General features: G+C 42.7%; 1 protein-coding gene across 4 annotated transcripts; it reads left to right on the top strand.

Moving 5' to 3' along the window:
* The first annotated feature begins 21,940 nt into the window (after positions 1 to 21,940).
* On the top strand, positions 21,941 to 103,535 carry ARHGEF26 (Rho guanine nucleotide exchange factor 26). Of its 4 annotated transcripts, none has more exons than XM_074878369.1 (15): positions 21,941 to 22,025; positions 48,680 to 51,729; positions 53,257 to 53,296; positions 55,290 to 55,435; positions 61,382 to 61,438; positions 65,703 to 65,863; positions 81,928 to 82,080; positions 82,547 to 82,676; positions 84,045 to 84,119; positions 85,821 to 85,910; positions 91,090 to 91,244; positions 95,804 to 96,013; positions 99,793 to 99,860; positions 100,234 to 100,338; positions 101,241 to 103,535. In XM_074878369.1, exons 2-15 carry the CDS (start codon positions 50,692 to 50,694, stop codon positions 101,381 to 101,383), a joined length of 2,571 nt encoding a protein of 856 aa, XP_074734470.1. In that variant the 5' UTR covers positions 21,941 to 22,025; positions 48,680 to 50,691; the 3' UTR covers positions 101,384 to 103,535. The 4 variants fall into 4 exon arrangements, with proteins under 4 accessions (XP_074734470.1, XP_074734471.1, XP_074734472.1 ...); XM_074878370.1 differs by lacking the exon at positions 21,941 to 22,025 and having other exon boundaries at positions 44,464 to 48,792; positions 49,821 to 51,729; XM_074878371.1 differs by lacking the exon at positions 21,941 to 22,025 and having other exon boundaries at positions 44,464 to 48,792; positions 49,892 to 51,729.
* The last annotated feature ends 1,615 nt before the right edge of the window (positions 103,536 to 105,150 follow it).

Here is a 105,150-nt window from a genome sequence, read left to right on the forward strand (position 1 = left end):
GTCCCAGAAGAGCTTTCCTGTCTCTTGTTACTGCTAATTGTACAAACTTTAGTCGAGAAAGAGGGGAATTCAGCCCTAGGAAGCAGTTCTGTCTTTTCCAATATCTTCTCAGAAAACGTAGTTATGGGAACTTGCTGGAGTTTTAAAGACGACTCGGATCCTAAGCAGGCTGAGGTAAGGGAGTGAGTGGGATGCACAGCGACCATGCACCGTAAAATGGGAGGGATTTTTTTTCATTACTGCTTCATTTGAAATGCCCATTAACTCTGTTGGTTCCAAGATATCTTACAAATAGGTGGGTACTTCTGTCATTATCTGATGGTCCCTGAATATTCATTTTCTTTGCATAAATGCAAAAAGACTGCAGATTTATGGTAAGAAGGACGGGAGGACAGTGCCTGAATGCCCAGAACGAGACCTGTTTAGGACTGTGCAGTATTTCCTATTGCAGTTAACAGCAGCCCGTGCCTGGGGCAGCTGCAGATGTGTGTGGTACAGACAGAGACAGGTGGAGCCTCGCGCGTGGGTCCCTCTGCTTGAGGCAAGGTGAAGTGCCCTGACACGGCACGTTTTGTAGGAGTGTGCCTGACGCTGCAGAAGTGCTACCCGCTAACTCAGACAAACTCACAGTGCAGACACACCTCAGGAATTCCTGTTCAGCTAATGCAGTTTTCTTTCCTTGAACCAAGAGTGACTTGGGACTGATCTATTCCAAGAGCTTTGCAAAAGGTATCCACATATTTCAGTGTTTTATTAGTATATCCTGTAATAGCAAATACTTGAAAGCATGTTCTGCTGCTAGTGAGGAGTACTTGGAGATGGTGTGAGCGCTTCGAGATGGCGTGCAGTAGCTTCACTGCCCTTATCACTGCGGAGGGGCAGCGACCCTAAAAAGGGACAAGTCAGCTTAAGGCACAAGCTGCAACATCTCCTGGCTGTTTCCCTCCCAGTTCTGAGTCAGTATCCAAGGGTTTCCCATCAGACTGTTCCAGGGTGAGAGGCCAGCTGGCATCCTGGCTGCTGGGACAGCTTCTCAAGGAGCCCGGAGTGTGAGCTCACCTGGCAGGCTGGGGCTCTGGCCTTGCTTCAGTCAGCACTGAAAACGCCGGGGTTCCAACGGAGGAGCAAGCCTTTCAGAAGGCAGTTTTGTAAGAAACAAAAGAAGTGCTTGCCCAAAATGCAATGTTTGAAATATTTATTATGAATTCAGCTCATGGTGCATAGGGATTTGACAGGATGTGCATGGCTTTGACTTGAAGTGATACAGTACTTGATGTGATACTTAAAGAAGTACTAAGGTATATCTTCTAGTATGAGCGGATTCACAGGGTGAGGTTTGTCAAGAATTGTTTTTACAAAACCCAGCCTCTGCTGGCCAGTGCTCTTGCTGATTACCTGCACAAAACCCTCTTGGATTCAGATTTTGTTCTGAACTTGACACATGGACAGTTTTTCAAACACCGTCAGATATATACTGCTCTAATGCTGGATGCTAAATTCACATGCATTTTATAATGTTTTACTTTTTAAATGTAAATCTAAATAAAACAGTATTGACCATTTTTAGCAGCAGCATTTAAATACTCATCCAAACATGAAGTTGAGCAGAACTTTGCAGGGGGGTGCAGAACTATAAAGATCCTGCAATGTGCTGGCATGGATTCTGGAATGCTGGAGCTGAAGAGAGCAGCCAGGAAAGAACTGAGCCACGGGGACTGTTGCTACAGCTGGGAAGCGGGTGAAGGCTGCCTTCTCCTGCCTGCCCCTGCCCAGCTCTCTGGGCTCTGCTGGGCCCCCTGCCCAAGCCCTGCGTGGAGAGGGGAGCAGGAGCGGAGTGTCCGCACAAGGGGGGTTCTCAGCACTGCAGCCTCCTGAAGGCATCTTCCTGCTTGCTTTGTTCTGCCTCAGCTGGGGCCGGGCGTCTGTCCGGGACATCTGAGATCTGGCATGAACTGCCCTTGTAGGCGTTCACCAGATCAATTATTCTGTAGTTCTCTTTAATAAATTCTCATTTTGCATTACAATGGGATGTTGTCTTATATCATAATCCTGTATGTTGTTTCTGTGAAAACAGAAGTTTATCTATAAGACAATATTTTCTTATCAGCTGATGTAAAGGATAACTGCTGTGTTCAGCAGAGTCCATAAGGAAAAGTACATACAGTTTTGCATCACAGAAGTTCTCTTTCATCTTCTCTTTGACGGTGATGCTGACTGAGTTTAATGTGTGTAGGACAAGAGTTGTAAAAAGCTGCTTTCCGCAGCCACCCTTTCCTCTGGTGCAATGTGAGAACCGTGTGCTGTTCTGTGCCCTCAAAGATTATGAAACCCTGCCTGCATTTATCTTTCTCTTCATCCCTCTGCTATATTCACAAATGCTTTTGTTAAAGCTGAAATCAAAACAGTAAGATGACACATATGTCTGAACCTCTTCCGCTCATTCACATTCTCCTTTGAGATCTTTTCAGTAGAAAGTATCTTCAGCTCTCAGAAACAGGAGTCTCTTCTGCTAGCCTAACTGATTGACAAAGTTGTGCCTTTAATCCCTTAATCATGTCAAAGCCAAATACGCAGAAGCATTAGTGGAGTAAAAGCTTTGGTAGCGTGGAACACATTAGAATGCTGCCCTGGGGCATCAAAGACAGTGTCTAGCGGGTGACTGTTACAGGACAAGCCAACACAGGCCCAGTTCACGTGGGGAACAGTTGGAAGGAGCCATCTACAGCTCCCGGTTGTTACCATTTGCACGCAGTGGAAAAAGTGACACATGAGGTGCAAGAATGTCCTTTGGATGGTGTTTATTGATGCAATTTCAGATCTTCATTTGACCATGTATATATTGAACTGCTCGAGTAAGACTAAAAAGTAATTATCAAGCAGTTACAGTGACCTAAGTTGCCCTTTCAAAATTTGGTTGTATGTTTTGTGTCATCTTACCCTGTCACTCAGTGAAATCATAATTAGGTTTCACTGCAGCATAAATGTTAGTGAAATGTGCTGTCCAAGTCAATCAGTGTTATGAAGAAATTAATCCAATCCAGTTCCTCCTCCTCATGAACTTTGTCATTAGCTGCCAGCTCTTCTCTCTCGTCTGTACAGGTCAGGCGGAGAGTAGCTTCAGCAATAGTTTTGTTACCTCATGGCTTTGCCAGTGCATCCCCCCGTGACAAAGAGAAGAAGCCTACCTTTTCATGGAGAGCTGTGGCTGTAGATCAGAACAGGGGCTTCTCAGTGGGGGACATCTGCTTGTGCATTTTGACACAGCTAGGAAACAAACACTGCAGAATGAGGTAGGGCCTGGAGCCCCGCACTGTCTGGCGGTAGTGCAGGGTTTACCTCTCACAATACTAGCCCGTGGTGTGTTGACAAAATGTTTAACTACATAGCAAGCAGAGCAACAGAGAGTTTACAGTATAATATATCACCAAATAATTTTGGTGACAGCTTTGTTTTCTGTACTGGTTCCTTTTAAGATGCCATGATTTGCTGCCCCAGTCACGTATCAGTGACTTGGGAGCGTTGGAGCTGGAGAGGCAAACCCAACAGTATTGTCAGGGTGCCAAGGCTACAAATTGGTGAATCCCTACCCTTTGTGATTAAGTCAAACCGAGTCCGTATTACTTTATACTGGTCTTTTATGTAAAGCTGTAGGATAAATTAGAATTTGTATTATATTTGTTGATCAAATTATTATTTGATAAAATACTATTTAAGAGACAAGAAAAACTTAAGTGCTCAGGTGTAGCTCCATTTTGCTGATCATTCCCTAGCTTTTCATTCTTCCTATTGCAGTTCTTAACACTGTAGTACCTCTGGTTCTGGTATTAATTATTCAGCTGTTCCTCCAAGAAACCAGGTAAGTGCAAAGACAGTCTTTTGCTCCGAATATGCTTATTTATGTGATGACTCTGATAATACCGTAGCATCCTTACCACAGCTTCCTATTATGAGACAGCAAGCACATAGGCAAGAGGGTTTTAGTCTTCATTGCTTTTTTTCTTTAGCATATGATTAGTATCAAGTTTCTCATCAAGTGCTTTGTTTATGGGTGTTTCTTGTTTCCAAGATACTGTTCTTCCTCACTGAAAGACAACATAGTTTTTCTGACTGAATCTTGCCTTTTCATCAATTATGCCCTGAATTTCCCCTGATGATATGGGGGGAAAAGATATTTCATTTCTATTTAGATGACAAAATTCCCTTATACGTGATGGTGAATGGTTGAGATCCTGACCTCATCTAAAGTCTGCTGAAATCAATGAGCATCTTCTGTTGACTTTTGTTGTCTTCGGATCAGGCTGTGAGAGCATGATCCTGTCTGCTGAAGTCGGTGGGAATTGTGTCTTTGATTTCACTGAACACTGATGAAGGCATTTAATAAACAGTGCATTTAAGTAGAATCTGGCTGTTTCCCTTAAAATGAGCTACTTGCAGAACCTTTGTTTCCTGTGTACATAATGTTACTGGTGGAGAAATGAAGAGTCAGATAGTCTTCTGGAAATGCAGTGGGCTTCTCTTTCTACTCTGTTTAGCTTTTCTTTATGACCAGCATGACAGCAATCATTATCCCAGATACTGTTATGATAAAGCCTTATATATCATTGACTAAACTGAAAACACAAAGTTCTGTCCAAATCCAATGTGATAACAATTCAGAGAGTAGAGCTGCTGGTGGTGCATTTCGTTGTGACATTTAGATAAAACATCCTCCCGGAAGCCCTCGCATCTAAGTGATCCGTCACACCCCTGTATGGGCCTGTTTGTTAACTCATTCTAAACCAGTTCCGTCATCTCCAATCTCTAATATTCCAAATAGATTGCTGCACAGCTGTGAAATGACTTTCTGTTGCTACCCCCTGGGCTGGAGTCTGACCATGTTCCTCTGCAGTCTACAAATCCCATTGCTTATTCCCCTGGGGCATTGAATCCCCACTGAAGAGTCATTTCAGAATATTTTGTTGGCAGTTCGGGTCTAGGGATTAATGTTAATTTGATGACAAATCCAGTTTTCTTTTCCCATTCTGAAAGAACCATCTCCTTTCCTTTTTTTTATGTGTTTGTAGCCATACAGCTGTGGCACCTTTTCTGCCACAGCGTCGCATTATACCTCCATGTTATCACTCCTCTTGCTCCTGTCAAATCTCCACAGACAGCATAACTGATGCAGAGAGATGTCTGTGACTGATTGCCCTTTGTAAATTGGAGTACAATGCCCCATGAAGTTACAAAGATCCGAAGTGCAGCCTGTGTCTCTCTGCTCCACTTTCTCGTTGCTTTGCATTTCTACAAGAAATGAAGTGCTGCATCTGCTTTTCAGCTTTGTTGATGTGATCTCATGATCATTAGTCCCCTGGGAGAGAGCACAGAGAGACAAGAACTCACGTGATCTTCATTAGCAGAGACAGGACATGACAAACACCTCTGCATATCTCATATTTTCTGCATTTCTCTCAGAAAAACAGAGCTACACAATCTGAATTTTCTATTGCTTGGCCCATACTCACTACGATGAAGACAGACTATATGTTTTCATACTGAGCGCAACACATATGCTTTACTGCAGTTAGTCACATATTGTAAAGCTATTTTTTTACATCATCTCTTACTGTTCCCGATTAATTTTGGGTTGTCAGAGAAATAGTACCAGACACTGCGTGCAGATTGATGTCATGAGCCATTCTGTTGTTAACAGTATTTTATGGCAAATGACTTCAGGGTACACAGTTCTGTTCTAGCCTTTTCCATAAGGACAAATGACCCTTTTCGTATTGGCATGCTTGCCTGTAGCCTCGTGATGGAGGATTCAAGAGTTTTGGAGCTTGAACAGTGGGCTGGACAGGCAAGCAAAAGAACATTGTACGAGTGAGAGTGTCGAGGCTGCTTTACAAGCTGTGTGATAGCTGCCCGTGCTTTTAGAGGTGGTGCAGAGGCTTTGTGGGATTCAGTCTGACAGGCTGGATCTGCACAGCCTGAATCACCAGGGAAGGTCTTTGGACTTCAAAAGTCTCCTCCCTCAGGCTCCGGTAGCGTTAACACTTGTTCCCTTAGTAATTCCATGATGACCCTGTAAACTAAGATGTACTTAAACTTACGAAGGAAAGTTTTAACCTGTCTAGTACAGAATGACGTTTCAATCTTTGCCAGGTATCTGTCCCTCTCAAAGTAACATTGTCAAGGCTGATGGACCTAATCACGGTGGCAGTGTCCAGAGTGTCCTCCACAGGGGCCAAATGTGGGAACGTGGCAGAGTCTTCTTGGGCACAGCCTGTGTGCTGGGGCACTGACTCCTGGCCTGGGCAGCAGCACTCTTGCCTGGAGGCCTTCTGGGAAGCAGCAAGGCTGAGATTTGGTTTCGTACAAATGTGAGGCAGTGGGAAGGGAGGAGCAGTCGGGGGAGAAGTGGCAGCAAGACCTCCTTGGTGAGCGCTCTCTCTGAGAGGTGGGAAGAGAGGCCTGCAGCCACTGCAGTGATAGGGGGCTGAGAGGGCACCACGAAAGGCCAGAGAGTCCTGGAGCAGCCGGCACAGGCGACGGGCAGTGCGAGCAGGCTGCTGTCAGGAGAGTTCTGTACTCTGCTGAACTGCTCCCCATGCCACGGCAGGAACAGGGTGACTCTTGGACACCACCCCTGGTCAGCTGTGCCTTTGCCATGTTTTTATGACAAATCTAGCAGTCCTGGGTTGCTGACTCCTGCCATTTCTGCCAGCGATACCAACCTCAGCTGTTTGTCTGTGGATCTGTCAGGGACTTAGTTTACCCCTCTCTTTGCACCTCTGTCTAGCTGGAGTATAGCCCCAGCCCTTTCTCCTCGGTCTCAAGCCCCCGAGCCATTCAGGGACATATCTGCATTCTTCTTAAAGATGTCATTTGTTCTACTGTGTGACTACAAGGAGGGGAATTCCCAGCGTTCCTCAGGATGTCCGGTACCTCTTCACCCAGCCAGCCAGGAAGATGTCTCATCCTGCTTCCTTTATGCAGACACCAGATTCTTTGGAGCACATCGCTTACTACCATGGAGTCATCAGTCAGACTCAATAAAACAATAGCTTTGATGGGGCTTTTAAAAATACATGGTGGTTTATAATGAGATCTGATGCCCTGGAGTTATAAATGGAACTATAGGGGATGGGTGATACTGCAATATTGCTTTGGCCTCAGGGGATTTATTTTCTAATTTAATTGTAAAGTAAGCAAATGGTGTTACACATTCCTGAATTATTTAATGAAGAGCATGACAAAGCGGTAATTGTAAAAGCTGCTCCTTCCCCAGGAGTACATTCCTTTTCAGCTGGCTAATTCCAGCTATCCTGCTGGATAGGAAATGGTCTCTGTGCCGCAGCTTTTTCTGTTTCTGTCTATGGACTTTGATTACAGTCCACTTGGACTTTGTTCTTTGAATTATATGTGAGCAGGTTCAGTTTGAAAGTAGTAACATTTTTCAGGTTTCCTATTTTCAGTTCTTTTCCATACTTCTTCTATTGAGATGCCTCACCTTAGTTAGTTACAGGAGCTCTTTGGTTTGGCACAATTTTGATCGTTATTTACTGCATTACTGAAAAGTCTAGGACTGATTGATAAAAAGGGTTTTGCATTTTGTTGTGTGTTAGTTATAGTTCTTGTAATTATTTTGGCTAATTGCATCCTAGAGGTTTTATCTTTGTAAGCCAATATCATTGTATTAATATTATTTAGATAAATGATTCAGAAGAACACTGACCTTTCATTTTTATGTAAGGAATAAATCTTGATTTTGCCTGTTAGTAGGTGGAAAGATTAATATCATACCTAGAAAAACTTCATTAGGCAAACACTGAAAGAGGAGATACATACTAGCAGTGGCACATACAATCAATGTATGTAATGTGGTGCATCAATCTTTTTGTAGATGGAAACAAACAGGTATTAGTTTGTCCTGGGAGGAACTGGCTGTTTTCACTGATCTGTGTTACACAAACACCCACAGGCCCCAGACATTCCTGTGTCCCAGCAACTGAGGGGCTGCATTGACGGGTATTCCACGTTCCTGTGTTGAAGAGCTTCTTGTCTAAACTGGCACGTAGAAGAGAGGGCGACAGTGAAACAAAGGCAGAGGTTTCCTAAAAATTGTTGTGCCTACAGAAGATGCCCATGCTGCTGCTGTGGTGCCCTGTCTCTTAACTGTGTCCCTTTTCTGATTTGCTTGGACTACCATGAATGCTACCAGGCAAGTACGTGTGTAACAACACAGAGTCTTCTCTCAGTTTCCTCAAGGCAACCACAGAGCTTGGGACAAAATATTTTGGCAGGGCTTCCTTGATTTACTCTTCAAGTGTGTTAGACGAAGCCTATAGCAAATGTGCATTTCTGTTAAGAGTCAGAAGACATTCATGTGCACTAGTTTGTGTTTGTTTTAATGAATTATGTGCAATAAAGCCATTTTGGGGTTGATCGTGGGCATCTGCTTCAGAGTTTGAATCACCCCCCAGTCATATTGCTGAAAAAACCTTTATTTGTCTACCTCTTACGGTGTAATGTGTTTATGAAAAAATGCATCTGATTGTTTTTAATAGTTTGTAGACTCTGACTTGTGACAAAAGCTTAAGTTGTGAATCTAGTCACACCATTCAGTTGATGATCTTTGGCTAATAGATCATGGTGGGTCTTTCATCCTCTGGGGTTATCATTCACTACTGGATTCTTTTTTCAACTGATTAAGTATAGTCTCCCAGCAGCCTGGCTTTATATCTGCAATATCCCTTCTTGATCTTGCTGTGCTAGCCTGGCTTTGCACTCCCTCCTGGATGACATGGCAGGCTCACTTCTTGCATCCATTTCAAGCTTTGAAAAACTCTGCTGAGGCAGCTGAAGCTGTATATCAGACTAGTGCAGAAGGAAGAGCATGGACAGCTCTTGGTCAGTCTGACTCATGGGCCGCGGTGCTGACAGAAAGTGCAAATCAGGAAGTCCTTTTGGTGCAGAGAGACGGACGGAGGCAGCCTCAGCTCAGTGCCGGCTGTGCCTGAGGCGGAGGAGCCCTGGTCGGCGGCCAGCCGTGCTGCCAAGCCTCTCCCGCGCAGCTCTGAGGCTGCAGCTGGCTGGGCCAGCGGACACAGGGGTCAGCCCCTCTCTTGTAGCTCCTGGTGGAGATGTGTCCCAGCATAGGACCACAGGTGAAATAACACCTGCCTACATTTGGTCACTTAGTGTTAGTTTTCAAGGCATTTCTTACTTTCCTACAGGAACGTATTTATCTAACCCCATTGTTAATAAACTGTAACTCTTTTTCTCCTTGACAGCCAAAAGATTTTTCATCTTCAGTATTTTATAAATGTAAAGGTGAAAACTGCTGAGCAAAACCAAAAATAAATAAAATGCCTCTTTTGCATCGACTAGAGAAAACAGTAAGTAAAACTCACTTTATTTCTACCCTGTAATTTTTGTCCCAGAGGGATTGTCTCAGGAGCCTTTGTGGTTTCTGAAAGTTTCATTTTAAATGCTCATTAAAAGTTTACAACTCTTGAAAATAATGCCAATAAATAGTAGAACTAGTTGGGTTTATTTTCTTTGTTTTCTCAGGCTAGTATTTATGTACTTCACTTCCCAGTGCCCTTGATCCCTATGAACTTACCAGTCTGGTGTCCACTGTGCATGTGCTGAAGCCGTGTCACTGGTTGTAGGGCTGTGCGTGTTCGGTGAGTGGGGTGTGATATGGGACCCCTTTCTTGACGCGGGGCCGCTGAGATGCCACGTGGGGGTCTGGTCTTGACTTCGTTGCTGAAGAAGAGTTTTGTGAGCCTGAGGAGCACAGATCAGGTTCGTGAAGCGCCGGCTGTTCCTCTGTGCACAGGGTAACCAACACGTCCACCCCGCAGCTGTGCACAGAGCTTGGCACCTTCCAGAAAGGTGAAAACAAATGTAAGGGACTGCACGGCCGTGGGGCCCATTCTGGTTCCTCTTCAGTGTGTGGGAGCCTCTGGCAATTGTAGGACATTAATTCTCTGTGTATGTATTATTCTTAATTGTATGGTGCATCATTGCCATATGGTCCATATCTGGCACTTAGCTTTAGCAGCCAGCCGATTTCTTATGATAATTGTAAGCAACAGGACGTAGATAGCATGGCCTAAACCAGCTGGGCTCTAAGGTGTTAACTCCCTCGGTGCGTAACTCGTGAGGCTTGCTTGATGGAAGTGTGTAATTCGTTTAAGGCACTGGGTTCAAACCTTGCACTTTGTTTCTGTATTTAAGGTTAATATGTTTGAGTCAGTTATGATTGCAGTCATACAGACATATGATTTTAAGAATGTTGCCTTGTTTAGGTTCGTGGCAGGGTAAGTGTAATGACTTCGTGTTATCTGGAGCAACATTTGGATGAGAGATCTGTCATCAGCTGAAATTAACCTGCACATGTCTCAGAGGAAGATGAAGAGCATTTAAATATGCCAGCTGGAAAGCATTTGCTGTTTCCTTTTATTCCCCCTCTAACACTGAAAATCCCATAGTGTGCATCTGTGTAGGTCTCATAGTGTTCCAAGTAGCAGGAGGTTTGTGCGGCATTAGGGCGTGTTAAGCCATTTAGACAACCTTGATGTGTCAATAATCCCTCCCATGGATTAAAGCCGAGCAGCATCTCCTGCTCAGCCTCTGGGGCACTCTTGCCTACTGAGTTCGATTTGCTTAGGGTTAGCAATGGCTTTATTAGGAAGCGAAACGCTTTTGTGACTATGACCTCCTGACCAAAGCTGGTGGAAGGCTGCAAAGGATTAATCCCACCCTCCAGTCTCAGACAGCATCTCTGGGTACTGCTTGGAACAGAAATCACTCGCCATTAGAAGCACACACAAAGACATAACTAATGAATCCAGTTTATCTTACGTGTTGGGCTGGAGCTGCTTTTCTCCTTTTGAATGCCCAAAGCCTTCTTTTGTGCAGGGTGGGAACTTAGCTGAGGATGAATTTATTCAACTAGCACTGGAGTTTCAGTGTTGCCTGAGGATTAAATGAAGCCAGTCTGGTTTGCACCACCCTATACAGTTTAAATCAGAACGCTAAAGCAAGATAGGTGGATATGTGCTCTGTAGGCCCTAATCATTGAATAATAACTCTCCTTGCTTTCTGATTCTGCAGGAATGCAGACATATATTTCAATATAATTTTGCTGACAGAACAAAGCTGGCCCCTCACAGCTCAGCTCCAGATGTCAGCCCTGTTCTTGGCATGCCTGCTACAAAAGACAATCTTTGCTTAGCACTTCATCTCTGAAGACCCCCTTCATGTGCAAGACATCTGCTTAATCAGCAGCAAAGTTTTGGCCATGTTTTGACATGAGAAAACACTTTGTTTTCTTTAGAAGGTTCATGCAATTCCTGACTGTCTTCAACTGCTAATGACAAAAATGTGACAAAAAAATCTTTCCCAGTTCTCTAGGGATGTAAGTTATAACCTGTCTCTCCAAATGAGGGAGAAGGCAAAGACACAGCAGGCCCTGAACAGCTGCAACTTAAGGGGTGGATCTGCACTTTCATTAAGTGCAGAACAGTAAATGAGTTTAAATATCCGGAGCACTATTCATTTTGTCTTCAAAGCTTTGGAAATCCATCTTGCTTTGTAATGATATGGAGAAAATAACTAAAGCAAAAGGGTGCTTATTTACAGAAATGTACAATAAATTGTAGCTAAAAATACATTTAACCTCAGCTAAAAAATGAGAGTAGCATATCCCAGGGTCTGCTTAATCATTGAGAATGGAAGGATCAAGCATTCTTGGTAGATCAAAAGAAAAGCCTTGTACAGTAGGTCCTTCATTTTGGTCCATTTTGGGAAATGTGTTCAGCAGTGACAATGAAAGGGCACACACTGCTCCGGCTGATGAAAAGCAGGCCTAGATGGTTCAGATTAACATTCTGGTGCAACCAGAGAGGCTCAGCATGTCTGAGTAATTTACTGCAAATTGGCAGATGGCTGTAGTAAAAGGATTACCATGAATCAAGTTAGATGGCAAGTGTAACAAAGCAATAGCAAGTAAAAATAATATTGCTTTTCTGATTCCTGTTAAAAACTAAGTGAACAGCAATAGCTTCAAAGCATACTGAATGACAGCAGCTTTTGATGCCAGCTAAGAGCTCACCCAAAGCTCCTCTTCACTTTCTCATATCCTGCCCTGACCTCCCAGCACTCTGTCCCCGCTGCCTGCACTTGCACTGATTGCCTGAAGTTTCTTCCTGCCGAGCTGGTCTGACAGCATGTTGGCTGCTGCCTAGTTACCATTGCAGGCAGAATTGCCCTTTAGGTGCCCCAGGAGAATCATCCCAACATCCTTTGTTCTTGACATCATCACCGAAAAGCCCCCATAAATGGACTGTGTCAAGCTTCCAGCCATTCCAGTGCCCAGACCTCTGAGTACGGAGCACTTGGGCTTAGGGACTATTCATTAATGTGTGTGTTTGCTCTGACACCTCTTCTTGTGTCCTTTCAATGTTTGGCCCAGTTTCACTTGTTACCAAGCAGTGGAAGAGACCACTCCAGATGGATCTGAGACAGCCTGTATTAAGTTTTAATGAGATGATCCCCTGAGTTGGCAAGAGAAGGCAGAACAGAAATCATCCTTTCCTGGGCTTGCCCTGCGGGGGGGGTGCCCAGCCTCGAGGTGGGTCAGCGCAGGGGCTGGCTGGTGGTGGAGAAGGCACGTGGGTGCTGTTTCCATCTCCCCCAGCACCAGGGTGATCATGTTCACCTCCCGAAGCTCTTAGCTTTTTATCGCACTTCCAATTGCAAGAATTTCGGAGGACATATCTTCCTTGTTTGGGAGGCATAAGGTTAGTAGTTATAAATGAAATGTGAGGGGATGCTGATGACTGCTTTTCTTGGGCTGCTGGTTCTGAATAATTAATTTGGTATGGCATCCCATTTGACAGTGGAGGTGCAGCTGACAGCCCGTGATGAATGAGCTGTATGGCTGCTTTCACACTTGCTGCAGTTTGGTACGGAGACACCCTCCAGAGCTTCGCACCACTGCAGGCTCCCGTGTCATACTGTGTTAATAGCATGTCCCGCATCCCGGGGGGACTGCAGTATTAATGGCTGTCTGATCTTCCTAATTAGCTTGACAGATTGAGAGGTCAGAGCCCTGTTAGAAATCTTGTGCCAGGTTAGTTGCACTATGTTATTTTACTGTTGTATTTATCACATGCTAGGAATTCCTAAGTGCAGTGTCAGATGTATTCTGACTCAAGGAAGACCTGGAGAGTAAATTTGGGATTCATTTTGAAAGAGCTTGTTTGTTAAAAGTAACAAAAATTACTTACTTTTCAGTCAGATTTTCTACTATCTTCATTGTGCATGTACACATCAAAGGAAAATTGAACTATCTTTTCCAGCAGAGTAACGTTTAATCTGGGATAATGTGATTGTAAAGATACCAGTTTCATAAAAAAAGATAATAAATAATAACAATTTACTATAGGTGGTGGCTTGTGAGGAATCTGCTATCATGCCGTACTGCTAGAGCTTTACACTTAGTGGGAACTGCAGCTTGTGGCCAGAAAGTGGTAAGAATCGAGTCTTATGTGTATTAAAATGCATTTAGCATTTTAGCTGGTGATACTCATATGTAACTGCAATATAAAAATCTGCTATGGGAAGCCAGCTAGTTACATCTAAGAGGAAAAGTTGGCATGATGCCATTCAGGTTTACAGCAATTTCCGCTGATTTGAATTCTCAAAAGCAAGTGTGTGCTTTCTGAATAGGGAGAGCACCTCAGTGAGTCACTGATCTCTCTCCACTTTTCTAACAAAAAGGTGACCAGTGTAGAAGGATGCAGGTTTGTGAAGAGCAGAAGGTTTGCTTGGCTCCACGGACTGTGAATTTCACGTGAAAAAACAGAATTGGCAGAAAGCCTGCCAAAAGGACAGGTCTGACAGGCACATCAATTACTTGTTTTTTCCCTGGTAATTACTATTTAGTTCAAATAATTACCCAAGCGAGGCCACAATTACGTGACACACATGTCCATATCCAAATTTACAAAAGTGTAAAAATAACTTTATAAATTTGAATCTGAAACCCAGAACCCCAAATTCGCTCAGAATTAAGGTTTCTCTTGTAGCCCATAGGCAGGTTGTTGCAGTACAAAGCTTTTCTCTTAAGCAGAGTTTGTCGAAACTTCCTACATTTTGTTTTCAATTGCAAAACATTTAATTGCTAACCAGGAGACCTGTTTCTCCACAGCGTTGGGGTGTACCCTGCAGCGGACACCAGGGGACAGATTCCCACCTCAGCTGTACGTGTGGGATTTCACCCCACTGTTCGGAAGCTGTTAGCAGCCCCTAAGGTGGTGCCCAGGATAAATCTCGCCAAGAGATTCCTTGCAGGCTTCCTGTTCCTGCAGTCAGCACTGCAGCCTCCCATCCTGCTCACACCCACAGCTGGGCAGCGGAGTGAGGGGTGACTGTTGGCAACGGTTTCCTCTCAAGGAGGACAAGTTTTCCCACTGAGCATTGTGCAGTACAGAGTCTGTTTGTCCCATTTATCATAGGTACAGTGCAGCGCCTTGCTTGCTTGTGAAGTCCCGTGTGTGTCACGGATGCGTATGAAATAAGTAGTAAGGTTGAATAAGCAGTTGTACCTTGCTCTTGCTTGATAAACCTCAAAAATAACAGTTTGCTTCCCTCTCTTGTTTTACTGGTTATTTGGCCTTTTGGTTTCAGATTTAGGTTTCATTCATAACGAGATCGCTCGTTTGTGTTTCTGTATTCTAACTGCAGCGTGGGAGGATGAGCCCACACAACGCATCTTCTGTTTTAAACACTTTGGTCATTTCAAAGTGCTGCACCCCAGATCAATTAAAAGATGAGCTCATATTTTTCAGAACAAGCTAAAGCATTAGGAGAATGTGATGTGGCAAGAAATATATCGCTTTTTGTTGCTGAACTCTGTTGGCTCCTTCATTCTCTCTATCTCAAGACTAATTTTAGAGCGTTTTCATCAATAAGAGTCTAGAGTGTGTTCAGACATGTTCTTATATATTGCTCAATCAGAAATTTTTGTAATATTTCTGAACTATCTGTAGTGCAGTTGCTTTAGCTGAGAGGACAGTGAACAGGTATATTAGACACAGCACTTAGTTAATAACTGTATTTTAATCTGTAATGTTTATTACTGTCATTATTTGTGTCAGACGAGGTCCAGGAAGGCTCAGCATCATGCAGGGTAGCTTGCTCGTCAGGTGCTGTTCAAAAGTTGAACAGAGAAACGATCACCCGCCCCAAAGTGCCACTGTCTTGCTGCCGGCCGTTTTCTCAGAACTTGGCGAAGGACTTTTTCTCCCCATTCAACTGAATGTAAATTCTGTTTCTCCTGTAAGTATCAAATACTTACAGGATACTCAAGTGCCTGGATAGTCTGATCAAAAGATCAGTCACCTAAGCAAGATCCTGTTTCACTTCAGAAAGGGGCTGTGTTATCTTTTATTGACAGTGTTAGAAATTGCTTTGGCATATTTCTTCCAGCAGAGATTTTGTATAATACCTGCCCCTTCAGGTATTACAGGCAATTACTGTGTCATACAATTGTTTTCACATTAATTCTGTATTAATAACAGAGTTTTCGATGATCTTCATAGTGTCTGTAGCCCTTACATTAATCTTTTCTCATACCTGCCTTATTTTTCAAATTTTTAAATCTTCTGATTTATCTGAAAATAGTTTCTATTTAAATACATACATTTAATGCATTTAATAGTGGGGATTTTTCGTATTTAGAGATAAGCTTTCTTTTTCACTGTATTATTTTATATCAGTTTGTCATAACACTATTGTCATAATGTATCTCTAACTGTGGATCTTAATCAAATGTAATCAGGAGATGACTGGTTGAGGATAAATTGCCATTAGTGTAACAGGAACTATTAAAGCAGTGAGCTCTAGAAAGAGGGAGTGTTCAAGCTGGTAGTTAGTTGCCTGAGCATCAAGAACAATTTGATTTTATTTTGGACTCTGCTGTCCTGAGTAGTAAGGGCCAGCTTGCACTCCTGTTACTCATACATAGCAAAAATGGATTCTTCGCTAAAATAAGGTGATTAATACCGTAAAGCTGATTAAGCTCTCTTACCTGTTTACAAGTCAATAATGAACCAGCCTTGAGCAGCGTCTGTGGCCCTCTTCTGTACAACACTTTCATATCTCCTCAACAGCATACCATGTGCATATTGCTGTGTTACTGCTATGTCAATAGTCCCTCTCTGCCAGAGAAAGAAAAGTTGATACCCAGTTGGGCAGTTTCGGATTTCCCACATCCAACACATTACAAATCTCTGAACTCTGCTAATTGTTCCAAGATCCATTAAAGGAAAGCTTTCCCAAAGGGAGGTGTATAGAAATGAGGCTATCGGGGAAAGTCCTTGCCGTGCCTTCCTGGGCAGCATTTACTTTTGCCTTAGCTTTGGTTTTCCCTGTTGAACTCTGCAGTAAAAATGTTGGGTGACTTTCCTCCTCCTCCTCCTCCCACCCCATCAGCTAGGGGGGCTGTTTGGGAAGATTTTAAGCCCCACAGCCCTCCTGTGGTCTGTCTCATGCAGCTGAAAAACCCAGCATATTTCTGGGTTGTTCTTTATATAAACTCTTCCTTTTATTGGGAACTTTTCCTGAGAGCATCTGGCTTCTCCCCTCTGTGCCTCTTCTCCATTCCCATTTTAGTTCTTTAGTTCTCACTCCACTGCTCTCCCCCCCTGCAGCTGGGGGCTATTTTCTAGTGACTGCAGTGAGATGAGGAGTGGGATCACGACTTCTGCGTTGCTGGGGTCCCCTTGCCAAGCCCTGCCTGCGTCACGCTGCCAGGCGAGGCTGGCTCCAGCTGACAGACGGGGCAGGCAGTTGCTGAGAGCAGCAGCATTTCAGTGGCAACAAATCATCCAAAACCAGTTCTTGGATGAGGAGGAGAAGATAACTGCAGGCTGGTAGGGGAGGACATTTGCCAGCTGGCCTGGGGGAGCAGGACTGCCAGAGCCAGCTGTATCCAGCTATCGGTAGTAAGGAAGGCAACAGAAGAGCGGGTGGGCCAAGCCAAAAAGATAATCCTTGTGACGGCAATATAGCGTGTCTGGATGCAGGTCAGGGGAGCTGGCCTGTATGAGGCTAGCTGGAAGAGGGGAGATTCCCAGTGGATGTACCAGAGAGCTCAAAACTGCCAGTAAATCTGGGATTTCTGGCAAGTTCTTCCAGGAAGAGTGCTTGATCATCCCCTTGAAACTGGAGCTGAATGAGGACAGAGGTACGATGGATTTGACTATTGCAGAAATTGCTTTTTTTCCCCTCACTTTTGGGGTGATTCCAGCTGATGGCCTTTTCCAGTTGGACACTTGCACGGCCTCCGACAGCCCTACCAGCACAGGGTTTGTTCTGGTAGAGGGGAGTCTAATGCAGCACAGCCCCTGGTACCAGTGTTTCACAACCAAATCCCGTGCTCCTTGGGTTTTGGGTGAGGGAGACAGCACAAGGGTAGAAGGAAAAGTTTTAGACTGCCACTAGACATAAAGCCTCAGCCCCTGTTCCCACGCGTTGGCAGGGCTGCGGTGTGGATGTACGCTTAGGCACCTCCTTTTCTTAGGAAGCAAAGAGACGGTCTTTTTGGTTTTCCTTCTGTTGCGGTAAGCTCCAGGTGTCAGTCCTTGGCCAGCACGTTGCGGTAACGCTGCTTCCTCACAGCGGAGGGCGGGACAGTGTTCCTTAGTGCTGGCAAGGGCTGGAGAGGTGGCCCCATGCAAACCTCGTGAAGTTCAACAAGGGCAAGTGCAAGGTCCTGCCCATGGGTCGGGGCAATCCCAAGCACAAATGGGCTTTGAGGTCCCTTCCAGCCCAAACCAGTCTGTGATTCTATGAAGTGTCAAAAGCTGATGGCATGTTCAGGTACAACAGTAATGGAACTAAGCCATTAAGTAAGTTTGTGCGTTGATGTGCATGTGCATAGAGAGTGGGAGAGAGATTTAAAAACCAGGTATTTTACCTGTCCTTGACATTGTTTTGTAAGTGGGTAAAACTTCTGATGGTCGGATTGACATAAAAAGCATGTGTTGCCTTTAATGTACAGTACAGATGCTAAGTACTATCTGTTAGAAAACTGCAAGCCTAATTATATAAAGCACTATCTGATGCTGACATCAGTGGAGATCTTTGCAGGAGTTTCAGTGGGCCCAAACCATTAAGGCTTCAGAGGAAGAAAGTGTACTAGATTTTTGAGGGATCTTTCTGTTCTTGTTTTTCTCCCGGAGTTGTGTTTCCCTGCTCAATAACTAGTGACTTTGATACTTTCTATGCTGCTAAAGCAAATGTATCATTTTACTTTTCATTAGTTCAGATTAGCCAAAAGTTGGAAGATGGACTAAGGAGAAAGTACTATAAGATGGTTTTGCCATGTAAACAAGGCAGGAAGCTCCCATCTAAATGCTTCATGCAAGTTTAAAGAAGGGAACCCTCTGTAGGGGTTATTATGGTATGAGCAGAGGGTAATTTATGGTGACTCAGTGCAGAGAAAAAAACCCAAACCTGGCTGTCACAGGTTCTTCTGACTGAAATGAATGGCAATTGCTGCTGTAGTGCCACTCTGTGGTGAAATTGAGAAACAGATACACATAAAACTTTACACATAGTTACTGAAACGAGGAGCTGAGATTCTGGCCTGTGGTTTAACTCTGCTCAGCTTGGGCACCCTGGTGCCCCATCTCTGAGCCCAGTGACCTTCCCGATGTCAGCTCGGCATCGAAAAAGGTCACAGTCTTTGACCTGAAGGTGAATGACCTCCAGGCACTGTGGCCAAAGAGGGTGAATGTTACCAGAGTGCTGCTGGCTTCACCAGAGTACCACCCTTCAACCTCTCGAGAGTGAGGACATTGCCAGCCTTTTGAGCTTGAGCACTTCAGGGGCTTCATCCTAATCTAAACTTGGCTTTGATCCAAAGATCTTTTATGCCGTACCAAATATTTTTTAGGCTGTACTATGTTCTGAATTGTAAATTGCCTGCAACTTTTAAAATCTCAAACCAGGCACTTGCATCTTGACTAGAGCCCTGGGGCCTGAGCTGAATGGAGCCGTCAAAGCAGCTCCTCTGTGGCAGTGGGCCCTGCTTGGGACCCTGCGCTCTGGGGACCGTGCTGTGGATGGTGGGGCAGTGCTCAGTTGTGTCTCTTTTTGCTGTTACAGGTACCAGGAGTGATGACAGCACAGAGGAAAAGCATGGCATTTGCTCTTTGGGCCCCAAAGTAGGTTATTTATTTTCATTTCATTTGTCAAGTTACTATATTCATGAAGGCTATTTGAAACCAAAAAGATAGGCAAAGCTTTAGTCTCTCTTTTCTGGCACAGGCAAAAGTATCCTTAAAAAGTCATGATACATCTAGAAAACAAGATCAACTCAAAACTCCGTGAACTTATTTTTTGTTAAATCATAGGTGTCACTTTCCTAAAACTGAAAGCATATTCTCGAATCTGTTTCTCAGACTTGAGCTTCATGTTCAGGTATCAGGAGCATTATCATATCAACAGTCATGACAGCAAAATTAAATCAGTTTACATTCCATGCCTGCTGCATGCACACAGTGCTGTACCTTTAAGAATCACACGCAAAGGACTGTAACAGCCACAGGTTGAAGATCTTCTATTCAAGGCCAAAAAGTCAAGAGCAAACACTATTTGTGTTTGCTGGGGTTTTTTATTGTTTGGCTGGTTTTGAGAAGGGAGAAGGGGGCCACACAGGGCTGGATGCCTCTGTGAAGAGCAGAAGAACTAGTGTCATCAGTGTTCAACTTGAGCACAGGAACTGAAGTCGTAGATTGAGTGTTGGAAGAAATGGCAGCCGCAGAGGCAGCGGCGGCCTCCTTGCCGTGTTATGTTTGTGTCATCATTTCTCATCTCGCCCACGAGGTATGTGCTGCCCTACCAGAGCACGCACAGCATCGTGCTCAGGTCTGTCGTCGGCTGTATCTTCATCACAGCCTGGTTCTTTACTACTGGATAATGTTGAGAGAGTAAAAAAAGCTGAGCCTTCCCCTTCGGGAGTTACAATCCCAGGCTGTGTCATTCCAGCTGTAGCATGCAGTCCCTCAAGCTGTCCTCAGTGAAACAAAAGCTGCATCCTACAGAAATGAGGATATTCACAAAGCACCCTTGTCCCACAGCCCCAGGTTTTAAGGCTGCGGCCGTTTGCTGCAGCTGCAGATCTCCAGTGGCCTCACTGCTGAGCCACCCACCCTCACGGGTGTCCAGGGATCCGCGTGGCTGGCCTGCCACCTTCTCTCTTGCTCTACTTGCTGATCTTCTTTCAGCAAGTTTTTCCTTTTGTACCCTGTGTAGATAACTCCTGACTTTCTCTTCATGTCCCTTTTCCAGGGAACAGCATGAGCTTCATTGCCATGAAGTGGTAGTGGAGGAATACTGTGGGCTGTGCTGAGACAGGTGCCAGCAGATTGCCCGTTGTACTGTCTTCTCCCTTCCAGCTTTTAAACTAGAAAGTCTGTCTTCTGCATCTCTTAAGAGGATCAGATCCCCTCATTTCCTCCAAGTATAAATGTTATTGCCCTACTGCTGAGCCATGCTCTCGTACTGCAGCAGAGTGGGATCTGGCTGGGCCACCGAGCCATTTCAGGCGGTTTCTAAAACAATAAAAGGAGGAATTGCTTGTTCCCGTGGCATTACTCTGCCTTCAGTGGTTTGCTTTCCATTCAAGTGAAATCTGTCTTTCAGGGTAGATACCATATGCATTGTTCTTTGTTTTGTTACATTCTCTTCTTCAAAAACACTCAAATGTTGTTCTGGGTAGATTCAAGGCGTTAGTAGGAAAAGTTCAGTTGCCCTGTTTTCAAGTGCGTTGCCCTGTTTTCATGCTTATACCTTGTGAGAAAACTGGATCTTCTCTGAGCCTTTTTATCCTCTCTCCTGCTAAATCATAGATGATAGGAAGCCAACAGGTAGATACAGCCTGATGGCCAGAGAAGTGGCCTAAATCAAGCCTTGATTGCTGACACATCTGGATCAAAGTGCCCAAGATTAATTGTCAAAGGACAGCAATTCGTAGCCATAGTTGCTGAGGCTGTTCAAAATGAACATTGCATTTTACTGCTTGCCAGAGGCTATGGAAAAATCTAGAGATGCTGCTTTCCCATATTGGTCTTTACAAGTATCAAATATTGATCTGGTCTCAATGGCTCTAAGGTCTAGTCATCAACTAGAAGATGTCACAGTGGATAGGTAGGTGCAAAAATGTCTGGGAAGGGGGAAGAATGCAGGAGGCAGTAGCACACACTAGAGGAAAAGCAGGACGCTGTTAATAGGATGCAGTTGTAATTGAATTTTGTATTGTCACAAATTATCATTTTATCTTTAAGAATTACCCAACTGTTTCACAGCATAGAAGTGACTGGTTCGACCTTGGTCCTATAATTTAGCAGACAGAAGAGCACAGAATAAGGACAGCCCACATACCCCATACAGAAGTGTGCTTAATCCTTAACTCCGGCAAATGTGCACAAACACATAAGGGACTGGAAAATTCTCATTCTTCAGGTGTTTCTGAATCCTGTATCACAGGGCTGTTTGTGCAATTAACTGACACTTCCATCAGAGATTTAGTTCTTTGTTTACCACTGTTTTGTGGTACCTCATACTCTCAGCAAATGCTGACTCAGTATGAAATGCAGAGTTTCATTGAATATGATAGTACAATAGATACTTATATTACAAATGAGATTTTGTCGCTGTGACTGAGATTTCCTCAAATACCCATATGATCTTAATGCAAAAAACCCATAACCCAATAGAAAGGGAATGTGTAACTTTCTAAACCGCTTGCAAGGTTTTTGTTTGCAGCCAGATTATCACACAATGCTTACACAATTGAGAGTTAAGTGTTTTTAATAATTTCCTTTTGCTGATGATGTAATCTCCTCTTCTGCTTTTATAGTGAGTCCTTGCGACTGAAACCCAAGTGCTGGGAGTTCGTGTCCTCACAGAAGTCCCACAGCAGAACTGTGCTTCAGGAGAGCAGGTCCTGGGCACACAGGGTAATGTTGAATTCCTGACATAGTTCCATTGAGCTGTTGCAGAGGATGAAGGAGCTAGAACAAAGTGAAACATTTCTTCCCTAGTTAGCATGTGAGGGGATGTTTGTTTATACTCTGTCCTTTGATCAAATTTTGAAAAACAGAGCAGTAGATTAATTTCAAATAAAAAAGGAGGAATGTTCCAGGTAAAGTCAATTCTTACTCCTGAGTTACTGTTTTAAGTGATGATAATAAACAACCTTCTGTTCTGATGTTTTTGGCAATGTCACAGAGCCAAAATATCCGCAACGTGTATTTTCCTTGAAGTTTATGAACATCTGATGCCTTGGGTACGTATGAAGAAAATAAGTTCACTGTGTCCATATTGCAATATCTAACTTTCTTTCCAAGGTCATTTTTCCGAGTATGTTTTTCAAAAGATTGTATGTGCAAATGGCTTTGGCACTAGCATTAGCAGTTTTAAAATTTGTTTTCACAAACCTCCACAAAAATATGGCAACAGAGATAAAAACGCCAGGCAGAGGCAGAAGGAATAGGAATGATCCCTGTGATTGAATAAGGCTGAACTTTACTTCAGTCTGTCCGGCCTCTCACAGTTACGTTCCCATCCCCGTGAGATCAGAGCTCCTCGCAGTCAGTAGGTATTTGTCTGCACAGGCGACTGAGATACACAGAGTTACTCATTTACAGAGGCAAGGTTCAGAGCTAGACAGGAAACAACAGAGTGGAGACTGCAGGTTCCTTATGGAGAAATGGCAGGTTCCAGAGTTAAACTGCACAAAGCCTCATAATTCCTGGGCAGAGCAGTGAGAAGAGACCTTAACGGTGTCAGATAGATCTTCACAGGATGTGTGTGGGGAGGGGGAAGTTGTGTTCTTTTTTTTTCTTTTTTTTTTTTTTTAAAAAAAGGGGGGTTGTAGGAGAGTAAATATGCAGCTGTTCTCTCTACCTTTTCTAATTGTCCTTTCCAGACAGTAGGTCAGAATGATACACGTTCAGGAAAGGTCTCCCATTAATCTGAAAGAACTGGATCTGGCCTTGGCCTCTAATTTCATTACAAGTAATGGATGTCTTAAAAAATGTAGGTGCTTGAAGGCTTTAAAAAAAAAAAAAAATCACATTTTTGAATTGCAAAAGGCACAAAATCATTTGGATCACCTGTATTCAAAGACCCCGAGGGTTTTATCCCATGATGGCTGTGTGTCCTGGTTTCGGCTTTGGCAATACGAGAATGAGAACCAAAGGCAGCTGAAATGAAAACAGTTTCAGAATCATGTTAGAGTTTAACATGAACAGACTCCAAGTCAATACCACAGAGTTTTTCTGGCATTTGGGGGAAAGGGGGTGAGGGAACAGAAGAGAGAGTTGATTTCCAGTCTTCAAATTCTTGCTAGGGAGTAAAAAACTTTCAATTAAGAAACAAGTTCATACTGCTCTTGTGAAGCCTTTTCTAAGGTTTTTTAGGTTTTGCTAGTAATGCAGAACAAATTTTCTTTTGTACCTCATTCTGTCTCCTTCAGTCTGTCTGTCCACCCAGAATGCCCCAGGCTTCTGTATTTGGCCGTGGCAACAGTTTTGCCTCTCAATCCTATGGGCCGTGTACCCACGTCTGCATCCTTCTTGCAATGTTTCTTTTACACCTGCAGACGCTTCTTTCTCCTTACACATCTTCAGAATCTGACTAATCCTTTGCCAGTGTTCAAAGATCATCAGAGGAACTGACAAAGGGATCATTGTTCCCTTTTTTTAATCTCCACCTGAATATGACTTAACTGCTTTCAGCTAAAAATTCTGCAAGAGGTGAGGAGGTAATAGGTTCAAGAAGTGCCACTGAGTTCAGAAGCTTTACAGAAATAATTAGTGCTGGAAATTGCAAATTCTAATTTAGCCTCCTTTAATGTGCTAATAGCTAGGCTGTGCCCCGCCCCCCCGTACTTTGCCCGGGGCAGAAGGTGGAGTTCAGCTCTTCTGTCCTGAGTGGGCAGAGAGCAGGAACCTGCCATGTCTGCCGTAACCTGCTCCTCCCCGCCGGAGCCAACGCCGCTCCGCCGTCACCCCACTCTGCCCTGCGAGCGTCAGTACTGGCACAGGGCGTGTGTGTCTTGGCCTCGGGTCCCAGTAGTGTTTGAGGGGTGAAATAATGATGACAGAGCAAAACCAAACTGTATTCAGTGCCTGGTTTATTGTTCAAGGCGAGTAAGGAACCCCAGGTCAGACTGAGTACTTTTGTCTCACCTCTGGTTATCGCTGAGCGTGACTTTAGTATGGTAGGAGGATAAATGGGGAAGAAGCCTGGGTTCGATTGGCATTTGAAATACAAATGCAACTGCAGACTTGTAAAAAGTATCTTTCAAAAAATCCACACAACTTTATGCTAAAGCGTCATAGAAAAATTTACTTGATGTAATATTCACTTGTGCCTTAAAAATACAGTAATATTTTGGAGTCCTAAAAATCTCAAAGCTATCTCTAATTGCTTTGTCAAACAAAGTTAGTGTCAAAATGACAGGGATTAATGCTGCCAGGAGCCCTGTAAGTTACAGGGGCAGCGTTGGAGGCAGGGGCTGCCGCGGTGGGCACAGTGCCGTGTACCTGACACGCTTACAGGCGCCCTTCCACGGCCAGGCAGAGTTACGGTGGGCGCTGGTGGACCTCTGCCACCACGGGCTGGTTTTCACACAGCAGGACTTGCTGTTCTCCAGCTTCATCTTGCATCACTCTTTTTAAGTCACTCGGCTGCCTGTATTGGCGAGCGGTGGTTTGGGGGAAAATGAGATATTAACGGTATATTCCTGTGGGCTGCTGTGCGGCTGCCCTGCGCAGCTGTGCCGGAGGAGTGTGCAGCTCGCTGGGAGGAGACACTGGTCTGGGACCAAGGCAAGGCTTGACAGGGTGTGAAAGTAAGATTTAGCTGAGTAAGTGAGAAGAAAGAACCAGAGGTTTTCCAGGTACTTTCTTAAGCAACAAATGCATTACCTAAGGTCCTGAAGTGGGATGTGTAGACAGTTTAAGTCCTGTTGTAGCCTTTACATGTCCTTAGAGTCCCTGGTCTAGCAGAGGCAGTTACCTGCCTCAACACTTACTGTGCCTGACACTGAAATGGAACCTAGAAACCCATGCCCAATACCAGCAGGGAAATGAATTAAAACTTCGTAATGCTTACACCAAGCCTGTTCTATACGTGGGCTGTACAGGAACGCTGGCCTGCAAGAGCTGGCTGTGGCTTCACAGCTGTTTAAGTCACAATCACAAGATGAAATCAATGCTGTACCTACAGCTGCAGAAATTCCAGAAATTCCTGCTCCCGGTTGCCTGCAATGCAAATCAGGGTGTGAGCCCAGGAGAACCAGTGCTAATGCTAATCTCTCTCTCTGCTTCCTTCTAAAATGAGTGCTTGCTTTTCTTTAAAGAAGATGTGGTTTACCCTAAATTTATCAGAAGAGGCCAGGTAACTGGCTGATATAAACTGGCATAGCTCCACGGATGTCAACAAGCATTTAATTTCTGGGGTAATTTCTGCATTACTTGACAGGAGGGACTGCTACTTTATGATGGGCAGTGGGGCACATGGGTACTGAAGCATACACAGTAAGACATATCGTTTCCTAGTGCTTAAACTACAATATTGTATTTTAACAAGTTTGCATTGTCTTAATCATTGAATCCAGTCTTCTGGAACTCACGCTTAATGACCTTCTGAATATGTGTTAGCTACCTGGAATTAAAACTTCTCTGTTTTTCAAAGGTACTGTTGTTTGCGCCTTTCCAAAATTCTGGCAAAATGTATGTGCCAGTAAACTCTACAGTCAGGGACTTGTCACAGTGCTTTTAGATCTCCAGATGTTTTGCTTATTTTCAAGTCCACCACATACACTGTAGTTTAATCCAGGAATAAACAGTTTTGGTTTTTTTCATCTGTCATCTCTTTATCCCTAGCTCTTGGTGAATAACTAGGGGATTTATGAGGCGCAGATGCAGCCCTCGGCTCTGGTGACAAGATTATATATAGTGTGGTGCAAAAACTAGAACCCTGGCTGCAAATGCCATGCAGTTGTTACAGTCATGTGCCATTTTTCTGAAGCAGTCTGTAATACAAACTCCTCTTGGATTTCTAGCACATCACTGGGCTTACAAATATTTCTGAGGTTAAAAATAAGATGAACAGCTCTGTCTAGTGGCAATTTCAATAACTACATCAGAAGGTCATTATTTCGAACAGAATTCAGCCCATATGTGTTGAATCAAGTGAGTTTAAAAATAGCTGGTTGGCTTGCTTTTACACATGGCAACTGCTCCAAGTACTTCTGGAGAGACACGGGATAAACATGTGAGGCCATATTCTGCCATGAGTTTTCTGCTAGTTCTTTTAAGAGATTTGCTGCCTTTATTTAATTTTCACCAAAAGCAATAAAAATCCCTGACACTTTGCCGTTCCTAAAGCTGTGGTTGTAATCTGCAAGGCCCTGCACTTTCCCTCCCCACTAAAGTATTCAGTGCTGGATGTTCAGAATCCATCTCACGCTCTCAAGCCTGTCGTACTGCACTGGAAGCCTCGCAGGACCAGATGTCATTTGGGTTTGGGTTTTGTGCAAGTTCCGTGATACCTCCCTATGTAGTTCTTAACAAAACTACATAACTGGGTGAATTATTCTGGACCCTGCCAGAAACTGAGGGTGGGGGATCCCCCACTTGACCAGTTTAAGCCTGGGAAGGTCCTGTTTCAGACCATTGCTGACCAACTCCCCGTTTTGGGCTGTCTGTGTGCTCCCCTGATGCGGAAAGCATAAATCATTTTTAGTAAGGTTAAAGCAGCATTCCTGCATTCTCTGTGTGCCACAGGTCAGGAGCTGAGGTGTCTCCGCTGCTGGGATGGGAGGTGCTGCCCGGTGGGTGGGAGCAGCCACAGGACCCGCCGGTGGCATCTTCACCCCATCCCTTCTTCTCCCAGCCCAGCCACCGGCTCAGGGCAACTGGCACCCAGGGGGTGCAGGAGTGTGATGGGAACAGGGCTGCCTTCAGCTGCCTGTGGATACGGGGGTGAAAAACCCCAGTTAAATTATCTCTGGGCTGTTTGTTTTATACAGTGAGTAGTACACGTATCTAATGATACTGTGTGTCCTTCACCATAGCCCTGTGGAGAGAAGAAAATTCTAAAACACTGTAAAAATTCTAAATCATATTTTCTCCAAAATGCCACAAAAAGGTGGTTTTTTTCCCCTGAAATACCAAAATCATTTATAAAAAGTTCAAAGAATTTCATTTAACCTCATGATTTTGGTACCATAAAATGCATTGTATGATGTATGAAATGGGACCAAAACCATACAAATCAGCTGGTGGCTATTCTGTTAACAATTTGGGGTTTTCTGTCTCAAAGGATGCTTCTGTAAATTTGTAGCAGCCTAGTGAGACACACCCATAGATACTGCTGCTTGTCATCTGTGCTAGATCACTGTTCTGTTTAAGAATATGGGTCCTGTGCGGAAAAAAAAGGCAAAGTGCAAGCTAGTTCAGGTGAGCCTTTGAGAGACATTTGAAACTGCCAGAGAACTAAGGTCATACCTGTGGGCGACTTCAAATGGCAAGAAAAGCAAAAATTCTTTTTCTATAGCATGCTTATTGAATATTTACAGGTTTTCTGTAGTGTGCAAAGCCGTTCTACAGTGCTCATTTAGATTGTTCCTGTGTCTCAATTTTCTATAGATTTTGACTGTGTCTCAGTTTTCACGGTATTACATTGTAATAAAACACTTTCAGAGCTCTGCAAGCTTTAGATAAAAGATATTTTCATTAATAAATTCTTACATACAAGTTAGGAAAACAATGAGCTTGTACAGAAAGATCAGTCATTGAATGGCTCATCTCTGTTAATAAGTTAAATGTGAGAGGTGATCTTTTTTCTTCTTCTTCTAGTGATTTATTCCTTCACATGGCTGAAATTATACTGGTATAAATGGACCTAGACAAACAGAATTTACTCCTCAGTTGAAGGTAATTCTACTGATACAAGCACTTTCACGCCATTAGGTTGCAGAAATTTTCCCTGACCTTTCACTGCGTGAAATATTCCAACACAGTCAAAGCAGAGAAACCTTTGAGAACTGCATGGGAAAAGCAGCCTCTTCTACTTCGTGCCTCTGGATTTCTGTGTGGAGGGTTTTATCTGAGGTGTTACTGTGTGTGGTCATCTTGTCTGGTGACCTGTTAATAACGAGGCTAATTCCATCACGGTTAGATAATACCTCGGTGCCAGTCAGCGGCAAGGCAGGGTGATGGTGATAACCCTCTTCCCTTTGGAGTTTGCGCCTCAAGTTTTGTTCAGGGTGGCACAAAGGCAAGTGGCTGCTGTGCCACTCGATGGAAGATGAAAGGGGACAGCAAATGCTTACTTCATTTGCAGATGACCTGGATATCCCAAGTTTTTGGGTGCAAACACTATTAGCTTAAGTATCATGAGGTCCAGTTAAAGAAACATGCTGGACCCAGCAGCTGGCTAAAATCCATCTGAGCTCTAATAGATGGCTCGGACTGCAGCATTTAGCACTGCGTTAGGTGCTACCTCTGGAGTAGAGTGTATTGAGCAGATACTCCTTGCACTCCAGCCTTAGCAGTTCCCAGGTGCTAAGGTGTTATCTCCCGTCTGTAAAGTTATAGCAGCCTGACGCCCACCTACTGGGTCTTGCTTTTCCTGCTCTGTCATACCGAGTTGTGTGCTCATCAAGATGAGAGGTTTTGGAAACCTGGAGCCAGCCCACCTGCCCTCCTCCACACCCACCCACTCCTTCTTATCTGCTTTAACTGATTCTTAGAGAATGATTCAAAGCATACTTGTACTTCAGGTGTTGATGGTAAAAAAATACCTTTCTATCAAAAGGGAAAATGGGTGTGAAGGGAGAAGTTCGTGAAGTTGTTGGCATTATAATTGAGTTGTGTATTTGTGTTGTACATATGCATATGCATCTGTGCACAGTGCTGCCTAGAGCTGAGACTACAACTGTCTGTATTAATTGTGGTAAATCAAAATAAGTAAGCACAAAGAGAAGGCATAAAGCATTTCCGGGTAGAGTTTAGAGCTAAAGAGCAGATGCTGCATAGATTGCAAAACAAGTGGCACAATCCTTTTATATTTAAAACTCTGTTGAAACAAGGAGTCTGCTTTTTTCTAGGCAGGCAAGGCTTTATTTCTTAATCATGGCAAGCAGGTAGAGACAGAAATAAAGCTGTGACTAGCTGAGAGAGTCACGTGCAGCAGAACTTTAATGTGAAGTCTAAACTTGCACGTTTGTCTGACATCTCCAATGAAGCCAACAGAATTTTATAAAAGGAATGCATTCTTGTTAAATCTGTCTCCTCCCTTGCAACACCTCCACTCAGCAACATAGCCTGCAGCCTTGGCTCGCTTTTTTGCATAAGGAAAGACTGAAGATAAGGAGAAAGAAACGATAATAGAAACCTGCAGTTTGCAAAGTGCCCTGCCCAGAGAGAAGTCTGGACTTTGATTCGATTGCTGTCTCTGGCCTGTTTGCTTTATCCCAGTTCTCTGCAAGAGCTGTTCACTGTGTGCCCCAGCACTTCGAGTTCTTGCCTTTCTCTGTCATGTACCAGATTGAATCTGGCGAATTAGGTTTTTCAGTTATTTTTGCCCAACATTTTAAAGCTGCAAGTCCTGGATCATGACTCCTTTTTCTCATTCCCCCCTTGTGCTGGGCTTTCTTTCTTATATCTCCTTTTGTAAGTTCTGACTCATTTCACTCTCTTTGTGTGCTCTCATTTGGCATCTCCCGTGATGTCTGCCTGCCAACTCCTTGCAATCCCCATGTCGTCTTCTGCACTCAGTATGTTTCGTGGCCGCCTGCCAATTCTCAGACTTTAAACTTCAGTATTTCTAGGATCTGCTCTCTTGAGACTTTTTTTCTTTTTTTATTTCCTCTCCCTTTTTAATATTTCTAATCATTTCTCCTTTGGCCCTGCGTTGCACTCTGCCTAGGCACAAGGAAAATAAGGATGTTCTTTTGCAACCTGATTTGGAGCATATTGAATTCAGAAGGGTGGTATAGAGATTTATTTAAATATGCTCCTGGAGGCTTTATTCAAAGTGCAAGGGTCTCTCAGCTGCCTCTTTAACGAGCAAGATCTGTAGATAACCCAAAATTCAAAGTTTTAATGTGCTCCAGTGATTTATATATGCCAAATGCTTCCATTTGTTGACAAACTGGGGGAAGGCAAGAGATGACAGGCAGCATTATTCTGGCAGTTTTATTTTCTTCTTCCTATTTGCTGTAAAGGGCATCTCCCACAGTCGTGTACAACTGAATGAGAGAAGTTAGCTAATTTACAGGGGAAGAAGTTGTTCTGGCATTTTTTTCCATGCCAACAGTTTGAAAAGGACTGCAGATTTAAAACAAGTATGTCACTTAAAATGTTCACATCTGTACCTTTTCACTAATGGCTCTTCTATTCTCTTTACAAACACATTTCTAAGCCTTTCTTTAAGCTCACTGCTGTTTCAAAATTCTGTTCCTGTTCTTGTGGTTCCAGTTCGTATCAAGCGGCTGTTTTGTCTGCTATTCTATATAACAAAAAATGTGTATGTCAACAACATATAAAACAAACCTGCATATTTTAACGTCAAATGGTCGCAGTCACTCTCTCATACTCTTCTTTTCCTTTGTCTTTATTTTATCTCCATGGGAAACGGGCACAGAAAGAGATTAAGTCTGTGGATCTAGAAATACGTACGTGCTTGTAGAAGAACTTGCCAGTCTGTACGTGACGTGCTCCAATCTGCATGAGAAGTCTGTGTCAGACTTAGTAGCTGGATCAACGTTTGTTGCAGGCTTGGTTTTTAACCTGTAATAATAAGGCAGTAATTTCTCATGTTATATTTGCCAATAACATAATAACTGCGTACTGACATACACATATAGAGAGGGAAACTGTCATCTCACCCTTAGGCTAGAATATTGTTGTTACTCATTAATGTAGTTATACATTTGTATAAATAGGCCTTATGGACATTCATTAGTGAATGTTCTTTGCAAATTTAACCCCTTCTTTCTCCATGGAATAAGTCAGTCTTTGACTTCTGCAAAGTATTTGCATGACTAGAATAAACTTATGTGCTGGACTAAAAAATTCAGTGAGAAGCTTTAAGTCTTTCCACTCAGTTGAACTAAGATGTATTCACATACAATATAGATATATTTATAATCAGATCTTTCTGCCTGTGGGATTTTTGCATAATATTTTTGATCATATCCATCACTCATATCATGTAAGTCAGACAGTACTATTTTTTTACTTCATTAGGTATTTATAACCTCTTTTGTAGTAATGTTACCCTCCTCAAATTGCCTGGGTAAGGGTGTCTACATATAGATGTATACACATACATTTGTGTATGGATATATTTGAAAACACAAATTCCATTCTACAGGCATGGTTTCTGTGTAGGCAGAAGAATACAGTTGGCAGACACTGTTGCCAGAGTGGCCATTTTGGAGCGGGCAGGAGCAGTCTGGCTGTTAGCTGTCCCACGCTTGGTTCCGTCAGTAGCTAATGCACGCTGCATTTAAACAGCCCTTCAGCCACTCATCCTTCACACAGCAGCCAGTGTCCTTTGCTGAGCTGAAACCTGGCCAGTAGCTCAAGTTCCTGCTGGGCAAGTGCTGGCCCAGTCAGCTCTGCCCACAGCACAAGCCTGTGGTGCTGGCTGCGTAGCCGACTGCCCATGGCGGGTACCCTGACCTGTGTGACACGCCAGGCCCGCGGGTGCTGGGCCACAAGCCACGAGCCATGCTGGCTGAGTGGCACCCACCAGCCAACACCAGCCTGGGGCGTCATTTATCTTTGCCTTAGGGCTTATATAGACCAGAATTATAGTGATAAACTCTGCAGATTTCTCTGTTACACATTTTTGAGTATTCTCTTTATGATTTAGGGTTTTTATAAATAACCGTTTTCTATTTACTTCCATGAGTTGCAATTGACAGCAGTGGGACTCTTGTTAAAGTACGTTATGTTTCTTATTAATGCCAGATGTGTTCATCACAGCGAAAATACTGCCGTGAATACCAAAGGAATTATGCCTTAAGTGGAGTCTGAAATGTAAATCTCAGGGCACTGTTCTCCAGTGATTCATGTCAACTGTCTTTCATTTGTTTGCTCCTTAAATTCTTCTATTAAAGATACCCTAATCTGTAAACATAACTGTCACTTAATAGTGCTTATATTTAAAGCACTCTGCTAAGGATCATTGCTCTTTGCAGCAGCTCTAGTAAACGGAGCAAGCAGGAGGGTCCTAGAACCAAACACTGAGTTTTGCTGGAGGCAGAAATCTGAAGGGGCAGTAAATATTGTATGAGGGTTTGCCTGTGTACGTTCTCCAAGAAGAGTCAGTAACAGGGCACCAGAACACGCAGTGAGCAGTTGAGAATTGCCGCGGTACGCAAAGTGACAGTAAAGAGAGCGCTCCTCTGCGTCTGCTCGGAGGCAGGCGCTAACCCGAGAGTACCAAGCAGGAATGCAGGATGGAAGACTGCACTAGATAAGGACAGCGTGCAGTGGAGGCATCTCAGGAGTCAAAGGCAATGTGAGAGAAAACAGTGTCTGGAGCTCAGGGTCAGTTGATATGTTTGCAAATAATCCATGGGTTGCTTGTTGGATCTGTTTAAACTACTTTATCTCTTACAAACCGATTTTTTGCAAGCAGTTTGGTTGCTGGTGGCGTGAATGTTTGTAACTCTGTATCAGTCACTGTTCAAAGTATTGTTTGCATTTTTCTGCCTCAAATATATAGCATCAATTCTGCACTAATATGACTGGCAAGCTAACATGCATATATTACTCTGATATGTAAATGAAAACAGCTATTAATTAATGTCCAGTAGCAATTATCACACTGATGTCTTAGCTGCAGCTCTGTTTTGTGTGGGCAGAATTTAAATGGGATTGGGTCAGCGGTAATTTAGCCTGATTAAGAATGTGATTTTTGGACTCTTTGATGGACTCTTGTTGCTGAGCTTTATGCACATTTGAAAAGAACAGAGTCAGGGAACTTGTGTAGATGTAAATGAGAACAAAACTTAATCCATAACTGTTTTCTTTAAGCATCTGCTGCTTCTTTTATATGTGCAAGGGAAAGGGAAAGGTAAGGAAATATAAATGCACAATTGTGTGATCTGTGAATTAATTGCATTGATAGATTTACCACCTCACCCTATGGCGAGAAGTCAATAGAAATGTGTGCTGGGTAAGTTGCTATGTGGACAGATTTCACAATGCTGTGCGTTAATTTTTCAGGAGAGGATTTTCTCAAAAACTCAGATTGCTGCCTTACCCTTCAGGCAAGGATACAACGTTTGCCACTCACCTAATGAGAACAAGGTTAGGCTAATGATGACAATTTTAGGAAGTTCTAGACCTAATGCATGTTTTGCGTAACAGAAAAGAATAAAAGTTGTCTTCCTTTCATAAAAGCAATTGTGCAGATAATTTTGCACACAGCAGAATGCACCATACCCTGGCACTTTGCCTGTGTTGCCAAGTGGCATCAGATGCAGGTTTGCTGGGTGTTACTTTGAGGCCTTTTCCTTCCCTAGTGCCGACAGGGCCCTTCACAGCGTTCGGCAGGCGCAGCGGCCCTTGGGGGAAGCCTCTCTCTGGGAAAGCCGCGCAAGAGGGGACCTGTCGCCGCTCAGGCTCTCTCCTTCTGGGTTTGCATCAGACTATAGTGCTTGGGAGCTGTGAAGAATTAAAATGGGGATTATGCTTGTCTAACAAACTGGCAAAGAAAAGCAGTAGATTTCTCTCAGATTCTCTTGTGCCTTTAATCTTTTACTTTATCACCTGTCTCCAGGTGAGATCAGTCAGTTGTGGAAGAACCTCCATGAATTCAACTTCGGCACTTCTTGGAAGTAGATGAAAAGTGCTATTAGGAATGAGCCTTAAATTGCAAGGGAGGCTTGGAGAGAAAGGTTCATCCGTTTATAATCCAGTAGTTTAACCAGGATAGCTTTTTTTTCCTGAATTTTATCTCCTCAAGGACAGGGAAATATAGCTTTCTCTTCTTCATTTGCTTTTCACATTTCTACTGCTGCTAGGCTCTTTTTTTGGACTAAAATAAGTTGAACAAAGAGTGAATTTACTTCTGTTGCTACTAGGTGAAGCAATGGCTAAGGTTGAACAATGCCACACTTTTTCCACCTTCAAAGTTGTAGTCATACTACATTTTCAGCTGGAGGCTTGTAAAGGCTAGTTGGAAACAAGCTTATCAGTCTAGGAATGTAAGTCATGAACTTCTTTAGCTCTTTATCTAACATAAGAATTTGAATGCAGAAGAAACAAAGAATTAATAGGCCTTTGATTTTTATGTCACAGATGCTGTCTGTTGCTGTAGCATACTGCACAACGGATCCTTGGGCAGCCAGCTAACTGTAACCCTGTGATTTCTTTGTACATAAAAACTAAAGTGTAGTTGGGCATGGTCAGGCACTAATGAGTTGGGTGTTGACAAGGGATGGGTGCTGCTGGCTGGACACTGGGCGGGTGAGAGTGTCCTGGAGCAAAGGAGAGAATCTTTTCCCTTTTTCCTTTCTAGCAAGGAAAGGGCAGTGGTGAGACCATTCTCACTGGTGTGATTTTGGCAGTAGCTTCATAAGCCTTTCTGCACCTGCTGATTTTCCATGAGGTGAAGGAGATACCAGGTAGATTAGCCTGTGCTCAGCTCTTCCGCTCTCCGTCCACATGTTTACAGAGCCAGCCAGCTCCCTGCAGAGCAGGCGTGATGTATGCCTTGCCCACACCTCCCCAGTGAAAAGCACTGTCAGCACCTTGGCATGCAGACCTGTGAGCCATGGTCCACCAGCAGAAAGCAGATCAGAGGACATTCAGATCTTCATGATTCCTGGGAAAAAGTCGGGTATTCTAGTGCAGGTCCTGGATGGGGCTCAGAAGACTTGCTCTGAACACGACTTGGATTTGATGGGTACATGAACAGCACCTCTTGGAGGCTGGGGACAAGGGGCTGTGGCCCTGGGCCCACGGCGAGGCCCCTGTGGGGACACGCAACAGAGGAACCACGTGGCAGCCGCGCCGGGGAGGTGCTGGACCAGAACGATTCCTTCCACCGCTGATGGACCTCGTCACTCTGCCGAGGTCCTGCACCGCAGCTAGGCATGGCAGTGGGTAGATGAAGAAGCCTGACAGAAACTTTCTCACAAACCATGGAAATCAAAACAGAGGCCTTATTTATTAAAATGATTAAGTCATGTATTCATTTTCATTGACCGCGTTTTTGGTCTGTGAATACAGAATTTGGAACCGCCTGTTCTTCACTTGTTTTTCCACAGCTCGGACATTCGCACTCCAGTCATGTTTTGTTCCATCCCCATCCTTTTCCCTGCAAGAACACAGTGTCTGCTGAGCAGCAGCTTTATAAAAGAAATTAATCTCTAAGGCAGGACACTTGTGCTTTTTGTCTTACCTTTGATAGGTGTTGAAATGTACAAAATGATTTCCTGAGTTTTTTAAGAATCACAGCAACTATCCCTCCTTTATGTGTTACTATTTTTTTAAAAGGACTCCTTTACTAGTTTTACTCTTTATTAAGTGAACAGTCTTTAATAGTGTTTATCACAAATGCACATTTAAATCTATTCTGTTCCATTCTGGTTTTTCAGAACAGTCTTTTCACTTCTCTTTCTCCAAAGAAAACAAGAATGGACAAAATGTGAAGCAGTGTAAGTGAAATGATGGTGTACAGCCTGGTGGAGAAAGTGGATTATCTTTTTTTTTAATAAAAAAAAAAGTCTTGAAATCACTCTCTTAACGGATTCAGAAGTTGCCTGCTTCCTTGCTTGTTAATGTGGGTCTATTATAACTGCTAGCTCAGCTGTCTCTGTTTAGCTTTGTGAAGAGCTTTTCATACTGTATTTTTTAAATACAGAACTGAAACCATGCTGAGCTTTTCTTTTGCCCTGCCAAGAGCTTTTATGTGTGTGCAGTGGCTGCCTTCCATTTGCTATCTTGTTCTTTAGTCCTGGGCAAGGCTCTGTATGTTTTAGAAATAGGCAACCCTACCATCCTGGCATCACCTCTGGTTACTAGGAACTTCTGGAAGGAGCAACCCGTTTTTGGCTTCATTATTTGCCTGTCCTCCCTTTGCATAAGTGAGAGAAATATCTGTTCCCTTTGGGAGGGGTAGAGACAATGGAAAATTGTACCCTTCTTGGTAAAGAGACCTCAGACTCTTTGTCAGTGACAAGTCAACTGTGAATATCTGTATTTCCCCAAACAAACATACTGTACATATATGCTGATAGTCTACTAAATATCCTTAACCTCAGCTGCTCAATCCAGCAGGTTTGGAAGTATGCAAGGCATGCAGAGTACTCTTCTGGCAGGTACTAGCTGTGATGGGTTGAGAAAAATAATCTGTGACAGAGTGATTTCTAAGCTATTTTTTTAAGAAAGGTACATGTGAGTATATGAATACATACAGGTACAAGACTAATGAAAATAAACATGCTGAAAGAAGAAGAGAACTTGCTTATCTTTAACTTGCTAAGCAACATGCTTGGCGTTGTGTTGTACCTCTCTTAACAGTCTGAGTAAAGAAATCAAGAACCGAACGGGCAAAAAGCCCGAGCTCCTCTTTCAGCTCCGTTTCGCTTTGGGACCGCTGTGTCATTCGACAGGGGACTTCCCACATGCTTTTAGAGCCCTGCCAAGGGCCTCTTGAATCCTTTCTGTAGAGCTTGCTCACAGCTTCTCCAGCGGTCCCATCCTTGGGAAGCAGGATGTGGCCGTTTGGGCTGCCCTTTCGGCTCTGGGCGCGTTAGGATAAGCGTGAGGCGTGGTGTGGTGATGCCTGGCCATGTCCCCACTCCGGGCTGCGAACCTTTCTCTGAGCCTAGGTTTCTGCTGGTTTGGAGCGGAAAGAGCTTCATGGGAAAGCAAGTCTGGGAAAGCCAGGCAGCTGGGGCTGCGTTTGGTGCCTGTGGGCAGAAGGCAAACAGATCACTAGGGAAAAATAGGTGCATTTCTACATATGAACATATGTATTTAATAATGTGTCCAAAACGCCTAAATAACTCATTAACAGAAGTACGTAGCATAAAAGTGTTGTTTAACTGTCCATCCCAAAACAATGCCCCCGCTTTCCTGTTTCTGGGGTGAATGCCCTCGGTACAGCCTGCGGCCATCCCTGTTACACACTGGTGGGGTAGGACAGGGGACGCACCGTGTCACATGGCTCCTGCTGGCCTCTCCTGGACACAGTCAGGGCTGCCAGCAAGATCTCGGAGACATGGATCATCACAGGAATGAGATTCCCATTGCAAGGATGGAGCCAAAGGTTCACAATTTAAAAGTCTAATTTAATGTTTCTGATGGATTAAGGCCATACTTCCATTGTGTTTTCCTCCAAGGAAAGAAACTAGAATTCTACTTTATGGAAAAAAAAGGTGATTGATAAGATTTGAGATAGTTCAGGCTGATATTTTTAAACAGACATCATCTAGTGTAAGGAGTAGAGTAGCTGCAATCTGTTGCTCTTATTTTATGAAGACTCTGCAATTAATTGAAACATGGTGGGAAAAAAAATAATTGGGGTTTATAAAAGCAAGGTCTTGCAGGATTAAGATGCATGAAACTAGAAAGAAAGATTTTCCTTATCATTACTGTCTCCCTTTCTGTAATAATTCCTTATTTATGTAGAACTTCACATAACAAATGCAGATTTTTAAACTGAAGGTTTGATTTCTCTGTTGTGTTTGAACTGTGAATATGGTGACATAAAATAGAGGAGAATTGAGAAACCCTTTTTTTAAACTCTTTTTTTTTCCCCACAAAACTGTTTCAAAATACAAACAGTGTATATAATATCAAATAAATTTGTACTTAAAATCCCTCCAGGTGCAATAATGCAAGGAGTTTAATAAAAAAGGTGTGGACTGTTGTTAAAATACAGTTTTCTTTCTGAGATCATAACCATGAATTAAACCAATTGGGTAATTAAGAATCAGAACTTGACTGTGCAAAGGGCAAAGAAAGGTTTCTAATCTTTCACTCAAAGTAGGACCCTGTGAGAAAGGCTATTTTTAGACTTAAATTTTAGAGCAGACCTCTTTTGTTGTGGTACAACGTACTTCTAATAAATCTCCTGTGTTTCAAAGATCAGCTTTCAAAACTTCTGGGTCGCAGAAGCTTGCTTTTGATGTTTTTTTCCCTATTGGAAGCGTCTCAATTTTTGTAGCTTTAGTTTTGGATGGCTAGTTACAGTTAAGTAGCTTAGTCCAAGAATATTAGTGTGGTTTTTATCATTGTGATTGGGCTGTTCTGTTAATGGTATACTTAAAACAAAGATATATATTTGCTGTGGCATTTGCTGGCCAGTCATAACTATCTGGAGTATTTCAAGTATTTCTAGGTTTTCACTCACAAGGATAAGAACATCTGCAGCTGGCTGTCCTTTCTAATGTCTCTTCCCTCTGGCTTAAATACGTCTCTTGGAATTCTCAGGAGATTTGGGAATGGCTTTTTAAACTTTAAATTACTGATTAGTTGTGGCTTGACACCTGGCATGCTATTCTGACTGATACGGTGCCAAACTGCTTCATTGCAGAGCCTACTGACACGGGTGAAGAGGCTCCTGATGCCTTGGCTGTCACCTACCCAGCTCAGGGGTGGTAGAAAACTATTTCAAACTCCCTGCAAAAGATTTTGTTTATCATTACCAATGTGGCCAAGTGAGAAGGGGCCATCTCGACTTTCTCCCTGTATGTTGCCATGGCCCGTTGATGCCGCTGCCGTGAATACAGCTGACGTCTGGCAAAGGGCTCAGCGAGTGCGGCCGGATTCTGCCCTCGGTGGAGCTGGGGCCCTGCCGCTGGTGGCCGGAGCATTCACGACACCGTGGTTAGTAACCTCCACGACAGTGGTGGGGAGCGTGTAGCCTTGTCTTCAGATAGGATCTGTTTCCAGTTCTTGTGACTTTTTGGTGCTGAGGGCTTTTAGTGGTGCAGAAGATGGCTATTTCAGAATTGGTTTCCTCATGCTCTGAGGTACTACAGTGAATGTTATCATTAATAGAATCAAGTTAAACATCAACAGCAAAGAAAAGAGAATCAGGGTACATGAGGTCATGTGTCTGTTTTGTTAAGGCATATACATGTCTGTGTTCTGCAGAAAACTTTCATACATTAATTTAGTGTTTTAATTTGCTCTTCAGATTATTAGTTCCTCTAAGAAGTTATTTATTTTTATCCCACTAAAAAAATAAAGTTAAAACAAAAGCTGTCACACCATTTATAGTGGATGATAGCTGATTGGCACTTTGCTGTTTCTCTAGATGGCCTAAATTCAGTGTCGAAGCTACTGCAGGACTCCCCTCTACATCCCAATTGTACAGGGCGAACTATCATTTTTACTGTATCCCCACTGGATGCACTTAAATGAATTTAAACCTGACATCTATAAATTGAGTTTAAAAACAAATTCTAAATCAGTAAACTCATTTAAGAGTATTTACAAAGCAGTTTGGACAGGCTTAACTGAACGGATCATAAAGAATTATTAGTTACACAACTCGAGAGGTGTGGATTGTGCCATGGCTCAGACTGTAACGTAAGACCAAATTCCTTTCCTGTGAGCTTTACTGTGGGGTTGTTGCCAAGTCACAAGAGTCCATACAGGCACACGCGAACTAGCGTACAGTAAAATCCATAGAAAGTATCTGGATGGAGAAACATCTTGCTTGACAAAAATAACATTTTCTGCCATTCAGCACATGAGAGTTCACCTCTTGCAAGCATTTGTAGCTGATACTTAACATCCCCGAGGTAGGTCTTAAAAATAATTGCTCGTATCAAAGAGCCTATATAACTCAAAGTGAGATGACTTAAGATAATTTATTTTGGTTGTTTTGCTACTTGAAGAATTGATTAGTTATGATACAGAGCAAGTAGGTCTCAAGCTAGGTAAACTGGCTTGTAACGAATGTTCTTCGCTTTTCTCTGGGAGAGAAAAACATGTTCTCTGTTTCCTTCTGGCTTCTGGCTTTTATCACTGAGAAAACCAAGAACATAAACTACGTTGTAACATTGCCTAGGAATGTTATCCATTGCTTCAGTAACCTCCCGCCCGGCCAGTGAACGCACTGACACTGCAGTGGGGTAGTTCTAAATGTTGGCCTGACAAGTGCCAGCTTAATTCACTGCTGTGGGACAGAGGATGCCAGCAGTTTAGCACCTCTTTTCTTATTTGTCCAGCTTTTTAAGAGAGAAAGAACATGCAGAAACAAGAACAGGAAGCACTTTACAGTATCATAGACAAACTGCTGCTTGCAGTTCTCTTTTTAGGTTTTCCAAGTAATGACACAAAGATGGAAATTCTTTTCTCTTGTTTTCAAACTGCATTTTTAAATATTTGTTGCCACTTTTTTCTCTTTCATCTCCTTGGAAACTTTGAATAAAACTGTAAATGAGAAACAAGCACTTCGACACCACACAGGAGTCCAGACGTGTATTTAACAGCACAGAGCTCGCTAGAAAGAAGCCAGGCAAAATTTTCTGAGAGCTGCTAAGAAACATTCTTGCTGTATGTGTGCGTACCTTAATCCACTCTCACCTTTTTTTCTTCTATATCCCAGAGGAGCATAATTCAACATTAAGAAAACCTCCATACAAAATACCTAATATCAGACAGTAAAACTAAAACCCTGAATCATGGTAGGCAAGACCATGTGCAAATGTGAGCAGTGTTGTAACAGGAACCACAAGACACAGAGCTCCTTCTAAGCATTCGGCAGACCACGGAGTATTGTCACCTGTGCTGTAAAACCACTGAGAAGTCTCAGTCCGTGTTCAGAGGACTTTCCTCAGCCCCCTAAAGCCAGCTGAAAACCAGCACCGCTCATAGTTGCTGCTCAGTTTAATGGATCATAAAAATGTTCGAGGTGGTGTCCCCGTGCAGTCAGGGCAGCTTGTGTTTTGTTTCCATGGCCATCGAGTGAGTGCCATGTTCGCTTCCAGTGTCAGGGACTTGTAAGGCCTTTACAAAGCCAGTGGAACTCAGCTGAGTAAGTACTCATCCTTTGAGAAGGGCTCTCCCCTATTAAAGCTCTTCCCAACTAGGTAAAGTATGCGGACTTGAAACTGCCTGAGCAGTCTGAGCTTTGTTAGGTCCATGCTTACGCACGCTGGCCAGCTGACCTGCTGGAATAAGTAAGTTCGCATGGCTCTTGTGCTAAGTTTTTTCACAGTAACTTGAAAAGTATTTAAACTCTTTATTAACATTTATAAAACAGCTTATTCTCCACGGCAGCTGTGCTGGGCAAGGTTTCTGCTTATTTTGGGTCCAGTATTGCCTCTCTGGAAGAATGCCTTTTTCAAGGTCTTGATCACCCTCTGTTCGATTTAAGGGATAAAATTAGTCTGTGACTAATTTTGAAACCAACTGAAAAGCAATAAAAATGTTTTGTCTGTGGGGACTTGTTTCACAGATAAAATTAATAATCTCAGCCAAATTTACTGCTTAGGCAGAGTGCACTAGCTGTTCTCCTTCAGACAGGGGCCTCTGGCAAAACAACACTTTGTCCATCCGCTTCTTTTTTTTTCCTTCCTTTTGAATCCAGGGTTCTTCTCTTTTGGGATTCTGGTCTGTTCTTGGCTCAGTAAGTGTCTCTACTCCCATCTTTTCTCTCTTTAGTCTTGTTAGAAGCGTTGTATGACTTCTCAGACTTCTCACTCTGCCTCTAACTTGCTGTTGTTTCAGTTGAAGGTCTTTCTTTCCTTCCCTGCAGTACTCTGTTTTACATACCCCGTCTCCTTTTTGTCTTCCCCATGACTGTACCTATCCCTTCTAGAATTGCAGTTGCCAGAATTGCCATTTACAAGCCATGTACAACCTTTTACAATAAATAACCTGGGGAGAATAGTCCTCACCAGCAGAGCAAAGTGCAATGACAGCACTCCAGCTGAGCAGGTACTAAGAGAAGTACTTTTAAGAGATGCTTGAGTTGCTTAGTTAATGCTTGTGCTTTCAACACAGAAGTGCTCCATCTAACTGCTGAGATGTGCTTTGGGGTTTTGTGTACTTGTTTTACATATATAGAGAGATACATACACACATAAAAACATATGATTTAAGTATGAGAATTATTTTGGTAGAGCTATACAGGTTCTTGTGCATTGTGTATCTAATTGTGTTCACTATTAATAGTCTCCTATCTTAATTAACATAGTTATTTGAGAGAAGTGAATGATGAAAATTACTTCAGAAGGCTTTATTGCCTGAAGAAGAGAGAGAATCAGTTCTGAAAATGGTGGTGTAGGGGATGAGAAAATGGAAGGTTCGGTCTGGGATGTTTCTTTTCATTCTTAAGGATCTTTTGAGAAGCAGAGACATAAATGAATTTTGAAGTTCTGTATGGTAGGTTAGGAAGTAAGTCACAGCCAAGGTGAAGGATGAAAAAAGGACGTAGATAATACTATAGAAATTATTTCCAAATGAGAACACTTAAGTGACTGCTAGAAAATAAGAGCATGAATCTGACTGGAAAGGAGACCACTTTAGAAAACTCGAACTCAGAGAAACCATATAGCTGAATTTTGGCACACACAACAACAGAATAAATCCCACTAATTAAAATGTATTTGAGCTAATTAGTGGGTTCAGAGTTGAATTAGGAACACTTCTAATAGCTTGAAGAGGAAAGATAATAAAAGAAGTGCCAATTTTTCAAAATGTTTGGGAAAGGAACAATGCTACATACAGTGCTATTGACGTATTATTTGGACAATATATTGTGCATAGCGCAGTGCATTGTAGAAGGGGCTGGTGAAATGTGAGAACGGCCTCTCACTGAGTAGATAGGGGAATTCTGTCAAACTCACTGTTACTCAGGTCCAATTAGTCCTACTGCAGCCAAAATCGTGGTCTTATTAAGGTCAATAATAAAGCTCCCACAGCCTTTTGCAGAGCCAGGATCTCACTGTTACGTGTGCATTGATGCATAGTTTCCACTGACGGAATTTCAGCCAAGAAGCTAAGTGAAGTGTGGAATCTGAATGTAGGGAGTACAAATGGGGAACTTGAATTTAAGGAGGAAAGGCACACTTCAGAGTTTCAGCTCATTAGAGAGACACCAATACAAGCCTCACACTCCAGATTTCCTCGTTTTCTGATTCTGTTGCTATGGCATTCATAAAATTCCAGCACTTCAGTGCAGCAAAGGGGAAATCTGGTGCATAACTATGGTTAATCAGTTGTCCGGTTGTTCGGAACTAAACCTGCTTCAGCATTTCTGAGAATCAGCCCAATGCAGATAAGCCATTAAACAGGGCTTAGGTGTCTAACCTGAGAGATTCCGGTTCGAAAGTCTCAGCCTCTGTTTACAACAGCCACCCCGTGCGCAGCAGCTGTGGCACCGAGGTTGGGGTGGTGCTGCAGGGCTCTGTGGGATGTAGGGTCAGCAGTGGGCCCGTGGAAGCGCCTCTCACCGGAAACCACAGACTAGCCAAGGGACACAGCGAGGCTCGGCAGTCACAGCCTGAAAGGGGCTCCAGGGCAGGTGACTCTCTGCTCTGACTACAAAGAATGACAGTGGTGAATCAAACCCATAAATTATTATCTATCATTAAGGAAGCAGATCAAAAACATAGTGGTTCTCCAATTTCTCTATGAGCAGAATGTTCATTCCTTTAAAAAACAACAAAAAAAACCCAACAGAAAACAAGCTTAAAGAATAAGAAGCAGGTCTTTGGAGACATACCCACAATAATGATCCTCTCTTCCTCCTGTCACTTGTTCAGGCATTTTCTGTGCAACATGCAGACAAAGAAAGAATAAAGAAAGACCAGACATAGAAAATAACATCCTTGAGCTGCAAAGACGTGTTTTTGCAGACTCCCAAGCTTTCTTTAGTTTCTAATAGCAACCACAAAACGTCTTCAGCTATGGCAAGCAATGCTTCAATCCTTTTGTTAGGAAATGTTTGAAGTACCTTATCTTCCTGCTAAACTGTTTAAATAGCAGCATCTGATGAACTACAGTAATCAGTTAAAAGAGTTTATGTCTGCATTTTTCAGAGACTTTTCCTTAACTGTTCTCCTATAGAAAGGATGTTCTTAGAATTACTGAGATGAAATTCACTGTCAGAATTTCAAACATATAAATGGAATCCTAAAACTGGAAAAACAATTTATATAAATAAACAGGACATGAAGGGACCCACTTTTCAGTTTCACAGTTGTCCTTTAAAATTCAGATTCATTACATACTCACTGAACAAAAATTGGAAACAGATATAACTTTGGAAAGTTTGGTAACCTTCTATAGAAATTACCTACTTTAACAATAGACACACCTAATCTTACTGGACCTAATTATCTCCATTGAAGTCCATGGGAGTTTTACTAGTGAAAGTATTGTAGATATAAACTTTGTTGGAAAATAAAAAGTAACAGCAAAGAAGGACATCTAATTCAAGCAAGGTAGGAAATGGTTTTCACATCAAATTTTGAAATACCACATACACACACAGACACAAGATTTGGTTCAAATATTGAGATCTCAGATACTTTTGTTAGAAGCACCTCTACACATGTAGTCGCCACGTAGCTTCCTTCTCTCACAGTAGGAGATGATCTCTGGACCCAGTTGGATGCGGTAAATGAAGAGACATTATCAGGAAATATTGCTGTTAAAGTATCTGGGTTAACAAGTAATATCAGCTTAATTGTTGGTAAACTTAAGGTTACTTTTATGATTGCGTGGGCAAGAAATTTGTAACTTCATTACAAGAATCAAAGAGGTGGCAGTACCTCAGTCATTAGTCATGTTTCTCAGGGTACTCATTCTTTCTTACTCTTTCTCTGCTGTTCTGTTCCAAGCTACATCCCAGTTTAACAGTAAAAACAGCATCTTCTTTCAACTTTGATGCTCCATGAGCATTAACAGGTTCTTTATTACTGCAGTACAGTGTGGTTTGGTGATATGGGTTTCCCCTAAAAGCTTTTAGTTAATGCTGCAAAGCTTTCTACTATTGCTGATTAACAACAGCAAAAACAAGAGGAAAAGAGAAATAATTAAAGAACCTGTCTTCTGCTGTCTTTGATTGATTTATGGTTAAAATGTAGCTGAGCATTATTCACACCAAAATCTCTCACAGTCTACAGTTGTACAGAAAAGGATGGTGGGGGAGAAGCTCAGAAGGCTCTACCCTGTCTAGATGGCACGGCTGTAAGCGTTGAGGTTGCCTGCGTTGCTGGAGTAACAAGTGTCCTCCTCAGTAAAATTCTGCTACTCTCATTGGCAAGAAGCTCCACGCCCTTGCAGGCCATGTCCCTGCCAGAGTGAGAGAACAGTAACTGAAGGATTTTACCAGTGGCCTGGCTTCGTCACACTTACATCTCAGCTTTTCTTCAGTTCGGGGTGACCTCTGTCACTCCTGTTGTTGTGGTAGGGTTTTTGTGAGACAGTAAGAGTCTTATTCCTTCATGCATGCTAATTATGAGATAGAGACTTGCACTAATCTTCAGAGAACAGTTGGCTCTTTTTCAGCTGACTGTAAACAGACTGCCCAAAGTCATGAAAAAGAGTTTCAAAAGAATGTTATTTATATTAATGTTTCCTAGCTGCCAGTTAATACAGATGGAACATAGAGTTGATCTCCTTGCAGCTTAAGCGGGAGCTGGGCACTTCCCTTAGAGCCATTTCATCCCCTTCGCCTCCGCCCGCGGGTGCAGAGGGGGACAGGCAGATGTTGCTGAACATGCCAGCTGCGGGAGGCCGGCTACAGCGCACGCCCAGGCAGCAGCGAAGCTCAGCTGCACCGTTCGGACGTTCTGGGGGCACGGCTAGTGTGGGACCTGGGGTGGGAAGGGACCCTTTCCAAAGGGATGCAGCTCACAGCACCTCCATGGGAATGGATGCTGCTGCAGTCAGTTCCTGCTGGCACGGGTTCTTGCTTCACACCCCCTTCACCCCAAAACTGGGACATAGAGAGGACTGATGTATGGATTAAGAAGCAATGATAGAGCAAACGGAATAAATCCATTTATTTAAAACACTGAATGAGAGGTGTTTCCTGAACATCTCAAGGTGTTTGCAAGGTTGAAGAGCTATAGCCCAGCACATGCCAGGGGGACAGCCCTGAGCTTTTAAATGTTATTGATATTGAACATACAAAGTGTCCAAATATTTTTCTTCCTCTTCTGTTGTTTGCCAGAAAGTGCAGTACCAACTCTTAAGTTACTGCATGAACATTTAAATTTGATTTTTACATTAAGATCTTACAAAAATGTGTATATTGAAATGTGTAACCTTTGCAAGCTACGTTTAATCTTACTATTAGTTGTTGGCTTGTTATCTTGAGAGAATCATTTGTATCTGAGTGACAAGATACAATTCTGCTGTACTGAATTGGAGAGAAGAGAATGGTGTATTTCATATGCCTAAAATATGTAGAGTATGATACTGTTACACTGCCATCTATTAAAAATTATCCTACAGGACACTTACAACGAGCACTGCATTTGGGACTGTGAAGCACGGGTGTTTAATCCATAAATAAAGCCAGAGGCTCGCTAATGCTTTCTCTCTTTGATGTCACAGAGAGGAAGAGCGTGCTCTTGATCTGGATGTGGGGAAAAGATGAATAATCCTCCATTTTCTTGGTAGATTTTCAGGGAATAACCATATTCACCAGTGAAAATATCCATGCATGTCTTCTAATCTCTGTCTCATAGTGGTGATGATAAACGTAGTCTTCTGGGTATCAGGGAATGTTTAGTGGCAAGCAGGTACAGAAATGCTTTCTGGTTTGGTGCAAATTCATAACACCAGCTTTTAGGTCTTTTGTACTAGCTAGGAAATGGTGGATTGACTTAAAACTTTCACTAGTAGACGTTCAAGATCACTTAAGTGGATTAACCCAATTGCTGAGAAGACATGCCTGAAAGCTTTACCATGGATTTCTTCCCTCCACATCATGGGGTGTCCAGCGTTTCAGGTCTCCCCCTCGGCAAGCAACTGTGCTTTGTCTGTAGCGGGCCCTGGAGAAGGACACACTCTCCTGGCTGGTACTTGGCTCACTTCAGTTTTTTTCACCTCTAGAGAAGTACCGCAGTGATTTTATTCTGAGACCTTGCTTTGTATGAGGTGTTAATAACCATGTTTAAATTTCTTTCTTCTCTTAAATTATATAGCTGATTTTACTTTTCTTACAATGGCAATTTTATTGTAAGGGGTTTCTTTCTTTTTTACTGTGTATGAAATCGAACACTGAGGTGGCTGTTCAGAAACCAAAATTATTCTTGTAATAGTTTAATAAGTATGTGTAAGAGAATAATCTTGTAAAAGCTGATTACCTCAGTTATTAATAATTCGGATTTATGAGGTAAGTAATATGCTGCAACTATATCCAATTCCTTGGCAATTCCATGTGGTAAATTGAAAGATAATTTTAGAAATAATCCTGTATGTGAATTTTCTCGATAATTAATGCAGAAGGCTGTGAAATCCTAAGTGACAACTGAGCTAGCTTCGTAGGTTATGCCTGTGGCTTCTCCTTGTGTGCTTTGGCTGTTTGAAGTTGGTGTGGCAATTAGAAGTGTTGTCTCATTTGTGAGACATGCAAATTTGTCAATTTTAATTTCATTGTGCTTTGCTTAATTTTATTTTTAGTAAGATTTTTGTTTTTCCTGGATTCTTCTGGCAGAACAATTAATGCATCTGAAGTTTATATGCGTGTACACATGGTTGACTGTTCCTTATGTTTTCATCTATATTTTTTTCTGATTGTTTACTACCTACTAAACAGGCTTAGTGTATATAATATTTTTTATTATCTTAAAAAAGATTAATAGAGCACTTTCAATCTATTTTTTTTCTGATTCAGTGATACATGAACTCTTGCAAGTCTGGAGAGAACAACTAAAAACCTAACAATTTTTTTTTTTCTGGCCCTTCTCCCTTCAAGTTTAGTCAGGAGCTTAAGTGGGTGCCCATCTTTAAATAAGCAAGTTATTTTGTTGATCTCGAGTTGGAAGATTTGCACTCTTGAAGTTAGGCATGTGTCGATGCACCAGAGTGAATTCTAGCCCATGTGAGGCAACCCCTGGCCCTTTCTCCTCTGATTCTGTACTCACATGTGTGTTTGGGGGGGATTGGTTAGACAGCCTTTGCAATATTTTGCCATCAAGTCTGATGCCAGCCCTTCTCTTTGCTACAGTTCTCCTCTTTTCTAACTACATTTCTTTCTTGTAACAAACACAATCATCACCTCAGCCTTCAAACTTTCTCAGTATCAGTTCAAGATTTGGCGTCTGCCAAGTAGAAACCCGGTGGGGTTTTTTGGTTAAACATACTCCCAGGGAGGTGACTCCCTTACTCCTGCCAACGACTTGAGGAGTTTCCTAAATGCATGTGCTTTCCCCACGCAGAGGACAGAGCTCTCACTGCTCATTGAGGAACCGCGTGTGCCCCAGATGCGGGGCCGGCTCTCTCCTGAAACCTTGGTCCCCAGCCCTAAAGCCAGCCCTGCGGGCGGGCAGCTGCTGGGCACCGGGCTGCACCCTCTACCATGTCCTACTGCTAGGCTGTGTTGCAGGCCCAGTCTCTACATCAAAGCGTTTTATGTCACTCTTTTCCAGTTAAAGTCTGTGGAGAACTCAAGTTTGCACCTCGAAGGTATTGAAAGCAAAGTGCCCTCTCAGCCAGGTGTGAGGAAACACCTTCAGCCTGACAAAGCCTTCCCTGCTCCCAGGTACTTAGCCATTTCCTGAAGGTCACTTAGATGTAAATGACCTGAGCATTTCACCACTAATTTGGGTGGCAGAAAACTTTGAGAGTGAAGGGCAAGATTAACAGGAAGAGGTATGCCCCGCATGTCCTTCAGTGCCTTAGTGTCCCATCTCCAGACCTCTGGATTGCAGCGTCCCAGGCTGCCAGGGCAGGGCCTGGACTCGAGCATCTTCATGCGTTTGAGGGATTTCTGTTCTGCCCGGATCAGATGCATTACACAGGAACAGAAATCACACCTAGATTTGATCCTTCATGCATTTGAGGGAAGCCTGACAAATAATTCATTTGTGATTCGATACTAGGAGAGCGTTCTAAATTATATTTTATATTCATATCTAGTGTGACATTTAATAGTGGAGCTAAATAATTACTTATGCTAAATGTTCCACATACTGTGACAAGATGGCTCTTAAAACATAGGGATTATTACTTTTTTCCAGAAGTAGAGACAAATTTTAACTGCAGAGAAGCAGATAGTGAAGTAAGGGCATGTTGTAATTATTACTAAATGCAATAGTTAGAACAGAAAAAGTGTCCATGTTACTTATTTCAGCGACTGTGCTGCTCCTCAGCGAGCATCGGCGGCCAGGCCTGGGATGAAGGCAGGGCAGCGCCCTGCACAGGCCCAGAAACGTGAAGTGTGCGTTTGTTTTGCTTTTTAAAACCTCCTCTGTTCTTCTCTTATCTATGTTTAAGTTATAGGATGTACCAAAGTCACAGCTAAGTTTCAGCATTCTTACAGACACAGGTTTTTTGGGGTGATGTGGTTTGTCAGAATTCCCTGCAGATTCACCATTTGTGTCCTATTTTCTTACCAAAAAGCTGCTTTTCCCAGCACTTTAGCAGACAGTGAGCCAGGCTCAGCTGTCCGAGCCCAGCGCTGTCTCCAGCCATCGAGGGGCCCGTGCGAGCCCCTGCCCGGCTGGTGCGGCCGAGGCGGCACATGGCGACGGTGTCACCACACACTGCTCCCACCTCTTTGATTTCCAGTATGAAATCAAACATTTTCCGTGCGTGGAGGGTGCTTGTGCCTTCCTCCAGCGAAAAACTGTCACGATTAGGAATCGCACAGGTCGGAAAAAGGCCCTGAAGCGGCCGGAGGCTGGTCTGCTTCGCCATCCATAGAACTGGTCTCGGTGTCGGCGCTGCCCACGCTAACTCTGAGGTAAGTTACTCCGGTTTGGGCCGAGCCGTGACTCCAGTTACTCGTGTGGAGTCCCGGGCTCCTCCTCCCAGACCGCGCTGCCCCGCCGGCCGCGGCCCGTTGCCTGGCTCCCGCTCCGGGGCAGCCGGGCTCCGCCTCAGCGCGGCCGCTCCCGCCGCCCGGTACCTGGTCGGCCCGGCGCTGCCCGCGCCCGGCGGGGGCGGAGGGCAGGGGAGGGGCCCGGCGGCAGGGCCAGGCCGGGCCGTGGCGGGGCAGCACCGCGGTCGGAGGCGCCGGCGGAGGGGCTGCGCGCCGCTCTCCCACTCAGCCGAGCCGCAGGTGGGGCGGGCAGGCGGCCGGGACTCCCGTCCCCTCCGCCCCTGGGGAGCGCTGCCATGAGGTGAGGCCCTGGGCGCTGCGGGCGGGACGGCGGCCGGGAACGGGCCCTCCCTCCCTCCTTCCCTTCCCTTCACCCGCCGCCGGGCGGCCCTCGCAGGTGGGAGCAGCCCCCGCCGGCGGGAAGCGCGGGGTGGTGCCGGCCGGGGGGGAGTGTGTGTGTGTATGTGTGTTCCTGCCTTCCCTCCTCTCCGCCCTGACGAGCGGTGCCGTTCGCTTCCCCTTCGCCGAGCTGCGGGGGGAGCGGCGCCGGGCGGGAGGTGCTGCCGCCGCCCCCCCTCTCCGCCCTGAGGCGGCGGCGGCGGCCCCGAGGAGCGGGCGATGGATGGGGAGGGCCGGGCGGATCTCCCCGGCGACGAGGCGGCGGCGGCGCGGTGGAAGAGGAGGTCGACCCCCCGGCCGCAGCCCCGCACCTGGAGTAAGCCCCGGCCCCAGTCGTACCAGAGCCCCAACGGGGTGCTCGTCACCGACTTCCCCGTGGAGGACAGGTGCAGCTTCACCGTGACTCAGCCCGCCGGCACCGTCAGCACCTGCCCGGGCAACCGAGCGCTCCACAGGGGCCCCCCCTCGTTCAGCTCCAGCATGGGCTCGGTGTCCAACGGGACGGTGAGGCCTCCAGCCCGCAGAGCCGTCTCCCCTGAGCGGCCATCCCGGGCGCTCGCTCTGGTGGCCAACAGCCCCGTGGGTTTTACAGCCAACGGCACCCTCGCCTCCCCAGGAGGCCAGCTGGGTCATCCCCGGAGGATCGCCAGTCCCTCAGTGCTCGCCCCACAGCAAGAACAGATTGTTTTTGCGGCCAGCCCTCAGCCCTCGCCTTCCTCCAGTAGCAGCAACGTGGCAGCGCTGCCCTCGCAATGCAACCGGGTGTCCAAAACAGCAGAAGCGCCACTGGAGTCCCCCGGGGTTGCGCAGGCGATGTCCCCGGAGCAAGGTGTAACTCCCCAGAGGCCGGCATCCCCCCAGGACCAGCCCGTGGTCCTCAGCACCAACAGCCCCGCCGCTCTCAAAGTGGGCACGCAGCAGATCATTCCCAAGAGTCTGGCTTCCGAAGTAAAGGTGGCGGGCAAAGCCAGCGGCCAGAATGCGGAGACGAGCAAGAGGGTGCTGAAGGTCCGCAGCATGGTGGAGAGCTTCAGTGTGCCTTTGGTAGCCGATGCTGAGGAAGAGGCTGAGGGCGACCTGGACAGCCCAGGGACCCTGCGACGCGGCCTGAGGTCGACGTCCTACCGCAGAGCCGTGGTGAGCGGCGTGGACTTCGACAGCTCTTCTAATTTTAAGAAGAAAAACAGAATGTCCCAGCCTGTACTTAAAGCAGTTGTTGAAGATAAGGAAAAATTCTCAAGCCTGGGGAGGATAAAGGTAAGTTGTGCTGCTCGGTGACACGCTGATTTGAATGGTGTAGGCTACACAGGAGCATGATTTGCAATCTCTGTGTTTTCTGTAAACGCTGGGGTTTTTTGGTTTGCCTTTTGGTGCCACAAAATTTTTCGTAGTTATTGATGAGCCTCACAGATTACTTCCAAGTGATGTTTTCAAAAGAGGCTTCAGGGACCTGATTCTGTTGAAATCTGGGCAGCTCAGAAATGTGTTGATGGCAGCCTCGAACTTGCATTTCCTGCTGGATTCCCCAGGCTTTCTTTCACAATAAAACTGACGTTTTAAAACCTGTTTCCTAGAAGGTAGTAAACAGGAAAAAAAGAGACATTGACTTAATAAAGTCTGCCTGCTAGAGTAGACAGACTGACAAAAAAAATGAACTTCCCCCCTTAGTCCTCTGAGACGTTACTTTTAAAGTATTTTTAAAAATCAAAGTGTGATTTTTAAATTGTTAGAGACCACTTAAGGTATCTTTTTGTAGCTTAGTTTTAATGCCTGCAAGTAAAAGCAGAATGCCTGTTTTTAATTCTTGATTGTAATCCCTTAGGAGTAGTAGATTTATATCAAATGTTAATGTGTGAAAATTAAGTTATAAAGACTTACTGAAAACAATCTTTTATTTGAACATACCACATTGTAGTCTTGTATTCCCTTCTTTTAAAATACAATTTGTTACTTTTTAAAAAATACATTGGTAGGTTTCTGCGGAGTGTTTGGAACTGTGTAATAAAGTACCTCAGGCTAAGGGCTAATGCCGTAGCTATTAAAATAATTATCAGCTTTATGACAATTTTTAGCCAAATTAAAAACTATGGTTATGGAGGCTTTTTTTGAAAATGCTACAAGTGGTGAAATAGTAATGGATCAAATTGTGAACTGCTGAGTAGGGAGGTGGTTTGTTTGGGTTTGATTTTGATAGTAGACTTTAACAGTAAGTTATGTTTAAAATAGGAGGACATGATATTGTCCTGTCTTTACACACAGAACTCTTTTTGCTAGTAGCATTTTTATAAATAGACTGCTTAGGCCCTGTGACTTGTTGCACCAAAACAGCTGTTTTATTTCAAAGGTTTGTTTTGGTCTCAAAATGCTAGTTTACAGAATACTTACTGTGGTGGTTCTTTGCAGAGCGTGTGGGAAGAGACCAGCCGCTCAGTCCTGTGCCTTAGATCCTCCCGGAAAAGCCCAGTGACAGCGCATGAGTTACAAGTTCACTGAACTCTTGTAAAGCTAGCTCGTGTACTGTGCTTTTGAAATGTAGGAAGAAATGAAGCATTTGGGACAAATACATATAAACAGTGCACGAGAGAAGGAAAACTAGAGTAGCTTTTCACTTTCTGTGATGAAACAATTGTTTTCATGAATACTTGTCCAACATCAGAAGTTTATAGATTAGGGCCTGTTAATTTGGTGCCTAAGTATCAAATAAAACAGAAGTTCTTGTTACTGTTGGTTATTTCTCATTCTCCTTTTAATGTGTATATATCTCTTTCCCGTTGAAATTATCAGAAGAAAATGCTGAAAGGACAAGGGACGTTTGATGGGGAAGGTAAGCTGTTTTCTGCACAGACTTGATAATATGCTCAGTCACAAGAGAAATGAACTTCAGGATCACTTCGCACACTTCTTTTGTACGCCAGTCAAAGACTAAGTACCTTGTGTTTCAGTAAACTGACTAAAATATGGAACCATAATTTTGGCACTAGACATACTTTAGGAAATATTTTAAAGAATATAGAATGGCAGGCTAAAAATAGGGTGGGGTTTTTTTGAAAGGCTTCTTTTCAGCTTAAACTCCTGTCCTTCCTGAAAGCTGAACTGACCCCTGTGTCTATGTCAGCCCTAACAGTTCTGCAGAATTATGTAGATGAGGCTCATTCCTCCAGCTGGGGCTGCCTTCCTGCCCACTCCCTGTCAATCTCCCCAGGTGCAGGACATAACTTTTGAGGATCACTTTAGGGCTTTGGGTCATCACGTGCAGCAGACACCTGAATTGTTACTCTCCGAGTTCATGGTTTGCGCAGCTGTTTCTCCTTTCCTCATAAGGCAAGGGTGCTGGGGTGAGTCTTTTGACTTTAATCCTTCTCTTGCTATCTAGGCCTCAAGTTTAAGTGTCAGAAAAACACTGTCCATGTATCTGCTTTTTTATGTTACTGATTAATTCTGGGCTTTGCCAGGCTTGCTGGGCAAACCTCCCAATGTTTCAACAAAAAAAAAATTCATTCTGGCTGTAAGTCCGTGGAAGCTTCATTATAGTAACTGCTACTCTCTTGGCTTTTCTCTGCTTAATGCCTCCTTAAGGTCATCTCGGCTGCTGTGTTACCTTCCTCTCCCTCTTGTTTCTCTTTTCCAGACTTCCCACTTTGTTCTGTTTGCATCACCCCTATTTTACTTTTATTTTCATCTTTTCTAACACTATCTCCTGATGACGTTTTCCAGATTATTTTGCGGTGGCTCCCTTGTATCTTGGACTGATCCCAACTAATAACTTTCTCTGTAATGCCTCTCAGAATTCAGTTGCTGGACACAATTTCCTGTCTTAAAAGTGTATAAACTATATAGACATGTTCCAGAGAGCAAATAGAGGCCAGACTGTGTGTAATGCCCAGCCAGGGCTTGTACGGTCCCAGCAGGTGGAACAGATCCACCCAGCCCTGTGTGGGACCTCAGCAGTTGCAGCTGTGTGTGGGGCAGCCAGACCTTTCATTTCTTTCCCCTTTCTCTTGTAGGGGAAGATTGGATCTTGTCCAAAGCCTGGCCCATCTCTAAAGTACTGTTTAGAGCTTGCATTCTTGACAGCTTAATCTGTCTGTAGGTTATTCTGGTCTTGAATTTCTCTGTCCTTTTCTGTCTGCTTTTGATAAGGGTGTGTGGTTGAGGAGGTTGGGAGGTGGAAAGGGTACGCTCCACACCTGTGTTTCTTTGCCGTTGATATTCCTGAATGAATACTGGCAGTGCTGAAATACAGAACGAGGGTATTTTGTCTTAAGGTTCATAGGCCTCACACTTATTCAGGCAAGCTTTGAAGTTTCTATTTGGAATAGTTCTGACCTCAAATTTCTGACATTTGGATCATTTCCTTCTCTTAGTGCAGTGCGAAGACAGTATTTAAAGCTGACAGAATAAAAGTTGGCATGGGTAGTGGTTTTACAGTGGTCTTGCAGATTAAAGTAGCTAGACCTCCAGATTAGTGACTCTGCTCTACTGACACGCTTGTTCCGTTCTTAAATTGCTGGCTAATTATGAAACATTGTACAGCAAACCAAGGAAGAAAAAATTGTTTTCTGTTTTTTTTCTTGACAAAGGGCACATCTGTTCTTTAATTCAGTCAGCGTGGATCTTTTTGGTAGTGGTACAGTGATCCATTGTTACTGTACTGCACCATTGTCCATCCTAAATAAGATACTATCTTTGTCTTGGAGTTTGCGAACGGCACATTGGCATTTTGGTTTCTTTCATTGTTTAAATGTTACTTACAATTGTTATGAAAGCAACTAAGCTAACTTTCTAGCAATTAATGACATACTGTTGTTGTTTTATAGAAAACGCTGTATTATATCAGAACTATAAAGAAAAAGCTCTGGACATAGATTCTGATGAAGAGTCTGAGCCCCGAGAGCAGAAATCGGATGAAAAGGTTGTTTTTCACTATAAGCCCCTGAGATCAACATGGAGTCAGCTGTCCATTGTGAGTATTTGATCATTGTAGAGCCAGACAGAGTATCTAAGAATGTATTGAAACAAATCTTTTTACTTGCTATTGGAGGTTTTGGCTGAGGTTTGTTCTCTTCTTTTCCCTTCCAAAATAGAAGGTGTCTCCAAATATTTTTTTAATCAACAAGTTTGCAACTATTCAGCTGTTACTAATCCAAGTTCAGAGCTCTCGGTTTAGCTTTTGTTTAGGTTTCATGTAAGGTAACTCTAACAGCTTAAAGCATAAATTGTGTTTTCTCAGTCAATTTTAGTAGGTATAGACTGATGCTCCTGCCAGAATCTGTTTCCCTGGTTGCCTGACACCTCCCTTTCTAGTGCGAGTGTTTGTAGGCTCGTGTGGCTGTATAACAGACCGCTGGTTGGAGTATGTGCTTTGGAATTACCAAGGAAGTCAGTGTAGTTTTAAGATGAAATTAAATACAACTTTGATATGCAAATGAATTAATATTTCATAATTCTACACTTTAAGATACATTTCTGTTATTTTTTTTCTTTTTAAACTCTGCTGAACAACAACAGAAATAATCAAACATGCCTCTTTTTGCATATGGAATTTAAGACCCTGACTTTGTAGCTCTCAGGGTCACTAGAGTGGGCTGCTTTGGCCTTGCTGGCATGGGGCGTTGGCAGCCATAGCGATGCTGGTCCTTCAAGGAGTCATGGTTTACACCAGTATGTTACTGTAGCTGGCTCTTCTGGACGGGGCACTGTCAGAAAGCCTGAAAAGACAGTTTAAATCCCAACAGCATGTAAATTCAGAGTCAAATCTGTGCTTTGTAGTTCCTTCCAATAAATTGGAGTGGTGTGGACCAAACCTTAAATAGGATTTAGTTCTGTTCTTCTTTTTTCTCAACTTTGTTCTTCATTTCGTAATAACAACATTGAAGTGCTGATCAATTACTGGTCTTTGTTTTACATAAAAAACAATATAATTGAGAAGGTTCTTTTTAGGGGCCTGTATTTGTCAAACAGACAACTTTACTGATTTGTAAAAAGAAAAGTGTTTGTGTGAATTCACCAAAAGGGCTGAATTATACTAAAGAAAAGCTTCAGTTACAAACATGTTTCAGCTGAATTGTTCTAAATTGCTGCAAGCCAACTCTAAGTTGATTTGATTGCATATATTTAATGTAAACCATTTTAAAAAAGCAGAGTGTTCAGATGGTGGTAGTCTGCTATCCTTAGCACAGTCTGTGAAGCATCTGCACTGGCTTTTTCTTAGTAACATCGTTAAACAAAGTAGAATTCAGCTGTTTTAATCAGTACTGTAATCTTGCTAGCTTCCCTGCTAATAAACTGGCAAATTAATGATACTAATTGATATTTCTTGATATAATCGATCTATTGATATAATGATAGCTACAGGCTCTCATTGAGAAAGGCTTTGAGACTACAGAAACTGTAAAAATTCTGTGTTTCTGTGGTTAATTTTATCCTTTGATCATTTCTGTGGCTTCTGGAAGGGTTTGGGGATTTTTTTGTTTTCATTTATGTAATTTGTAGAACATTGTAGAACCTCATCTCTGTATGTGGCATAAGAGATTATTATATGATGTGATCACCTGGAATATTTGACAGTTGGGCCACTGGCTGTGTATATCCTATATAAATTAGTTATTAAAGCCTCAGGAAGATCTTCTAAGGTTGTTCAGATTGTCTTTTTAGAAGAGCTGTCTTACAGATGTTGATGACCTTTTCCAGTTTAACATATTGAAACATGAATCCCTCTTTGATTCAGTAATTATAAAGAAGGCAAGACAATGTGGTTTTGAAAAGATTTGCTTTAAATCTTATTTTCAACAAATTGAGTACTTTACATGTACTTAATTTGCTTCATGTTGCAAAAAAGTTTGTTTATAATGAAGTCAAATTGGGTTTTTTTCTGCCTTCTAGGCAAACTAGCAGTTAAATGCTCAACAGCTGAGGTATTTTGGAAGGAATGCTATTCAGTAATAATAATAATTTAAAAAATACTGATTTGTTGTAAGGCCAAAATAGTATGAAGATCATCTCAGTCAGAGAACCATTCCTGTGCCATGCTACAGTTACATAAACCAACTTGTTCTTTACGATTTCTAGCACAGCAAACTTGTTCCGTGTCTTTACTTGATTTACGAGTTTGGAAGTGGGGAGTGTGTGGGAAAAGGTAGAGCACTGTGAAAACAAAATACGGGACTCAATCTCATAGTGTCTGTGTTTATAACTCTCTGGAAAAATTACATGCTGTCAGTGTGTATTAAAAAGTGAGTGTGGAATTGTAACAGGAAGTCAGCTGGAAAATGTCAAAGTATTGGGTTTCAGCATACATAAGGAAAGAAGGAGACTAATATGTTTATGGTATTTGTTAGCAGTGACTACGCGAGGAAATTGTGGGGAAGGGCAGCAGGATGATCCACTCTTCCTGCAGGGTGTTTCTTTGGCCACACGGGCTTGACCGCTGATGTGGTTCGGACCAGACCTCCTGTTTGAGGAGGGTAGTGAAACCTTCGTGTATGGAGTTGTCAAATCCTTTATGATAATAGTAAAAAAAAAAAAGGGCATTTCTGTCTTTCGGCAGTGTACGCACACACGTGAAACTAAGATGGAGTTTTTCAGAGAACATTTAAAGCCTCTGAAATAGGGGTCCTGTTTAAATGCAGTTCCTTTCAAATTCCTCTCCTGAACCCTCTTCCTCCTCAGGTGCCTGTTAGAGATTAGACAGCCAACAGTAAAGCAGGTGACTAGGTAAAGAGCTCCCTTATCTACTATCTCTGTTCCTTCCAACCTTCATCAGTTAATTTAAAAGTTCTAATTTAAGGAGAAAAAACAATATTTCCAGAATGTATTCCAAAAGTATCTTTTGATATTTTTGAAGAATTTCCAGGAGATCATAGGCAGTGATCCTAGCTTGTGTGCTCCATTAAATGTATTTACTTCCCAACCAATGCAGTATTCAGTTGGTGTGGATAATGATAATGTGTGTTATTCTGCATGCAAAGAATTGCAGCTTCGGTTGGGTTGGAAGGGACCTCTGGAGATCATCTTGTCCAACCCCCCTGCTCCAGGAGGGTCAGTTAGAGCGAGTTGTCCAGGACTCTGTCCCATCAGGCTTTTAACATCTCCACGGGTGGAGACCTCACCCCTCCCTGGGCAACTTGTTGCAGAGTTTGACCACTGCATCTGACTGGTGGACTTTGAACTTAAGGCCAGGTTGGACAGGGCTTTGGGCAACGTGGGCTAGTGGAAGGTGTCCCTGCCCATGGCAGTGGGGTGGGACTGGATGGGCTTTAAGGTCCCTTCCAACCCAACTCAGTCTGTGATTCTGCTGAATGTCTGTTTTTCCAGGTCCTTGCTGTCCAGGCTGGACAATATGGTGCGTGTTCACTTTTCATTACTACTGTCAATGCTGCTGTGGTTCTTATAAATATTCTTGAGATGTAGCACTGGAAACAGATGTCCTGTAGCATGGGTAATGCTCATAATTATTGAAGTATTTAACATTAAATGGGTGTTTTAGCATCAAGTCCTCCATTTCATGCCCAGTAGGTTCAATGTATTTACGTAGTGCTGTATCAGGATTTTGTATGTTCTCTCAACTGTTGTCTCTCTAACCCAAAAGTCTTTCCAAGCTTTGGTCATCTTGTGTTTCATTTTTCTGATCATCTCTTTCTCTGGTTTGGGATAAACGTGGTTGTGATTTTTCTCATTCATTTAAAAAGTTGCCCACAAGTTGCTTTCCCAAGCCACTTATGCTGTTGCCTTCCCGTGGCTGCCTCTTCTCTGCGGTATTAAACAAAAACTACCAGGTTTTACTGTCGAAGATCTTCAGGGCTGATCTCTGCATTATGTTCAATTTGGTTTATGGTGCAGACACTTACTATATTTCTCAAATATTTCTGGTGAGTTCCCCTGCTGCAGCACCTCCTGATTTTGGAGGAACTTCTTGTACATAAACACAGAGTTAACCTGTTGTTCTTTCATCCTTTCCTCCTCGTCTCCATGGTTGAATCAGTCATAACTGAGCAGCTCAGTGTGACAATAAGATGATGTTAGCTGTAGTGTTGGGCCTTTTCCGGTCTTTCTGTCTATGTTCTTAGCTTGTATTAAGTGTTTGTTTGCATAGTATCACAAATGTGATTTTTTTAGGCTATTTCAGCCAAAACATTTTGGACACCTCAGAAATAGGAATTGAATTTTCTTTCACAGAGTATGCCAAAAATAGTGTCCATATTTGGACCTCTTTCTCTTGGAATTGTTGCCGTTAATTAAGCAGGTTGAGCCATTTGCTTATGTGATGAATTCATATATGTACTTTGTATGTACACACCCATCTGACAAAACAATGATCACGGAACACAGCTACAGTTTTCTGAACGTGATTAGAGCAGCTGCTGCATTGACCTCACTGGAAATTTGCAGTTGCTGTATTAACAGGAAGCATTGAAATCTCTTGGATATGTTCATAGGTATTTCCTGTGTCAGCATATTTTTAGAAAAGTCTTCACTGGACCCAGAAAAAAGTGCCATTGTACCTTCCTAGTGCAAGCTTTAAAGCTTTCAGGTTGTTGATTGAAAGGTACTTTAATAGAAAGGTGTCTAATTAGTTTGTGCTCAGTGTGCAGAAGTGAATGCTTGTGGGACCCAGGAATCTGTAACTTGGGTTCAAAAGAACAATTGCTCGAACACTGGAACATTTGTTATTTTTATAATTATCTACATGTGTGTATATACTTAAGCATGCACGCAGAACAAAGTGTGGCACTCCTTAATGTTGTGTCGTCTTTACTCTTGAGCCTGCTACCCAGGTTTGTGGTGCCTGGTATGCAGGAATAAAATAAGGAATAATATATTCTTGAAAATTCCAGGCAACAAGGGGAGTAAGACAAGAAAGCTGTTGATGATAGTACGTTAGGAGCTTTTGGAGAAGACTGGAGGAGAAATGGGAGAACGGAAGTGCATCTGTTAGGCCTCATGTCCTGTGACATTTACTGCTCCATGAAGAGAGCAGCATCTTTCATGTGTGTAGTGCTGTGCAGTGGCCTCTTCCCCCTGCCCTGGTCCAGCGTGCCGTACACAGGGACCCTCCTGATCTAAGGTCTTGTGCTTAACACTCTCTAGGAAATGCATAATGTCAGCCCCTCCTTGGTGCTTTGCTTTTTGCTTTTGGGGTTTTTTTTTTTATGTTCTCCTGCTATGTGTCATAATGCATGTGGTTTGCACCAGGCCTCAGGGGTCTCTGGTGTGGAATTTGGTGACTGAGCACGTGGCTTGAGGCTGTGGAAGATGTGGCTGTGGCTGGAGTTTGTGGCAGTGTATATGGAGAGCTGGGGCAAACTTCTCCTGGGGGATTGGGCTGTAGGGTGCAGTGGGAGACACGTCATCGTAGGATTGAGGGTAGAAATACTGGGCTGTTTACTCAGGGCTTTGCTGTGTCAGGTTAGGATACAGCTGGGGCTCCTCATGAACATTTTTTTGGCCAACAAACTACCTGTCTAGTAGGTTGTCTATGCCTTTAGGTGGGCTTAACAAATGAAGGCACCAAGATTTTTTCAGGCCTACTCAGAAAATGAACCTCGTGAGGTACGTGCCAGCCAAGAAATGTAACTTAAAAGGAGAAAGCAGTTTCCCTGCTTCTGTGTGTGTAAAATCCAGGGAGGTTGTGCAGGGTGACCGTGATTCAGCTGTGCATGCTTTTTGCAGCGGTAGTTCTGTGTTTGTGTCTTGGGATAGTTTTTAATGAAATTGTTCTTTTGATAAGTCAAATGACAGACGTTTCTGACTTAATTGTTTTTTTATTTCTGCTGGTTCATTGTTGTCTTTCTAAGTGGACAGATGCTTTAGCTGAATTCTTAGTGCAATGTTTTGATAGTCCTGTATTTTTTTTTTTTAAATCACAATTTTCTACAAAAGATGTTAAAAATTTCAATTTATTTATTTTTAGGTAAAGAAGAATGGATTATCAGAAGCAATCAGCCAGGAAGAAAGAAAAAGACAGGAGGTACTCTTTAAAGTAACACATTCTTTTTCATTGACTGTTCAGGGATGCGCTGCGTGCCTGATCTAATACTCTCTATTTGTTGATAAGGAGACAAGTTCATCACATTGCTTCCTGTCCTAGAGTGAAGTGTCTTCTCTCCCCAGGGAGACTAAATAAACTAAACCTGGCTATGGCTGGCATGTGTATGTCCCTGCCACGGGTCCCCTGCCCACGTCCCGCGGGCCATGCTGGAGGAGTGGTCCCTAGGTATGCTTGCTCCAGCAGCTGCAGCCTGGCTGATGCGCTGCTGCCTGCTGTCCTGGGGAAGGTTAAAGTTAACCTTGTGTTCACAGAGGGAAGGAGGTGGCATATACATTTTTAAAGGTAGTGAGGCACAAAGAACAGCTTTTTACAATGCCCCTTAGGTGTAACTAATCCTGTAAGCAACTGTGAACTATTGTGAACGTGCGAGCACAGCGTAACCTTTCTCCCTTCACGCTGTGATGGAGTAGGTGCATCCATGCTGTCAGCAGTACAGACAGCAGCAGCAGCAATTACTGATACAGTTCTTTCTCTCTCTGGCTCTTTCCCCTTTGCTCCTTTCGTCCTCTTTATCTCCTTTGCTCTTGATCTTTGCTCCTTTTGTCCACTTTATCTGCTTTACCCTCATTCCTTACTTACAGGGGCTATACCAAAATGAATGAGAGGTGTTGAAAAGAATAGCCTGACCTAGCCAACTGTATACCTGCAGTTCTTGAGGTATGTCCTTCAATAGGAAAAAACCCCAAGTTTTTAAATAGAAATACTATAGCATTACCTGCCATGGTAATTTGTTCAGTACCTTCATTTCACTTCAGGACATACCTCGGTGAATGGAGCTGAGTGAGACCCAACTGGGGTTTTCTGTGAAGTTCACAGATGTGTGCAGCGAGCCTCAAATACTAATTTAGCTGCCTGAACTACAGCTGGTCTGTTCATACATGCAATACAGAAACATCTTGTATCGCATACAAGAGATTTAGACAATAGTTTGGGGTTTTTTTGTAATGCTACATTTCTTTGGCTATCTTCTGTTGTTTTTTGGGGAAGAGGCTGTGCAGCAGTGCAGGCCATGTGTTCTGCTCTTCTGTCTCCTCCTGCTGGGAAGCTCAGAGACACAAGGCATTTATTTCAGTCATCCTTTAGCCTATGTTTCCTGAAGTCGTATTTACATCCCTTCAAAGAGAACGAGTTTTTTAGATGCCTTTTAAATGTAAAGTCTTTAATGCTACCAGAAATATTTTCAAGCCTGAGGTGGTTTTTATTTGAATATTAGAGGCCCATTCTTTCAGAGGGAGCCTAAATAAATAATATTAGGATGTAGTTATACTACCAAGTCACGCCTTTGCTGTATTTCTTTTAAATTGCCTTTTATTGATTATTTTTATCTATTCTTTAAATTGCTTTTTAGAGCCTATTAGATTACTTTTGCCATCATAATATATTGTCACTGCAGAAAAATATATTTGCTTACTTTCTACCTTGATTAAATGTCAATGTCATTCATTCACGGACATCCCATCTTCCAGAACACATTAGCGAGATGGTCTCTGCATCTTTTGTCAAAGATGTGTCATAGACAGACTGATCTGAACTAAAATAATTTTTGATAGATCTTTTCTTGCAAGCTGGAAGCTCTAGCTGTGTATGTGTGTACAAGCTGCAGTATGCATCTGGCCTCTGAGGAGTGTTCACTGTCGATCAGGGTTCAAACATCTGCCTAGCTCGATACCATGCAAATGAACCACAATACGGTTCCAGCTGTCATTCAGAAATGCTGTTAGTGAGTACCTGGGAAATGCCACCCCAGGCTCTGAATGTGATGTAGTTACTGTATGTCAAAGTCAAGATTGTTTCTTAACCCTTTTTTAATGCTCCAAAATGTGTTTGGGTCATGGTAAGACAATCTTTTCTCCCTTCCTCACATATTAGAAGCAGAGTATCTTTCTTTGCCCCATTTATTTCTGACTGTGCTAATGACTTTGTTACCAAACTGAAAGAAGTCCATGAGAGTCCTCAGTAAAAGCATAAACAAAACCCCTCCAAAACAATAATAATAAGAGAGCTTGTGTATTTTCCTGTGTTGAAGAATGTCAATTAGCCGTGGAGCCATACAGCAATCGTTAGGTAAATCCTTCCTTTGTGAGCACAGCTAGGAGGAGTACAGTGAGACTGAGGAGTGGAAATGTGACTGCTGGGCAAAGGCCAAAATGCCCTTTTAAGGCACCTTTCTGTACTGTGTTAGCCAGGCAGTCGGTAGATTTGCTGCCAGAGTTTGGCTGACGTATGTATATGTTCTCTGGATTCCTGAGGTTGAAGGAGTTGGCAGGCAATTTAACATTATTTTAAGTATCACCTTTGAGTATCTTCTTGCACAGCAGTATTGACGCTTGCGAATAAGATGTCATATGCTGTAGCTGTTACGTACCTGCTGCTTGCTCTCTCACCAGGTCCCGTCAGGTTTGGAGGTAGGTAATAAGATGGAGGCCACTGATGAGTACTTTAGACTTCCTTTCCTTGTATGTGTAATGGCCCCGTAGGTTTTCCGTGGGGTGCAGTCGTCTTTGCACTGCATAAACCTTTAAGGCTTCAGCTAAAGCAGATATTTTTTTGTTTTGGTTTGTTCTAAGAAATCCAAAACTTGTTATTTCATTATTAAAATCTCAGTTCTTTGAAGAAGACTTTTTAGAAGGGTAAGAATAATTTTGAAAGCAGTCTGGGAACACTGAGACTCAGGATACCCAAGAGAAATGGTATTTGATCAAAAGCTCACCTTAGCAACACCAGCAGAATTCACTAGACCTGAACTCTTTAAGAAATCTTACAAACAAACGTTCCCAGCAGAATGTTCCCAGTATCGTTTGTCTCAGTTGGCAGTATTGAGGAAGGCTGCCTTCGGCCTGCCCGGAGTCTCCCTTGCCTTTCTTGCTGGTGAGGGAAGAGCAGGGTTTCTCTAGAGCACGTCCATGGGGCCATCCAAGGGAGCTCCTCCTGCAGAGAGCCAGCTGCCAGACTCTCTGTGTCTGTAGAGCCATCTCGAAATACACAGCTCTGCACTCCTGCATTTCAAGTAGATATTCCCCCTTTGGTTTGAGAATGCTTAGAGAAGTTAGTTGCAGGTAACTAATGAAATTATACATGCAAGTATTAACATCGGTTATGTTGAGAACAAAGTTACATTTCTTCTGCTGATGGTGTTATTCTGTGTTAGTAATACCTGGAAGGTAGCACTGATGACAAATGTGACTTGGTGGAGCTCGTGACAAAAGGGTTCACGAAAATGATTTATTTTTTTTTCCATTTATATACAAACAAGAACTCTATTAGATTATCAGCAAATAAAGCCTAGAGAGGTAAAAGATGTCAAAAGCTCAATAGGTCTCTACATGAGAGATGATAATTTCCAATGGAACAAGTATGTGGATTTCAAAGTCCAAGAGTCCATTAAAAGTTTGCTTTGCATGTCAGCCGGCTGATGGAAGTTACGGTGGCCACTCTTTGAGGGGTAGGGTGATAAAACAGCCAGGTTGTCTGGAGGGGGTGAGGGAACGTGCTGGAAGTCTGTCTGTATGTCTGGTCACGGATGGCGGCAGGGGACAGTGGCTGTCACCTGCTCCTGCCTGCCCTGCCGCCAGCCTCCTGCCCCCACTGCAGAGAGCTCAGCTCCTCGCGTGCCTGCCCCCTGCTTGAGGTCATCAAAGGGGCTGGGGGTCACTGCGGATAGGTGACTAAAACCTGAATTTTGCTTTTCTGCATGTGCTTGGGTAAGCAGAGCTCTCTTACCCAAGAACTCTTTCAAGTAAATAACTTTGCAGCTTCTGTTTAAAAAAGCAAAAGTAAATGCTGGCTGGTCAACAGTGGTATGACTGATAGGAAGCTTCCAACTGGACCACAGAAACAGATGTGTATTTTTTTCTTTAAATTAAAAAAAAAAAAAACCCAAAACCCACCTCTCAGGAGTATGGATGGGAGTGATCACAGTTGGTGGTTTTTATCTTCAAACTCTGTCTGCAGTTGCATTGAGGAGTCTGGATATGGACTTTTTGAAGTTTTTTTTCTAGTATTAAATCACTTATTTCTAAGTAAATGATGCAACTATCATGGAAATGAATATTTATGTTACAATCTCTAGTTTACATCCAATAACTTTTCTTTGCACCCCTCCTCCATGTTTTCCTTTTTTTTAAAAAAACCCCAAAACATCTAGTCAGTAGTAAGTCTTTTCTTTCCCCCCTCCACTTTGCAGGCAATATTTGAAGTGATATCTTCTGAGCATTCTTACTTGCTGAGCTTGGAGATTCTGATCCGGATGTTTAAAAATTCCAGGGAACTGAGCCTCACAATGACCAAAACAGAGAGTCATCACCTTTTCTCCAATATCACGGATGTTTATGAAGCAAGCAAAAAGTAAGTGTAGCAATGCATTTCTACATTATTTTTTTTAAATACATTTTTAAAATTATAAATTGAAATTCAAAATTTAGTAATTATAGATCTAAATTACTTATACTTTTTAAATTATACCTGAGGGGTGATTACTGGTAGTCAAAATATCTTTCAGTCAAGTAATGAAATGTAGTATGCAAAACAGTGTCTTTAGTGTTACACAAAATGAAGAAACAGTTGCAAGGTAGCAAATTCAGCAAAAATTTAGGCCAGACAATTTAAGAATGAGAAGTCAAATGTTGCACGTGTTAATATGCAGAGTCTTACTTTTTATAAGCTGTAAAGAAATTAGAATAGAATTGGATTCTTAGTTCTTTGAGAGCACCAAAATATATGTGCTCTGCAGTGCTAAAGAATCATTCCATATAATACAAACAGATAAGGTTTTATTTTGCTAACCATAGATTGATTCTGTTTCTGTAATATGAGTGAGCCCCTGTTGGATTGGATTATATGTTCCTTATATACCTCATAGGCAGCAGCTCCTTGAGTAGTAGAGCTTTGGTTTGTACTATCTATGATGTGTAGTAGCATTTGCAGACTCAGGCTGTGCCTTACCTACGCTCTTGTTCTCTGAGGCATCTTGCTCTCATTTGGAAAAAAAATACCTTTTCTTGTGAGAATACTCTTTCTTTTTGAAGTTGAACAGTTTACTTTTCTGGCTGTACTGATTAAGTAAAGAGAGCTTATAGGTAAGCTGAACTGGAGATGTGTGGTTGTTATTTAATAGGTGTTTGAACATAAAAGTAAGTTTCTTATTGGAATCTCAAGTAACCAGTTTGGAGTGGTAACCATTGTTCCAAAACTGCATGCTCGTTTGAAGGTGGAAAATACAAGTAACCATGGACATGTACAGACTCACCTTGCCACTGTGTTTGAGCTTACATGTAATGGGATAAGCTTGGTATTAGTTTCTCTGAAAATAGGTAGGGAAGGAAAGAACATAGTGTATTTTAGTAGAAATAAGCATCCTTCAAATCTAAACAGTTCCTGAGCTAAATGTTGATATTCAAGCATTCATACTTAGCTTAATTTGATAGCCTGTAAAGACTTAGTCTGCCCTTATTAAACTGTTAAAAATTGAGCTGGACTTTCATACTTGTCCTTAAGAACTGACTCTTGTTTTCCTTAATTAGTTGAATCACTGTTTACTTTCTGCTGAGTACTGGCTGTGCAGCATACTGTGTGACTGGTATCTCTTATGTAAACAGCAGAGGCGTGTCACTGTTCCTGGACAGTGCTGTGCATGCCATAGCACCTCGCACCAAAGGCCTCTTTGGTTAAAGAGATCTGCTGCACGCTATCAGCTGCTTTTTTTTGGCAAGTTTCTTCAGTACAAAATCAATAACAAGAAAAATGGACACACTACAAGTAGTGCCTAATGGAAAGGAGATGTTAGCAGATCTTACACGATACAAATGCTGAGAAGTCTGTTTTATGATTGCTGATAATTACTGCCACCATTATTTAATTCAGGACACGTGTATGTATGTGCACTCACAGTGTACTTCAGGGTTACAGATACTTCAAACTCTATTTCAAAAAGTTGTTTAATGAAGCTTTGCCTTGTAATAATTTGTTCATTACCATAGTCTGGTTAATAGCAATATCAGCAGGTGAATTACTTGTGGTCTACATAGCTAAAAAATAAGAATGTCTATGCTTATTTTCTTATACCTTATTTCCAGATTGAAATAAAGCACAATGGCTAAAGGATGTGCATGGCCTAGTTAAGGTACTGATTGATCTTAACTGTAGCATTGTGCAACTTCAAATGTATCTTTCTACCTGTGGAACAGAAAAATATTATCCTCCTTTCAGAAATGGGGCTGATGGTTGGATAAGGGATCTGTCAGGCTAGGAATATTTCTAGAGTCAGTGCTTCTCACCTTTTCAGCTTTTTTTGGTTCCCTTTTCTTTTGTCCCCTTTGTTCCCTTCTTGTAGAAATTGTGATGTTCTGAATTCTTTACCTTTGCGGAACTTATCAAGTTTCATGTTCCCAGTCATGGTTATGTCCTTTCTTGGCTTCTATTTCTTCTGAAGCCCCACGAAGTCTGTGGAATTTTACATCTGTTGTGCAGCAGTTTGACTTTGTCTTGTGAAGCTTTTGTTTCGTGGAGCATACATGTGAGAGAGCCTAATGTATTGTGTCAAGTGCCAGCCTAATTCAGGAGCTGTATAATAAGTGTACCTTTGGACTCCTTTGGTATTCCTTCATTTCTCCATTCCCTTGTTCCCTTTTGTTTCTCTTATAGTTGAGGTCTTTTGCCAGAAGTTGGATATCATCTGAATACACAGCCACCCCAGGAGTGAGAGTTGTATGGCAGCAGTCTTGTCAGGGAGTGCAGCTTATCAAAGTCCTTATTTGCAAGGAACAGCACTTTTGAAAGGCTTCTCCCTACGTGAAATGTGAATTGCAAAAGAAAAGTAAAGTATCATGAGCCCAATTTTTGCTAGACAAATGTTGATGTCACAGAACCATCATGTATTGGAGGGTAATTGCCATCAATTTTAGATAGCTTAAGAGCAATCAAAGGTTTAATTAGCCTGCAGACTTTGCCTCTCCTTTGGATTGTTTCTGTAAGACGCAGCTGACCATACTAGTATAGCTCTGTGAAGAGGTTTTTTCCCTGTGTTTTTCCTTGTGTTGACTAAGCCTTCCATATCATTCAGTCCACTTCTGAATTTCTCAGTTAAAATATTTAGGGCAGAGATGGGGGTGGGGAGAGCAATATTTTTAGGGGAATTCTTACAACCCTTTTGATTAATGGTCTTAAAAGGAAGTGGGAGGGGGGAAAAAAAAAGAAAGAATGGAAAAATACCACACTAGCCTAAAATTATAATCTTATTCTTTCTTGTCTGGAAAGTCTAATGGTTTAAGAACTTGGTTTTTTATAACTTGGAGTAAAACAGAATTCGTAACTCCTTTTTAAACTTAAATGGAAACATATTTTGTTTCCTGAGTTATGCAATACTGTTAAACTGTAACAAAAGTTTGTGTTGGCTTTTTACAACCTCATTTGTATAAATAATGAAAGTGATATTAAAACAGAAGCCCCTTGGTATCTCCAAACTATCGCTTCCCATTTTCAAGGTCTTTCAAAGTAGCAAAATCCATCCTTTTGTTATAAAATTGTAATAAAATAGAGCATCTGTCCCATTATGCTGTATTTTAAGCAGCCTTTCCTTTACTTAAAAATATAAAATCTGAGCACAAGTGTAGTTATCAGTGGTTTTGGTTGCTCAGAAAAAGGTTTGGTGAGCTGAAGAACATGAACTGATAAAAATACTATCTTTAGTCAAAATTGCTTAAAGCTTATGTCTAGGAACTTTGACTTAGAACATGTTTAATGGAAACTCTCCAGAAACACCACGATAGGCTTTTAATGCATGACAAGGCCTTTTCTGGTGAAACAAAGCTGCCTTTGTGAGAAGCAGAATACAGACAGCAAAGACTGTCTCTGCTTTTGGGAGCTCATTGGAATGTCTCTAACAAAGAAGAGTTGATCTGAATAATTTGTGCAGCATACAATGTGTTTGTTTATGAAAACATCTTGTAAGGTGGCTTCAGAAAGCTTAAGTCTCTTGTTGTGTATTTGCCTGTATGTGTAATACAGGAATTCATAACTGGTAGAACACAAAATCACACGAACTGCAGCGTGAGTCAGTGAGAGGGGTTACCTCGAGATGTGAGCTGATGGGGATGCCAGAGGCCCACTTACACAGAAATAAAGGCCTGTGCAGTCTGAGAACAGAGCGCAATCAATCTCACTAGTCAGAAGAACTCTCTCCAGTCTCGGGATGTGGTGCGAACGAGGTCAGCTTCCCAAGAGCCTGTCTTGGGAAAGAGGAGCTACAGGGAAATTAGTGAGAAGTCTTGAAGAACAATTTGGTCTGACAGTTCAAATCACCAAATTTATAGGAGAAAGAAAAGCTTTAGCATTTTGTTTCTCACTCTGCCGTTAGGCCAGCAGAAGGCAGAAAGCTAATGGAACGTCAGAAGATGAGCATTAGCAGAAAAAGACACATATCAAAAAATACTTTGGCAGGTTCTGACCATTTTTAAACTCTGGCTTGATTTTGATAGAGAAGCTGGTGTGGGTTTGTGAGGTAGGTTAACATCATTGTCTGAGTATCTTAATTTAATTTTATATGTGTGAATATACGTTAGGAAATGGGTAAACTTTCTCATAGCACTTTTTTGTGAATTAGGTTAATGTTTCACCTCTTTCCAACATACTTCAAATGATGCAGCTTCATCTTTTTCCACAGGAATATACAGTCCTAGTGCTCATTTAAGAAGTGTGTGTATTGAATCAGTTAACTAGGCATTAAAAATATTACTTTTGGAGAATGCAGAGTTCTGTTGCTTGGTTTCTTAGGAAGATTGCAAAAAAACCCCCCTGTATATAATAAAAAAAACCTAAAAATAAAAATTTAAATACTGTGAGTAGACCCTGGCTGATGCAGGTGAACTATAATGAAAGAGAATTATTTGTAAGTTATAGCTCACCAATTTGATTTCCAGGTAAGGCAGTGATAGAAGTCATTAACATCCTTTTTCCTATTAGGTCTTAGTCTGTGTTCTGTATTTTATCGCTGTTCTTGCCGTTAACAGTTTTTGAAGAAAGCCAAGTAATGTCTTGAGGGCAGCCAGCTGCGTGTGGTTACCCTGTGGGGTAAGAGACACTGAACTGTGATCTGGGGGAGAATTTCTGTGCTCTTTCAAAGAAAGTTGTTCATCCTGGACATTTTGAAGCAGATAAGTGGCTTCCTTATCAGTAAGGCTGAGTGCCTAAGTTGGATATGGTGGGCAGAGTAACGGGAACAAGAGGGAGAAGAATCCTCGCAGTGGATGTGAAAGCAGGACATGGGGCACCCGTGGCTCTCTGCAGGGGCTGGTGCCTTGCCCTGACCCGCAGCGGGGGCTGGTGAGCGCTCAGTCCGTACGTGCCGCCGGGGTTTTCGAGGTGTTGCTAAATGTACTGTTTGTGGCTTGTGCCTTTCTCCCAGCATTGCTGCATCATCCGCTTTTACTGCCCATGGGGCCTTTTTTGATTGTCGGGAGATTCCAGGGATTCTGGAGGACGTATTGTAGAGCAGGGAGTCCAAAATACCATTTTCTTTAACTTTTGAGTGCCCATGGAACACATTTATGGATTTGTATCACTTGGGACAGTGCACGTATCCTTGCGTTTCCTCAGATTGCTTCCTTTATGGTTTGTTCCGACATCGGTGCTCATTGCTGAACTCTGGCTTTAATATCTAGCAATTATTTGTTTAGAGCGTTCTTCTGGCAGCTGAAATAACTCTCTAGGTTGACCTGGGCTGTTTCTTTGCAAATGACTACCAGCGTCGGTAAACAGGAACTTTAAAATAATAGGCAGTTGGTACTTGCATTCCTGACCCAGTGATTGTTCTTGTACAATTCAGCTTCCTTATTGGAGACAAGATTAGATACATGACTTCAGCACCTGGGAACAACAAATCTGAACAGAATCATGCTTCCCTCAGCTCATTTTCTTGGTTGAACAGAACTTAAGGGAAAGAACGCTTTTTTTAAAACGAGTTTGGAAAATTTTATACATATATATGCATTGTGTAATACTTAACGTAGTAAATACCTGTCAATTACCTATATAAAAAGTGCCCTCGAAGAAGATACCTAGTTTTCCAGAACATACAATAAGCCTTTAGCTTCTAATTATTCACTTCAACATATTGAAAAGAATACCCCAAACTTGCAGATTTCCATCCATCACCTTCATGGTGTATTTTCATGCTGTATAAATAGACTCAGCTGTTGCCAGTGGTTGCGAAGTGGAGGAGGAGGAAGGACACAGTAGGAAGATCCTCGGGCTGCAGTGGCTCTGCCAGGGAGGCTGGAGCATGATGGCCCAGTCTGTGTGTGAGCCAGCTCTCCCCCCGCCGCTGTGCTGCCCTCCTTGGTGACCCGGGCTCTGGTCCCCGAGCTGGCCTCTCCCCTGGCTCTGACGTGTCACCCGCAGGCACAGCTTGCACCGAAGCAGGGAGGCACTTTCTTGGCTGGTACATATGAAAAAGTTTCTTAGCCCAAGATATTTACTGTTGATAGTGAGCTTGGGGGTGGGGGGGTGTGCCAGTGGGGATGGGTTTAACTCCTAAAAGATTTTTCTGAGAACAGTCAGTGTTTTAATAGAACATTGGTGGAGTAGTGGAGTGTTTTTCAGTATGTTCCCTTCCATCCTGTGCAAAGTCCTCTTCACGCTGTCCGTTGCGTTCTCCATTCCAGGTGCCCCTCTGAGAATGCCAGCTCATTGTAAAGAAAACTGAATCTAGTCACAATTTGCTTGTCTCTGACTTGCACGATCATCTGTGAAATTAAATATAGCACAGTCTCTGCTCAGGCCTCCTTATCTTTGCCTTCAGGCCTGCTCAGAGGTGTTGTAAAAGATCACTTTTGGTGAGGCCATCTGAGAATCTTCAGTAACGCTGTGTACGGCGCAGCAAGTGGTGGTGGAGGGCATTTGCAGTTGTGTGTGGGTTACCAGGGAATTCAGCCTGAGCTTGAAGTCAGTTATTAAAACCAGATGGAACTAGAACCCAGAGTAAACTTGCCTTACTTTGTCACTCTAATGGCTTGTGTTGTATCTTCAAGAAACACCAACATAAGCATAAAACTTAAACTGTCTTTATGGTTCTTTTTTTCCAGTGCTGGATATATGAAAATTAAATATTAGTTGCATAAAACTTGTATTTCTCCAGAAAATCTTTTGTATCGCAGGGGTCATTTGTGCTGTCATTTAAATACTGACCATGTAACCATGTGTTTAGCATCTTGCCTCCACGGTGTTTTACCCAGCAGATCTTGAAATGCTTGTCAAGCTTTGCATAGACACCGTTTAATCCCTTTAAAATAGTATTAGGTGGTGTGATCTTTTAAGGAGACCTTTGGATCATGTTGATGTTTGTGTTTACTTATTTTGCTAATTAAAATAGACACTACGTAGTAAATCAAGGCAAGTGATTTGCTGATGTTTGCCAGATCCCTGGGGCTGCAGTCTCCTGCAGTGCTCAGAGCGGACCCTCCAGGGCATTGTTTCTGAAGGATTACATGATGTACAGCAAGTGTTTCGTTGGGGGGGGGTTTATTTGGCAGTGTAGATGTACCCTGTATGTGTCAGCTCTTTTTACCATGTGATCAAAACCTAAATGAGCACCGTTTGCCAAGGTCAAGAGTAGCAGAGGGAGGTCCTCTCGTTACAGACTGCAGTACTGACTGCAGGACAGAGGGAACCCATTCTTTTGATGAGTTTTACTCAAGAGTTTTCGAGAGTAAATCAGGGTGTTTTTCAAAACATTCTTTTTCTCCCCTACCTTCCCTGAAAGAACGAGTGCAGTATTCTCAAGCATTTGCATGCCAGGGGAGGAAGGAATTGAAGAACAGTTCTGCTCAACTCTCCTCTGTGGACAGGTTGATTTAAACTTCTGTGGTGGGGTTGAGTTCACCTGAAAAGACACACGATGCACCTTCAGCCGCTTGGCTGCTTTCTGTTACTCTCTGGTTTTCTCTTAAGGCCTTCACAATCTCTCCCATGTAATACCGTCTCTGGGTTGTCTTTTTACTTCCCTGCAAAACATGATTCTACTTCCTTGTCTCTCTGAAACTGGACTGACAGCAGATGTCAGGGAATAGAGAGTGGTAACATGTGCGTTTCTTGGGAAAAGGTTCAGTAAAAGAGCTGGCAGAGCACCCAGGGCTGTGAGATACCAGTTACAGTTGCTGTGGCACCTCAACCACATGGTTGTCGGTGAGTGTTTTTATTGATTTTTAGTTGTGGTGGCTGAAGCTTGATGATATTAACAGTGTTTGTCAGATGAAAGGTAATTCAGTTTCTGTTTTAGATTTACAAAAGTGGTATTTTTGAGTACTCATTAGAATCTTTGTTTTACTTTTCTCTGTAGAGAATTCTAGTAATTTTTTCTTGCCTGTCTATGCTTGTATTTAAAACTGCATCTGCACACTGTCCTCTCAGTATTCTTTGTGTGTTGTATTACTACCAAAATTATTTTGACAAATTAATTGTCCTTGTGTCCCTTTCTGGAAAATTTAAGACTCTGCAGCTCTGTACTGTCAATTTATCTTCCTGTGGAAGTGCAGCACAGATGGTATGTTACTCAGTGTCCCAGATTCTTGTAAGGAGACACTCACTGTCAGGTCCCCTTGGAACTTTTCCTCTTGTAATTAGATTACTTTTCAAAACTTTTCTGCTGGTCCTTGGTCTAGGACTTTGTGCTCAGTTTTGCCTTTACTTCTACAATTAAGTACTTTTGGAGATACTTTTTCTAGCTGAGGTCCTCAGCCTGGGAACTGATACTTGTCTACCTAATGGTCTTCTAATGACTGTTTTTAAAGTTAACAATATAGTTTCTTAAAAGAAAAAAAAACACCACCCAAACCCCAAATCTTCCCTCACCAGTGACTTAAAATGGTTTGTGTTATCCAGCAGCAGATAGTTTTGGCATCAAATAAAAATAACTCGTTTTGAGATGACATGTTGTTTGAAACAGGGATTGAAACGATATTCTAGACGAAAGGCCCTAAAGTTGTGAGTTTAACCAAGAGTCATAACAGCCCTCTCTGTTGTAGAGGGCTGTTGTAGGACCAGCAGAGTAGAGTGAGTTTGTTTATTTGTATCCTTTATCTTTGCAAACTGATGTAAAAGGTCGGGTTTTGGTGCTAGTGGTGCCTGGAGGTTTTCCCCTTCCCCATTGTTCCCTCAGTTCAGCCAGCTGCCAGCCAGATGAGATGTAGCTGAAAAATAACCCACTAAACAATCCTGGTCAGAGTTTTCTTTGTCTCACCTCTCTCACATCCCCGTCTGAGCAGTTCCCTGATCTCATCAAGTGTCAGCCCACAAGCAATTGCAGTGATGTACCTGTAAGAGCGTGGTAGGAGAAGGAAAGAATAAGTTGGGCAAGAGCTGTGGAAGCTGGCATCGCCAGAACTGTGGCACGAAGCTGCCAGCTGCCATAATATTTATTGGTACTGAAACCTATCTGTATATTATGTAAACATATTCTCTGTTTAAAAAGAAAAAAAAAAAAAACAAACTGCACAGCAACATTCGTAGCTGACTTCTTGGAGCCTCTGGCTCTTCTGTGGCATAACCTCTGCATAGAGAATTATTCATGTGAACATTTGTGTTTAAGGACAGTAGAACAAAAGTACTTAAAAATCTCTAAAGCCTTCCAGCTGTAACCCAAAAGCTATGTAAGCAGTAGGTGTTCATGTGGCCTTTCCTGCAGAGCATGACTGTCATGATCATCTGAAGCTCAGTGCCCACACAGTTCCCCTCAAGCAGTTGTGCTTTGTTGTTGGGTCTTGCAGGGTTTGTTCTAGTAGCAGCTTACGAATCTTTTGCCAATTTTCAAATTTGCTGTTGCTGTAGGAAGCACAAAAGAGGAAAACTGTATTTATCTGCGTATTTCTTTACTACCAAAGTGGATGAATGTGCAATGGTTGATCAAACTTGCATCTATGCTTTCCTTGTGCAGAGACTGATAAGGAATGAAGAAGCAGCCTTTCTTAGTAGACACTGAGTGATAAGTTTTCAAGCAGTCAGTCTGGTTTCAGAGAACTGCCACTGCCCTTTTTGCTTAAAAAGAATGTACATTTTTGAAAAGGCACCAAGTTGTTAGTAAGCCTAGAAATACCTGTGTTTAGCAAGGCTGTCACAGTGGGAGGATATATGTATGTTGCCTTGCCTCCTCTCATGTATCACTGGTCAGTGTGCTTTGTTTAAATGAGATTTTAAACCTCAAATTCACGAGATGAAAGCTTTCATTGCAGATAGACGAGTTGCTCCACATTACTCCAGCCTGCAGGGGCTGGTCTGTGCACCATTCATAGCTGGGAAAGCTTGCCTGCCCACGGGGGGTGTCTGCCATCCCGCGTGCCCCGGTGTGACTCCTGCTGTGTATGGGGCTGTATCAACATGAAGATCGTGTGTGCAGACGCTTATTTGTACATTTTATAGGAAAAGCAGCTTTATGAGCAGCAGCTTCCTCCCCTTTAAGCATTGTGATGGTTTGCTGCCCCGGATAACTTCTACAGATGTGTAGGAGAGAGGCTGAAGTGCCTGCACTGGCGCAGAGGGAGTTCCAGCAGCACCTGAGGCTGGGCTGAGCCATCTCTGGCAGCGCTGCCTCCTGCCCCTTGGCCTCTCCCGTGCTCTGCTCTGAGCAGCCCCTGCGCAGGGCTGTAAAACGCTGTCGTGGTGATCAAGACGCTTGCACTCTGAACTTGCATTCCCTCGGTTGTGGAGGTCAGGTGGCTGCCAACTTGGCGCGGGCGCCTGTGGGAGGAAGATGAACCTGGGAGTGTTTGCGGTCTCCCTCTGGCGCAGGGCTGCCCTCGGCGGTACCCGCTGGGCTCTGAGAGGGAGGGGGCAGGAGCCTGATGGGGGAATTCCTCATTTGAAATAAAGTCTGGAATTTGTCATTTCCTCTGGAGAGTTTCCTGGACACTCTATAAATCACTGTTATTTCCAGACTCTGGTGGAGAGTTCCCTGGCTGATACACTTCACTCAAGACTAAGCAATACTGGATTTATGTTTTTGTATGCTTCATACTTTTATGTTAAAAAACTTCCTTCCTGGATATTAAGATGGATTAGTTCTCTTGCAAATAGTAACACCACCAGTATTTGCTAGTGCCGACCCTCGGATACCGGGAAGCTCGGGATGGCGGGTGACAGCCTGGGTTTGTAGAGCCTGAGACGAGTTACGCGTCCAGTTGTTCTCGGAGGTCTTTGCTTGCCCTGTTCGTTACTTTGGCTGTTCTAGCAAGTGTGTTATATGGGAGTGGCCTCATCCCTGTTGCTAGAAGGCTTCACAAAATGATTTGTAAATTCATTGTGACATGCAAGAGATCACTTTGTCCTGTGACAAATGAGAATGTAGGTGACTTTTCAGACTCGGGGAGACAGGCAGAAGCATCCTGCTGCGTCTCAGCGCTATAAAAAGCATTACTGTGTTCAGCATGGGAAAGGTTTTTAAAATGGACACTGCTGTTGTGATATCTTCATAATCTATCAAAAAGATTTACATTTCTAGTGCCACAGTGTGTTCTTTGTGGGTTCATTTGTCAGTGGGTATTAATTGGTTGAATCAAGATCTGTTTTTCTGAAATGCATACCATTGAGCTAGATGCTGTGAGCACTTACCCGCTACCTCAAGAATCTGGCTGTAACAGAATATATTGGCAAGGTTGCCATGGCCTTTTATTGTTCTGGATTTCTGCCAGAATACTATAAATAGTTGAAAAGGCAAGTGGCTTGCCATTAGTACAGTTACTTATGGGTAGGCCTGCTGAAAGTTGTTCCAATTTGTTGCAGAGTGAAGGAATAGGCTGTCAGGGTCTTTTTTTTTTTTTTTTTTTTTTTTCCTCTTGTTTGGCTTTGTAGTTGCTCAGTGGATATTGCTTAATAGAAGGTATTTTTATGGGCTATTAGCTTTGAAGGGTTTGATGTTACAAATATATCTGTATGTATTGTTTTCCATTATTTAGATTGTGGTAACTCCCATAACAAACATTAATTTCAGACATCTGTGGATGCAATCCTTCACTTTAATCACTCTCTTCTTAGCCATTCTTTTGCTGTGGGCTCTGATTTGTGATTCAGCATAAACATTCTATGGAAATAAGACTGTAATTTTTCCCATTTTTACTATTTAAAATCTCCACTCCACACGCCCCCACCCCACCCACCCCCCCAAAAAAAATTGTGGTGCAGATGTTAAGCTTCTGTTCCTGATGAGAATATTCAGATCTGGATAGGCGACTCAGAAATTTTTATTACTTTTATCTGAAGTTATCTGAAATTGGTACTAGTTTTTCCTGTTCCCTTATCTCTAAGAGGAGGAAGCTAAATTGTTCTTGCTTCCACTCCAGTGGCTTTTTTCTGTTACTGGTAGTGTGTCAGCAGCAACATCGCTATGAAGCTAAATCTGCATTATAATCTTCTTCATGCCGGACATGTAGGTTGTTATAACTTTGAAAACATCATTAAGCAAGGATAATAATAATGAACTTCAAACAAGTGCTCTGCAAGCCAGCCTGCAGTTCACTTCCACATCCAGAATGGCTTTGGTGGCAACGGACTGGTATTTTCAGTGGCTGTGGCATCTGACAGAGGAACAACAGCGCTGTCTGGAACGGTTAGTGATGGGGAATTATGTGGACCTGTGAGGAGATAAAAAATTAGTGCTGAAAGCAGTAGGAAAAAGGCCAGATAAATGGTTGAGAACCTTGATTCTATGACTGGTATGTAACCCATGCAGAAAACCATAATGGTTGATACCATGTGTCCCTCCCACCAGCCTGGTAGTGCTATTCTGTGTGTTCTGTCATTCTGCAAACAGAATAAAACGATTGCATAGTATTAGATGAGAATTTTTTTTCCTCTTCGCTCTCTTGGGTGCTGATCACCTGGTTCTGGTGACAGCTGCTGTTCCACATCTGTTTCGGATAGATCTTCACCAGTCAGTTATTTCCCAGTCGCACTTGCCAGAAGGGCTTTGCCATCGCTTGTCTTCTGTAGTGACCCTTGATGTAGATAATCTACTTGGATTTTTGTGGTACCTCTGACCTTTCTATATATTCCTTTTATGTGCTGTGGTTTGATTCTACATGCTTTTTGCTCCAGGTTAATAACTGATTCTGTAAGATAATAGTTTTCCTAACTCTAATTTGGCCTGCCTAGTTAAAACCTCTTTTACCTGGCCTAATTAGATTTTTTTATTCCAGTGCAATCTAATCTTGGAATATCCAGGTAGGAAAATACAGTATTCATAAGAATGTGAGTCCTGCTCAGTTCATATCTTTACCTAGGGGTGAAGGGAGAGTAAATGGTGAGAAGAAACGTTGACCAAAATGATTGATACTAGGGCATTTACTTTGTGTATTTCTTTGTGGCATCTGTTTCAGCAGAACTCTGTGATGTTGCTGGGAGTTTGGCCATGGTGAGCCACAGCGTAGGCCTTACAAAGCTGAATTGTATGGAGTAGTGCGGAACGTTGTGCACGTACCACTGCACACTTGTGTTTATACAGCTGAAGTAACCAGAGCTTTTGAGGAGGTTGTGGGGATCAGTCATTGATGAAAGCGGTGGCAATGGGTAGGAAAAACTGGCTTAAGAGAGTTGCCTGAGCAGTATCAGGACATTGCTGCTGGTGGTGATTACCAGCTTGTTAATAAGCTGCCTAAGGACCTGGGAACACCCTTAGCAGGAGCCACCAACATTAGGGAGGAAACTTTCATCATAAGGACAGGGCAGACTCCAGTGTTGGTGAGATCTCTCCTATTTGTAGATCTTGGGCTAGGAAAAGAAAAAAACGGAAATTAATTCAACCTGCATTTCTAAATTTGGCATGTAGCCTTTTTGGGAGGGGGAGTTTCAGAGTATTACAAATTGAACTTTTCTTTTAAACAAATAAGGGCAAGATGAGAGAAACCAAATGCTGTCTTATGATGCTGTTTGACTTTCACTTAATTGGCTTTAACCAGAAACGTTCGGGTTAACAGAAACAAATGCTTTAAATAAACCCTTCTGGTATTAAGCAAAAAAAGTCACACAGCACGACTAATTCGTAGTTGGTTAAATTGAATTGAATCACTCAATCACTCAGTACTAATCTTTGACAGAATATGTCCTAAAATTTTAAGTAAAAGGTTTTTATGATGCGTCTGATTCACTGATTGTATGTAGTAATTAGATTGGATGCAAAAAAAGACAACCTTTGATTGAAACTCCAATGCATGACTTCCAGAGGTGATATTTCTTACAGTATGTGTTGTGGGGGATGGGACCTGGGTATGCTGCTTCTCTCTGTCCCTCTCTTCTGTTTGTGTGTGTGTGTTTTTTTTTTTTTTCTTTTTTAAATCTTCTACCATCCAAGATTTTTACTGTTCCTTACAATGACTGTGAGTGATGATGTCATTAGTGGAGCCCCAGATAAATTCTGAAAGTGGGAGTTCTAACCCAGCATAGTCAAACACCTTGCCAGCATGCCATAATGTATGGCAGGAAGAAATGTGGCATTTCCTAATTTCCTGAGCAAAGAAAATTGGCAGCGCACCGAGTTCTCCCAACTATTAAATGTGTCTGAGTAGAGCAGAAACAAATTCCAGTCGTCTGCAGTTCATGGTGGTCAGCGGTTGAAATCTGGCAGTTGTGGTTCATGAGAAATTGTAGACTTGGAGATGCTTTTTTTCCCTCTTCCCCCCCCCCCCCCCCCCCCCCCCCCCCCCCCCTTCCTTCTTGGACCCCAGTGAAATTTCACACAACTGTTAACTTTAGTATTTGTCCATGTATTGTTTGAGATCTCATAGCAACTTAGTATACTTTGCCAGTGAGTGCTGTTCTGGATACTAAAAACTCAAATATGTAGCATAATAGAAGTCAGTGACAACTTGAACTGGTTTGTGCTTTGAAAGAAGCTGGCTGGAGGATAGAAGGATGCTGGAGGACTCTACTTGCCAAAAGCAGCAAGGCTGTTAAAAAGTACTGCTGCACCGTTTACGAGGGGCAGTGAGGAGAAAACTCTGCGCTGCAGTAGACAGCATTGTATCTAGTTGTAGGCAGTGTCCTGTTTTTCATTAGATGATTATACTGATAAACATCAGTCAGTTCAACCTGCGGTTAATGTGTCAGAACTTCAAAAAACAAAAACAAAAAATGCAAAATGAAAAAACCCCACCCTTGATTCTTCTGACTGTGTGATTGAGGATCAGGCAAGCACTCAATTCGGACAGCTTCTTTGAAGCACACCTGAAAAAGTGTCTTAATTTTAGTTAACCCATGTTGTTAAACACTTGTATGATAAGCTTCTGTTCATCCTGTTCTGCTCTTCCTACGTGTTTGAGGTTTTTGTGTAAAACAAAACTGTGGAGGACTGTTGGTGGTGACTTAAATGAAATGCTGCAAGGTGACGGATTTTGAAGAGCCAGAGTTAATAATAAGAAAATGTAATAAAGGGCCAAAATAAAATAAAACATGTTTCAAAATGTTTTAGCTTGATGTGTGATCATGTGTTCCAAGTATTTCCTTCATTTTCCTGTGGTATATGAGAATTTTTTTATTGACTGGTTTACTCTAGGGAGTTCAGGATTCCTCTAGTGAATCATCTTGTGTAAAGGCTACAGGCAAGATGAGTATGTGAGAGATTCTCCGCAGCTTCCAGGTTTTTAAGGATTGCACTGCTGTCAGTGTAGGTCATTCCAGTGACCTGCAATAGCTGAGCTGTGTGATACCCCAAACAGTAAGATGTTTCTAATGAGCTTCACAGAAATAAAGGCTTTTGGTTTCTGGTAAGATTAGAAATGCAAAAAGGAGTGGAAAGCTTCCAGAGGCCAAAGGCACTTGCACATCGAACAGAGGAGGAACAGGAGGGAAGTTCTGAGAACAAGCATGTTTAGGGGAAAAAGTCAACTCAGGATTTTGGCTTCTGTTCCCATTTTCACTGTTTCCAATCTGTGTTTGGTTTCAACAGCAGATTGAAGTATATGGTGTGTGAGCACCTTGTCCAGCTCAGGCTGCTATATATTATTTTGTTCTTAGTTTAGCAGTCTCACAACTTTCTCTCACTGACCATTTCTGGTATTGTCCCTCCTTTATTACAGGAGGAAATGTGTTAATGTGTGCTTAAAGTTGTTTGTTTCTTTTCCAAGCCTGTTTCTAGAAGTTCTGGTCTAACCAGATCAGTAACGCTGTTTCGGTTTGGGCAGCTAGAGAAGGGGAAGTAAGTGCTGGCAGGGTGCTGTGAGCACTGCCAGGTGACACTGCCACCCTCTGACTGGCGTCGCTGACGGGCTCCCGTGTGGTTCTGCCAAAGGAGGGATGATCTCACCCTTTCACAAGCCTTTCAAGTTGTTATTAGCTTACAGAAGTCATGGGTTGTGTCAGGTAAAGCGTAAAACGTTGCGAGAGAAAGTCGGCTATTTTTCTGTAAAAATAAGTAATTTGTTCTCTTTTTTCCACAGGTTCTTTAAAGAACTTGAAGCAAGACATCAGAACAACATCTTTATCGATGATATTAGTGATATAGTTGAAAAGCACACCTCTTCAACGTTTGATCCCTATGTGAAATACTGCACCAATGAAGTCTATCAGCAGCGAACACTGCAGAAATTACTGTAAGAACCGATTTTAAAATGCGATTGCAAAATCACCCCCTTTGTAGTAGGCGTGAGTAGCAGGCTGTGGTATTCGGGGCAAAGCCTGCAGCTTCCCACCCAGCGTGTCCTGACACCTGAGCCTGCCTCACTGCTGAGTGCCTCCGAGGTCACTGGGGTGAGGCTGTCACGTGTGGCGTTCCCCTCCACTGGGGAGGGCGGGTTAACCCCTCGCAGATGTACTTCCCTCGTGCCTTACACACAAGTCTGTTCACACTCACGTTCACGCGTGGCAGAACTTGAGGTTTCTAAATATCAATACTGGTCTTGCACATCTGAGTAAATAAAAGCTAAAGGCTTAGTTGATATAACTCCTTCAAATCACACTTGCCTATTAATAAATTAATAATTTATTTAACATTTAGCAACTTTCACAAGGCTTTGGTAAAACATAACTGTTTACTTCTCTCCTCTGTTTTTCCCCCAGAGCCACAAATCCACCATTTAAAGAGGTGTTATCACGAATCGAGTCCCATGAAGATTGCCGGAATTTACCAATGATCTCTTTCCTCATTCTTCCCATGCAGAGAGTTACTCGGCTTCCCTTACTGATGGATGTGAGAACGGAGTTACTTTCCTACTTTTCCTTGATGCATGTTCTTTTAATGTTAGCATTCTTTCATGTTCAATTCCTAGTTCATTCCAGTCTCTTCGTATCTTCTTTTACCAGGTGCGGGGCTGTAGATACTGGTCCCTTGATCATGAAGCACCGTAGCATTTGTTCACTTCCTGTGACTGGTACCTCCTGCTCCTGATCCCCCATTCAAAAGTTAAATATTGAGACATTCTAATAGAACAGTTTTACAGTAAAGGGTCAAAATGATTCTGAAACCAAGGAGGAACCTAGCACCAAAATTGTATCTAGTGATAGGATTAAAATTAAACCCTACAGTTGAAAAAACAAGACTTCCTATCCTATAGATGACGTAAGGGTCCTTCTGCAGTAAATACATTCAGGAGCAGGTTGTTAGGACCCGCAGTTAAGAGGATCACAGCATAACCCTGAAGAATGAACTCAGTTCTCAAGTTTTCCACTATTTCAGTTTTGTTTTGTTTGTTTCTTTGTTTTTCTTGGAAATGGTTGTGTAAACCTTAGACTTCAAAGTGAATTTGATTTTTAAGGCTTCAGTACCAGAAGTAGCGCTCCAAGTACATTCAGAGAGAAGGGAACAGAATTAAACCAAAGACTAATTTAATGTAAAAAAATCTTACGATGTTTTTGTTTCTCAATCAAAAAAAGTGATTTAACTGCTGTGTCCTAGATTCAGAATGCCAGTTTCTGATAGGACTTCATCTCCAACTCATAAGAATAAACTCTGTCAGTACGTAAAACTGGCATGTGTAATTCATAGATCGGATTTACTTCTCATTACTTTCCAGCACTTCCTCTGTTGGGATGCTGCAGCTGTCATCCCTTCCACCTGCTCTTTTGTTTTCATTAAATAGCAGCATTATGTATGTTTTCCCATGGTACATGTTGTAGCCTTCTCTGTTAATCCATTGGAAATACCTTCCACAAAGAGGTCAGACAGCATTATCTGGTGCCGTTTCCTTCCTGCAGGTACGGTTGTACATAAATGGGTATTTCAGCTTCCAGGAAAAGCTTAACACTGGGGCAGGAAGAGCCTGGTTGTGTGTGGCTGCAGGGGGATTTCATTGTGGTTTGCAAAAAGTTAGAGACAAGATGGCAGAAACGTTCCCTTTCCTGCCTCTCCCATGGCTGGGGGATGGCCAGGACGGGCAGAGCTTCGCTTTGTTCTGAGAAGCTTCCGAGGGAGGCACTCCTCCGCGAGACAGAGCACTCGCAAGTGACCCGGTGTTCCCACGCTTCACCCCTTTGATTTCAGTTAACTTGTATCTAAAACTCTGTATTTGTTCCAATCTGTGCTGCTTAGTCCTCTGAGGTAGCTGACACTTTATTTCAGACTATTTGTCAGAAAACTCCTAAGGATTCATCAAAATATGAGACCTGCAAGCAAGCTCTGAAAGAAGTGAGCAAGGTATGTTCTCAAAAGTTTAATCTGGATGCAGCGTTTTTTCTGCTTTGGCCGTTTTCCTTCCTAAATTGCACTGCGTGCTTCTGTCACTTCAAAAGTCCACTGTGAGAAGTGGCTGCTTTTGGGTTTTGTTAGTCACTTGAGAATTAATTTTCATGTTTATTACTCATTTTGTTCACCTGTTTCATTGTGTAGTTGGACAAATTTATTCTGTTTGCTGCCAGACACTCCAGCAGAGCGCTGTATAGTGGAGCATGCGTATGAAAAAGCCAAACCACTGTTCTGACAGTAGAGAAAATAAAGTCTGAATCTTCTAAGCGAATTTAAGCATTCTTCCTGCTTTTATTGCAAGTTAACCAGATCACCTGTCAGTTGTTCAGAGTTGTTCTCCTGTAGTCATGCTTTTTTGCCAAGAATCAGTAGTGGTAGAAGAGCACAAGTCTATTTTCCAGGCAGAGATTGGCAATTTCAACAGCACTTACTGGTATAGTAACTTCTGGTTCCTTTCGTTTGAGCCTGAGCAATCAGATTACCCACTCTTTTTAATTGGTGGGGTATATATTTGTATTTATTCATATACATTTATATTTTATATTTATATCCTGGAAATGGACAACTCTTTAAAACAGAACATTGTGGTATGAAAAGAAAGCTTAAGGATCTAAGGACTGGCTGTTTTTTGCTTTCAGGATCTCAGAATTTCGGAAGCTATAGTGCATCATAGACTGTTGTGAAACGTGAAGTACTGGGCGTCCTTTATTAAAACAAAAAGTCTTTCTCTGCATGCTGGGGCTAGATATTACCTTGGGCCTTGAACACTCTTGCCTACTTTAAGGGAAAAATGGATTTTCTTCATCCATAAATAATGCAAACAGGGAGAGCACTGAAGCATAAAAACTCTAAATTGTTTTATTTAAGAAAGGCCACTAGGGATCATTTTTATGCCCAAATTACTGTTTATTGCTTAGGAAAATATCCTAAGCTCGGCAACACTGTACTGCTGCCAACACAGTTGGGTTTTTCTGTAGGAACCGTGTACGGCGTGTGAAGTGCTTGGTTATGAAAGGAGAAAAGCCTGTTGGTGCTGGGAAGTCCGTGTCCGGTGTTGCGGGCTGAAGGGGAACGTGTTTTCATGCCTTTTCATCTTTGCTCCCCTGTTTTTATGTGCTCCCCACCCCCCTGTGCAGGCTTCACCAAAGCTGTAGCATGCTCTAAAATTGCATTCTGGGGGTCAGCTGCAATCAGACTTTTCCGGGGGTGCTTTTTGCCCTAGTTAAACACAACGGTACCGTAACGTTTGCATTGGGAGTTCCCGCTGTGAACGAGCGGGGTGTGCATGGAAGACAGGGCGGTGCGGAAGGTTCTTGGATCAGAGAGCTGTAACAGTCTCAGTCAGAACTTTGGGCTGAACCTTTGTGCCATCTGGACTTCCCTGAAGAATAAGTAATTATCACAGTATCGTAGGATGATTTGGGTTGAGGGGGATCGTCATCCAGTCCAGGCTCAAGGCAGTTGGGTCACACCTGGTCATTCAGGGCCGCGTTCAGTCTGGTCCTGAAAACATTATGTCTGTGCCCCAGCCTGGAAATGTCAGTTCCTGTGTGTATTTTATGCTTCCCCAGAAATGTGTTTTATAAAGGAACAAAAGCTTGTATTACAAGTCCTGAGTACACTAAACTTGTTCAATAAATGTTTCGTTTCTAGCTGGTACGTTTATGCAACGAAGGTGCTCGGAAAATGGAAAGGACAGAAATGATGTACACCATTAACTCCCAGCTGGAATTCAAAATCAAGGTAGGATGGTGATATTTCTGACCATAAATTGTGTAGCATATGAATAGCTTTGAGTGCACATTGTGTTTGACAGGTTCATTGCCAGCATAAAGGGAATTAGCGTAGGCTGTAAAACTGATGTGACATTTCAGGCAAGGAGGACGAGTTCATGTTCTGGGACAGATGAAGCCCTGGAAGTGCAGAGAGTGGCCAAGGCCTGTTGCATCTAACCCAGCAGAGTGAGCTTCAGGTTCAGGCTTCTCAGGGAAAGAGAGTACCAGGATATATATTTTTTTAAAAAGAATAAATTACTGCAGAATAAGGTCTGTCCACTCTCTGGGTTTCCCTTTGTGGATGAAGCCCTGTCCCTGTGCAGTGACAGTACCTGGTGACAGCGGCCACGCTACGGTTTTATGCTGGTTTAGGTAATTGGTAACTATGTGTGTGATGGTTTTGTCATAGTTCTTGCACAGAACCTGACGCTGCTCTGCCTGTGCCTCTGTCCTTCTGGCCTGGCAGAGTTTGAAGGGCTTTTTTGTCCCTCTCTTTCCTCCTCTCATAAAACAAGAGCAGAAGAACGCCTGGCGTTGTTCCTCCTTTGTGTGAGAATTGTTGCCTTTCTCCACTGCAAATGGGGGCTCTACAATTGGTCTTTTTGGTAGGAAAAAATAGCAGACATAGTCATAGTTAGCGGGGGTTTATTGTACTCTCAAGGTATTTCTTCAAGTACATTTACTTTTGTCTATTCAATGTCTCTTAAAATATCATTTCTATAAATAATGTCTCTTACCGTTACATCATGAGTATTCTTTCATTTGTGAGAAGATCTTCTGATTAACGTACATGTAGTAAGTAGAAGTTCATGTTTTTTAAAACGCAGTTCTTTAAAGAATTTTGGTCAGTCTTTGAGGAAATAAATCTGTCTCCAAAACAGTGTTTTCCAACTTGTCTAAACTATTTTTATTCTCAAACTTTGACTAAAAACTGAAAACAACAATAATATTTACTCATAACAGCAACAATAAATAAAACACTTCTTAATAAGTGCCATCACTGCATTTGCTAACTAACAGCGGAGGTAATAGTCTCAAGTCTTTGGATAGTCTAAAATGGAGTTGTGGGTAGTCTGGAGTCCGGACGATCTGCTTTGCAGTTTCATTCGTAGTTCTGGGACCCAGAGAAGCCCCTGGCAGTGCTGAAGCACTTACAGGGTTTCCTCTCAGCCGGTCCCTGCTCTGCGGCACCGAGAGGCCCCGTGTCACTCTCCTCTGCACATGCTGCAGCTGGCAGCCTCCGCCGCTGTCATGGGACTAGCAGCAACTTTATGTATTTGTTTTTCTGTATTTTTATACAAGTTTTTTTTCCTTTGTGCATCTTAAATATAACCATTTAGTGGTTTAGACCTTATCTGTGGTTTGAGAGCTTGCCAGCTGGCGTATAGAAGACTGCTTTGGCCACGTTTCAATACATTTTGAAGTCTTCTGACAGCTTGTTGTATATAGAAAGGAGATGGTATACATGATGTACTCTTTTGGCAATTAAGGAAAAATTAATGTTAAAGTAAAAACAAGCTGCCTCTGGAATATAGTCAATTAGGGAAATATGGTGAACACACTTGGAGTTCAGATTAGAGGAGTTTTTAGTTCGTCCTCAAATAGAAATTTTTTTAAGTACTTTTTGTCTGTAAAACAATCACCATGGTGCTATAATTCTGGTTTACAACCATTATAAATTAGGTAAAATATTTCTGTTCTTGCTCAGCCTCACAGTGTTTGGGGATTTTTGTTTACAGTAGCATTTCATGGGAGTACAAGAGAAGCTACTTAAATATTATGTCACTTTTGTCCATAGCTAATCTGTAGAATTTAATTTGTAATTTAGATTCAGAAGGTTTTATTCTTAAATTTTTCATATTTAGCACCAGAAAAATTGTGGGATTTTTCTGCGAACATGCTTTTGTGTTCATGAAACAAACTTGTTTGACTTCCTTGTTCAAGGACCATCTAGCCCAAAGTCTTTCAATTTTGTGAAGTCCCAAAAAGCGCGATGGTGTGACTGAGGGTCTGGGCTGATGTTGCAGGTTCCTGTGCTGTCGCGTGGAGCCATCACGGCAATTCAGGAAATGTAAAAGCCCATTTGCTTCAGTCCATTTTCATGCTACTTGAAGATACTGAACCAACAGAGTTTTGATTGAAAGTGCGCCAGGTTTTTTAAAGCCGAATGTTGATACAGAACTTTTATTTGATTTGAGTGATGGAGCTTGGGAGTTCCTCTGGGGGCGTCGTATCCGAGCACTGAGCTAAATTGGCCTGTTGTAACCTGTGAGGTGTCGTTACTAAAGTGACTGTCTGTACGAAAAATGACACAATACGGGCCTAGGAGAAAGTAATGAGGTTGGATTGATAGAAGGCGAAGTTGGCCACTGATCTGAGTGACAGTATCAGTTAATGAACGTGAAGTTACAGTGATTTATAACCAGATTGACATACTCTGAGTCACTAACAGACTTGGATAAAAATCTATTTATGAAATATGTATTTGAAACAAAATTCTGCATTTTCAAATTGGAGAATACAGGAGAAAATACATTTAATAAACTCATGGGTAATACAAAACCAGAAACCTGCAAAAAAAGTCATATAAGTCAAACCAGAGTCTGTGAGTTTAGATTAATTGAGAAGAAATGTCCAAAGGAATTTTGTCACAATTCAATAAATTATCTTGGTGGCATGAATGCAAAAATCCTAGGAATCATAGCAGATAAATGAAATGTGTTGGTATTTATCAGTAGTCCCTCTGAAAGAACACGGGCTTGGAAGGTCCCTGATGTGGGGCTCCCGTAAGACCAAGGCTTTGTTCTAGTTGCGGGTGAGGGTGGACACTCATCACTGCCTGTTCTGGCCGTGTGGGGGCGTCAGCCTGGGGCAAGGGAAAAAGTTGAAGGCTGCTTTGATTTGTACCAAATCGGCAGCAGTTCCGGAGGGCTGCCACGCTTTGTGGTGTTGACCTGCCACGCGAGGGAAGACACGCAGAAGAGCTCTGCACGGTGGCAGAAAAAGCATCTTTGGAAAAATTGTTTTGTCGTGTGCCACTTCAGAGTCACAGTAAAATCATACCTCAAAAATGCAAAACCAAGGGGGTGGCTGCACATAAAATGAGGGAGTTAATACTTTGTTCTTCCAACAGCAAGATCGCAGTCAAAGCACCGTATTTTGGCTTTGGCAAAGTACTGGGGCGCAAGTATTGACAAGTTGAAGTTAGCTGAGTAAAGGGCAGCTAAAGTGATTAAAAGATATAAAAAGACAACCCATGCAGAATGAAGAAGACAGCTGACAAACTGAATGAAGAAATATTTTTTTTTTTAGGAGCATGTGAAAGGTGCTTTAAATGAGGGGAAAAAAGCAGTTGTCTTCATTAGCCTAATCGTGCCAGACCAAAACTGCATTGCACCAGCAGCAAAGAAGGTGGTGAGGTTTGAGAAGCAGAAGCTAGGTACATTGAGAGTAGAAACAAGAATTTAGTTATTTCACTTGAAACAAAAGGTCTTTCTGTGGGGTCTGTTTCTGTCACAGTTGGGAATAATTTAGATTAACAAAGCCTGGAGTTCACACTAGGTAGCTGTTATCCTCTCCTTGCTTCAGGAGTTGCAGGTGCTGGGCCTGGCCCTAGAGAGAAATGGGGATCCTGCTCCACAGAACGTGTAGAGTTGAACTACACCCACTAGGTATCAACTAGATAAAGAGCAGCTCTAGTACCCTTAATCATCCATCTTGTGTAACGCGATGACGGGGACAGGTAAGGGTGTGACGTTTCAAGAGCTCCTAATGAGAAGAGCAAGTACTTGGAAAACTTCCCCTCCTGCTATCGAGGGACAACACGTAAGTGGTTTGGTGTGGCAAACCCCTACCTGCACCTTCAGCTGAGGGGTGGAGGTTCACACAAACGCGACGGACTCTTCCGGGACCCAGTGGCGTGGGCGCGGGGAGCTGTGGCTCTGCTCTGAGAGGGTCCCTGACCAGCTCAGGCCCGCGGCTCGTTCCAGCAGCGTGCCCGGAGCAGCCCCACTGGCCCGGCCCTCTCGGCTGCGGTAGCAAGTCCCAAAGCAGTTGTGGTCAAATGAAACAGCCACCGTTTTCTGACAGAATGGAAGATGGGGGGGGAAAAAAGTTAAATTCATCCCGAGGAAGGACACTACTTGTGAATGTGGCCTGGCACAAGTGGGTACCTGAAGAGATGTCCTCAAAAACCTTCAGCCATGTCCTTCTAACCACTGGTGAATTTCTGATGTCATGAGCAAACTATTACTGTTTTGGCATTAAAATGCACAACTAAATCAAACCCAGCAGATCACCTACTGCTTTATGTGGTCTTTCACAGAGCTGTGGTGGAACTTCAGTGTACTCAGAGCAGAAAATGGATGTTGCCACATTCGATTGCTAAGCCTCTGGCGTTCCTCACTTACCTCTTAAAGGCAAAAAAAGAACCTCTCAATAATAATAATAATGTTCTGTTAGGACCAATCTGATTTTGTATGCCATCTCCATAATCTGTTTGTGTGTTTTAACATACTCACAGAATACTTCAGAGTGGATTGTACAGCATGTTTCTCTTGTGAACGGATTTTACTTTTTTTTTATTCTGTGCATGGTACAGAACACGCCCTCAGAAGGAAGGCACAGAGCATTTTAACTGGCCTTAGGGCTGCAATGAGGTGCAGTGGGCAGTAGCCCCATGTTTGAGACAAGAAGCTGAAGTTTTTCTTTCCAACCGTTCAGGTAGAAAAGCTGTGAGGTACCTGGAGGAGAATGTAGTGTTCGTACATGCTTAACAAAGGAATGCTTACTCGACAAAAACCAACATATTCCTGGACGACAGTCTTTTTATTTTTAATCTCCTTAGGAGATCTCGCACAGTCTGTGTCATCCCAAGTATGACCAGTCGAGTCTGTTTGTTTTTATCTTGGATGAGCAATTATGTCATGTGCATGAGTGATTTTCAAGTATTTGCAGGCTATTACTTGTGTATTATACGAATGATTAAAATACCTTAAACCTTGATAACCTCTGTTTTGAGCTTGTACTCATGATCTCTGAGCTTTGAGTTTATTCAAGTATTTTTCTCCCAAATAAATAGTACTGTTACCTGATTTTTAAAAATCTCTGCTTCTGAAAGATTAAAATGTTATTTTCTTGCTTTGTAGCCATTTCCACTGGTTTCCTCTTCACGATGGTTAGTGAAAAGAGGGGAGTTAACAGCGTACGTGGAGGACACTGGACTCTTCTCTAAAAGAACCTCTAAACAGCAGGTGTACTTCTTCCTCTTCAATGACGTCCTCATTATCACCAAGAAGAAGAGGTAAGAGCAGCTTCACCAATGCAGAGTTGCCTTTGTGTTCAACTCCCTGAATCACAGAACAGCTGAGTTACTGTTGTCTTTCAAAATCACCGTGACTGTTGCGTGTGCTCACCCTAGGGAGAGTGGAAAGTGAAGCTCTGGCCTTTGGAACGGCCACTGGCCACTGCGATTGCGACCACGGCATTTGTACCTGTGCTCTGGCCACGTGCTTGTTAGAAAGAATGAGGGAGCTGTGAAGAGGAGTGGGCCTGGTACAGCTGCAGCATAGAACAGGAGGAAATCTGGTCTAAACGTGGTTTAAGTCCAGTAAACATTTGTAAAGCCACGTGTATGTTTTAATAGGCTGTGTCAGAGAGAGCAAATGAATGAAGAAGCTGAGTTCTAATATTGCTCTATCAGACTATGCTTAGAACTGACAAGTGACTACTTGTTAGGATTTATTTTTGGCAAACACAATTGAAATTCCAATTGTCGAACAAATGAGGAAGGTCATCCTTGATGCCTTAGCAAAGGGAGAGGTTTGGAAGGATAAAGAAGTAGGGATTTTCATTCCCCTCCACACTTCCCCCGTTGGGCTGTGTTTGAGAACAAGGTATGGGATACTTCTAGCAGTCTCCATTTAAATCTTTATCACTAGGTTTGAGGGGAGGTTTAGAATAATTGAATTGGATGCAATTTACATCCTCTCCTCTTGCTATTAGGTAATACTTGCTAGAAAAGCTTTATTCCCGAGGCTTAAAAACTGTTTTGAAGAACAGTTATTTTGCATCTGGGTTGGCCACTTAAGCCAAATACCATCTATTTTTAAAAGAGACCCTTCTGTGAAACTCCAAAACTATATGTAAATAAACTTTGAAGTATGCAGTATGATATAAAATCTGGGAAGAAAATGCTAATATTTAAGGAAAGAGCTAAACGAAAACGGAGGGGGAGAATTATTTAAGTGAACGGGGGTTTTTTATATAAAGATGGGAAGAAAAGTGAATAGATTTCTCGCCAGCTGTCTTACTGATGTGGAGATGTTTCTGAGATCCAGTGTTTATCAAAGCTTATGCTGAAATGGTGCTGTGAAAGTCCCTGTTAAATCACTGGCAGCACATCAGAGTTGTATGGCGCTTTTTTAAACCCTGTGTTTCTTTTCTTATGGGCCTGCTGTTAACATGTTACTGTGTTGGTAGCTAAGTAAATGTTTGAGTTGGGAAAACAGTGTGAAAAGTCTATTATCTGTGTTGTTACATTGTTTATTGGTTTCCTATGTGATGACTTCTTGTCCAGATTATAAAAGAAATTTTTATAACAATGTATCTTATCCAAACTTTGGGGCTTTTGACTTGTAACAGTTTCCAGCTGTTGGAATTGAAATGTCCTAAATAGGCCCAGAAGCCAAAATGAACAGAACACTTCATGTTAATGATGAGATTTACACAGTCACCCTGCCAGGACGCCCTAAACAAATGGATACAATTGAAAAGGACCCATTTCTGTGAGTCTCCCCGGGGCTTCCAGTCAGACTGTCCTGTTGAATGGAGGCAAGAATTGGGAAGGACTTGTAGAGGTCTATCTCCGTTGATTAATTAGTAAGGAATGCATTTATTATTTGTTATGCAAATGTATTATAGACTACATTTCTCTTTCAGATGCAAGATTCTCAAATCACTACAGCAGCGTCTGTAGGTGGTTTTGCTAGTTCTGTCCTTGGCTAAGCAGGGATTGCCCAGACTAAAACACTGAACTGACTTCTTTAAAAACAAAACAAAAAACAAATACAAAAAACCAACGAAAGACCCTCACCACCAGTGCTCCCCACTCCGAAAAAAGTCCAACACTAAACAAACCAACCAACCTTTCCCTGTTTCAGAGTATATATTTTAAGAAAAAAGAAAGTGGGAGAGAGAGACTGATAAATATTAGATACAAAATGTTTTTTTCTTCAGTAGGAACCCTCAGCTACTACAGATGGCACTTGAAACAATTGTCCTCAAGTGATAAGTAGCATCTTTTTGTAGATAAATGAATTAATTTGAATCTAGAGCTGGATTTAGGGGAATGTGAAACCTAAATCCACACCTCTACTCCCTCTCCTCTCATAGCCTTAACACTTTTCTGCAGTCGGGCAATCACAGTACATTTAATGTGTTACGTTTCAAGGATGAGCTGTGTGCACACCTTTCCCTAAAGATAAGGACATGCAGAACACACGTGAGTTAAAATTCCTTTTGGCATCCCCGGGTTATATGTGTGGAAATTAAATTTAGCTTTCTGCATGCTGAAATATTGAAGGTTCTCCCAGCTTCTACGCATGTCAAATTCCTTTAATTAGACCAAAACCTTTTTGTATTGTTTGTACTTTGGGACCCAAGAAGTGACATGTAACAGCATAATTAACCCGGCTGTATTTTTACAGAGCACTAAAAGAGTTCGGTGCACCCGGCTCATTCCCCATGTAGCTGAAATAAGAACTTTGCTTCTACACTAGACGTGCTGGCAGAAACTAATCCACAAATACAGTATGATCTGTAAACCCTAAAGAAATTCTTCTATGCTGTGTGAGTAACAGAAACCAGCAATATCTTATGTTTTGAGTCATAACGTTGCTCAGTTCATGTTTCAGCAATTCTTTTTCTGAAGGATTAAAAAGAAGCCTTACAACTACCAAGGTGTTCACAGGTATTTTTCTGACAGTTTGCAAAATGGGTAGAATATACCTTACCAGATGTTAAGTCATCATCTCTCCATTTTCTTACAATATTTGAGCAACCACAAAGGACGGATACGCTTCATTTGCACCTGCCACAAGGGGTCTGTCACCCTCTGCTTCAGTTCCAGGTGTTTGGGATCTGATTTGTATCGGTTCAGCGCTTGGGTTTCTGTGTGTCTCTGGCAGCAAAACTAATCTTCTCAAGTATTTTTTCAATTTAAATTATTTTAATGAACCATAGTAATCTGAGGCTCTAGCATAGCTTTTCATCACTCGAGATTGAGGTCTAATAGATTTTACTTTAAGGTGGAGTATGTATAGTTGCACCTTAAAACTTGATGTATTTGATTTACTGCAACATTCGACACACAGCAACATACGGGCCAGGAGGGAGAACTGGCTTCATGCCTACGTAAGCCCTTTTTTTCTGTCTTGTCTTGTTGCACCAGTGTAGGACAGTAAATCTGGAAAAGTTCACAAGCGTACATGAAATTATGAGGTAATTAGTTTATCAGTGTCCTGGGTTCATGATATATCCTGGTAAACCTGCAAATACACATAAGGCAATTCTGGGAAGTATGCTTGCAAGCTTCAGTGGAAACAAAAAGGCCTTTTCACCTGCCTTCTCTTTTTTGGTGATTAGTTGCTACTTCTTGAGTAAGCGATGTAGATCCTTTTAACTGTTTCTTTAACTATGTTTCACAACTTTAAAAGTTTGGAAATGCATAGTCATTTTCCACTTGGAAAAAAAAAAAAGTTTCCAGTATTGCCTGATACAAATAAGCAGCAAAGCCAAGACAGGGTAACAGGTTGAACTCCTGTAGGAGTGCTGAGAAGGCTGCCCAGGCAGTCTGCACTTGGAGCACACGTCGTAAATACGTCACAAGGGGGTGAAGGGGGTTAAGTAACTGTTCCTGTCTCTGATGTATCTTCCCTGTCAGGATGGTCCTGGTTAGCAGAAGTGATTCTCATGTTTAGAAAGGAAAGGGAAGACTGCGTATTTTCATTTAAGTCTTTGTGCTGTTAAAATCGGTGACACTTTAACATTCCAATTTGCGATGTCTAATGTTTTGTCCACCTCTCCACGTACATTCCAGTGATGAGGAAAGCAAAGCTTCTAACTTGCATAATTCTTAGAATTCTTTCTAGTCACTTTCAGGAAGTTATTAAGCGCATGTAGCAAATCATTACTCATGTCACTTAGAGCTGGTGTATTTATTTACAGTGTACTTTCCAGAAGGTAAATTGCACAGTGCATTTTGCAAGACCAATAGTGTGTGACAAGCCTTTGCCTATTTTTAAAATTCACAGTGGACTAAGGTTATGTTTCAGAATATTGTAAAGTAGTTTTGAAGTAGGCCTTCTATGTGAGGTGGACAAGGAGTGTACAGGTGATTGTCCTGTATTTAAAATGAAGATCAGTAAGGTTTACCTGGAGGCAGTATGCATGCCCATAGTTTTACAGGCACAGGGAAAGGGAAATTTTACTACTTTTCTTATAACATTGTAAAGTTAATGTCTGTTGTTCATGTGAAGGTGAAGCTATAGCAGAAGAACAGTGCAGCTCTATACAATTGTTGTGCCTGTGAGTTAAGTTCAGCTTATGCCATCTCAAGAGCGCCAGAGTCATTTAACTGTGCCACTAAATGAAACTCCATGGGGTTTAAAAACCGATCTACTTTGTATTTTGGAAAATTGGTAGCTTTGAAAGACAAACAGAAAAGCAAGGCTGAGCTGTCAGAAGAATCACGCAATACTATGTAGTTAAGTGGATTCTGTGGCTGAGTTTGCTTCCAGACAAACTTAATGGCAAATTAAACATGGAACTTGTGGGGTTTTCTTCCCCGTTTTTGTTCTACAGCGAGGAGAGTTACAACGTCACGGATTATTCTCTGAGGGACCAGCTGGTGGTACAACAGTGTGACAGCGAGGACCTGACTTCTTCTCCAGTAAAGAACGCTTCAACTATGCTGTACTCGCGGCAGAGCTCTGCGGCACACCTCTTCAGGCTGGCTGTGCTCAGTAACCACGCCGCAGAGAAGGTGGAGATGCTCCTGGGCACAGATACTCAGTAAGTGAAGAGAATTCCTGTAATTTTTCACCTGATGATCTCAACAGGCTGCCTGCCCCCACACCACCCAGTCGGGGTAGTACAAAATGCCCAGCTCCTGTCTGGCAAGCATAAACCCCAATTAAACGAGCCGGAAGCTCACAAGCAGGCAGGTGTGTGCTGCCTGGGGGAGCGCGGCTGCAGGAACCAGCCGCTGTGTGTGCTGCTGCCCTCTCGGCCACACTGAGCACCCACTGGCACACGCGCTGCTCCTGTTGTAAGCGGGTGCTTGCAAAGCGAGGTGAGGTAACCTTGATGAATGAACCTTTCTGATTTTTAATGAGCAGCAGAGCAGGAGAACATGCAGCTCGTGTAATATCCCCCAAGGTACTGGAATAAATATTACCAGAATAACATTGCAAAACCTAGTTCGGTTTCTCTAACGTGATCTTGTCACGAGGACTCAGTGGTTGTAAGTCCATGTCATGTCAGTGTCGTTCTCTTGCCTTGAGGTCACTGTGTAGGAATAACAGAAAATTGAAAGCGTATGCTGAAATTCTGTAAAACAAAGTAGCTGTTATTACGTGCTACTGTCTTGGGTCTTCAGGCCAAGAATTAGCCATGGAGACTGCCAGCTCCCCAGCCAGGGGCTACTGAATCCCTTCGAGTTGTTACAGGTGAGGCAGAGAAGCGAGGCCTGCAGGACAGATGTAAGCAGTTTGGATTTCTTGCGGCTTGGGGGGGTTGTGGAAGGAATTTCCATTAAATTTGTTATTTTCAACTGAAGTGATAGCACAGTAAAAAAAAAAGAAATAAAGTTCTGCCACATAACACAACTGTTAATTAAACTGCATAATCTAATGATTACATAATGCAATATGGAAGTTTCTTACTGTTTAATTTGAACTACAAATGTGACTTAAGTATCAGAGTGATCACTGGGCTTTGTTGCAGCACGAGTACGATGTGTTAAAATGCTTCTCTAACAGAGCTGAGAACTGAAAGTCGAGGCCCAGGTGGTCTGCCTGGCCTGTTAACATAGCACGTGTCTAATGAAAGGTCGTTACAAGCTGTCAAGGTCCCTGTAGCAAGGCTCCCACCCCAGGTGATGGAGCCTGCGAGTCTAAGCACAATGCAGGGTACTGTGAGGGAAACGGGGCTCTTGCTGTTGGAGCTGAGGGAGGCTTTCTTTATCCTCATCTTGAGAAGATGACCTCGAGTCACCTGACTGCAGAGATTCCTTTGAGCTTGCTCTGTCAGATACTTTTCTGCGCTGGTTTGTTCCTTGGTTTAAAGTATCTCATGGTGAGGGTCAGTTCTCACAGCCCAGCGGCGGCTGCGCGTAGGGCACAGGTGTGTCCTGAGGCATGGTGGCGGTAGCTGGCAAACGCTGTCGGGGGTGGGTGCCCAACGCTCTTGTCCTGGAGCAGCCGTTGGCGAGTTACCGATTGCAACGGCCGGCCTGGCCAGCGCAGCAGTGGGAGCGCTGCTGGATGGAACGGGAGGAGGCATCCGGCCTGGCCCGGGGACGCGGTGGAGCTGCGCTGGGATAGAGCTGCTCCTTGTTCTCCTGAGGCAGTTGGGAGAGTGTTCCGCTTTAGAAACGCCAACAAGAAGTGTCTTGTTCTTTTGGGTGCAAATACCCGAGAGGCCGTCGCTCATCTGTGGTGCCATTAACTTCCACACAGCCCTTCACAACAGTGAAAGATGTTATCTGTTCTAGTGGAAGTTGGAGGCAGGACAGAAGACATGAAACAGAGCGCTTCAGACCTATCCCAGCCTGGAAGAATTTACAGTTTTAGGTTTGCTTTCAAAGTTTAGAATAACCCTGAAAGAAACTATAGATCATTAATGATTTCTATTAAAGATCTCATTATAAAGTAAGCAGATGATTCAGACTTGTTTGGAAATGCGTTTTTATTGGGAAGAAAATGCAGCACATTTTTAGTTGTCTGGGCTTTTTATGAAAAGACGTTTTGTTCTGCAGAGTTATTATTAATTTGCTATATACTGTTTGTAATATAAATAGCAGTCTAGCAGACTGTCATTCAGAGGAAAAGATTCTGGAAAGAATTACTTTATTTGAAAATAACATATTTTTATGGAGTATTAGCATGTATACAAAAGATACAGCAAAACTTAACTTTCTCTCAACTGTGAGAAGGATGGGAAGGGAATCTACAATAGGAATGCCAAGCTGGGCGGTTTCAAGTGCTTATTGAACAGAGTTTTGCACAAGTAAAACTTAAATGCTAAGAATGGTTACAGGGAAAGGAAAATAGGAGTCTAAATAACACCTGTTTCTGAAAAAAAAAAGCCACAAGTTAATTAAGCTCATGCAAAATTGTATACAGACTTTTGTATTTTGGTTGAAACACAGCAAGTTTAGTACCAACTACTTCTAATGACTGAAATGCCTAAAGTAGCATGTGTTGTAGTTTTGGCCACCTGCATGAGACCAACAGGTACCACGTCTTAGTAGGACGTGTGCAGTAGTTCCATCTTTGAGGAAATGGGTGTTGTGATTTAAAAAAAAAATAATTAGTTCCTTGTTAAATGCCAAATACTCTAGGGGAGTTGTGTAATTTGCGTAAATGTCCCATTTTCTGGCACTTCTGAAAACACTGTAATGCTGTTTCCAAACAGCATTTTCTTCTGGTTTCAGATGTTGTCAGATTTTTCACAAAATCAAGTCTCAGCAGAAGACAGATGTTTTCCATTATTTTTGGTTAAAAACTGAAGTTATCCAGAGATAGCAACAAAACTTTTTTTTAGAGGAGAGGGAATAGGAAAATTCAACCCTGCAACTCCCTTGTGTTGTTCTGATCTGTACTGATAGCAAAGCCCTTCAACAAACATGAGAGAAAATCTAATTTCACTGAAATGTTTGTTCTGGGAATCAAGTTCAAACTTTGATTTGTCAAAATTCAAAGTGCTAATGATTAACTCGTTATAGCTCAGTTGCTAATGGAGCTGATTTAGGATTAGCTTGCTTTCTCCTTTACTGTCTGACATCTCTGTAGCTTGTTCCACTCCCTTCCAAAAGCAGTTGTCAGTAATTTGCACTTCTGTGATGTATTGTTCAACACTTAGAACCTAGGTAATTCTTTCTGCTCTCCTCAGAGATACTGACACAGAGATCCGAGGTTGGTCATGTTTTGCCTCAGTTATACAAGGTGAGATTCAAATGACTAATTTAGGCCTTCACTGGGTCCTTCCTTGTTTGTGCTGGCTCTCGGGATTTCCCCAAACCAACACCTCTGGAAACATGAATGTGTTGTCCTGAGAGCACAGAGAAACTTCAGCTTTTTTTTTTTTTTTTTTCTTTTCATTCTAAGTGCACAGTGCAGATAGTCCTTTACAGTAAACCAGTTGGTATTGTATATTAAAATTGCTCTATTGCATTTATCAGATGCTTTGTACATCAGATGGATTTTTTTTGTTTTAATAAGATTACTAATAAGTACTGGTCACAGACACTAGCGGAGAAGTTTACCTGCATTACTTAAAAATAACTAAAATAAAGGTATATAAGACATCATGCCAGCAGGTCCCATGTTTACAGGCTTTTTTTCCTTAATCCAACCTGTTTAAAATAGTTAAGTAAGTGTGAATAATATATTAATAGAAGTAGTATCACACCTTCTGGTTGTATTTTGAGAGGAGAAAGGAGGTTTGGTTTTGTTTACCCAGTTAGAAAGAGGGAAAATTTAAATACCGAATCTTGAAAGGGGGAGTAATCTCGACCGTTACCAAGAGTGTGAGTTGGGAAACTCGAGTTTTGTCTTTGCTGTCTGCAGGAGTGACAGAGCTCGCTGGATTACAGCGCTCGGACAGGACAGAGACGGGCAGAAAACGGACCGGACGAGTAAGTTCCGAGTGCCAGGATTTCCGGGAGCTTTGACAGGAGAGTGGGAATACACTGCCCCTTAGTGGGGGTGGGCGTGAGCAAGAGGAGGCTGTAACTTGTAACTACCCCTGGAAACGGCTGTTTCTTCTCCTGGGCTCGGTTGCTGTGGTGTGGGTGAAGTTGCTGTCTCTCCCCGTGCCCAGGGGCAGCTTTGAGGAGTTCTGTTTCACACAGTAATTTCCATTTCCATCATTTGCTGCCTCCGTTGGTTTTTAGGGGGGAGTATACTCTAAAATGGAAATTCTTAAAGTAAATTGTATATATTTTTTTAATGTAAAAGATACTCTGTTAGGTGCATTGTTTAATTCAGCCTGGCTTATTTCTCCCACAGCTCTGACTCAGGTAGAGATCATCAGAACTTACACTGCAAAGCAGTCGGATGAACTGTCTCTTCAAGTTGCCGATGTTGTTTTGGTTTATCAAAAAGTCAGTGATGGTGAGTGAGAATTCTGCTGTCAGCAGCCATCTGTCACCGCTGCAGGTGAACCCAGCGTGGAGGATTTGTTCCCTAACAGCATCGGCTGTAGAAGGAATAAAGGTTTTGGCTCCCAGGAGAGACGTGAATGTTTCGGTTCAGGTCTCTGAAGGATGGCCTCTGTTCAGGCAACAGATGTTCAAAGTAACTCATCACCTATTACAATTTATATAGATAAATAGCTGCAGAAAGGGTGTGCTTGGCTGGTTTCAGCATCTGAAATATCCACAAATAAATTGAATTCTACCTAAAACCAGGGAGCTCAGACATTTAGTGATCGAGCAGCAGCTTTGTCTTGGAGAGATGTACATGTTATTAGTCATGCCATACCTGTTAGGAGAGGGGCCCAGCACAGTGGTTTTGCTTAAGTTTTCCATTGCATCAGGTACCCCAAGACCAAAATTGATCCTTGCCTGGAGGTGCAAGTGATTCTACTGCTGCCTCATGGTGGGCTGACTTGGTGCTGCCTGAAGCTGTCAGCACCTAAACTACTAAATCCTAACATGGTGATGTTTTTCAGTATTACATATGAAATCAAAGATCTGAGCAGTTGTGCTGTGTTGCTGTCTTTAGATTGCAATATTACATTCTTTATATATTGTTTCAAACTACGTTTGAATTACAATATAAAAAATTTGACACATTTCATACAGTATTTATTTTAACATGCTATTTTGTTCCCAGTCTGCCTGTATTAAACCCTGCCAAACCTATCTTAATCTGGTCCTTTACTCCCTAAAAGGTCAGTGTGTAACATAGGGATGCCTGTGTCAGTGGTGTCGGCTCAGGTGCAACACAGGCACTTCAGCCAGTGTCTCCACCACTGAAAAGCTTTGTGACCCCTTGTCCGCTTGCCCCTGCAGGTTGGTATGAAGGGGAACGGTTGCGGGATGGCGAAAGAGGATGGTTTCCCATGGAGTGTGCTAAAGAAATCACCTGTCAGGCCACGATCGACAAGAACATGGAACGGATGGGCCGCTTGCTCGGACTTGAAACCAACGTGTAGGAGGGTTTTTGCTGCTTCCCGCTGTCCTACAGGATTTGCACTAACAGCTGTCGGTGGGGACATGGCTGCATGCCCTGCAGGCCTCGCATGGAAGAGGGGGGTCACCACTGCGAAAAATCTAGTTAACAGAGCGTCCCTTTTTGGTGTGAGAGCTCTGAACTGAAACCTGGCTCTACCAATAGCAGATTTCAACTAGAAGTAGTTTCTTAGGCACTGGAGATCAGCCATGCATCTTCTTGACTCAAATTTCAGTTTCAACTTCAGTTCCTCCATCCCTGCCTCTTCATGTATTCTTTCTCCATCTGTTTTTGAGCATTTTGACTTTCTTTCAGAAGCAGAACTTGGTGTAGCAGTCTGTGTAGGAGACTGAACACCAGGAACTCACCCAAGCCCTTGAGCTGGAAGCAAATAGTAACACTGGGGGGTTTCCTGCTCCTGAGAAGCTGCAGTGTTACATTCCCAGAGTATGTTAATGGGATGTTGTGTCAAGATCTGCCTGTAACCCAAACTAGCAACGCAGAGAGGACCACGTCCCAGGCTTTGTAAGATGTAATGAGATCTCTGCTCGATGTTGGGGAAGCTAACAGGAGCCCCAGGGAAGAAGCCAGAGCAGTGCCTGCAGGGGCAGCAGTCTCTGACACGGTGTGTTACTCTTGCAGGCAGCTCAGACGACTTCTCCTCCTAGTGCTACAGTGCTGAAAGGATTCCTGAACGCAAGAAAGAGGTACCAAACTCAGCAGAATAGATAATGTCGATTTTCTCATTCTCAGATCCATTTTAGCACAGGTATTTTAAAGGAGTGTAACTGCTGGAAATGGGTCCATTTTGTTTCCATTTTCCTTGTGATTAACTAGGTCTTCATATTAAGTTGGTGCTTTAGAGCATGGGTTTTGATGAGGACTGCAGAAAACATGAAATACTCTGCTCTGCATTTGGGGGGTTTGTTTTTTAGTCTTTCTGCTCTTCTGTACTAGAGGAGATGATCATTTCCTTCTGTGGAGGCAAAAAGTTCAACTGAACTTCAGTTTTACCTACATCTTCAGGGTTTGTTAGCATTGTGTTGAATCCACAGGTAAAAACAGAGGGAGAAGATCTGTAGAGTTTTGTTAAGGTGCCAGGTTATACAAATGGTAAGAGACCACCACTGAGGAAAGACTTGGGAGCAGATCATGCCATACCTCGATTAACTTGGTATTTTGTTACCTTTGCCATTCCCATGTGATTGCAGGGGGTGCTTCAGGTAGGAGAGGAGGAGGGAGGGTGAGAGAGTGATAGATAAAATAGTACCCAGAGCCTGCTTTCAGAGGAGCTCGCAGCAGTGCTGCTTCACATGTGCTCTTCTCTGCTTTCGAGAAGACTCCTCACAATTGCACTACACACAGCACCTGCTCAAGTTTTGCACCTGCAGTTTAGTTTTGGAATTTCACAGAAAAGAAGCAGACAACCACTTAACATTGTGTGAACAAAATGCACTCAAAAATGAAGTTAAGTTTCAGTGCATCATTCCTGTGTGTAGGTGTGACAGTTTGTATTATAAACTTCACCTTTCTAAGGACCAGCTGCTAACTCAGCAGGGTAGAACACATGCTCAATAAAAATGAGGGAAAAACTTGTAGTACAAAGGCTTTCTTGTTGCATTCCCCATCTTTTTAAAGGGGCTGCATGTTGTTTTATATACTGTAATATGTTGATTCAATTTGTGAATGAATTGGATGTTTATAAAGATGTATCTCTGTAACAATATATCAGGAAGGCAATGATTTTGTACAAAAACACTTACCTTGACAGTCTGACAGTGGTTATACAGCCTTGTAAATTAATTTATAAGTAGACTGATAAAATAGTAATGAGAAACTGTAAATTGAACAAAGACTTATTTAACATAGTAAAAAACCTGCTAATATTTTAACAAATTTTATTGTACACAGGCAGATGTTTAACACATAACTGAATGTATAAATCCAGGCATTAATTTTATTCAGATTTTTTTAATACATTGTATATATTTTTCATACCTAGTTTTTCCAAAAATGCTGTAATGTTTTTTAAAGACATTTTTCATATTGTTGGACACAGTTCTTCAGGAATTAAAGACTTCTATAATTTTATAGGACAACAATCAATAAAATCCTTTTAAATTCTTACTAAAAAAGGCTTCAGTTTTTCTTTAAGCAATACCATTAAACTGCAAGTTGCTAATGTCATTCTTGTCAAAGAAATTAAATGTTCTGTAACCTGTGGCATTTTAAATTTTCTGTTCTGTAAAGATAAATAGTACCATCATGTGTCCTACTTCATCTGGCACAGCTCCAATTTCTGCCTGTGCCCTTGAACTTGGAACAGAGGTATAAATCAGGCTGAGGAGGGCATCTCCTCTCTCAGCAACTGCAGTAGGAGAGGGAGACAGGAAGAGAGTCAAGGCTCTTCAGCTACCTTTGCTTTCTTTTAAAAGTTTCTTTACAGCAACTCTGGTCCAGCCACTGCAGGGCTGACCAAAAGTTAAAGCTTTGTCCAAGCACCTCAACCACTGGCAGGAGCAGGGCACCAAAGGCCTCTCGAGGAAGCCTGTTCCAGTGTCTGAGCCCTTCTCAGCAAATAAATGATTCACATCCAGCCTGAACACACACCCCCGCCCCCCGCAAGAGACCCAGCTCTGAGCCCTTCCCTGGGTCCCAGGGAGCAGAGCTCAGCACCTCCCTCTCCCCATCCCCTCCTCAGGAAGCTGTAGGGAGCAGCACATTACCTCTCAGCCTCCTCATCTCCAAATGAGACAAACTCAGAGCACTCAGCTGCCCCTCACAGGACCTGCCTTCCCCCCCTTAGCCAGCTGTGTTGCCCTCAGGTAGCCACCAAGAACCTGGGTCTAGGTCTAGCACATTTGCACAACCTGACTTCTAGAAGTGACTGCACAGAGAATAACTCAAAATTAATCAAAAGAGAAGACAACCGCATTAGTTAAATAGTTAACAACAAACACTGGGAGACTTATTTCACTTACTTAAAACACAGAGCTTACCCAGGTGTTTGGGTACAAAGGAAGATGATGGCTTGTACTAGTCCATCAGCACTGTCCTCTCCTGCACCAGGCTGTTCACCTCCACCCACATGCTGCCTGAACAAAGGATCAAAATTAACAACAAAAAAAAAAGGTGGCTTTTTGTGAGCTGCTGAAGCAGCACTTCCCAAAGAGCAGTGAGTTTTCCAGGGAAGCAGCTCTCTTAAGCTGCACAGCTCCAGTCTGCACTATACAATTCTCCCATGCACAGAAATAAAATCCTCTGCCCCATATTCTGTTGAGCACAGCATCAGCACGTGCCTGGAAAAGGCACCCACACCCCTGATAAGAGGCCATACCAGTTAAAATCTTTGACTTTCACTCTAAATTCCATCCAAGCTCAAAGAGGTCATAGAAGTATAAGACAATATGACAGTATTTACCTGAAATTTTGTATAAACAAGTTTTCAAAAGCTAAGGGTTATTTTTTTTTATTTTTCACCCTTCTAGCAACTCCACAGTATTTTCATTAGCAAAAAAAAATGTCATCTTTTCACTGATTTGCTCTAAGATTAGCACTTCTATTGCAAAGGGAATAATCTAAAAAAATTCATCGCTTTCACTAACCAGTATGTGTACATGCACACACACACACACACAAGTGCACACACTCCCTCTCCTGCCCAAGGAAGACAGGACACTAGTATCTCCTTTTTAATTAAACAGCCCAGCAGTGACAGAATACAGCTGGGAGGTTGTTGCAGTAAAATTA

The sequence above is a fragment of the Strix uralensis genome, chromosome 9 (assembly GCF_047716275.1).
Source record: "Strix uralensis isolate ZFMK-TIS-50842 chromosome 9, bStrUra1, whole genome shotgun sequence".
Lineage (NCBI taxonomy): Eukaryota > Metazoa > Chordata > Aves > Strigiformes > Strigidae > Strix > Strix uralensis.

What these genes read in the sequence shown, in the direction of transcription:
- ARHGEF26 (XM_074878369.1), top strand. Translation starts at nt 50,692, where the DNA reads ATGGATGGGGAGGGCCGGGCGGATCTCCCCGGCGACGAGGCGGCGGCG. An exon ending in CAAGCCTGGGGAGGATAAAG is followed by an intron (nt 51,730 to 53,256) that starts GTAAGTTGTGCT and finishes TGAAATTATCAG; the next exon opens with AAGAAAATGCTGAAAGGACA. An exon ending in CATGGAGTCAGCTGTCCATT is followed by an intron (nt 55,436 to 61,381) that starts GTGAGTATTTGA and finishes ATTTATTTTTAG; the next exon opens with GTAAAGAAGAATGGATTATC.